General features: G+C 41.8%; 5 protein-coding genes across 7 annotated transcripts; 3 read left to right on the top strand and 2 right to left on the bottom strand.

Moving 5' to 3' along the window:
• Positions 1-362: 362 nt before the first annotated feature.
• On the top strand, positions 363-41745 carry LMTK2 (lemur tyrosine kinase 2). Its single transcript, XM_059484665.1, has 14 exons — positions 363-516; positions 14569-14693; positions 15504-15648; positions 17390-17463; positions 17964-18082; positions 18788-18875; positions 25416-25549; positions 28653-28737; positions 29386-29507; positions 31000-31149; positions 31398-34305; positions 35856-35991; positions 36404-36652; positions 37778-41745. The coding sequence occupies exons 1-14, from the start codon at positions 363-365 to the stop codon at positions 37804-37806; spliced, it is 4518 nt and encodes a 1505-aa protein (XP_059340648.1). The 3' UTR covers positions 37807-41745.
• Positions 41746-43095: 1350 nt separating this feature from the next.
• BHLHA15 (basic helix-loop-helix family member a15) lies at positions 43096-46687 on the top strand. Of its 2 annotated transcripts, none has more exons than XM_059484368.1 (2): positions 43096-43330; positions 45235-46687. In XM_059484368.1, exon 2 carries the CDS (start codon positions 45271-45273, stop codon positions 45769-45771), a length of 501 nt encoding a protein of 166 aa, XP_059340351.1. In that variant the 5' UTR covers positions 43096-43330; positions 45235-45270; the 3' UTR covers positions 45772-46687. The 2 variants fall into 2 exon arrangements, with proteins under 2 accessions (XP_059340351.1, XP_059340352.1); XM_059484369.1 differs by lacking the exon at positions 43096-43330 and adding an exon at positions 45021-45130.
• Positions 46688-48092: 1405 nt separating this feature from the next.
• On the bottom strand, positions 48093-72847 carry TECPR1 (tectonin beta-propeller repeat containing 1). Of its 2 annotated transcripts, XM_059484588.1 has the most exons (25): positions 72779-72847; positions 69541-69773; positions 67673-67855; positions 67056-67178; positions 66260-66385; positions 64589-64763; positions 64395-64495; positions 62941-63042; positions 62363-62508; positions 61030-61538; positions 60128-60273; positions 59054-59209; positions 58405-58554; positions 57629-57786; positions 56851-56978; positions 56664-56766; positions 55895-55991; positions 55437-55516; positions 55083-55139; positions 53461-53635; positions 52442-52577; positions 52044-52136; positions 51307-51413; positions 50751-50870; positions 48093-50077 (listed from the first exon to the last, which is right to left on the bottom strand). In XM_059484588.1, the coding sequence occupies exons 2-25, from the start codon at positions 69769-69771 to the stop codon at positions 49880-49882; spliced, it is 3600 nt and encodes a 1199-aa protein (XP_059340571.1). In that variant the 5' UTR covers positions 69772-69773; positions 72779-72847; the 3' UTR covers positions 48093-49879. The 2 variants fall into 2 exon arrangements, with proteins under 2 accessions (XP_059340571.1, XP_059340572.1); XM_059484589.1 differs by lacking the exon at positions 66260-66385.
• Positions 72848-75183: 2336 nt separating this feature from the next.
• BRI3 (brain protein I3) lies at positions 75184-84792 on the top strand. The gene is made up of 3 exons (XM_059484752.1): positions 75184-75461; positions 76960-77074; positions 84404-84792. The coding sequence occupies exons 1-3, from the start codon at positions 75293-75295 to the stop codon at positions 84534-84536; spliced, it is 417 nt and encodes a 138-aa protein (XP_059340735.1). The 5' UTR covers positions 75184-75292; the 3' UTR covers positions 84537-84792.
• A 1089-nt stretch (positions 84793-85881) lies between these two features.
• Positions 85882-118764, bottom strand: BAIAP2L1 (BAR/IMD domain containing adaptor protein 2 like 1). The gene is made up of 14 exons (XM_059484730.1): positions 118575-118764; positions 110402-110477; positions 107636-107722; positions 95260-95321; positions 95093-95164; positions 94632-94769; positions 93405-93557; positions 92814-92981; positions 91995-92142; positions 90741-90948; positions 90376-90453; positions 89874-90039; positions 87006-87046; positions 85882-86476 (listed from the first exon to the last, which is right to left on the bottom strand). Exons 1-14 carry the CDS (start codon positions 118623-118625, stop codon positions 86401-86403), a joined length of 1524 nt encoding a protein of 507 aa, XP_059340713.1. The 5' UTR covers positions 118626-118764; the 3' UTR covers positions 85882-86400.
• Between the last annotated feature and the right edge of the window lie 3132 nt (positions 118765-121896).

Genomic DNA, 121896 nt, shown 5'->3' with positions numbered 1-121896 from the left:
CGCGCGCCGCTGCTCTCGCGCCGCAGCCTTCCCCCGCCCTAGCTCGTCCTCTGCAGATCGATTGGCTGATGCGGTTGTCAATCACGGATTAGCCCGTTCCCAACCAGTGGAGCCGCCTCCTGAGAGCGAAGCGGGGTTTGATTGGTGCTTCGGGCTGTCAATCAGCGGCGCGCCCCGCCCCGTCGCGGTCAGGTAGCCCGGAAGATGGCGGCGACGGCGGCCGGTGGGGCTCTGTGAGAGGAGCGGCGGCGGGGCCGATGCCGCGGAGTCGGGGGGCGGCGGCTGCCGCGGGGGCTCCCCGGAGTCGCTGAGAACCTCGAGCCCCTCGTTCGGCGTCGGGCCTCGGTCCGGGAGCGGACGGCATGCGGCAGCGCGGGGGGCTCGGCGGGAGCGCCGGGCGGCGGGGGGGCGGTGGCCCGCGGCTCCTCGGCCCGCGACACCTGCTCGGGCTCGTCCTTCTGCTGTGGCCGCTCGCGGGGAGCGGCGAGGCGGCTCCGCTGCCGCCAGCAGGTGCAGGTGAGCGCGGGGGAGCGGGGCCGGGGGCGCGGCTCCGCGGCGGGGCCCGGGAGCGGCGGCACTGCGGGTTTCCGAGCCCCCGTCCCTCCCCCGTGCTGCGGGCACGGCTCCGCCGAAGCGTCGGGAAGGGCACGGCGGGCGGATGGGGCTCCCCGGCTGTAGGTCACGGCTGTGCCGCTGGCAGCGGGCGAAATCCCGCTGTGGATCGCTCCGAGCCTGACACTGCGCTGCGGGATTGTTCTGTCTGTGTTTACCGCAGACCTTCTGCCCGTAGTGCTGCTGCTTTCACCCGCTCTGAGCTCGGCGGGGTTTTTCTGTTTTCTGCTTCTGCCTGTGAATCACCGGGACTCCCGTTCCTGGGTGGAGGCTCCTCGGGGCAGACGGCACTTCCCTGTTTTCCGGTCAGATTAGTCGGATTCCCCCCCGGCCCCCCCGGGCCCGGCTCTCTAAATAGTCCTGTAGTTCACATTTATTTCTCTCGTATGTCAGGTAACGCTGAGTTCCTTCGATTTCCCTGCCTATTTTCCTGTTTGTCTTAAAGGCACAAACTAAACAGTATGTCCTCGCAGTCGTAGGACTGACTGATCAGAGGTTTATTAGGATTCACAGGTACCAACTATGTGTTTGATTAATTTTTATTGTTGGTGTTTCATTGGGGCTTGGAAACGTAACATTGTATTGAGACTGAATTTTGTTAGGGCTGGGTTGGTTGCAATGTGTGCTGAGGTTCCCTTCTAGCCGTGAGGAGTTGTACAGCTTAGCTAGACAAGATGTTGAGGGAGGAGCAGGAGCAGTGGGGAGGGAGAGATACGAAGCACAAAGATTAGTTAATTTGGCTGCTCTTCCACACCAAGTATCGGAACTGGGAGTGGAACCCATACTTCCTTTATTTTTGGACCTGTGTCTCTTTCCCAGTTTTTCCTTCCCACAACATTTATGAATTGTTCATAAGTAATTCCCTCCATCAGCTGGCTTTGAGCTCTTTCATGCTTTGTGTAAAAGTGAACTTCTGAAAAAGAGAAAACTGTCAGTCAAATCTTTATTTCCTTTGATCTTACATGATAATTTTTTTATTTATAAAATACTTGAGATTTATCCAAATAATATTAATTTAGAAATAATATTAATAAGGGAAGACAGCAGAATCAGTTCTGTATGAAGGTTTTTATAATGTCTTTCCTGGGTCTTACTTTCTTTGAAATGCAGTTAATTTTCCTATTTAAAGGGAAATGTCGAATGTCAATTTTTTTTTAATACAATTTTCTCTTTTCTATGAGGACCATGCATGTACCTTACAAAGATGGGAGAACAAAGCATAACTTCCATGGCAGTGGTAAAAAGCTTTATTCTCAAAATGAAAAGCTAATTGGACAAATTGCAGGACATAGTATTAAAGTGTTGTTGTTTTTTTTAATTCTATAATTTAAAAGGTGTGCTAACTGCAGGACTGCTAAGAGAAATATTTCTGATGCTGTGATATTGGGCTCATACAACATGAATGAGACCCTGTAATTTTATCCGTAGGTTTTGGTTATATTTAGGCCACAGCATGTATCCATGGGATGTTAGCTCAGGTTCAGCCAGCTGTCCAGATGCTGTCATGGGAAGCCCAGTGAGCTCCAGGAAATGAAGCTGCTGCTTTCTCCTGTGTCTTTGCCGTGTAAGAGACAATGTATTTGGGTTATTTTATTGATAGATATTTAGGATTGAAACTTTAGGGCCTCATTAGGTGCCTTTTCCAGTTTCACTGGCATCTGTTCTGCTGGGAGGACTTCCTCCTTCCTGAGATAATGTGTGCCTGGTGGGTTTGAGTGCAACAGGTTCTTAGGCTGCAGCGTGTCCTGTATCATCACCTGTGTGAGCAGCAGGAGCTGGGGAAAGCTACAACAAAAGCTTTTGTTTTTCTTCCTTCCTGTGAATATCTGCCCAGTGGATGACAATGAGACTGGTTCAGCTTGAACCTTCTCTGTCTGTCATTCTGGGCAGGTTTTAAACCTGTCTGAAGACAAACCTGTGACGTTATTTTGCAGGGTTGGGAGTCATGGGTTGTGTTTAGAAACAATTCAGCCACATTGTGAATGTCTCCCTTGTGTGCCATGACAGGCTGCTTTGATTTCCTCTGCTGGGGCTGGCAGGGGGTGGTGGGCTCCATTCTGGACCTTGGCAGTTCTTGCAGTTGACTGTAACACTTGGTCTGATACACAGGGATTGGAAACTTGAGAGGAAATTATTGGGCTTTTCATAGCATGATTGCTAACTGGTTTCAAAATTACTTTAGAGTCCCACAGTTCTTCACCTAGCAAGAATGGTTGCTTTTTTGGCAATGGAGAAACATTTTTATGTGTGTTGCTTGTGATAGGAAAGATGGGATCCACAGAAAAGGGAGGAAAGTGCCTGTAGTTATTGTAAGGAATGTTATAGAATCTTTCATGAAGTATACCTGTAATAACTTCTCCTTTGGGGAGGAAGCTGGAATGCTGGAAGTGGTGATGGGCAGGTTCTAGCAAGACTAGATTGGATTCCTTGAGCAAAACTGCTCCAATTTGTGGGCATGCAGTGAAAGTTTGCCAGCCTGGGTGGCTGGGGAGCTGTCAGGTGCCAGGGCCCTGATGGAGAGGAATGATGCTGCTCTTCTCAAGTGTGGCTTCAAATTGCTTGCATTGACAAGGTGTTCTGTAATTTTTTTTTAATCCAACAATAAGGAGAGGAGGTAAAGGAAATCAAGCTTGGACTGTTTCCTGGGTAAGGTTCATAGCAATTGTTATAGGAAATGTGAAAAACAAGCTGTTGAAGATGCTACTGCCTAAAAATACTTTACCCAACTTAGATTTAATTTATTCTGTGAGTGGAAAAAAAGGATACTGATATGTACTGTGCTAGTTCTGAACTTAGGGTTTGACCTTATACTGGAGGTAAGAGCTGGGGCAGTTGTGCTGGAAAGGAGTTTCAAGGCTGAGGTGTTGAAGTTGTCTTTCACCTGCAGAGCATTGGGGATATTCCCAAGTGCCTCAGCCTAACATGACTCCCAGTCCCAGCTGTGTGGCTGGAGGAAGGACATTTGGGCACTGCTTTCCAAACTGCCATGGCTGCTTTACTGTGCTAAAGCTGCACATGTACATTCAGACTCCCAGTTGTGACTTGGATTTCCATACTTGACCTTAATTCCACTGAGCATCTGAATCAAGTGTGTGTGTAATGTCAGACAAAGTGTTTTCATCATCTCTGTGCTCTATGAAGTCTTTGCAAATACAAAGAAGAGGGACTCAAAAATACTTTTATTATCCTGTAAAACTTGAATAGGTGGTAGCATTTTTAACAGGTGTGCTCAGTTTCACACTTGTGATGACTGCACAGACTGATCAGTTGAGTGAGGAGCTGCAATTGATGCCTCCATCATTGCTTTTTGAGAGCCTTGGCACTGAGTGGCCCAGTTGGGTGTCAGTGGCAGGGACTCTCTGCTGATGGACTTGGTCATGTAGGATCCAGGAGGAGATTATTAGAATTTGGTGTATAATATTCAGAGATGTTCATCTGGAGTATCTAAATATTCATGCACCTGTACGAATCTGAAGTATCTAAATATTCAGTCAGCTGGCCTCGGGTGACAAGTTAAAACTTTGAGATGAAGTCACTTTTTTTTATTTTTGCATGAAGATGAGCTCTGTAGTACATACATACTCCTGGGAAAATTGTTGCTTTTGGGTTGCTTTGGCTTGATGTTTTACTTGGAGTTCTGTCAGACTGGGGCCAAGTTGCAGTTGTGGCCTGTGGTTTGGTACCATGTAAAATGTCTGTGACTTGCACATAATGAGAAAAGCCATTTTCTAAGTGTATGCAAGTTAGCAACTCGAATCACTGGAAGTTAAGAAAAATCTTGCTTTTACAGTGGGGATTTTAATTGTGGTCTGTGCCTTTCATGGGAATGGTCTATCCTTCCTCCCCTTTCAAGCTGAACTTGTTTACTTGGCCCTGTATTTCATTCTATAGTTTCTGTCCCAGGAACTAAATAATCATAGAACTAAACAAATTGAACTGGAAATTTGTCTTTTATCTTTCATTTGTACCTGTGAGTTTGAGGTAAGAAGCCAGCCCTGACTCTGGCCTGCAGGGATGTTCACGCAGAGCTTTGTTCACAGCCTTGCTTTGCTTTCTCTGCCTGTGGCTGTAAAGTGTCTGGACTTTGCTACAACTAAAGGAGTCCTCATAGCACGAGGTCACTTTCTGAAGCAATTTCTCATGTCTTGAACTCTTGGGTGTATTTAATAATTCTCCAGGTATCATTGCAGCATATTAAGATAGCACTGATCAGAGAGTGTTTGAAGGTTTGTTGGCACAGCATCGGGTGCTGGGCATTGGTTTGCAAGGACCCATTGCTGAGTGCTGGTTGTGTCCCTGCATGAAAATAAAAAGATTTTGTGAGACCCAACATTCTGGATAGGTAAATATGATTGGGAGTAATTTTCTGGGTGCTTGCTGTAGTCTGGTTTCACTGTTCACACACAGTTTATCTGCATGGGATAAAGGAACCTCAGGCTGTGTAATGCCAGAGCTGCAAAAATCCCAGTTCTGTCTCAGCACTAACACTGCAGCTCTGCAGCAGAAGGACAGCACATGGAGTACTGGAGTCCTCCTTAGGTTTTATTTTGGGGCTGCCTTCCTGTTTGGTCTGGGCACTTAATGTCTGGAGCTTGATACAGTTCTGGATACAATTTACAAAAGCTTCAATGCTTTTGTTGCTCTGTATGAGCTCTTTGTTTTCATTGTACTGCTGTTATGAAAGGTCTTGAGCAACGTCTAGATACAAGAAACATTTTGTCAGCTTTTATAAGCAGAAATGTACAAAATGTGTCAGGATAGTCCTTTCAGTCTGCATGTGTGCTTTAAGTGCAGTCTGTAGCAAGGTGTTGTGCCATATACAGCTTAGGCAAGGTAGTGGTAGGGAGCACATTGTCAGGAAATTGTCTTCTGAGTGATTTTCAGTATGAAATGCTGTGCAAAGTAACACCTTGTCCAACACTGCTGCACTTACAAAAGTTTCCTTCCTGATAAGAAAACATCTCTGTAGTGACTTAACAGTGACATGACTCTTCTGGGACTACCACTGCAGCGTGGTATGAAAGATGTGTAGAAAATAGTAACAGGAGATTTTTTTAGTGCTGACTTTTAAGCTTTCAGCCTGTAGAGCAGATCCAGTTCTCCAAAATCAATCACTTTTCTCCATGGCCTGGGATCCTTTAGCAATGAATAGGGATGAGAAATAGATCTAATAAGCTCTTTTTACAAAATGCTGCTGTTTCCTTTCTCTCCTGCATTTCTTAACTCAGCTGTACTTGGAGTTGCAAAGGCATCAGCTATAAAATCAAGATTCTGGAAAATCCCATCACATGAAAGTTGCATTTATGGATTTCTTTCCCATGGACTGAAATTAGTCTCTTCAAAGGCATTGTATCTTAATGGCTTGTGTTGCTGTCACATGGTAGGAGAAAGAGATACTGTCCTTTTGGTTTCCATGCTGCAGATAATGCTTTTCTGGTGCTTGGAGGAACCATGATGTGTGATCATCTCATGCTACTTTGAATTATTATGGTCTATCCTGTGTTAAAAAAACCCCAAACTGCAACTCCTGTGCCTCATTGTATAGCAGATGAAAAAAAAAAAAGTACTTGAGAAGGAATTGTCAAAACCAACATCTAGCAGTACAGAATAAAGTGTGCTCAGCAGAATTTTGTGAGTGTATGTACATGTATGCTCATACATGCAATTAAGAGTCAGTGATACATTTGCAAGAGGATAATGCTACCCAGATTTTCCAGAAACACTGCCATGAAGGCATAAGGCACATAATTATTTTAACATGGATATTTTTTGCCTTGTCTTAAGATGCCTTTGTGCAAACATGAGATTCTAGCACTGAAACTTCAAACAGATCTCACTCTGTAAACACTTGAAGTAGCAGCCTATATTTAGTGCTTATTAAAATTGAGCAGTGTGCTGTTATGTGAGTAATTCTCTGACATTACTGGGAAGACTTGTAGGATAATAGAATAAGGTCAGTAATGTAAAACTAATCCCAGCTCAGAGTTGTGCTGGTTACTGACTGTTCAGCCAATATGCAGGCCAGGACAAGTGCTCAGGAGCAGGAGGAGCAGAGCAGTGCTGTTCTGGGATGCTGTGCTCCAGGAGAGTCCAGCATTGCCCTGGATATTCTTGCCTTAGGATATGGAGCATGTGCCACCCTAACACTGAGTGGATTTAAGCACATGCAGAAGAAACTCATCTGAACCACATTGTAAAAGCATTTAGGGGAACATGGGATAAAGTAGTTTGAAAAAAATATTGGCTTATACTGCAGGATATACTCCTGTTCTTTTTAAGGACAAAAGGACAGAAATAATTTGCCAAGAATTCTTGATGTAGAATTACACATCCAATTGTGATATGAAGTAGCTAAGATTTCTTCTTGACAATATTGTAACTTATTGCATAGGACAGTGATATTTCAGGGTCATGTGTCCACAAAACACATTTAACTGTGCAACTGGCTTTTGGCACTATAGAAATATATCCAGAACTCAGGATAGGTTGGAGGAGTGTCAGAGGCGTTTTTATTGTTTCATGGGGAACACTCTGTAAGGAATGGCCTTGTTGCTGTCTTTGTTACTCTTTTTTCTGATGGTTAATTGTTGTAAAGAAGAAAAGCTGCTGGCTTTTCAGGAGAATTGTCTCTGCATGTGCCTTGGCCTTTCATCCCACCCACCTGCCCCATGAGGGTCCTAGTGGAGTTCCAGGGTAAGGGAGGGATTCTAATGGACAAATTGAGTAGAGGGATGAAATGTCTCCATTTCTGTCTAGAGGAATATGGGAACAGACTTGTATTTGACTTGATTTTTTCCCCACACTACTGCTGAAGTCTTGTCATTGTACTTGTATCTTTCCAAGTGCCAGACTTTGATTTGGGCCATGTGGCACAATTCAGGTTTAGCCAGGAAATTGTTTTATTGACAAGCTGTTGGTTACGGCTTCTTGTTTTCAGAGAGGAAGTACAATTGTGCACAAGTAACTTGGATAGCTGTAGCTATGAGTCCCTAAGAGTTTTTTTTTCCCTTGAGACTATATCTAGAAGTAGAATTTTTCATAGAGGAAAGAATAAAATCAGGTATAGATAAAGTGCTTTTGCAAAAGGGTACATAATAGTGAGGGTTACTCTTATTAGTAATGCATTAGACATTTGCATTATCCAGTGTAAGGGTGGCAGTAATGTCATGGGAAGACAGACTTCTGAAACAACTCTTCAGTTAATAATATTTTCAACAGTTTGTTCTAGGTTATTGTTGTAAGATAGTAAACATTTGTGCTTTAGTTGAGTGTCTTAAGTACTGAGAATCTGAATGCTGAAAATTCCAGGTGTAGACTGAGCAATGTTAAAGTTCCTTTAGCAGTGTTGTGTGTCTGTTCTTAGAGATTTGCTCAGTGAAGGAACATTTCCAGTCTCTTCCTGAAATACTCTGGGCATTTGGAACCATTTCAGATTTCACTAAGGTGCTGCCATGGTGTTGAGGACAGTGAAGATCTCTGAGATCTTGGGAATGTTTCTTCCTGTAGTACTGGTACTGTACTGGTAATGGCCATTCAAAGCAAAGGGCTGATTGGAATTTGGAGTGTCTTTCTCACACTAAAATTCTCTTCATTTTATTTTCAAAAGAATGTCTGAAATGCAAATACCACTCCTTCAAAACTTCTGTTTGCTTGTGTTGTATCTCAGCTGAAGGTTGGTGATTTAAATGCCCTTCTAATGTGTTTTAAAGCCCATTGTGCTATAGCATTGCACAACTGAATAATGGTACTGCACCCATTTCTTCTGAAACTTAATCTTGAAAATGATGCTTTTTTTGGCTCAGTTGTTAAATGGAGCATAGCAGGAAAAAAATTGAGATTAGAGGAATGTGGTAAGGAATGGAATGTGCTTGAGTTTGGTTGGGGTGTTTTTTTGTTGTGAAATGGAGGAGTTGCAGTGTCTGTTGTGCTTTACCTTGTCATACAAATCAGGCATTACACAATAGATGTGTCTAAAATAATTTTGAATAGAGGTTTGGCTTAGTATTCTGCCTGTTACCTGCAGGCCATCTGAATTTATAAGCCTGGTTCTGTCTGTATGGTTTTGTGCTTATTAGTAGCAAACCTCTGAAGACTTCAGGGTGTAAATAAATGCAGGAGAAACTCTTTATGAGGGAAAGATAATGATCTGCATCTGACTTGTGGAGAGCTGGGTAGGAGTTGATAGCACTTTCCCACTTAATTGCTGGCGTAGAACAGAAGGACAGCATTATTTAGCAAAGTTGGGATAGCTTTTAAAATCACATTTGTCAAAACCACTATAAATTAGGGTGATATTACACTTTTAAATGTGGTTACTTTAATATTTGTTAAAAGCAGAGTAAGTAAACTGACAAAGTTTATGAAAGATGCCCTGGGTTCAGCTAGGGAACAGAATTAGATTTGGTCATTCATTAGTATTTTAAAGACTGTGCTGTTCTGACTTGGTGTCATAAAGCAGCATCTTAGTTCATGATCATATAATTTGAGTGTGTCCAAGAGACAGTTTAAGTGACTGCTGTCATGCTGGATTTGTGCTGGAAATAGTTCTAGCTATTAGTGCCAGTTATATAGCTGCTCTTGAAAGGAAATGGGCTCTTGCTTATGCAGTGGGACTGTTGTTGCATAGCAACTACTGTGCTGAAAGCTTAAAATCAGATGCTCCCTTGAAGTTCACAGTGCCCCAATAATGCTTAATTTATCTGTGCCTGACGCTGCCTTTGTGGCAGTGGGGAACGCCTTTATGAGGGCCCTGCTCATGTCTGCCATGTGCATCTACTGCTCTTTCTCCCTGTGCTTAGAACTCTGCAATCATGCATTTTTTAGCCCAGTTTTCTGAAGGTGGAGACCTTAATAATGTGATTACTCACATTGAACCAAAATCAAGAGTTCAGGCATCCTGGCCTTTCTTAATCTGTAGAAGAAAGGCAAGCCCAGCATCCCTCATGCATGGGCAGCTCCCCCTGGTCCTGTGTTGTCCTGAGTGGAGGCTGTTGCTTGACAAGTAACAATAGATGGAATATTTGGCTAGTTGGCACACTCATTACTTGTAATTAATGATACCAAAGGATGCCACAGGTGGATGACATGAGGGTATTGAGTATTGGAGGCAGACTGGGAAATGGGATAGAGAAGGGAAACAATCATGAAAAAAGAACCTGGGTTTGCTTAGGTGTTGCATTTGGTGGTTGGAGATCTGTCTTGTGAGGAATGGAGATGTAAAAGAAAGTCAGGAAGGTATAGGGAATCCTGACCTTTGTATGAAAATAACATTTTCTAGCCCTTGAAATGTTGTAATAAACACTGCTGGGTGTGTTCTCAGGTCTGTACTTGATCCTGAGAATGCCTGCACAGTTCATCATCTCTGTTTCCTCAGTGAGCCTCTTGGTGTGCTTGCCTGTGTGCTGCCTTTGACTTCTCATGTGCAGTGCTCAAATTCAGGCTTTAGTGAAGAGCTTGCTTAGGAAATGGCATCTTCAGAGGTGCTGAGGAATGATCTTCAGTAGCTGCTAATTAAATATCTGCCTCAGCCAGGGCTTTCACTCATTTATGATACTGTGTACTTCTAAAAAGTGGGTAAATAACATAAATACATTTATTTAATCCTGTATAGCTTTGAAAGAACACCTGATTTTCTGTGCTGATGATTCAGGACCATCCAGGTGCCATTTTGGGATGGAACACGTGCTGGCCCAGCTTTGTGAAGCATTCTGTTGTGCTCACCTTGCAGTAACACACAATGACGCAGCTGCATCATCTCCTGCTTATTTTAATACAGGGCTGATATAATCCAGGCCTCTTCCTCTGCCTCAAGTGCTTTGGATATAGCAAAGCAAACCAGTCTAGACTGTTTGTATTAGCTGACTGGAAGCCTTTTACTGTTGGCATGTTAGAGAGAGTATTTTTTAATCTGTTTTGTGGTTCCTTTCCTAAAGAACAGATTCTCACTTCTGGGTGGATATTAAGATGCCTTAAGTTGTTACTGCATAGGGTTACAGTAAATATGGCAGGGTTTTAAACTATTGTGCTAAGTAAATCTATTAACTTCTCCAGAATATGTGATATTAAGAGTCTTAACTTCTGCAATAATTATGAAATTAAGTGTTTATTGGAGTTTATCCTGGTTTATATTAAAGTTATTTCAATTTACAATGTTTTTTAACAGTTTTTTTAATTTAGGAAAATTCCTGTGTGATGACTTTATAAAATGGTCCCCTGCATTCATTAGAATGGATTTCTTGCTGGTTGCTTTTTTTCAGTCAGGACCATAAAATAAATTTCATTGCTTCATACTTCCACAATTTACAAACAAAAGGGTGTATTAAACATCTTCTAGTTCCAAGTCATTTTACTAAACTCCAGTGAATTAATCATTGGATGGAAATAGTTGAAAAATGCAAATGAGGTTATACTGCAGCAGATTTTCAGCACTTTGTCACAAAGACCAGTTCCAATACTTAATCAGTAACTTCTGTCACTGAATATGTATTCATGCAAGCTATTAAAATAGCTTCACTTAAAATAAATTTTAGCCCAATTACAGGTTGCTATAATTTAATACTGAACTTTACATTAATTTTTAAAAAACCCCTGCAAATTAAAAATATTACTTATTAATTACTATGTTAGAAACTTCAAAGTTTATCCAAACAGAGATGGGTTCTGTAATTCCTAGTAAATGGCTTTTACTTGTGTGAGTCATCAGGAATGCTGTTCTGTAATTGTTGCAGAAACTTGCCCAGGATAATTGGCATTTTTCTTGTATTAAAGCTTCTGTTCATAATTTTCTATGTGAAAATTGCCTTGTGCTTTTGGAAGTTTAGATGACTTCCATCTTAACAGACCATTAATGAATTAATGATTAGCTCCCTTTTCAAAGGTGATCTTTGCTTTAAAAAAAAATAAAATCATTACTTTCTCCAGTTAATTGCTGCTCCTTTACACAGTTTCATTTCTAGGGAATTATGAAAGGTTAGGAGGTAGCATAATGAATATTTTTCTTTTCTGTATTCTTTCCACGACATTTAAAAGAGATGGTTACATTATGGGGAACAGTGTAACTTGCATGAAAGGCTTGGACTTTAGACTTGATAAATGTGTAGTTTCCTTCACAGAAGGAATTCCAGCAAAAAATCTTTATCTTTTTCATATACAGTGACTGAATACATGTGCAGTGTATCTAACATGTGCAATAAATGCAGCTTGTGATTGATAGTGCTCATTATGTCTCTCTTTGAGTTAAATAAATGTCTCACTTTATTGCACATAGGATCATCAGGAGCTTGAATCCTGCTAGCTGGATTTGCTGTGATAACTTGTAACTGCTGGGGGTCAGAAGTGGGGATCCATGGGAGTGAGCATGGCAATATTTATGTTAATTCCATCTGTGGTTGTGCTGATGTAGCTGGGATAGAGCAGGGCTGAGGGTTTGTGGGTAGAGGGACCATCATGACCAGCTGATGAATTTCTGGGAGCACAAACCCCTGGCCAGGTGTTGAAAACAAGCAGTAGAATTGAGGGAAGGAAAGCAGCTTGAAGGGCTGCTTCAGGTTTTGGTAGGGGCTGCTCAGAAAGGCCACCTGGAAGGTGACATGGTGTTTGGAGCAGAAGGTTCTGCTGAGAAGGGAAGTGTCCCCTCAGTTTGTGTGGGAAGCAGGAAGTCACTGTAAAATTCATGTTAGCCAAAAGAGTGACTAGAACCCCAAAATAAAGTTGGATAGCATTTGTTAGTGTTTTATACACTTGGCAGTTGAGGTGCTTTACACCTGCTCTCAGGTGTAGGAGAAGTGTAAGTCCTCAAACAGCAGGAATGCTTTGTGTGAGTAGTGACAGAGCTTGTGAGCCTGAGTTCAGTGTGCAGGGACTGCCTGGGCCAATCTGCCAGTGCATGAAACATTTGAGGGGCTTCAGGAGTCTTGATCTTTACTGGGAGGAGTATATTGGGATTGTGGTGATGTTAGGGAAATCTGCATCTGTTCATGAGGTAGTCTGAGGTGAACTGACTTCTTGTTTCAGTGAAATTGCTGGTGAGGAAAGGTGAGGAAGTTGTTTAGAAATAAAGTGTGATGGGTTTGGAAAAATGTCTGAAAAATTAATTCTAATTTGTAATAGCTGGTAATGTAATTTTTGTTGGTGGTGTTTTTTGGTCTTTTTTGTAGTAAAGCTACCTTTTGTTATTTGGTTTCAATTAGGAGTTTAAAGGAATTCCTTAAATTTTATCTGCAGCTATATTACCTGTGTCTGTTTGTTACAGTAATTTAGGTAATTAATGACTTCACAGAATGTTTATATTTGCAGTTCAGGTACTTTTTAATCTCCTAATTAAGGCTACTGAACGCCTGGAGGAAGTAAACACATGTCAGTTGTTATCTCCCCTTTTTTCTTGTTGATGCTTAGAAATGGGAAAATATCCATTGTGTTACATAGAAGACTTGATTTAAATGGATATAAATTGTTCCATTGAGAGCCCTCTTCCGAGATACTTTGTTCTGTTCAGTTGTTGTTGATCTGTGTTTGAACAATGCTCAGTATCTGCAGTGAAGTATTCCCAGTCCCTAATGGGGTTAGAATGCCAAAACTATTGTGGGAACTAGAAACAGAAACCTTTGTTTGAAAACCTCCCATTTTTGCTAACTTTTACTTGTTGTATAGGTAATAGTCCTAATTGTACAGAAAATGTGATCTTCTGAAAGTGTGCTGACACACTTTAAAGCAGGATTTTCATTATGTCAGTTCAGTCTTTGCATGTAATTAAAATAAGTAAATATCCTGTAAGTGTTCAGTGAAACATGATGAAAAGCTTTTTCTACAAATCTCTCATTTTTTGCAGTTTTTTAAAGGTTTAAGAGGTAGGTGGCCAAGTTTGTGTCCCTTGACTAGTGATCAATTTCTGCTTTTCTTATTTTTGAGGCTTCATTTACACCCTGTCCTGTTGCCAGACGTTCCCATTGATACTCAAATGCTCTCCTGAAATCCAGTCAGTCCAGGTCACCTGACATTGTTACACTCTGGCAGTGATGTAATAGCTAAATGCATTTTAATCAGATGTGGTCCAACTGCTCCTCTGATCCTTGTGGCAGTACCTGTTTGATAAGAAACAGCAACAGCAAAAACAACTCCTCCAGATGTGTGCTCTGGTCTCCTAGGGAACCACATGTCTTTGTTCTCTACTGAAGATGAAAACAGGGATGAAAATAGGTTTAATACCCCTGGCAATGACTTAAGATTTTCCTAAAATGCCATTTGAGGCTTTTGATCCTGTGAGTAATAACCTGGCTTAATATCAGGAAATGTGTTGTAGAATGTTTATATATAAAATTTCGGGAAATTATTTGAAGTGTTTGTAAAACAGCTGGAAATCTAAAGTTCCTGAAATGAAGACAATCACCTGGTGAATCACAAAGAACAGAAATGGTGTGGAGCTGATTCCATCCATTGCACTTGTGACAGCAGCTTGTGTGTTTGGCAGGCTGTCACAAATGCATTTATTGAAAGAGAGAATACTGTCCTGTAGTGATATATGTTACATTTTGTGCGGTTTAAGTGAGGATTTCTTCTAGCTGCCTGTTCTAGGTCATGTGTTTTAGCTCTTGGGAAATATCTTCCAAAAGACCAGATTTCTACTGTGTGTGTTTGGATATTTGTATTAATTTATTGACTTAAACATAATCCCCAGGCTTGGTGCTATCACTGTTCATCATAAACTTCAGTAAATCACTTTGGCTGAGGCCTCTTAGCTGGGACCAATTAAGCCCAGAATGGTGCAGGAGGTGGTGAAGCACAGATCTATTTTGCCAGTTTGTCCTCTCTGTTCAGTTTTTTCTCAGCTTTGATCATATCCATATGATTAAATGTTCAGACTCCCATTTTTAAATAAATGCAGGTGGATAATATGTTTTGAAGGAACTTGTTGGGGTGCTAAACATATTTATATAATACTGTATGCATGTTTATTTCTAGGAGAAGGAGCTACAGTAGAAGTTCCTTCATCTTTTGTGATTCTGTCTCTGTGCACTCTGGTAGTCCTGGTCATTCTGCTGGCAAACTGTGTCTCCTGCTGTAAAGACCCTGAGATAGATTTCAAGGTAAGACCTGAAGTGATCAGTGTGTGTACAGGTGATGTTCTCAGCTGCATCCTGCTACCCAGAACACTTGATGAGTGCTCTCTCACTCTGCAGTGTCCTTGGCATCCTCTCTCCTGGAACAGCCAGTGTCTGTGTCCCTACAGCCTGTGGGTCCTGGAGCAGCTGTTTATTTTAACTAACTGCTCCCTGCTGCAGTAAGGATCTTTAATGCCTTTTCAAAATAATAACTAGCTATCAGAATTAGTAATAAAAGTTACACCTTTGAGACAATCTGCTGTAAATAACCTTTTTGTTGTCTTTCTGTTTTGTTTTTTCTTAGTCTGCAGATGGGATCTGTCAAATAAGAATACTGAAATGCATATCCACTGTAGCAAAACTCTTGAGAAATTGTCATCAGAGAATTGTTACTTTTGGAACATCTGTAATCAGTGTTCCTAAAATTGAGTTTTGCTCTCATTACTAAATGGAGAATATTTGGCCTCAGCAGTTCATGGTAATTCATCCAAAGCCAGGGCTAGCATTTAAAGTGAAAACAAAACAAAGCAAAAAAACCAACAACACCAACAAAACCCAAACCACCAAACCCACAAAAACCCAACTAAACAAAAACCCCTTGATTATTAAAAGCATTGCTTTAATCTTTTTAAGACAGCAATTAATGGAAAGTAAGGAATAGAACACTAAATATCTGTCACTATTCTTGGAAAAAAGCTAAACTTCCTTAGCAGTGCTCCTTCAAACTGAAAGAAATGTATTAGTGCTTATTTAAAGGCAAAGATCAGCTTGTTTACTTAAACTTCTTTTGTTTAGGAATTTGAAGATAACTTTGATGATGAAATAGATTTTACACCTCCAGCAGAAGATACTCCATCTGTGCAGTCTCCAGCAGAAGTGTTTACTCTTTCAGTTCCCAATATTGCTTTACCAACTCCCTCCCAGTTTCCATCTCGTACAGGTAAAATTCTGGTTTGCAGTGACAAAACAAAAGTAGGCATTTCAGTGTCTAAAATGGGGTGTGGCTGTTTGACTTTACTGTAATAAATAACTTGTTACAAATTTCCATAAACTGAGCCAATATATTTGTAGGGTAAATGATATAAGGGACATATTAGTTGTAAGATTTTAACCTGTGGCAGGGTAAGAGAGCTTAAGAGAACAGAACTGCCTTAAAAGCCTCTCTCTAGATTGCTGTCACTTTATGTACCTAAGGGGTTTGAGGTACCTTGGGACATTAGTGACTTCTCTTTAGTGGTTTTCTTCATGGCTAAGTTGTCATTGGATTTTAACCACCACCCTTAAATAGAAATAAGAGTGAATCCTTTACTTGACAGCAGTGCTGCTGCTCAGCTGCATCCCTTCCTGGATGTCACTGTAGGCTATTTGTGCAGTAAATGTGATCTGGGTAAGACAGAGCATTAGGTTTCATCCCCCTGTGTGGAAGGGGTTTTCAAATGTATTCTTTAAAATACAATTTTTGTAAAAGGAAACTTAAGCATCTTATCATATTATAAGCAGAGTTTAGCCTAAAGTGCTCACTCTCATTTTGTGCTATTTCACATCATTTTACATACTGCTGGGTTGCTTGATCATTACATGTCCAGGGAAGCTTCCAGTAAAATTCCTGTACAAATTTCAAGAAACAGTGTGCCTTTAATACAAATGACACAGTTGTACAAATGACTCAGTATTCAAAGAGCTGGGGAAAATTGAGTGAAAAATTTTGTCAGCTCTCTTTATGGCCATAATTGTTACAATGAAGCTGTCACAATAAGTGTTTTGCCAGAAGGAAGGCAATGTGCCTGAGTACTTGGATAAAATGTGGTTGCACTGCTGGGGCCTTCACCATGCTTAGGAGCACATTTCCAGTGATTTATACAGCTCTGCTCTTCCAGTACCACAATTCTGCTCTAAATGGAGTTTATGGAAATAAATTGTGGGCTAGAGTTCTCAGACAAGAAAAGGTTTTTTTTAAATCAATTAGTGCTCCTCACCAATTGCCAGCAGAGGGATCAACACTGCTGAATCTTTTCTGGTGAATGAGGTCTGCCATTGTTACTGCCCATCCTCTGCCAAGATCTGGTTTTCTTTTCTGTCCTCCACTCTGGGCTCTTATGTGAAGTATTTTTAGTTGAAAAATGTCCTCCTTCCAGATGGCAGCTACAAATAGGGCAGTTGGGCTGAAGAATAAAGCGGGCAAGCCTTTTCTCTTGAAATGGAACTCTATATAACTGTAATTGTTAAGGTGTACAAACTATGAGTTTTACCTTGATTTTCTATTTTATTTACATAGGAGACTTTTGTAGTAGGTTATTTTCTCTACCCAGATACAGGCAATAATACACTTTTATATTGGAAGCAAAACTTGGCCTTTTACTTTCTTGCTGAGTATGTTAAAAACCTAAATTCATGTTAAAAACATGTAAGTTGACATTTCATCAGGACAGTTGCTGTGCTTTTGTTGGGGTGTGCTCTGGTGGAGTTTAGAAGCTGGGCCTGAGAAAAGTTTCACTTGAGTGCTGTTGTCACAACATTACCTTCCTATTTTATGTACACCTGAGTAGGGTTTGGTGCTTGTGCTGAATGTGTGCTCCCAGCTGGGTATAAATCCTGCAGAAGCTTGCACTGTTTCCTCAGCAGTTGCCAACTTTGCCCATCTGAGTGTTTGACAGTGTTACCTTTGTTTCCTTGTGTGACAGATGGAACAAAGTCTCAAGTTGCACGTCAGAGTCTAAACTACATCCAGGAAATTGGAAATGGCTGGTTTGGAAAGGTGAGGAGTTATCTCTTCATATTGCACAGATTGAGCCTTATTCTCAGGTGACTAGGCCTCTGTATTTACTTTAAAATGCTACTCAAGAAAGAAAAAAACATAAAAAATTTTAGTTGAAATTTAGATATTTCCTTGCATGCATTTTTTAGCTGTAATCACAGCACTAATCTGTGCTTTTTAAATTTACCTGTAGATTCTTACTAGACAGTAGTTAGACATTTCACTTCCATGGATTTGATTTAATACACTCCTGTTTTTACCAATTCTTTTTAGGAAAAAAAAAAGTAAATAAGTGGTCTTTACTAGAAAATGTTTTCTGAAAGCTGACTTGTAGATTAGCTGTCAAGATTAAAGTCTGTGTATTTAATTATCAAAGCTGTGTTTGTGTTTGTAAAAAAGCCAGGAAATCTTTCCTGCAACATGTTTTTAGCTCTTGTTTTTCTTTGCAGGAAGACCGCAAATGTTTTTTTCCCTCTGATTTAAGACAAAATCTCTTTCAGGTTCTCCTTGGAGAGATCTACACAGGCACTAGTGTAGCAAGGGTAATAGTGAAGGAGTTAAAGGCAAGTGCAGGTCCCAAGGAGCAAGAACAATTCTTAAGAAATGGAGAACCATATTAGTAAGTAATGTTTCACAGCTTTATTCTGCTGCAGATAAATTATGGATATTGCTTTTGTTCAGTGTTATTGTCTCTCCTTGCCCTCCCATATAACTGTAATGTTTTTATTTAAAATGTGAAATACACTCAACCCAAGGTGATCAAAAGTTGTGTTCACGTAACTCTGTGTGCTTTACCTTGCCTGGGTGTGCTGTAAAGGCTTGGTCAGTGAGGAGCTTTCTCTTCTTGGTGCTTTCTAACATCCTGGCTGTATTTGCATTTAGGCTTGGGCTGTTGGCATTTGTCAGGAGAAACTTCATGCCTTCTGCTGCATTGGCACAAGGGGTTTTGGAGCAATTTTGGAAAAGTAACTGATCTGGCTGGGAACTAAGCTGGCTAAAAGGTTTATCTTGTAGCCAGCTCTGTACCTTGGTAGTTCATAAGTTGCATGCTTTTATTTTTGGTATGAGGGGTTGTGGGAGGATGAGTGTGACTCTCATGTGGCAATCCTGGCTTTTGTGGGATTGAGATCCTGTGAGTTTTGGCTGCTGTCAGTGATACACTTCAGCAATACCAAGGTACAAATGGGATCTGTGCCTTTGGTACTTGCACCTTCTGTTCCTGCCACCCCCCTCCAATATAATGTGTTGAAACTTCTGGTAGAGATTTCAGTGTGTTGCATTCTGCTGTGATCTTCCTGGCTTTAACTGTATTTTTTCCCTCCAGCATTCTTCAGCATCCAAATGTTCTCCAGTGTATTGGGCAGTGTGTGGAAGCCATTCCTTATCTCCTAGTTTTTGAGTTCTGTGACTTGGTAAGTGCACTTCCATGAGATGCTGCAGTTGTTTTTCCACTGGTGTAAACTGTGTGTGGTATATTTACTGTCCTTTGCTCATGAAATTATTCTTTTGCTTTCTTGTTTTTTGATTAACCAGAATTTTAAAAGTCTTTTGTTTATTTTTTTAGAGGAACCACAATTACAATTTTTTGTTTGTACTCTTTTCAGTTCATCATGTATGTTCTAAGTGCTTGTGGAGGCAAATAGCTGTTCTTTGGTAATGGAGTTACCAGTGTCTGTCTGCCTTCAGCAAGGAGCTTGGAGGGCAGAGGGGTCATAGCAGGGAGCTTTTTATCACAGTCCAGTATCACATGCACATCCAAAATATTTGCTGTCTGCAGTCTTAATGTGCTTTTATTACCATTTCTGTGAAAATGTTAATTTGGGAAAATGGAAGGATTTCTTCCCTTCTGCCTTCTCCCCCATCTCCAGAGTGCCCAAATTTTACCCATGCTCTGCTACTTTGTGCTAAAATGCAGTGGAGGGCTCACTTCTGATATCAGTCATGGATTCTAACAGCTGGAATTTTCAGTTTCAGTCTTCATTCTCTTCCTGATCCTTTCTCTTATAGTACTCTATTTTCCCTACATTCTTATCCTTTTATTTCCTTTCTCATGCCCTTTTTACCCCCCAAGCAGCTGCCTTGTGCCTCCAGGGCACCAAAAGAAAAGCCAGGAGCACACTGAGGGATGGTGCCACTGCTGTCAGTGCCACATGGTCCCTGCAGTGGGAGGGACAGCTCAAAGCCTTGCTCAGCCACTGCAGTCCTTGGAATGTTCCTGAACGTTGGGAGGAAGGAGGAGCATGTACAGAGCCTTTGAACTGTGCCCAGAGTGCAGAGCCATGAGAGATGAAAATTTGGATCCATGGGCTGGAAAGACTTGAATTGTGTTCTTGTGGCATAACGCATCACTAGAACCAAACAAACCCCAGAGCCCAAGTGGCTGTCTGAACATTGGCTCAGTGGCTGCTTTTAAGGTTTGGTGTGTAGATGTCACCCAAAACAGAGTTCCTTGGGAAATGTCAAGACAGAAATGATGTCAGGAGTGCACAGGTGTTAGCAAGGAATGAGTCTTTCAGAAATGAGACAGTTTGCATTTATAAATTTCAGCAAGATTTTTTTAGCAGTTTCCCTACTGCAGAATTTCCCTTTAAACTCAGGTGCAAAAATCTGTTTCTAGTTGCCTCAGGCAATTTAAATTACTTAGCATGAACTTGAGTTTTTGGAGAAATATCAATTAATCTGTTACCTTAAATAACTATATTTTTCCATGCTGCTCTTTTGCTAAATGTATTAGCTGTGGTAAATTAATGAGGCAGAAGTGCTGATAAAATCCTTCTTTTCCAAGTGGAAGAAATGTCTGAACTTTTTAAGTGTCTGATCAAATGAAATGTTCTGGGTTTGCTAACAATTAAAAACTCTGTGCCTAAGGTTAACAGATAAGGTTTTTCATAGTTTTTCAATGTAGGAATAGAATACTACTTGCTGGTTATTAAACTTGCTATTCAAATTGGAATTTCTTTAAAGGATCCTGGAAAGTAAGTTGCATTTTATACGGTCTATCAGATATACATCCAAATCAGATTTCATTGCTGCCATGTTTTCAAATAGTTATGTGATTTAATCCAACTTTGAATTTGAAGATGGAGTAGCTTTTAAAGATTGCCCTACTTTAGGTGTACAGGAAAAAATAATATCCTTGTTTGATTCTTCATTTTTTATGCCAGAAGTTGTCATGATCCTGCAGAGTAATCTGGAAAGGATTTTATTTAAGGGGATAAAATAGATTTTCACTTTAACTGGGGGCAGTAAGCTTGACAGTTAAAGTGGTAGTTTTACAAATTTGAGTGTAGTTAGGTAATTTCTGTGGAATGGAAAATAAATGTCTATGTTCATTATTCTATTCCAAGTGAACTAAAACTTGGTTTTAGAAAATTATATATTACAGTCAGTTAAACATAACTTTCATATTAAAGTCTGGCTCGCTTAAATAATTCTTACTTGGTAGAGCTGAGTATCTCCTAGACATGATGGAGTTTCTTTGTGCACACAAATGCTCAGGGGCTGGGCAGACAGGACAATGCTCCCTTTGCAGCTTGGTGCAGAGCCTGGGCCCAGTGAGCAGCTCAGTGCCCCTGTCCATCTCTAATTCTTGTTGTGGGCCAGGACTGGGAGGGGGCAATGTTGGAGTAAGTGCAGAGAACAGACAGGAAGGAAGGAATGTAAGGGAAGCATGATGGAATAGAAGATGTGGCTAAATAGGATTTTTTACTAAAAAGGTTTTTAGGGGAGTGTCAGGAAGCTTTTTATCACTGCAGTTGGAATGGCCATTATTTTGGTTTTTTGAACTTCTAGAAATTGATCTCAAAGCTCTGTTTGTATTTTTTCCCCTGAAATTGGGTGAGTTGGGGTGCATGGAGGTACTTCCAAAACACACAGGAGTGGTTCTTCAGCAGAAAAAGCATAAGGGCAGGTGGAACTGAAGGGGTGGACTAAAGGTTCCAGTGGCTGTGGTGACTGTTGTTCAGGTGGGGAGGATGAGAACCATGCTCCTGTTCAGCTGCCAGTGGTTTAATGCTCAGCTAAAGCTCTTTCCTGTATGTTAGGGTGGTGTCTATGTAGATCCAGCAAAGTCAACTTGTTTTAATCCCCTGTGTATTTAAGAATTCAGTAGTTCTGAAAAAACATGGCAAGAAGATGAGCTGTGTTGGATAGGGAGTTTCAGTATCTTCAGGTGGTAAGTTCTTGTGAGGCTCACGTGGCAGTGTTGACCTTGTTTAGCAAATTTGGCATACGAAGTAACAAAAATGTGGCTGTTCTGCTGACCAACTCAGTCTGGAGGGTACAGAGGTTGTTTTATTCACACTCCTTCAAACTCATAGCTTATCACAGTGTCCTCCTATTGCTGCTTCTCTTGCTTGGATTTGTAGCCTTTTTAGGGCCAGCTGACCTTGTTTGGCTGCTCAGGCAGCCCTGTTGGATTATCAGTTCCCAGACTCCTTGGCATTGGAAGGTTTTGATCAGAGGCACTGGAAACTGTAGTGCAGAGACACCACAGCTGTCAGGGTGGCAATGCTGAATGTCAGGCAGGCTGGCTGGCTTGTTTTCTTGGCCACAGAAACTCCTGATCCATTTCTGTTACACAAGATTGCTGGTTGCATGTGCAAGAACTGTTTTGGCTACCATTAAGTCTATTTTATAATGTAACCAGAGTTGCTCTGTATCCCTTGCTTTGCAGAGCTGGGAAGGAAACAAGAGAAGTCAGTTGCACAAAAGTGATTTAAGCTGTTAAATTCTATGCTTTGCCTGTGTTAAAATTATTTAGAAAATAGTAAATATAAAAAGAAATGCTCAAAAAGGTCTAACAGCCCCTTGGCCCATATTGGTTGTGTTGTATATTGGTGCAGCCTGCTATGAATAGTTAACTGTTCACTGTTAAACATTGCAGAATGATGCCAGGTTAAAAATAGTGGTTGCTGTCTTATTAACTTTAATATATTACTCAGCCCTGAGTGTGGCCAGCATTTTGTCAGCACAGCAAATCCTCTAATGGATTGACATAATTTATGAGTAAAAGGAAAGTTATTCAAATGTGGAAGTTGCATGTATGTTGTGAGGCTGATTTGCCTATCAAATTCTTACAGAAATTCTTCAAGACTTGCAATTCCCTGGGCAGATGAGATCAGCAGGATGCAGTATTTGCCTGGAATGCTCTGTAGCTTACTTTAGGGATGTTGCTGTTAGGGGAAGGTGTCTGTTTGCAGTGATTGGTTTTTTTTTTTAATTACTGCCCCTTGAAAGCATGTTCTAATCAAAAAAGAATCTTTGCAATGAAAACATCATAATCAAAGAGTTCAGTGAATCTATTTAATGATCATGGCCAATATGGCTATGAGCCAAAGAGCAGATTTATCAGTGGTGTGTGGTTTAACAATAAAGGGGGGATGTGTCAGTTTATGACAATTTGGTAGAATGTGTTCAGTAGATGTAGTTTGGTAACTGCTTCACATTTTTAAAACCACCAGTTTTAAAACTGTCAGTGCCTTCTGGTTAGAAAGTCATGTCAGCCATTTGAGTGTTCACATGAACCCAGTATGGAATTTGCACAAACAAAAAGCTGCCAGAGAGCACTGACTGTAAGTGTGCCCCAGCTGCTGGCTGTTACAGAGAAAAAGTGTATTAAAATTTACAAAAATGGCTGAACAGAGAAGGATGGGAAGAAAGGCAAAATTTAGTTCTTCATGGAATCCCAGGAGAGGAGGGGAAAGGCAGAGTGGCAGAGGAGGTTGGAGAGAAAGTAGAGCCTTCCTCAAGCATGATTATTGAGTTTTTTATATTTAGACGTCTCTGCAGTGAATTTTGCAGAACTGCATTTATTCAGATATATATAACCTTTGATATTTACTGTGTTAAAAAGTCTGTCAATAAAGGGCCATTTTGTGGCTCTCAAAATAGTCCAGGGATAATGTTGCTGTTTTGCTACTGTCTGCTTTTAGGCAGGGAAGCATCATAGGATAATTCAGGCTAGCAAGGAGCTCAGGAGGTCTCCAGCCTCCTCCTCAAAGCAGTATCATCCTGAGGTCACACTGGATTTCTCTGACTTTGTCCAGCTGAATCCTGGAAACATCCAGGGATGGAAACTGCGTGTTCTTTCTGGGCAGCCTGCACTTCTGTTCATGTCCTTATGTGAAAAATTCTTTTCTTTACACTCAGTCTGAGCTGTCCATGTTTCAGCTCATGGCTGTTCTCTCTCATCCTCCATCCATGGAGGAGCCTGGCTTAGACTTTAATAACTTCTGCTGGGCAGTCATTGTGCTGAAGTCTTTCTCCATGAGTGAGCCTGGTTCCCTCAGCCTCTCCTGATGGGGAAATGCTCTGATCCCTGACTGTCTTGGTGATTCTTTCTGAGCCTGCTCCAGTTTGTCTGTTCTGGGGCAGCCAGCTCTGAGCACAGGCTGTGTGTGATCTGAGGAGGTGCTGAGAGCTCCCCTGGGCCTGGCCCTGCCTGTGCAGCCCAGGAGCTGCTCCCAGGGCACTCAGGGCTCTTTGGAGCTCCCAGGTCCCTTCCTGCAGAGCTGCTGCCCAGCTGCCACTGCTCACTGTGGCAGTGCAACCCCTGAGTGTGAGCATTGGTTCACCCCAGTTTGGTACAAGCAATGCTCTTTTAGAGCAATACCAAAAGTTCCTATTTTATATTTTTAACCTCGATTGTAGCCTTAATTAGACCAGAATGGGAACATAGAACCAGTATGTTTCAAGGTGCTGGATTTAATAAAAGTCCATTTTCCTACAAAAATATGTGCCTACATGAATAATTTACTAAATAAGGGATGTCACACAGCACTGCTGTTGCTAATGTATTTAAAAATTAAAAAGTAATTCCTGGGTGCATTTCAGGCATCCTAGGAACTTAATCCACCTGGGACAAGCCCTAAGCAAGCAGTTGCTGTTTTAATGAATGACAATTTCAGAGTCTGACTTTCTTCAGGCTCTTGCTGCCACCTACAGTCAGCTCAGCAGGGAGTTCAGGGCTTGTGTTCCTTGGGTCTGTCATTTGGAACCCGTGTGTGTTACAAACACTGTTCCTTTCCTGATTGTTTGGAACTCTGCTCTGGCAAGAGCTTCCTGGCCCAGGATTTGGGAAAACAATGGGCATGGACAAAGCCCAGGATGTTATGCTGGTGAAACAAGCTGTGATATACACTGTGCAGTCTCAATACAGAAATGTCTTTAAAATAATTTGCTAACCTTTCAGAAAGTCTATATTTTAAATAACAAAAATACAGGACTGGTGGATTGAAAATCAAACTGTGAGAAAATGAACAACAGTGGCATCAGAAATTTGTTTTTTCCCTTGCTTGGATTCTCTTACTACATAAGTCTTCCATTTCCTGAATGTTTGGACAGTATTCAATTATTTTCCTCTATTTCAAAGCTTTTTTTTTTAGTAATTTATAGAGTGCTTCTGTGGGCTCATTAATTACATATCTATTGCTCAGCATTGCCTGGCTTCAGTAAAAGTGCTGCCATCATCAGAATTCTCTGACTGGAATGTGCTCTATTACCATGATTTTTATACAGAAAGCTGGTGAGCTGGCAATGTCTGAAACTCTCTTCTCTAGTCTCTCCTTCCAGCCCCTTACAAATTTCCAGACAGACAGCTTTGCTGATTTGGAGCACTTGAAAACTCATCTCATTTAAAAGCAGAGGCTCAGAGGCTCATCAAACTCTGTTTTTTTAATGGAAGTTATTAATGCATGACAGGTTTTATGTGGCAGTCTGATTTAGGATGTTAATTACTAAATGATTAGATTAAAAACCCTTCAGGACAATACCAAATGCCTTAGATGACTTTTGTAAGATCCTTTATGGAGACTGGAAACTTGAGGAGCTTTATTTTATTGAGCATAAATGTGGTAAATAAGTAAGGTGGTCAGTTGGATCTTTATTAAAAATAATTTTTTTGGATTCAACCAATATATAAGGCTAATAAATATCTTCAACTTCTTTTACAGGGTGACCTGAAAACTTACATCTGCAATGAGCAGGAGCACATTAGGGGAGAGTCTCAGATAATGCTGCTGCAGAGGATGGCGTGTGAGATTGCTGCTGGCCTCGCTGTAATGCACAAACACAACTTTGTGCACAGGTAGGCTCAGAGAAATGCCAGTCTGTCCAATGCACTCTGAAACTCACCTGGCTGTTTTCATTAAATCCTGGGGTGCTGAAGGCTGTGTTTGCACAAACGTGTGAAACAGCCTGAGGCACGAGGTGTGATGCTAATGAAGGTGCTAACTGAGCTGCTGGGCTGTGGTGTTCAGCTCCACCTGCCTGAAAGCTGATCAGCTGCTCTTTGGGTTTGCAGCCCATGAACACAACCTGGTGCCAAGCCAGTCCACGTGGAGTTGTTTGATTAATTCTTGGCCAAGTCAAATTAATTTTGTTTATTGTGAAAGGAGGGATGTTAAAATTCAGTTACAGTGAATCGTATGGGCTGTGAATTTTTATTAGATTGTAGAAATTTAGAACTTCTTCGGTAATGTTACCTGTATGACTAAAAATGGAAAAAAAAAACCCCTTTCTAACGCAGTAAGGAGGAAGCTGAGTTTAGAAGGAAAATCTGACTGAAAGGGGAATTCTCTCACTGATGTTGTTCATGTAACATTTAAACTTTCACTAAAGGAAGTAGGCACATTTCAAAGTAATCATGCTAGGAGAAAAATCTTGTTCCCATCAGGGAAAATGCTAGATTTATTTTTAATTAATATAATTATTTTTAATTAAAGTTAATGTAGTGAATACTGAAAGAATGGTAGCAGTTGCAAAAGGCTGGGAAAATTCACTCATGGAACAAGTTGCCCAAAAAAATACAAATTTTTTTTTTTTTTTTTGCTTTAAATGTAAAGGTATTAAGGAACTGGAAGTTATTAACCTCTGAGATGACTAAAATATCAAAGAATATTTGTTCTCCAAATGTGGTTTTATGGTGAAACCTTGGATGCCACAAGACAGTTACCTTGTCAGTCTGTTCTCTGCTGTGAACCAGCACTTGCATCATCCTTTCAGCAAGGCAGGAGCTTGTGTTGGAGCTTACTAATGAGCCTCTTGCTGCTTAGGGAAGGCAGAGGTCTTGTGTTCAGGGAGAAATGAACTCTCAAAGCTAAGTCTTAAAAGGTGCTGGTTTAAAACAGCAGCAAAACCCTGAAAAAGCCCCAAAGCCTGGACTCAGCTGGTGGCTGATGAATAGAACTCTTCTTTTAACCTTTTTAACAATTTCAAATGACTTGAAGGTAATACCAGTTGTACCTGTCTAACAGAGGGATCAGTTTCTTGTCTTGCAGCACCATGGCTCTGTAGGTATTCAATTTAACAGTACATTCTTGTGAAATACAGATAAACTTGGTAAATAATTAATCTGTGGATCTGCAAGATTCTCATTGTAATGTTTACTTCTAGCAACACTATCCTGATGCTGTCAGAGTAAGTGGTAAAGCTCCAGCATCAGTGATTTTGTTGTTAGTGGTAAATTCAAGCAGCCAACAATTTTTCTCTTCCAGGATATTTGTTTAAATAGTATAAAACAATTTGGCAAGCTCTGGGACATACTTGAAGGTTATAGATGTGTTTCTGACCTGTGTAGTTCAATGACTCTGGAAAGGAAAACATCATCATCTGTCTTTGTAGCAGACAGGCTGTGGTTTTCAGACCATTTGTACCTCAGAGACTTTTTTTAAGCCAACAGAAGGAAAGGTAGAGTTCTTCCAGGGAACTTAATTGCCTAGTCCCCTCTGTGAAACTGAAAAGTGAAATATTTGAGCAATTAGTCTGCTGAGCTCTTTGCTGTCACAGCCACAGTTCCAGCTTCATTAAACTTGCATAAATTTCTGAGTTTGCATGATGGGTTTCCTAAAACTGTCTCTTTGTATTATTACAGCAGCAGTGCTGGTTCATGAGTTTTTGGTAGAAGCTGGAAGCAAATTCTGTGTCTATTCAAGAGCTTTGTGATTTGTTTATTGGAGGACTTCTATGAAATATATTATTTTTTCTGTTGGTCTTTTTCAAAGACTGACTGTAGTTCTGGCTCACATGTAATGTATGGGTTTGTTACTTGAGGAACTTAACTGCAGATGTAAGATATTACTGGTTGCTCAGTATGATATTGAAATTATTATTTCATCTGGGTTGCTGATAGATTTTGCTTATGGCAGTTAAAATGCAAGCCATGCAGTACTAGGGGGTGACATCACTGGAGCATGTGAACAGCCCACGTAATCTCCAGGAGAGGATTGTGAGCAGAATGCAATAACTGCATGGAAATGCTCTGTGTAGTTTGAATTCTTAAGAGTCTACACCACTGCTCTAGAGAAGTGACTGCAGCTTGAACTTTTTTATACAGGACAGGACTATAGTCCAGGGTTTTGTATGAAAGCTTTAAATGGGATTGCCTTGTCACTGTGTTAAGTTTTCTTTGGGTTCCAGAATGCAGAGTGGCTCTGTGGCTCTAAACTGATTCTGCTTTGAAGCAGTGGGAGTGCCCAAGGGAAATCACAGCCTTCTGACCAGAAAAGAAATCTTGTCCAATACATCCTCTCTAAGGAGAAACCCTATCAGTGTTTGTTTTTTCTGGAGGTGATGAGTGTTTGTATAGAACTGTAGTGACCACAGTATTTCAGTGAGATAGGGAATCAATTGTTGGCATGTGTAGGTTCTAAAACTTAATAAAAATGTAAGCAACAAAAAAACTGTCTTGATGTTTGGTTTAGATCACAGTTGTACTTTAGAAATTCCTTTCCCCAGCTCCTGTGCTTGGGTTTGCTCTGCACGTGAGTTGGTTTTTCAGAGTGCAGGGACTGGTTTCATTTGCTCAGAAGAGGATCAGGGAGCTGCAGGAGCTCCAGGAGCACACCTTGCTTGCACCCAGCTTGCCTCAGCCTCCAGCAGGGTTTGGGTCTATGGGATCAGCCTGTAGCTCATGCACAGAGATTGCTGAACTGTATCTAGAGTGGATGCTGAGTGCTCAGCACTGTCTGTGTTACTGATCTGCTCCTGGTACTTGCAGCTCTAACCTGTAACTCTGCATAAGTCCTTGACTTTTAGAATCTAAGTCTCTAAAAAATAATTTTTGTGGTTTTTCATTTGATACTTCAAACTGTGACCTGACTGTTCTAAGAATTGAAACTTGTGTTAACCCATTTGAATTTGCATTGGAGACCTCCTGGTTTGTCTCACTGGTTGTTTGTTTGCATTTGCAGTGACTTGGCCCTACGGAATTGCTTCCTCACATCCGACTTAAATGTCAAAGTAGGAGATTATGGTATAGGATTCAGTAGGTATAAGGTGAGTTAATCTTGTCATGGACCACTTTTTTAAAGGATTCAGGGGCCAAGGTTACAGCAAGTGTGCTTGAAAGTTGTGGACTGATACTAGATTGTCCTTTATTTGAATAATGAACTTTCACAGTATTACTGGCAAATAACTGTAGTGAGTTCATGTATCAGAATAGGTACCTTTCTAGAGATGAGTAGAGTTTTTGCTTCTGGAATCTTCTGCTAAATCTACCCTTTTTTGGTCCTATTTACAGTGGTCCTACAATAGGAACAAACTAATTTTAATGTGTTTTAAGGACACATTTGAAAGAAAAGTTAATGTTAAAGTTAATGTTTCTTAATGAAAATATTCAAAATATTAAAGTATATCAATAAAGTGAAAAATTAAGGACATTATTTAAAACACTTTGTAAGTACCAAACCTTAAACAATAAATTGGCATTCAGTGTTCTGCTATGCAGTGACCAGTGAATGGCTTTCCTCCATAGCATTATTCTCTGCTACATGGGGAAAACAGGATTATTTTTTTTAATTATAATTTTTTACATAGTCATCAGTGAAAAACGTATTAAGGAAAAGACTGTCACTGTCTGGAAGTTGATCCAATATATGTTCAGCCTTTTTATGGTTTTTTTCTTCATTTTCATCAATAATTTAGGAAGATTATATTGAGACAGATGAGAAGAAACTTGTTCCTCTACGATGGACTGCACCTGAGTTAGTAACAAGTTTTCAAGACAGACTGTTATCAGCAGAGCAAAATAAATACAGTAACATATGGTATGTAGAAGGCTTTAAGAAATTTCAATGAGACATCTGTGAACATATTTTCAAATGCTACATGAAGGAGTAAATAATATTTGAATTAGCCTGATGCATCAGATGTACAGTAGGTTAATCACTGTAAACCTGCAACTATATCCTGCTTTGGAAAGATGCTTAGAAATCTGTTGAGAGAAAGTTGGAGCAAGCAAAAATGTTTAGCAGAATAATAGGTGTTTATAGTAATAAACAAAAGCATTTTGAATTAATTAAAAAACATAACTTGTAATTATATTAATTAATTGTTATTAATTAATAAACATTTTCTATTAATGAAAAATAACTTCAGATATTTATAAAGAAATGGTAAATTATTTTTCCAAGAATAAGTAGCTCTGAGTGACATAAAAAGATAATCCCTACTGGAGCCTGATGAAGTTCAATTGGTAGAACAGTGTCATTTTAATGAAAATGCTGTGTTCTTGCTGGAGCATTTGAGAGCAGCAATTAACTGATGGCTTCTGCTGCCAAAGAGCTGACAGACAATGGCTGGTGGACTCTTGAGGATGAACATTTTTGCAATAGCCAAGTTCCACTTCAGTTCTCAAGCCCCAAGAAATTTGGATAGTGGAAATTGTGGATTAGGCTAACCTTTCTGAAAGCATTATAGTTAATTCCTGCTTTATATTTGAAGGATATTAAATAGTAAACTTGGGTTTGTTTCGTGTTTTAAAAGTACAGTTGCAGAAAGCAAGTGGGGTATATAGAAATTATATAAAAACTTCCTCTGCTCATACTGTTCATCTGGACTGCAAGCAGCCAGGGCCTTTAGGTCTCCAGTTTGTATTTCAGTGCCTCTTATGCAGAGCTGCTTTGAGCAGGTTTGAACTCTATGATTCCAGACCCCCCTTCCAATCTGAGTTATTCTATGTGCAGAGTCAGTTACTTTGCATTTTGAGCCTAGAAGGATTCCCCAAAGACTAGCATTGACTGTACTCAGTGAAAATGTGATTAGTCTTGGATACAGTACAGAGGCAGCTTTTGACCACTGCAGCTTGACAATAAAGAATTCCATGAACTCTGGAACAAAGATGAGTTTTCTAGCAGTTTGACTTATAACTGCAATTTCTCATGAAAGCTTTTTCTCTTCTATTGGACTAACTGTAAGGTTTTTTAATCTCATTTCTATACACTATAGTAAAAAAGAAAATATATATTTTTTATTTTTAAATTGTTGAAAAGGTAATGTTTTATTATATGTAGGCATTTTCCATGATCAAATAATTTGAGACCTTCTACATTTTGTTGTTTTCATTGTTGTTGCTTTCAAGCAACTTTATTCTTCAGGGTTTTAGCATTCTGTCAAAATGAAATAAGTTCTGAAGTTATTCTAGAGACAATGGGGAGTAGTATTTATTTCTCCTTGCCAGTTATGCTTTGCATATCCTTTCTGAGAAAAGGCACTCTAAAGTAGTTCTGAGAGTGCCCATCCTGTGCTGCTCTTTTGCAGGTCCCTGGGTGTGACGCTGTGGGAGCTGTTTGAGAACGGTGCTCGGCCTTACTCAGACTTCTCTGACAGGGAGGTCCTAACCCATGTCATCAAGGAGAAGCAGGTTAAACCCTTCAAGCCACGGCTGGAGCAGCCATACTCTGACAGATGGTAAACTTTGAGTGTTTCTATTTATTCTTAAAGCTGCTGAAGAAGTTTCTGAAATGGCTCAGTTCTCTTAAACATTGAAATGGTTACATGGAAACTCAGCAAACAAACCCTAGGTAAAGGGAGTAAGGGGATGTGCTGGAGATGGAAGTTCTGCCAGTGATACTGGTACTCTGAGGCATGTTAGGTATCTGAATTCTAGAAATTCCTTTTCAGTGGGAAACCTATTGAAAATGTTTTTATTTGTGTAGGTATGAAGTTCTGCAGTTCTGTTGGCTGCCCCCAGAAAAGAGACCGACGGCAGAAGAAGTGCACAGACTCTTAACTTACCTCCGCATGCAGAGCCAGAGGGACTCAGAGATTGATTTTGAGCAGCAGTGGAATGCTCTGAAACCAAACACCTCAAACAGAGAAGCAAGTAATTCTGCATTCCCAATCTTGGATCACTTCACAGGAGATAGACTTGGCCACGAGCTGGAGGAGGTTCTGACAGTAACTGAAACAAGCCATGGGCTGAGCTTTGAGTACATCTGGGAGGCAGCTAAACATGATCACTTTGATGAATGTGGTCATGTGAATCCTGATGAAGCCATGAACTACACAAGTATTTTCTATCCAGTGGAGGTTTTTGAGAGGTCACTTTCAGAGCAAGGACCAGGAGCACAGGATGGAAGTGGTCAAGAGGCATCGCTTGCTGTCCCTGGGGTGTTACCTGTGTTTGATGCACACAAACTTTCTGTTGGAAATGACTACTATATCCAGTTAGAGGAGAAAGGAAGTGGTTGCAGCATGAATTTTGATAACCAATCAGTTGTATTAACCACAGAAGTTGATCATCAAGAAGCTGTACAAGAAAAAAGTTCTCATTTCACGGTTCTCAGGGATCTTGATGTTGAAGAATCTAGTACTGATGGGGACTTCTTCCACTACAATACAGATCCTAAAGAGGAATTTTTGACTGCTGCCAATAGTCCAGAAAGTCCTTTCCAGAGTATATTTAATGATATTGATAGAGCAGAAGAATTGACAAATAGAAAAATACTTGGGTTTGCTGAAACAAGTGATTCTCCTAAAGACTTTAAACCAGCTGTTTTGAACTCTAACACAGATGCTAGAAAGGCAGTAGGCTCTTCTGAGAAGGAGCATTCTAATCATGCTTCTGAAAATGAAACTGTTTCCTTATGTGAAAATATCTCTAACCAGTCAGAGCTGGTAACTTTAGAAGAACTGTCTGATAACTTCTTATTTCTTCAAGAGAAAAACTTATTAACAGGGTTATTGCCTAAAAAAGACAGCAGTGACTTTGGGCAGTACTCAGAAGATGTTCTAAGAAATATATTAGAAACCTCAAAAAGAAACTCTGTAGAGCCCGACCCTGTGCTGGCTGAAAATGCACAGGTCTTTTCTTTAATACACGAAAGTCTTAGAACAGTGAAAGATGAAAATTTTAACCCAGTGACAATGAGTAAAGATCCCAGTTCCCAGTCTCAGACTCCTGTAAAAATGCAGGCATCCTCTAGTCCACCCACAGCACATAATTCATCTGATAGCTGTGCAAATCTTCCTATTTTGAAGGATGAGGAGACATTTCTAAATGTAGAAGTGAATGAAGTCATGTCCTGTAACACCGATGTTCTCTGTCAGGAAGAGCTATCTTATAATGCCAAAAATAATAATGTTGGAAACAGTCCATACAGTGTTGCTATTGAAACAGATGAGTGTGATGCACAGATGAAACAGGCAATGCTTTTCAAGTCTGATGAAACAACATATAACAAAGAAAAATGTAGTGATCAGGAAGATAGGAAAAGAAATGTGCAAGATAGTTCTCCCATAATTAAAAAAAATGAATGTTTATTGGAGGAAATGCAAGAAACATCAAATCATTTTGAGAACTGTAAGGATGTTCCAGAAGAGGTGACCTCAATTTCTGTTGCTGCTTCAGATTGTACCAGTCAGGATAGTCTTTTGGAGGACAGCCCATCTCCTATACAAACTGTAGAACAAGCCTTAGAGACTCCTGATTCTTTGGATTCTTTAGATGTAAATGAGGTTTTAGAATCTTTACAGGCTCAAAGTCCTCAGAAACTTTTGCCACCAGATAAACCTGCTGACAGTGGCTATGAAACAGAAAACCTGGAATCTCCAGAATGGACTTCCCATGTTCCTGTTGAGGACACTTCCAATGTGGAAACTGCTCTGTGTGTGAATGAGAACAGTGTCAGTGCTTTGCCTTCTAATCCAGTCATCATTGTGTCAGAAGCAGCAGCTTGTTTGGATGCAGTGAACAGCAATTTAGAAATAACCCCAGTGGTTTTTCTGAGTGGAAATCAAAACTCTTATAGAGACTCAGCCTATTTCTCTGATAATGATTCTGAGCCAGATAAAAAGCCAGAAGAGTCTGTAAATGTGTCCAGAGAGACTGTGTGTGTTATTTCCTCCAACAGAGGAGACAATCACACTGAAGAGGTTTCTGGTTTTGAAGAGAGACAGCAAGCGTGTGATGTGAGGAATTACCAGGGTGATGATAATCAAAACTCAAAACTGGAACTAAACCACAATTTAGAGATCCAAGAGATGGATGAAAGGATGCAGGGGTGCCCTGATGAGTGGGCTGAGGCAGCTCTGACTTCCCTGGAAATAGTGATGGAAGGTAACCTGAGGGATGAAATAAAACTATCTGAGACTTCCCATAAAAGTGTCTCTTGTGTTGGCACGAACACTTCAGAGCTCCTTTCACACAGAGACTTAAAGCCTGTGCACAACATGGCTTTAGATCTGAGTAACAGTGAGAAGTCCTTCTATCACATGGAAGGACAAAAGCTGAAAGAGCCAGATATTGAAGGAAAATACCTCGGCAAACTCAGCGTGGCTGGGATGCTGGATTTAGAAGATGGTGATGATGCAGATGAGGAAGATGAAAACAGTGATTCTGAGGATGACATGAGGACTTTTCATATGCATAGTCTGAGTTCTGACAGTGAAGATGAAACTGTTCATCAAGTACCTGAGATAGTTACTGAAAAAGATGATGGAAAACATTTGAGAAGCTTGTTGAAACTTCCAAAACCTCTTAATGAAAGGCAGCCTGAACTTTGGAAAGATGAGAAAAAGGCTGTAACATTCTTTGATGATGTGACAGTCTATTTGTTTGATCAGGTACCTTTCTTTTTAATTACTAAGTAAAATTTTTGTTGTCTTGCCTTTTTTTTTTTTGTTTAAACAAGGAGGAATTGGATAAATTGCTTAATATTTGGAAAACCTTGTTACAAAAGCACCTTTCTTGTTCTTGTTTTGGCAGGGTTACAGCTTGCTCATGATGTAGGTTATTTTTTCTTAATATATAAAGGCTTTGTAAGAATTTATATATGTAAAAGAATGATATTTATATATAAAGAAAAAAGAACTTTGTGACTTGGCTAGGTACAGTTTAGTGCTGCTAAACTGTAGAATAGCTGCACTAATCTGAATTGAAGGTGGATTTAGCTTTGGTTTCCAAATCATGAGTCTCCTTTGCTGTTGAACCCTTGACTGCATGTGCTGAATGAAACAAATTTTAGTGATGTTTTTCTGCTGTTTATAACATGTATTTAATTTGAATATGCAAGACAGCACTGCTATGGACAATATTTAATTATCCTATTTTGACAGAATATTGTTGCAGCTTTATAAAAACGGCTTATCTGTTTAATGAGTTTGAAGTCTTTAAGATGCTTTATAGAAGAAAGGAAGAAAGAAAAAAGTCAATAATTAAATTTAAAAAAACAACCCCAAAACTCAAACTGAAACTAACTCTGAATCTTGTTAGTTAGCACTAAGGTAAATTTATCTAAGATCATGATCAAAGATAAGAACAGTATTTAGACGGTAATGCTAATTTTTATTAATCCTGTGAAATTCATGTTCAGTGACACAGTGATCTGCTTATAAAATTCAAGGTTACTTTTGTTTCCCTATCAGCTTTATCAATTTTTAACTTCTGTAACTGGATACAGAGGGGATTGCATTTTAGCATTATGGCAACTGAACTAGTCCAGTGAGTTTAAAAGAAAAGTCACATTGTCAAGCTTGGGAAATGTTGCTTATGATGACGCACTTTAATATTATAGTTAACTGTGTTTTGGAATAGAAAACATAGGTGATTTATTTGTGTTTAGGCAGCCTGTGGAATAGTAATCCTTTTGTCAGAGGGGAAGGAAAAATCAGCTGTGTTTAAACTGTTCTTGGTTGTTGAACTCTTTACTTTTTATTACAATAACTGATAAAATGTTGGCTGCTTCCAATACCGGCTGTACAAAGTCTGGCTCTTTATCCTGAACATGATTAGGGGATTAAAAAAAAATTAAATGTTGGGATAAGGCTTTATTAAAGAGTGAAAAAAACCCCTACCCACATTAAGCTGATATGGGAACTGTTTTCAACTGGAAGGTATTTGTTCCTACAAATATGAAACCATTTTATATAGTAAATAATATTTAAATAGTAGTTTCCTGTGTGCATTTTAGCATAGATTTGATGCAGCTTTCTTTAGAAGTACTTGCATGTGCTAATCTGTAACTCAAAGTCTTGTTGTGTTGTTGTAGCAGTTTACAGACCTTTTAATTCCATTTGATGGCAGGATGGGGAAGTGTATTTGTGGGTGCTGGCATCTGAAGGCATGGAGACATTGTGTGTAAAAAGAGTTCAAAAAATGGCTTTGTTTGCCTTAGGAAACACCAACGAAAGAGCTGGGAAGCCATGGGATAGACGTGAACGGGGAAGGTGCTGGCAGCTCTCCTGTTCCATCTTCCAGCCCTGGTTACTTAAACAGATTTGCAAATTCAGAAAGCTCAACAGATGAAGAAGGTACATGAATATATTTATACACAGCAGGGGCTGAGACTGTTTGATGCAGAGCCTTTTATGAGAAGTCATTAAACTGTGTGATCTGTAAATTCACTGGACCATGTTGGCTTCAATCTTGCATCCTAAGCACACATTGCAGCTGGGCTCAGTCCCTTGGTCCTGAGGAGCAAAGCTGGGATGTGATACTGGTCTTTATATATTGATGTGTCCAGGGTTGCCTGAGAGGCAGCCAAACTGGGTGACAAATCTTTGTGATTCCCTGGGCTAGAGCCCTGCCCAGGGACACAGGTTTTGTTTGGGGTTAATGCAATCTTCCAGTCTCCTTGTACAACTCTGGGTGACCTTACATGACATTACTGTAATGCTGCTTTTTTTCTTCTTTCTTACTTTTTTTTTTCTTCCCCTCCTCTAGGTGGAGGTTTTGAGTGGGATGATGACTTCTCTTCTCCAGAGCCATCCTTTATCTCCAAGGCAGCTAACAGTCTCATTGGTTCTAAAGCACCCCTGCAGCCATCAAAGTACTTCTCTCCACCTCCACCATCCCGGACTCTCGATCAGAACTGGTCACATTCATCCCCTTATTCCAGATTCTCCATCTCTCCTGCAAACATGGCAAGCTTTTCTCTTACACATCTTACAGATTCAGATATAGAGCAAGGAGGTAAGTGATTTAGTCACAATAATTACTTTAAAGATAGAAATTAAAATCGGTACGTAAAGATAAAGGAATAGATACAACAAGTTTTGTTCTATTTAAATACCAAATGTAGAAGTACATTTTTAACACTACGAAAGTTCATGTCTGGTCTTATGTTTCAGTTAAGACATAGTTTTCTATGGAGATTGAGATTATTTGTGTCCAAGTTGGTGCAAAATTGTGGTAGAACATTTACAGAACAAGCTCTCAGTTTTTGTGTTAAAAACCCAAGAGCTGTATTTGGATGAATGAACCCTCTGCAGTCCTGCAGCACTGCTGTTGCACCTGCCACACTATGGCAGTTATTAATTCTGGTTATTGCACTGTCTTAAGTCACAATTGTGTTTTCATTGCACAGGATGAGGATGCCAGGAACATAATGTTTCTGCTATTATTGTGTAAGCTTATTTTACAGTTTAGTTTTCTTTTCATATTGCTTTTTAGAGATTGCGTTCTTGATATTTTCTCAAGAACTGCAGCATGTTTTCTAGAGCTGTGAATAGGATAGCTTTTGTTAGGAGACCCAAACAGTCCATTCAGAGCAATATTGAGTACTAGCAGTGTTTATTAACAAGCCTTCTTGTCAATAACCAAAAACTTTTTTAACCTTTGATATGTTTTTGAGGGTTAAGAGAAGCAAAAATAACCACACTTGAATTGGTCTGGCATATTATTAATCTTGATAACACAATGCATTATTAAAAATAAATATTACTGATAGCAGAGCCTTGCTTATGGTCAATGTCTATAAATATGTAATCAGTGTTATATAGAGTTGTATTGTTCTTGTATTGTGCTTATTGATTAGATAATATTTGCTGCTTAGTAACTTACAGATAAGAGAGAGTATTTTGGAGATCCTACGTTGCCTTATGTGTCCTAAGAAGTGACATTGAACTGTGTGATTGAGGCAGATGTCTATGAATAAATGAACCAAATGTTTACACTAGTTGAAAGTGTAGGGAAAAATTAACCAAAACTTGGAAGGGCAAAACAGCAGAATGCCAAGTTCTAGCAAGGGTCTTACAAAGAAGTGAGGGTTGTGCAGAAGAATCTCACTGTATCTTATGACCTCTCTTTTACTAATAGGAAGCAGTGAAGATGGAGAAAAAGATTAAATCCATTTAAATGTGCTTGGACTCCATACATAAAACACACAGACTTTGTGTTTGAGACTTCTTTATCTAAACTCTGGATCCTCCTGGAGTAACACAGGTAATCAAGAAGTACTGAGAAATGGAAGTAAACACTGAAAGCAATGTTAAATCAGGACATTAATTTGAATGTGTATTTAACTTTGTAATGTATTTTTAAATCAGTGCAATTTTGCTTTTCATTGAAAGATGATTCTGCCGCTGTTTTCAAGTACTTGAAGTATTTTTCAGATAACTTAAACAAGTAAAGCAATTACACTACAGTCTGGTTTATGTATGAGATTGTATAATATTCTTTTTATATTTTTCCATGTAGTTCATTATCTATTTGAACATACACCTGTTGTAGAATTGTGTATACCTGTCCTGTGCAACAGGTGGCTGTGTTGATGGAACTGTTTGAATGATAGTTGATCAGTAGTGAGCCATATTTATTCAAAAAGATATCACTACATATTACTTTGCTTATTACAATTGCACTATGGATTATTCTTCCTTTATTTCCTGATGATGTACAGAATCAAAATCTTAAATCTTTCAAGGAAAACAAGACAAGTTGAATTGGCCCAGTTATCCAGTTTAATTTGTCCTTTTTGTAGCCTTTTGCTATGCACGGTACTCGTAAAACGTACATAACTTCTGAGTATTATGTTAGACTTGCTGAAATCTTATATTCAGTACCATTTCTAAAATGATAATGGTTATAGAATGGTTGTTAGTGTTCATGTTTTATAGGAAACTGGAAAAGAATATATAATATACTCTGGAATTTTTAGATGAAAGAGATAATGTCTCTTAATTCCTACATATGATCCTACTGACTGCTTAAACTGTAATAGCATCTGACTATATCAAAGTTAAGGGCCTTCCAGTTTTTACTACAATTTCTGCCTTGGAGAAAGAAGAGGGAAAATTGGTTGTACAAAACTCTGGAATTTATGAATCTTACATAAAGACTAATTTCAATAGACTGGATTTGGGTACACTTGGCCCTTTAGTTGTACATTCTGTGAATTTTGAAGCTCATTCTTCTGCTGACTGCAGATCTGGGCTCTATTCAGAGGCCTGTGGTAAATCTACCTCTTGGTGATGTTATGACAATTTTGATTAATGGTTAATGCCCAGTTCTGCACCCGTTATCGGGCCAGATCCATTTTAAGATGTCTGCAGAGCTCCATGGTACATCTTGAAATGCATTCTGAACAAAGGCTGCAGTACAATAGGTTTGCTCTGAAGCCTGTAGGGAAGGCAAGACAGTGGGGGGCTTAACCTTCCTGCTGTACCATGCATTTAGCTGATTTAATCCTCTAAACTGCTTGGAAAAAGATATCCTTGATTATTACTCCAAAGTGAGTTCAGTTGAGAAACAAATCCCTGACTTCTTGGAATGCCTTATGCAGTTCAGATCTGTAGGAAGCACTGATGGAAGAGTTTACCTGGCTTTGTATTTGTTTACTTGTACTAAAATACAAATGCACTGACATCTGAAGTACTTTGTATTTTAGTGGCTGTTTTGGCAGGGCTTGAGATTATGGTGGTCCAAGTGTTCTGTGTCCAGATCCAGTCACCAGAGAATTTTCATCATATGGAGATGGGAGGACTAGATATTTTCAGATGTTTTCTTTTTTTGTATACCTCTGTGTTAATTTTGATTTTTAAGTATGTTTTAAAAATGACAAGAATATGTTAACTAGTTTTTTTCCAGTGCTATTTAGCCTTTAAACCAGAATGGCTTCCATACTGATTAAAAGGGAATGATTTAGTTAATAATGTTGTTTGAAGTTGCCAATGAATTGAGATATCTTTTTCTGATGAGGCACTCAGGTTCAGAGTTAGTCAGAACTGTTCTTCAGTATGAAGTGAGGAACTGAATTTTCTTATGGACCTTTCCCAAAACATTATTTAGAAGGCAAAGTCAAGTAGTTCTTAATACAGGCTTACAGTATATACTGTAGAGGGTTTAAGGAAGCTGTGCGCTACTGGAAATATTTTAAAATGTTGGTAACAGACCTTGTGCACAAACTATTGCTTAGGAACTCCATAATTCCAACATTACACTCCTTGATACAGCTAGATTTAGGGTACCTTATCTGTCTTTAAATTTTCACCATAGTAAGAATGAAGCTCCATAATGGTCTGCAGGCAACACATGGGCTTGTCTGCCTTACGTGGTGAAAAACTTGTCAGACCTGGAGTTCAGCCTTAATTTTGAATCATTTTATTTAAAAAATAATTCTGGGTTAAATAAAAGCTTATGCTCCAGAATGTTGTCATTTGGTTGTGCATTTTGTTCCTTGTAATTCTGGAAAATCAGATGTTTATCTTGCACATCAGGAATTTCCTTTGCTTGATGGAAATCTAAGATTTTTATTCTTACCCGGGTTTAAAGAAAAGCTTACACAGGAAGTAAAAGTTTACTCCTTTGTCCAAATGGACTCATTGCTAATGAATTGCCAAAGGAGCATTTTTTCCAAAACAAGATGTGTATGATATTAAGCAAGGTAATGTCCTTTTTAGCTGTACAATGAAGAGAAAGAAGTATTTAAACTTAACTCAGATCACTTAAACGTAAATTTTAATTTCAGTAATCCAGTAGGCTGGATTGCAATAATATAAACTATCTTTTGGGGTAAAAAAATAACACTTAAAGATCTGATCAACTACTAGCAATACTTAAATATCTGCCTGGCAGTTAAGTGGCACAATGAAGATGAATCAGTAATTCCAACATGTTACATTATAATGAGGGGATTTGTTCCAAATCATTCATTACATTCTATGTAATTTCTTGCACTAGCTACTTAAGCCTGGTCTCCATTGTAGAAGTACATGTATCTATTTTCAATGGTTTATTATGAGGACTGGTTACAGCTTAATTCCTTCTCTAGTAGAATAACTGGATTGTTTGAATAATGATGGCATTGTCTCAATTTGGCTACTAAAGGTATTTAAAAGATCTGGTTTTTCCCACCTAAAGAGGTTTATTTGAACATCAGGATCTGTAGTGAGAAGCCAAGAGAGCAACAAGTGTGTCCAGTTTCAGTGGGAACACCTGTACTCTCCCAAATGCCCCAGCTGCAGATACACTGTGTATAACTGCATTTATGGAAATGAACAGATTTAAATGTTTTTTCATATCCTTGTTGATGCACTACTGAAAGCCATTTAAGCCTCATTCTTTTTATCAGTATTTTTAGCAGATTTTTATGTAATACTCAATCTTTCATGAGGAGGCTGGTTTGTAGAAAGAGGTTTTTTTCACAATTAAGCACTATCCTAAAATGTCAGCATTGTCAGGTGTCAGTGACTTGGCTATTTGTGTTGGAGTTGGTGAAAGGTGGAATTCAAGTATATTAGCCTTATAAGAAATAGCCTTAAATAAGAATGGAGTTACTTCAAAAAAATTACTTCAGCTTTAAGTCATACATGTTAATGGTTTTGGTACAAAATGGGAAGAAATCTAGAGGAGAGTCAAACATCATATAAACTTATTGAAAATAAGTATTTGTAATACCAGCAGCCTGTTTTTCAGAAACTTGAATATGACTTACAGTTAGTTTTGTTTATGAAATTGTTTGAACTTGCACAGATGTAGGTGTAACTTAAATGATAAATGGTACTGATGTGTGTGTATATATAATGTTCAATTCTATTTGTAAATGAGAAACTATGTAACAAAATCATAGGTATGAGGTTTTCCTATTGTAATTTAATACAGGTATGAGGTTTATGGCAATATATCATAGTTAATGAAATTTCAGGTCAAAATGTCTTTAAATTGTGTACATTTTTAAATTGTAATTTCTACTGTATATTGACTATCATGCATAGTGTGATTCAAGAAACTGCTTGTAATTTAAAAATATTTAATATTAAAAATAAAATACAGTTATATATTTATAATCTCTTTGTCTGTTTGTTCATTTTTAAACAGATGCCAGCAGTGTAGTTCTACTGTAAGATATATTTATTAGTCTCCTGAGGTTGAGAAAGTTCCAAAAGTTCAAAGCCACAGTCCCAGCAGATGATCCCATGCTAAATAGCCTAGTCACCTTTAAAGTCTTCCAGTATCATCACCCTTGTGAGAATTTCAGGTAAAGTGTGTACACAGTCAGTAGAGAAGCAATAATTAAAACAGAAACAGTGTCATTCTGAATACTGAATTTTGCTTTCAATCATGGAATTAGAAATCTGTAGAAAGAATGGGAATTTTTGAAATTTATAACTTCAGAAAACAGGTTAATGATGTTTTCTCAGTGTTCACTGAATTTCTTCCTAGAAGAGTTGCTTGGTTTTTCTATCTAAGTGCATGTGCTGAATGGACCAAAAATCACCAGGTAAATAAATGAAGTGCTGGTGTTCCCTGGGAGCTGCTGTGGCTGTTCCAGGCTGGGCAGGAGGAGAGGAGGGTGCTGGTGTTCCCTGGGAGCTGCCTTGGTGAGATGCTGTGGCTGTTCTGGGCTAGGCAGGGGGACAGGGGAGTGCTGGTGTTCCCTGGGAGCTGCTGTGGCTGTTCCAGGCTGGGCAGGGGACAGGGGAGTGCTGGTGTTCCCTGCTCTCCGGGAAGGAGGGGACAGCCCAGGCAGCCCTGGCAGTGTGGATGGAGGCTCTTGTGGAAGCCCCCACCTCTCACGGCAGCTGTTGAGTGCTGGCACCTGTTGTGACCTGGGAATGAGAAACTGATATCAAGATGACTTCATTAGGTAAAATATAACTACTGGGCTGAAATTTGACCAAGGCAGTGGCCATTAATGAGAACAGATGCAAAAGATCCCATGGCACTAAATTGGTCACCTTATATAGAACTTATTATCAAAGAATTTGAGAACTTGCAGTCTTTGTGAGCAGCGAGTTCTCAAAGAGATGGCAGTGCTGTGTCTGTGGGGCTGTGTCACACGGGTGCTGTGACAGCACGCAGAACAGAGCTGGGACAGACCATGTCCTGCAGCCGGGGACACCCCACCTGCTGAGGAGGCGCTGGGCCGGCCCTCCCGCGGTGACAGCGCTGTGCCTGCCCCAGCGTGGGTGACACCCGCGCCGCCTCCTCATGCCGTGTGTCCCCCGTCCCTGTGTGCCCCTTGTCACCGCCGGCGCTGTCGCACCCCGAGCACGGGCTGGAGCCGTGAGCGGGGCGCTGCGGCCGCGCCCGGCCCCTCGGCGCGGTGTGCGGGTCCCTGCCCGCCGAGGCACCGGAGCTCCCGCCCGCCGGGCCCGCCCCCGCCGCTAAAGCGACGTGTCCGGGACAGCGCCGGCCGAGCTGCGGCTGCCTCCGCCTGCGGGGCTCGGGCAGCGCTGCCCGGGGCTCCTCGGGCCGGGGCCGGGCTGGGCCCCTCGCACGCTCCTGCTGACAGAGCCTGCCTCGCTCAGAGCGCACGCCGCGTTCCCTCCCTGTTGTCCCCGCAGCCCTTGCTGCTGTTCCTGGCTTCCCCTGGGTCTCTGCCGCGTTGCCCTTTGGGCCCCAGGCACCTTCTCAGCAGCGGGTGGAGTGGTAAGTCACAGAAGAGGGATGCCAGCCCTGTGGATGGCTGCACAGGGTGTTAAATGTGTTGTTATTTGGCTGCTCTCTTTGGTTTCTCTTGACCACTCCAGTCTGTTGCTCCTGATCCCCTCACAATCTGTTTGCTCCTTGCACACTCTGATAACACCTTCCTGGGACTCCCAGCAGCTCAGCTGGGGCTCTTTAAGGTTACTTCTCCAGATTACAGCAGTCTAAGAACAAGCCTATCAGCTAGGTACCTTGTTATCCCATTATTCCCCATTTGCTTTTGCCCAGCCTGTAGTTTTCAAGACTACTTTACTCTCGCAGTTTGCTGAAGCTTCCCTTCTCTTGGATCTTCTTCCAGTTTTCTCTCCTGGCTGTGTCCATGAGCCCCCTCTTCACCAAGTCCTGTGGGCTGTTTTCCTCCAAACAGCAGCACTGCCCAGCAGCGCTTCTTGTGCTTGGGCAGGGAAGCTCCCATTCCTCTGTGCTGTTCTGTAGCTACACAGAGGGTGCAGAACAAACCTAGTGCTTGCTTTTGGACCTGTTTCCTCTCTGAAGATACCTGTGTGTCTCCAGTGTTTTTTAGGCTCCGACAACACAAGCTGCTTGGTGCTATCTTAGAGCTGTCATCACCTGGGTGCTACCCTAACCCAGCTGCTTTGTGAATTCCTGTCCTGTTTGGTAAAGTTGCCTCTTTGGTAGTAAGGAACCTGGGGATGGCCAGGATATCCTCCCAGGCAGAGAACTGAGTCAGTGTGCAAGGCCAGCAGGTGAACATGGTTTTCAAGAAATGAGAAACGAGACAGGAGGGGGTGTTTACCACAGCACAGCCAGGACCTGCTGACACAGCACCACCTGCTCCAGCTAAGGTTGAGGTTGTACTGGGACAGTCTCACATCTGGGGCTAGCGTTTTTGTTCCTCTTTTTCCTTCATTTTTTATTGGCTCACCAACTCTCAAACTGCTCCTACACGATAGTATCGGCATAAAAATGTATTTTGTTTACAGCAAACCTTTGACTACATGAACTGGAAGGCTGTGGAAAGAACATATTTTGGGAATGTCTCTTAGTAACACTGACCGTTGGTGTTAGAGGCAGGGTTGCTGTGGTGCTGTTTTATTCAGATGTAAAAAAATGTGGGCGCAGAAGGGAGGGAAAATATCAGTGCTGTCACCTAATGCAGAGGAAGGAACATTGCTGTGTCTTTTTGGGTAACTTGGAAAATAGCCTGCTCTGCTGCTGTTGATCTGGGGCAGTAACTGCAGTTAAGCCTTGACATTACTGGATTTTTGTTGGAAGAGGGAAGTGCTTTTTTGTGTGTGTGTGTGTTGAGGACGAGCCCACAACACAGAAATGCTGCAGCTGAAAACACGTGGCTGGCTTGGAGCTTCTCCCTGAGAGTGTGCCATGTTTCCCTCTAGTGGACTCCTCTCACAGTGGAAACCTGTGCCTACAAAAACCAATTACTAGGAGTTCAAGGAGAAATTACTTTGAGTAAGAGCCTGAGGGTCTGTCTAATACTCCCCTAAGCCAGCACATGTACATGGAAGTGGTGCATGGCTTTGTTATAACGTGAGGGAGTGAGGAGCTGGGAGACAACAGCAGCGTAAGAGATCAAACAGAGGTGATGTGTAACCAAACCTCACTGACTGTTGTACTCTGCCTGGTTTTTGAGTTGTGGTTCACTTTTCTACAGAAAGACTCAATCGACTTGGAGACCACTTTCTCTTTTGTCCAGTGATAAAGGAAAAACCTCTCTGCTTTGAGGCCTGCTTCTAAGAAAGCAGAGGCATCTGTTTTTCCCCAGTAGGTGATTTACTGCATCTTTGTTTCACTGGTTCCATTCACTTGCCCTCTGTTCCCTCTGCAAGCTCTCCTCCCAGCTGAATATTGGTGTTATGTTTTTACAGCACATTGACCATTAATACCAGTCCATCCAACAAAACATGAAGACTAAAACCAAAGGAAAGAAACAAAGGCAAACCACTGACAAAGAAGCGTTTTCTGAAGAGCCAGCAATGAGAAAAAAGGAACTGGTGAAATGTCTGCGGCGCAAAGAAAGGAGGAATGGGGGGAACAAGGAGAGCAGCAAGAGCCCCCCAGGCAGAGGCAGGCGTGCTTGGAGCAGCAAGGACAGGCTGCTGAGGAGGCTGGAGAGCAACGAGCGCGAGAGGCAGAGGATGCACAAGCTCAACAATGCCTTCCAGGCCCTGCGCGAGGTCATCCCTCACGTGAGGGCCGAGAACAAACTGTCCAAAATAGAGACTCTCACTCTGGCCAAAAACTACATTAAATCCTTGACCTCCATTATACTCAATATGTCCAACGGACACTTCCCAGCAGTAGAAGGGATGGGGGGAGCCTGGGGATCCAAATTGTACCAGCATTATCAACAGCAGCATGGGGAGGATGACCATGAGGAAAATCTACAGAAATATTCCACATAGATTCATAACTTCAGCCAAAACACCAACTGCCAGCTGCTACTGTCATTGTTTTTCCTTCTTACATCATAATACATGTCATTACCTAGAGGTTTAAAAAGATTATTTTTGCCTCCAGTCTCTCCTTTATTCTTAAAAAGACAAACAGGTAACACTCGTGACTATAGTTTATATGGCACATTAAAAAATTATCTTAAACCCTCAGAATTTTTCAGAGCATAATGAATGTGTTTGTGTGCCAGGGTCTGGAAACCTATCCTGTAACACTGGAGTTGACTTGAAAATGTGATTTAGTAACTTCTGAAAATTATCCCACCTGGAGTAGAGTGAGTTGAACCTTTAAGGTCTGTGTCATCTGAGTTCCTTGGAGTTGAGAATCTTGGCTGTAATTCTGTTCACCAGTCTTTCAGTGACTCATCTGCTGTGCTAAAGAGAAGATTAAAATTGATGACAGCATCTGACTTGGTGACTGAAGTGGCACATAGGGGAAATTGGTCACCAAATCTGAATATTCATCTTGATCTTTAGCTTTGGTGGATCTGCCCTGGTAATCTTGAACATTGCAAGGCATAAAAGCATCTGTTGATGCAAACATCTGCAAAGCTTTCTTAGATTGTAAGCTCTCTAGAGTAAGGACAGTTCTGATCTGTGTTTCCAGAGCATCTGGCCTCACAGAGATTTTCTCTAGTGGGTGTCTGGGTGCCATTCTAATACAAATAATGAATAAGGGACAAATTACTTACTTTGCCAAGACAATGATAAAAATGCTTTCATGTAGTCTTAAGTTAGACAATGCTCTGGCCAGTTCAAATTACTTCCTGATGAAACCTGTGATGTGATCAGGTTCTTTCTGGGTTAGTGTTAGATTCTGATACTGTAAAGCAATAAATGAAGCAGAAATTGTTCAAAAGGAAAATAAGCTCTTTTTTTCCCCCTCCCTCTATCCCCTTCTCTGGTAAAAAGTTTTATGTCACTGAGAAACTCTCATTTCCTCTTTTATTCTCTTACCTGGGGCACCTGAGGCTGGAGTGGCCTCAGTTGGAAGAGTGGTGCCCACAGAGCCCCCGTGTCCCTGATCCCCCTCCCCACATGCCCCATGAACAGGAGCTGCTGCTCTGAGGGCACAGCAAACATTTGGCACCTCGTCCATCACTAGGATTGATAATGGTTTGTGGCCTGGTCCTTTTCCAGCAGAGAAGGGTGTCCAAGGAGGAGTGGGGGCTGAGGAAGGGTTTATCAGATCCATCACAAAAGAATCATGCTGCTCGGTGCAGTTTGGAATGTGTTTGTAGTTTGCTGCAGCACAGCTGAGGGGATGACAATGTAATTGAGAGTGAAAGGTGAGGATTCCCACACAGGCTGGTAAGGGATATGAAATGTGAATTCTCTTTCTCCACCACAGCAATCCATAGCTATGATGTAGAACAACACAACAGTTTATACATGTGGTTGCCTTACTGGTCCTGCCTCAACTGGAATTTTCTTAGTTGCTGAACTTTTTTCACATTAAAATAAATGTGATTTAGCCCTTCTCATACTCAAGTGCTAATGAAAGAATTGCAGAGTCTCTTAGAGATTTAACTTGTCATTACAGTGCTGGATCTTACTCCATTCACCAGCAGCTCTGTGTGGGTAAATGAATCCTCACTGTGTTTGTGCACTGATCACAATGGGTCAGTCAGTAACACCAAGGCCTTTTCTTCCAGTTATTCCACTCAGCACCTCCTCAGGTAAGAGATGTTGATGTTATTTGGTTATTTCTCACCCTAGGTCACTGCAAACTGTGGCTCTGTGTATCACACAGTCAGCTATGACCAAGCACTTGTAGATTATGGTAATTTTTTTGGTAGGATTCTTTAAAGGTCATTATCTGAGAGTTTCCAGCTAGTAAACATCCCTGGAATGCTTTTGTGGGATAGTTATGTTTGAATTGCTGTTTGGCTGCATTGGTGGAAAGAGGGAACCAGCAAGTTTAAAATCTAGTATTTTAACAGTGCTCTTGATGAAGAATTGCACTTTAAGAACCAATTATGCTGGTATTGCTCCTAAATATACACAGTTTAATGCTTGGGCTGTGTATTTTTGACTTTCTGCAACCAGAGGCATTTCAAATATTAAGCCCAGAATGGCACATCATATCTGGCTATAAATACAGCAGCCAAGGAGGCAGGTGAGAGTCACCCCTTCCCTGAACACTCCATCCCCAAGGGACAGTCAGGCTCTGGACACAGGCATTTTTATGGAATTACAGCTGCTGGTTCCACAGTGTAGCAAAGTACAAAGTGCTCTGTTCTTGGACATGTCAGAAGAAATTAAGAAGCATGTTTTTCTGATAAATTACTTTTATTTTTCAAAATTGCTTCAGTTTAAAGTCACTTTTCCATACATTAACTAGCCACAACAATGACATTATATTTTTTAATTAAATAATTTTCTAAATAATATTTTAGAAGGCAAATACTTAGTACTCAAACATAAACAACTTATAACTTTTTTTTTTCACTTTAACCCAGTTTTTTACTGTAAAGTAAGTGAAACTTGGCAATGTAGGGAAAAATGCAAAGGTACATTATAAAGCTTATTGTATGCGATCAGGTTGATTGTTGGAGATGTAAACACTGACTATTAAAAGGAAAAATCGATACAATGCAGAGAAAAATACAATCCTAATAATTCTCTAAAAATACATGTAATAAAGTTATTTATTTGGACAAGATACTGTGCAAGTTATGCAAAACCTATTATGGTAATTAATGCAACACATGATTTATGCTTCTCCCACAATGAATGTATAAACCAGAAATCTCTGTTCACATACTGGAAAGATCAACAGGTTCTTTTTTTTAACAGTAAAGCATCTTCAGTCTTCATTCACATTTGGACTATAAAACAGTGCTTTCCTTGGCATTAAATACCAAATATATTCCTTAAATACGTGCAAACATAAGTCTTCTACTTCTACAAATACAGTACTGAGACACACCAAACTGTTCATCATATAAAAATAACTTCATGTAGAGTCACACACACAGAGGAGAAATGAATGTAAACTGTCCAATCATGATAGATAAGTCAGGAAAAAAAGCTTTTTCTTGAGAATAGAAAGTGATTTCATGTTGGAAAAAGGGATGGATAAATCACTTACTCAAAATGAAGAGCAGAGCTTCATTCTGAACTGCTATCAGTGTACACTGGCAAACTCCACTACTGTCAGTAAAGTTGTTTTGCATTCTTACTACTGTAAAGTCAGTTTAAGACCTTCCTTTAACTTCTACAGTATGAAAGCATAATTTGCAATGATCTGGAACAGCCTCCAGAGTCCTGTGCCTTCCAGCCTCCTTAGGAAGGCATCTGTGTCCCTCACCTGTCCCAGTTCTAGTTCAGCTGAAGACAGAACATGATTTCCCAGTGCTTGCAGTGACAGTTCAGAGCTGAGCCCCACTGAGCAGGCCTGGGCTCTCCAGTGGCTCCCTGAAACCAGGGGTTCTGCTGCCTCATTAACACACTGTGAGAAAAGACAGCAAAAACTGGCCCTTCCTGCTAACTGCAGCCTAAGCAGAGTTGTGCAGAATTTGATTTTGCTGATGGGAGCAAGAACAGCCTGAGCCAAGTCTGTCCTTAGACATGGAGCCCTCCCATGAGCAGAGCTCTGTGCCTGTGTAAGGGCCTCTACAAACAGGGCCAGCTGTGTTTGCCTGCATTCATTCAAATTGAAACAACATTTTCATCTGTGCTCAAAGATGAATCTCAAGGACAGCGTGCAAGATGTGCGAATATGAGAGAAATGTAGGGAGCATAAAAAATAGAAGTAAATGCAGTGATCATGGGTGCAGATATTCACATTTGCATGGTGTGTAGCAGCTATGGTAAAGGGTCAGAAATACATTGTGGTTAAAAACTTTGCCTGCTTTGACAAAACTATGGACTCTATCAAGTCACATTTTACACAAGATACATTAGAAGGAATCAGTACTTAAAATACCCCATTGCAAAGTCCAGTTCAGTCAAACATATTAGTAGCACAAAAATGTTTTTCTCTCCAAGCAGTAGACATCTATTTTTTTCCCAACTATTTCCTACTGCTTGTCAGGAACATGTAGATGGCAACAATTTAACAGTTAACAGAATTTCTGTCCAATTCTTGACTTTCACTGACCATCAGAGGGGTCTTAGAGTGTTCTGTTTTCTCTTTACTCTCCTCATCTTCTCCCTCCTTCGATGCTGCCGGGTTTTCCTCTGCAGTGTCAGGCACAGCACCTCGAGATGCCTCTGTTGCATTTCCTCTGACTGTAATGTGCTCCCACCCACCCTGAAAAAGGGACACAGAAACTCAAAAGGAGAAACATCACCCTGTCAGTGCTGGATGTGATGTGATGCTTTATGTGCACTGCTAGTTTGTTCTGTTTGTTCATGAGGAAAGTAATCCTGCTCTGAATCAGAAAAAAGGCTCCTTGTAATATGAAACAAAACACAGCAAACCTCCCTGACAGGAGTTACAGTGGTAAACTTGAGGATTGATTTTTATCACATTGAGAATTGAGATTAGTAGGGTCAGGCATTCATAACAGAGCCACTGCAGATGTTCCCCTAATTTGAAAGGTGGCAAAACATTGAAATAGCCTTTCTCAAAACATTGAGAATATTACTGGATACAACAATGAGGGGTATTCATGTGCAGGCTAGGAAGGAATCCACTTTCTTTTAAATGGCTCTTACTCCACTAGTTTTTTCATTGTAACTTTTAAATTACCTATTTAAAATGAATACTTATCAAATGCAAATAAATAACTTCCCAGCTATGACTGCACAGCCCGTTATAATAACTTCATTATAATAAACCTGGAGGAAAATATCAGTTTCCTACAGGTATATCCAAGCTTTCCAATGCTGCCCAGCTGGGCAGGATGGCATTTCCCTTTCTCTGTGAGCCCACAGACATTGGGATGTACAACTTCAGGCAGTTGTGTGCCCCCAGCACTTACCCCAATACCATAATCCCAGGAGAGGCCTTTGGGTTCCAGGGGCTGGACACCAGTCCGGTGGCAGACGGTCCCACAGCTCAGACTGTGGCTGCCCTGCACTTTGTCAGCTATCACCCACACCTCAAGGAAGCAGAGAGAGGCAGTAAAATGTGCTGCTCTTCCCAGATGTCAAATCTCTGTCTGACCCCTTTCAAAAATCAGGCTTGTTCTTCAATAGGCTGAAAATGCTCTCATTTAGGCAGAGAGACACCCAGACAAACTATAGAGCAGTGTTATAATTAAAACATTGCCAGATAAGACTTGGCAGGAAATAGATTAAATATATAAAAAGCCTTTTTAAAATATATAGCCTTATTAAAAAAATGGGGAAAAAAAGTAATGAGGCTTTTTGCAGCAGAGGGCTTGCATTCCATCTTGCTATCAGATTCCAACATTTAGACCAACATTTTGTGCAATGAAGTTAAACAAAACTAAGACTGAAGAACATTGAATTATTAAAGTATATTCTACATAATTTTTAATAAACTCATGAGATACAAGGAAGCTTAATACACACCTGGTCCAGGGGCCCCACAGACATTTTACGGATATTGTTGGAAACGTGATCCCAGGTGGATCCTTGAGGGTAGCTGGGAGTGATTCCCTGCCTGTACCAGAGATTGCCTGGGAAACAGAGAGTGCTGGTTACAGCCCAGCATGGCTGCTTGTCTGAAGTGCTGCCAACAACATCAATAATCAGGAATTCTTTCTGTGTTCCAGGGAAATGCAGTTTTGGCTAAGGTGTTACAGAGATGGACAAAATGAAGCTCCCACTTTGGAATTCGTATTTCTGTAGTTATTGCTTATAAAAAATAGCAAATACTCTGTTGTAAAACTTCTTAGGGAAGAATGTTCATATAAGGAACTAGGCACTAGAAAACAAAATGAGATGAAGATCCCTGAATCTGTTGTTAAAGGCTTGTTTCTTGTACAAAAGATGCTTCATGATTTATCTGTTTTGGAGTCCAGACAAAACCCAGCCATGCAATTCTCTGACATGGATTTGTGTCTTCCCCCACTAGAGCACAGGTGCTGGATTGTTGTTACCCAGGGCACTGTCAGATACAACAGCCAAGCCTTCAGAAGCAGAACTTAATGCACTGCTACTCCAGAACCTTCAGTATGAAATATTGCTCCCTTTGGAGCACCAGTATTCATCTGTCCAGTTCTAACTTAACCTCTTCTTTTTAAATCACTCTGGTACAGACTGCTGTACTTTTTGTAGCACTGACTAATAGTTTTTTAAATCCTTACCATTTTTATCCAAGACAAACACAGATGTTCGTCCCACTGAGACTTGCTTTAACTTCTGTTTTTGAGGTGAAGGGATATGGTACCAACAGTCACCTAAAGGTCACAAATCTTGAGTTAAGCATTGCAAAAATAGAATTAGGTATAGAAATGTCTGCAGCTGAAATCCATTGCTGTGCAGGAAAGCTGTGAATGACATCACACTTCATATATTTTTAACAGATTGTTTTTTACAAATGAATACTTTCAATTACACAAGTGAATAGCAATGAACCGCTATAATTATTGCATTATTTGTATGCACAGTTTTGCACAGCCATGGGAAAGGCCTCTGTGAAACAGATTGGACTTTTTCAGACATGGCAGTGGAGCAGAGCAAAAGGCAAAGTCCAAGTTCTTACCTGCAGGTTTGTTTGGAGACACTGAACCCCGGTAGAAGGCAGAACCATCTCTGGCAATAGCCCACACTTGGTAAAATGCTCCAATGGAGATGGAAATGAAGGGCTGATCTGTTCCCACGTGCAGCCAGGATGTTCCCTAACAAATCATGGGAAATTAATTGTGAAGCAGTGCTTAAAACCTCCATGACAAAATATTGTTGATTATTACCAAATGAGAAAAAACCCACACGGTGAAAAATGTTCTGGAGAATAAATCTTACATAACTTTATGACTGAACAGAAATGATCCTCAAAGATATTTGGATATACAACTCTTTGAAAATAACTAAGTTGGACCATGGCCTTTTATATTAAAATCACTGCATTTTAGGCATCTACATGTCTCTGAACAGCTGGACTAGAGTCTTCTTTTTTTTTTCTTTAATTCCTCACAAAAATCAGCTGATACAGGATTTCACATTCCAGACACAGTATTCCAGTTCGCACTGCTGCACAGCCTTACAGATCAGGAAGGAAAAAAAGAATTAATTATTTTTCAATTTCTTGTAGTTTTTCTCCAAATTCTACTAAAGCATTTTCTTTGATGTTTTTCCTGGTTTTTATCCTACTGGTATTGAGGTCCTAGAGTGGGACCATGCTTCACAGAGTCCATTCCTCAGCAATTCCTTTCAGTGGGATACACCTGTTATCAACCATTTCAAAAAACAAACAAAAAAAGAAGATCTAAGCTGCCAGTGCAGAAAGTGGAAGTAAAATGCTTCATGAGGAGATGGCCAGAGCTGAGAGAGGCTCCTGCAGGTGGTGTGGCACAAGCTCAGGTGGATTATGCAAGAGAAGCACTATTAAAAGGAACGTGGGCAGCAAAGTGTGCTACAGCTGATGGACAGGGATGTGAAAATCTGGACACAGAGGGATGAAAAATAACAAGGTGCTTTGAGAGAGGGCTCTGTGTGACTGTATGTACTTGCATATCACATTAAATACATCAATAAGCAGTAAAAACAAACAGGCAGCCTTACAGCTGGATTTTGCTGTGTCACTCCAAGCCTGCAGAGCACGTCTCCTTTGTCACTGATTGCCCACAGTGCTACTGATTCTTCATCATCTGCATCTGAACTGGGAATTATGGAGATGTCCCACAGGGTAACAGGAGGCACTTCCAGCCATGGCCCGTTGGTGACTATCTTACATTTTCTGAAGCAGAAAAAGCCCAAACCTGTCAGAAGTATGTACTTTCTATAACTGGTTTCCCAGTTTATTGTTGACTTCCAGTCCTAAAGTTTTTTTCATTAGGTAGTGCTTTTCATTAAATATTAGTATTTTTAATTTGAAAGAGGTTTTTAACAATTAATTAGGTTTTTAAATTTGAGCTAATTTTGATTTCTCAAAGCTTCTGTTGTTTGTTTGGGTTTTTTTTTAAGTTACTTTATAAAACCAGGACCACTCAAGAAGTCTGCAACTGGTGCTACACTGCTCCATAGCTCTCTTAGACTCACTGGGCAGCAGCAGGATTGTAAGTTCCAGAGAGAGCTCCACACCCAGCTCATTCCTTCCTCTGTCTTGATTAAAAGAATAACTTTACAATTCTTTTTTGGTTGGTCTGTTAAAAAGGTTATGTAGCATCTTGAGGTAGGCAGAGGTAAAGCAGCTCTAAATTACAGACTTGGTAAGTCATGCTGGGACTTTGTGTACTTCTTCTGTGGAAACTGCACCAAAGTAGTGCTGTCAATTATTATGTTAGACTCTATCCTCACCACAACAATTTCATGTATGAATAATGTTCAGAAAACATCAGGACATTCCTCTGCTTTCTAGTTCTGAAAAACCACATCCAACCCTGAGCCAATTTGTTTTCAATTTTCAATTGGTAGTTAAAACAAGAGGAAGTATTTAGACTAGAGAGTATTTCTAAGTTGCTTATTTTATTTCAAGTCACCATTTTGATTTACTGGGTTTGTTTTGCTGCATATCCTGAAATAACACTTTTGATGCTACAGAATCTCACTCACTTCAGAGCTTTTTGTACAGGGGGCAAAATACTTTGTAGCACCAATACTAAACCCAGCAGTGTGTGAGCTCACAGCAATTAATTAGTACAGCTATTAGATGCTCTAGTATAGAAAGCACAGAAAAGTTGGAAAAACAGGGAATGCACAGACTTCCTCAGCTTACAGAATACAATGGCAGTTTGCTGTTTTCTGGGTTCCACCTGGACATTTCCTCTGACTGAAATGGGGTTGGAGTATCTGTGGCCCAGCATTCAGTATGTGGAATTCATAAATTGAAACTATTAATATAGAAGGCCTATTAACAGCAGTTACAAGTGATGTAATATGTACTGATATACCCAGTGCCTACTATTCCTCAATCATTTACCATAAGGAAAATCAGATATAGAGAAGAACTGTCTGACTTTTATCTACAGATCCCACAAAATCCAATAGGGTAACTACTCATAGAGACTTACAATTAGATACATAATGTTAAAGGTCATCAGTTTCTCTGATGGGTTATTTATTTCAGGTTTCTTTACTTTTTCTTTTGTTGATTGGGTTTTGTTGACTCTTGACCTCATAACAAAAGTAGACTTAGTGAGCAATTAGATTCAACTTCAAATCTTATTTATATTGAGGCTCCTCACCTGGCCCAGCGCCTCCGTCGGACAAAGTCTTTCATTGTCTTGTGCCCGTGGTAGGACCTACCAAAACAGATTTAAACAATGTTCATGAGGATGTCAGAGCATCTCCAGTGTCAGTGCCAGCCTGAGAGCACTGCCTCCATCTGCCCACCAGGCACAACTGCTGATTTTAAAATTCTTCAAGTCACAGTTTGCCAAGTTCACCTTGCTGCCCTCCCTCCCTGCAAGTATCAGCATGGCCACAAAAAGGGGGGAAATGAGGCAGTGTTGTGTCCCTGGCAGAGGGCAGTTAATGTGCAAACCAGAAACAAGAAGCAGTGAGGACTGGAGCCTGGGATTTGGCAGGAGTTTCCTTACGCTGGGAAGTCAGCTGCATACTGCCAGCCCTCCCGGTCCGTGCCGCCCGCCGGGCTGAAGTCGATGTACCAATCTGAGACCTGTGGGCACAAAGGGGACACTGGCAGTAACAATCAACACCTAATGCATCATGAACACCCCTTCTTCTATTTACCTCCACCTTTTGGAGAGCAATGACTTGCTAGAAACCTTCTAACACTTGAAATACTTTTTAATTTTTTACCCAAATCTTTTAATTCAGAGGAGGAGAAAATTATCTAAGTCACATTAAACAAAACACCTCACTCAATGCTTAACATTCTTTTAACTATGGAAGATTATTGCTAGCTATTAATGGGGAAAACAAGGTTAAATGTTACAACAAATAACAGAAGAAAATCTGGGCCCCTTGAACTCAAGTCTTATATCCTACTTCCTAAGCCTGGACTTTGTAAAAAAATTTGTAAGCCAAAACTTACCCAAGACCACTGTGGAGAAGGAGGCTTGGTGTTGGTCTTTGTACATTCCTGCAGGCCAGAGGCATCACTCCACATGTATCTGTCTGTGGGCAGACCTCTGTGGTGGTGGAACAGTGCACAAGGAATGCAAGGTCATTTACAACAGGGAGTTCAAAAGGCAAGGGAAGAAAAGCCTTTTTGTAGCACTTCCTGCTTTCACACACAAAACACTGCCATAATTAATCTCTATTTAGAAATATCATGTGAGTGATGAGCACAGTGGGAAAGAATCTGTGCAATTGCTTCCAGTTATAGTAAACTTGAGGACCTTGTAAATGTAGAGTGATATTCCTCACTACCATATAGAACTGGAACGTGAATGCCATATAATTGGATATATATTTTTCTATACTTTTGGTCAAATATCCTATTGAAGGACACAGTGTATTTAGCACAATATGTACAGGAATATACAGATCCTAATAACTTTTCTGTCTGGTCTTAATAGTGAAAGACACTGCAAGTAGGCACACTTTGTGCAATCACAAAGCACAAATCTGTAACACTTTGCCATAATGGCATTTTGACATTTTTGATAATTACGAATTAGAAAATTGAGAAATGCTGCTCCTGCCATCACAGGTTAACTATGAATGTTGGAACAGACAGAAGACAGAGTAAGTGTAATACAGTATTACACAGTAAGTGTAATAATTCTTCCAAGCTAGAACAAAGCCCTTGTTTCATTTGACAGTAGTAGTGTTAAAATAAATAAATGCAATAAAATAACCTGCTGCTGTATCCAGTGACAGGGTTCCACCGTTGGTTCTCATAGATGTAAACACATTTCACATCTGACTGTGTGTAAATGTTATCAGCACTGCTGGCCAGTCCTGTGAGGAACAAACAATGTGGATGAGAATAAAGCTAAAGCTCGAAGACATTACCTTTTAAATTCCATCACTGCCAAGCTGTACCTTGGATGAAGCCTCCTCCATATCCACCAGTGTAAGCCCAGGCTGTGTGGTCGTAGCCGATGCCCCACACCACGCCCCGGCTGTTGCTCTCCACCAGCCGCAGGTGCCCTCCCACCTGCCGCCAGAACCTGCCAGGGAAGGACACTGCACTCAGCACCACATCCTGCAGGGATGGGGCTTTCCCACCAACAACCCCATCGTCTTCAGCACAGGCAACTGCTCTGCTCACTTGTCCAACCACTGAGCAAACTCTAAGTGAAAGCAGCTGCCAGTTGAAAGCATTTCCCTCTGAACAGCTCCCAAAAAGCAGATGGCATTGTTCTGCTTGAGGAGTTTGCAGTTCCATATTGCCACAGTTGTCATAAAAACTGTCAAGAAACTGCTCCTGGACTGTAGTGTCTATGGAAGACTGAGAATTTCAGATTTCTTGACTTAGATAAAACTGAAAGCTCAAATTATATTCTAATTACAGCGATTAAATTTACTTTCAGTTTAGGCTATCTCTTATGACATTAAAGATACAATTTTAAAAAATGGGATCTCAGTGAGAAAGGCTTTTGAAATCACAAGGATATCTCCAGCATCCAAGAATTAAAATATGTTTTGGTGAATTTCTTCACATGCAATCATGAGTAGAAAGGCAGCCATTAACCCTGTCAGTGAGAGACATCTGCAGTGTACTACACACTCCAAGAGCCCACCAAAGCCACTGAACTGACAGGACATTCTTTGCTGGATGGCATCCCATGCAGAAAGAACAGCTTCAGAAGCCTCTTACATTTGGTCACATGGCATCAACTGGGGTCCGGCCTCCAGCTCAGGACTTGGCTCACTAACAAAGATGTCTCCTTTACAAGTGACTGACCAAATGGCATGGTGAGAAGGAGGGCCTTGAATCCGTCTGCTTTCACAGCAAGACATGTTCAGCAAAGACAGCTATAAAACAAGAAGCAAAAAAAGCTTCCATTTACAGTGAGAACAAAAATTCTCATAGAGATGGTCAGTATTGTAAAACAGAATTTTACCTCAATACATTCTTGCCAATCAGCAGGTTTTTCTCAAAAGGCACTAGAATTCAGTGGTTCAGAAATTATTATACAACCACTGGGACTGCTGTGGTTTGCAGGAGCTGATCAGGATGAAGCATCTCTCAGGTTTGCCCCTACTCCAGTGTATCTATGCCTGTCTGCCTGTACAAAAGACTGCAGCAATGAAAACAGAGAATGGTTCTTCTACCAATGCAGAAGAACACAATAACTTCATTCAACTCCTATTTCATTCCTACCCTAATCTAGGTCCAGAGATAGGAAGAGAATGTAAAGCAATATTGGTGTTGCTGTGGATAACTGCAGCACGAGAAAGCAAACAGGCTTCAGAGGAGATAACAAGCCTCAGGTGCCTTTAAATAAGTTTGATCAGATGGTTTAAATACCTACACTTAAAAACCAGATGAGTAGCCCCAAGAGTTTAAATGTAATGCTGACATTTCAGAGACTGGATTCTATGTTTAATTGCAGATACTGCCAGCTTGAAATGAGAGATGCCCAGATTTACCCAGTCATGCATTTCTTGCTCTGTTGCGGCTGCCAGGCGGATTGGCCATCGCTGCTTCGTCCTCTCAGGTGTGTACAGGGCAAAGGAATGCTTGGCTTCATTCAGCACTTCAACTATTATGGTCACTTCATTCAGGAACACATGGATGTACTAAGACAAGAGAAAAAACACCTGTGACTAAGGCAAACCTTCCACAGAGCCAGGATTTTGCACTTCTGGTCTACAAACAAGGCATTCCTGCCAAGGACAGCAAAGAATCAATTCTTGGCACAGAGGGAATGAGACTCCACTTCCAGCCTCCCCCTACCTATGATTCCTATTGCCTGCAGGCATTAACCCTACTTGGGAAGACCCTGTCCAGCCAAGCTGGGTTCTTCACAACCAAGAACTTTGAATTTCCAGAAGAATTCCTACTTAGTGCAGAACTGATGGTTTAAGCAGTGTGAGTGGTTTGTGACTGGGTTTTTCTGACACAGCACTGACACAGCCCAGAAAAACTTGGGGTTTGCTGATACCTGGAGTTACCTTTGAATTGCCAAACCTCAGAACAGCAGGCGCTGTAATTTGCCTCCTTTAAAGAAAATGTTTCCCTTTCAGAGGCTTCCCTTTGCCAAAAGCAGCTCTCCCAGGGGCCTGCAGCTGAACACACCTTTTTCTCCTCGTGGTACATGTAATAGATGAACAGGATGCTGTCACGCATCCCATCACTCCCCGTGAACTGCTCCAGTGCTACTCGAACATCCATCCACTTATGAGGCTTCCAGTTCCTCCACCACTGCAAGGCTCCAGTTTTAACCCAAACTGACTGCAAGGCAAACACAAAAGGAATAAAGAAACTGCATGACTCTCTTTCTTTCTCCCAAATGCTGGGTTTGTGCCCACAAGTTGTGTCTGCTGCAGGTTAGTCTGTATCACACCTCATCATACATTCATACACCTGTATCACACATTCCCATATGGAAACTCATAAAAGTGGATAAAAAGATACTGAGTAGCACGTGTACAACAATAGTAACATTTTTACCCTGCAAGAATGCAGTAGCACACAGGTAATAACTGACTCAAGTTTGCTCTTGTTATAACACAACCTCTCTTTGGAATTTAAAGGCTTTTGACATAATTTTTTAAAACTTTATTAAACCCTTGGACTCCAAATGTTTTTAATAAAATAATTCTAGATGTCATTTGGCAATTAGCAAAGAAGGGACCAACAATATGAATGAATCTGAAAAGAGCCACAGAGTCATAACAAAGGGAACATCAAACAAAACTGCTGCTATTTATGTGCTGCCATTGACGTTTGCACCATTTATTTACGCAAGTTGAATTAGTCCTAATGGCCACAGAGAGGGAAGCTCACCTCCTTGAGTCACTGTTTCAATTAAGGTGCCTCATCTTGTGGTGGAATAATTCATACAATGTTCTGCTGTTGCAACCATTTCTCTGAGGATTTGAGGTCTCACAGTACCCAAATAATGCTGACCAATGCTTTGTTTCTTCCTAAACAAAACTATCTGATAATGCTTTTAGATGAATACTGCTGCACCATCTTTGACAAGCTGTTAATTTCCCACAGGGAGCTCAGACATTAATAATCCAGGAAAGTTGTCACAGACAGAAATAAGGGCAAGAATATAAAGCTGACAGTAAGCTCATGTCAGAAATGTATTATTGATTGCCAGATGTGTTTAGAAGATAAGAGATAAATGTCCTCACTGCTTACCTGCTCAATAGCCTGCTCATAGTGCCTGAAATTCTCCAGTTCCCGCTTTGTCCTTTCACTGAGCTGCTGAAAAATCTGCTTCCTCCAGGCTGCTGTCTGTGCAGGAGTGATGGACAGGGACAGAGACTGCACAGATGATGACAAACCTGGGACAGAACCAAACCCAATAAACTCCAGTGAGCTTTGAGCACAGTTCTGTGAAAGGTAAAACACGGCGCTCCTTAGAACACTAGACTGGAGCAACCCAGTCGAACACCATTTTAATAATAATTTGGAATCAATGTATTACAGCCAAACTCTGTAAATGATTCATAAAGAAAGGATCACTAGATAGATTATATAGAAGCTTTTAAAGCCATAACCTTGTAAAAATGAGAGATTTGTCACCAAACTGTAAGATAATTAGATAATATACTGCAAGATAATTAGATAATATACTGCATCACGAGTTAGACTGTTAAATACTGGGATGCCACAGTTCATGGTTTATTTTACCCATTTCAGTAGGAATGGCAGAGTGAGGCAGTTATTGCCAGCATCTGCACCTCCCAAGAGAACCCTTTTCACTCCTTCCTGTTACTGCTCAGTGATATTATGTGTTTTGCCCCAAGCTGCAGTTTCAGTACAATTAAAAATGAGATGGAGATCCAGCACAGATTACTTTATGAAATTGCTACAGGAACTCAAGAGAAAATATCAATTTTACATTTATTTATCTCAAGCCCAAAATGCTCTACAGCTAAATACTGCAGCACTATGCTCAGACATGAACCCATTAACAAACTGCAGTAAGAGAAAGTGGGTTAGCACAAGTGGCTTTGCTCAGAAAAAAACATTTTTTTTTTAAAGAGCATATTGAGCTGTGAGTGGAACTGGGGTGTGCTGTGGTGACTGGCCAGTACCTGATGGAGCAGTGAACCACTTCAGTGGGCTGTGCAGATCTACCAGACAGCCTCCCCCAGACACCCAGGCCCACAGCGGGTGCTCATCGGCTCCGTACTGGTCCTCAGCTCCCACCGAGAAGGCGCCCAGGGAGGAGAGGCTGGATGTGTCTGCAAAGCTGCTCACAGACAGCACTGGATGCTTCTGAGCCTCCTTCAAGTCAATGTTTATCCACTGCAGTTCTGCAGAAGGATTTGGGTTTGCAGGAGATTTATTCATTTTGAGGTTATCTTTGCCATTACTAGCTGAGGCAGCAGTGGCTTCTCCTTGCTCAGAGTGCAGAGGATCCACAGGCAGCCGTGCAGATGTTTCAGCCTGGCTGGCTGGGCCACTCCCAGCAGCTGCAGCTCCCAGCAGGGCAGGGCTGGCAGGGCTCGTGGGCAGCTCTGTATCAGAGGAAGGATCTGCATCACCCTGAATGACCGCGCTTGTTTGGTTCTGAATATCATCAGTAAAGAAACAGCCAGCACTGAAGGACAAATAGATAATTAATTATCATCCAAAGCATTGTAAATCAGCACAGGCCTTAGATTGCACACACAGAAACTGACTTAGTGTTTCACTGCAGGAGAGAAACAGCAGACTTCTCTTTTAAATGTCAAATTGTATCATCAGAGGAACAAGTCCAACACAAACCTGGCAAACTGGTCTAGTAAATCTGAAACATAGGAAGGAATTTTACTGATCTTTTCAAACAATTGGTGGTGTTGGCTGGCTACAACTCTCAGGAAAACACATCTCATTTTCTGAATACAAAATAACAAATGGGATTTTTTAAAGCCCATTATTAACTTCATGATTTTTGTCTTTGCCAAAAGGAACTTCTCAGCACACACCCTGGCTCAAACAAGTCAGATCCATTGGTACGTGTGGTACTGCCCAGAGGCCAGCAGGCAGGGGGAGTAACTGATAGAACCTCCCTAGGAAAAGAAACATACAGTGACACTCAGGATAATTCCTAAGTGGAGCTGACACTCCTTCATGGTATTTCATAAACAACATCTTCTCTTACTAGAGACTACTTCCAGATAGAGCTCGTAAAGCCAGAGGAACATGCTTTACTGCAAACATGCAGTGAATTCCAATGTGGGAGCTTCAGATTCTTCTCTGAGTGCAACAACTGCTGCTTATTATTAATTTTAATGGCAAAAATACAATTGCCTTTTGGCATACATAATTTTTAGAGATGTCTTCCCCACTCCTCCTTGTCTGTACCCCTTGAATCTAAAGAAATATCTCCTAGCATTGAAACCCTTGCTGTACAAAGTCTTGAGCAGGTATTTCATGAAGTACCTGAGGAGACTTGTTGAGCTCCCAGTCTGAGATCTGTCACTCTCCCTGCCAGACACAATTGCCTTCCACGTCTTCCCACTGAGCTCACTTGGTGTGACACCTTGACGGAAATAGATCGCTCTGTCATCGCAGCCGATTCCCCAGACCTGGGGAGGAAAGGGCTTGGTGAGGGAAGTGGCTTGGCATGCAGAAGGTATCAGATACAAAGAAGGTGCAGTGGAGCAGAATTGAGCACAGAAAACTGCTGGGCACAGCATTTTCCTTTTGTGTTCTTCCTTAATGCTGACACTGTAGATACAGAACAAAATTCTGTACCAAAACCAGTCTGCACCTCCCTGTGCCATACAAGACACGTGCTGGCTGTCACCTTCAGGTCACAATTGCAGAATTCACCCTCTTTCCCTCCCAGCAGTTTAAGCCCAGGGTCCCTTTGTCCAGCCAGCCCTGCTGGCACTGCTGAGAGCCCTCCCCACGTGTGAACAGCTCTGCACTAGAAGGAACATACCCTTAGAGGTAACATTCCTTTAGAGGGGAATGTAAATATAAATACTCTCTCAGCTGCTGCCCTGCTCTCTTACCTGGTTGTTTAAGCCTACAGTTACCATCATCATTTCTCCAACCATTTCAATCCAACTTGTCCCACAAGGATTATGTGAATTCACTCCTCTTCTAAACCACACCTACAACAACAACAGAAAGTAAATTTTTCTCCTTCTGCTCTAGCAGGAATTTAGTTTCTTTAGTGGATTAGTCTTAACCTCTAAGACTGACTTGCCACATTGTCTTAAGAAATCAATTACTTCCTTGATTCTTTATCAGATAAAGATAAAAGAGTTCACCCAATAGTACCCACATTGTGTGTCCACCTGCAGCCAGAAAAGCCAAAAAAGGAGACATTTTGTAGGACTTCCTGTGACAGAGTTAGCTTTTATGCTCTTGGAAAAATACTTTCTATTACAATCACCACATAGGCTGGTTTTGATCACTCTGAATGGGCTCCTAAATAGTGTTCTTACATTCAAACCCTAGAAGCAGAGCTGCCAGAGGGAACTGTCAGGGGGATGTCTTTAGCAGTACAGCTCTTTAAATTGTCTCCCCTTAGATCTGACTTTACCAATCTGAAAGTCTCTGGGCTGGGCACCTGGAAGAAGTTCCCTCTGTATGTAGCTTACATCCATACAGTCACAGCAGCAAGCAGCTCCCTTAGAAGCTGTTGGCTGAATCCCATAACATCAGGATGCTTGACTGCCCTGTGGCAGATCTGAAGGAAAATGCACCAGCCTATCTCCATTTATTACAGTGGATTTATGTGGCAGATGGAGCAGGCTGGGCACAGCCTGTTGCCATGGCTCAGCTGGCAGGTATTGACTCACTAAAGCAGAGAAACTCAACAAAACTGCTGCACAAGCACAGAGCTCAGGCCTGGCTTTGAATTCAGTGTGAAGGAGCAGGGAGTGGGACTCCATCATCTTTATGGGTCCCTTCCAACTTACGACATTCCATCATTCTAAGTTAAAACTCTAGTAAGAAAGTAATCACACATCCACATAAGAGATATCTCACCTAATTAAATACCAAAACCCCCACATTAAAAGACTGATGAAGAGGGAACTGTTGCAGTAAGAAGATAAAATAGCATCATGCAGGAAAGTGTAGATGAGAATACTCCCCCTGCTGCTTTTGATGTAAAATTCAGTCTTTGTGGAAACAGGAGTCACTTCAATTTTGATGCTCAATATCCCTTAGAAGAGGCTCCTCATCCAATCCCCACCCACATCTCCATCCACCTGCCAAATCTGTCTGACTTGGGTATAGAAATTTCCTTCCAAAAAAACCCAAAAGGTCTTAAAATTCAACTCAACCATCACAAACCACAGAGCATTCCCATAACAGCAAGGGGAGCCAGAATTCCCCAAACCATGGGGACAGAGTTCAAATCACCAATGCTTCCTGTGCAAGTTACACTCCTGTTTGAGAGCAGCAGACAGGGAAAGGGAAGGAAAAAGCAAAAGCAGAACATGAGCCCTCTTACTTTTCTGTCCTTTGTGACACACCACACCACATCAACACCCACAGAGACGTGCATGATCCCATTTTCAGAGCTTGGAGACTCCACAGTGCTCCAGGAAACTCCTGCAAAGACAGAACCCAGAAGGCACTGTAGGTTAGTTTCTTATTCAGCACTACAAATCAAAGGGATTTCCAGCCAGATTTAAGAAACTTTACCTTGAGGGTTATTCCTGTCAATTCCTTCTCTCACAATAGCTTGCCCTTCCCAGAGAGTTGCCCAAAGGAGGTCATAGGGTCCACAGCTGATCTGCACAACTTCTCCAGGAGTGGTGACTAAGGACCATGTGGAACCTTCTGGATTGTGATGGCAGACATTTTCTCTGTACCATACCTAGACAAGTTTAAAAAAACAAAACCAATTAAAATAAGGAAAAAATATCACTTCAACAATGAAACCATTGAGACAAGAGTAAAGACAAACTGGAAAGAACAGCTCTCCTTTAACAAGAGGATTGTTTTATGTAGTGTATGGCACTCTGACCTTTAAAGGTATGTTTTCTTAAATGTTGATTATGCAGTTGAAGCTATTTCCTTATGTACTAAGGGAGGAGGCTGTTCTACAGAGCAGCTTTTGTCATGGAACTACATCTGGATTGGGTGCAGTAACCTATTGCTACAAGTTCTGTGTATATTTCAACATTTAAACCACTTCAGTGTATTTCAGGGCATGTTATATAAACCTAGAGTGAACAAATACATAACACAAAAATGTTACTGTTAGCTGAGAGCCTGGCCTCACTTTCACTGAACACAGCTTGTCACAATATGGGGGAAAAATCCATTCTCTGTGCAGCCTTTGGTGACATTCAGCCATTTGTTAGTCTTGGACTGCAATTTTCTGTAGATCACAGTCAAAATAGAAAGGTCAAACATAGAAAGTATCCTGTGGCAGTCATATAAATACTCCACAGCATGACTGCTGAGTGCTGAATCTTTGTTTTTGGGAATACTTTATTTCCCTGGGGACTTCCACTGGGGAAATAAAAGCATTTTTCAGTGGCAGTCAAGTAAGGCTTTAGACTGGGATGCTTGTCATGTATTACTAGAAAGTATGAGGAATAGGGAGTTTTATTTTAAACAATGTAAGCAGGATTGCTTGCCTCTCCAGGCTGTGCCATATGTGACTGAAAGCCATGGTTAAAAAGTATTACATTCTGAGACCACAAGTTAGAAAGTGTCTAGACACAAAGGAATATTAGATACATGCTGTATGAAGGAAGAATGAAGGAAGAAAAGTAAGAGTCAAATCTTCACAGGATTGAGCAAAAGAGGAGACCCCATGGAGGCTTAAAACCAACAACCACAGAGAAAGATATATAGTTTTCAATAGAAAATAAAATGAAAACATGTCAGAGCTGGATGCCACATTGCTAGGTCAGGAGGTGATCACTTTCCAATCAGTAAGTCTTTGCAAACCATTTTGTAAACTCTTGAATCACCCCTGTCTCTCCACCCCAAAGGCACAGCACAATGCTTCACCAGAACCTCTGTCAGGCTCCTTCTCCTGGTTCCCAGCACCACAATCAGCATTCTGGGCATTTTTCAAGACATAATACACTACTACTCAGCCCCAGTTTTTAAGGTTCACCTGTTCATAGAGGTTAAAGGCTTCCATAAAACAACAACCCTAGAAGTACTAAGCCCTTCCATTTACAACACAAGTTGTTACATAATGCAACCCCAAAGCAGCTTTTCATCCTCTGCCAGATGCACAAGCAGCGCATTTCCTTACCAGTGTAAGACACTAACAACCCTGCCTTGCTATACAAGTATTTAACTCCTTTTAACTAGTAATTTTATTAGAAAACTTAGGGAACACACACATACCCTTCCTTGCAAAGAAACTGCCCACACTGAGAGGCGGCCGAGAGGCTCATCCGTGATCTCCCAGCCTCCGATGGAGATGTCATTGAAAGGGTCTGGCAGCTGGTCTGGTTCATCATGGGACACAATCTGCAGCAAGGGGAAGGAAGGTTGAGGAGAGGAGACTCTGCAAACAGCTGGCTTGGTTGGTGGCATAACTTGTGTCCTGCAGATTGGTTCTGTATCACCCCTAGACGGGCTGAGCAGGGAGATTCTCCCTCTCACTCAAGGCCTCCATATGTAGAGAGGGGAAATGCTGCCAAGGCAGCATGGAGAAATCTGTGTTTTGCACCTTAACTAAAGGAAGTTTTTACTCACAGAACAGTGCATACAGAATTGGAAAGCTGAAAGATCACAAATTACAAATTTTGAATGTTCTTAGAATGGAAGAACAATTATTAAAGAACACTTATTCATACAGATAAAGCACATAGCTTGTGAATGATGCAAGGCAGGTACTACCTTGAATGAGAGTGCCTTGTTACAAAACCAAAGGAAGTTAAAAAGTTGATCTGAAATTTGCAAAGGAGCTGAGCATCCATCTCTAATTGCATCACATAAGATTTGGCACCTTATTACCACAGGTTTCCATGAAAAATCCCAGCTTTCCATTTATGCTTACAAGAATTGCAAGTTGGAAGTGAAAGAATCCAAGTCAAGCTATGACTTCCAGAGAAGTCATAAAAAAATAACTTTCCTGCACTTCTAAGTGATTATTTCAGACAATCAGTTTATTTAGTATGTAAAAGAGATCCAGAACCTTTGCCCAAACGTCCCGTGATTTGTATCTCCTGTATCTGATCCATCTCCTGCGTCTGACACAAGAATTCCATCTCTTATCCTTTGTGTAGGTGCTGGGGAAGTCTATGGCATAAGTCCAGCCCTGCAAACAGAGGTTTCCTTGTATGAATAACAGGATCAAGGGAAAGCTTGAAGTCATAACTCAGAGCAATTCTGCACAAGAGTCACAGCACAAGTCACTCTGTGTGTCTCTAGAGCCCTGATTAACGGATCAGCTAATTCCATGAATGATTTGTGAATCATGCCCAAATTCCTCGGGGTGATATACACACAACAAACAAGACACAATAAACATTTTACTTTCTTCATATAAAGACCTTAAATAACAGTGGCATTCAGTTGCCAGGATTTTGGGGCTTGATCAAAAGAAAAAAGCTTCTACAGAAGCTCCTATACACTTCAAAATTCTTCAAACAAGATCCTTCTTTCTGTTGTATTAGAGTTGAGCTACTTCCCAGAAAGAATTATCTATGGCAAGTTTTATTTTTACAGACTTTTTTACACTTATATAAGTTCCTTCCATTTTACAGAGTAAGGATTCCCAGAACAGATCTCTTTTTGGTATTGTTCACCTACCCCTTTCTCTGTTGGTTCCCCTCCAATATTTTCATCCACATACCAGTCAGACTCCCACTCCCAGTGTGGTGAAGGCAGTGTGAAACTATCGAGCTGCTGGTGTTTTAGCCCGCTCACATCACTCCACTGCCAGCGGTCACTGGGCAGTAATTTCTCACAAAAGCCACCAACTGGATTCCAGCGCTGCCAGAAATAATAAATAAAGGATTTTCTTGGAGATCACATTATCTCATTGCACATCTACAGGGAGTCATGACATGTTTCTTATTTTCTGCAGTAGAAGAGGAATAAATTCCTGGGGTGAATGAGAAAGTGCTCACTCCATGAGCCCCTCCCTGACACAGCCTTTGGAGGAAGCTTTTTTAAATATCAGAAAAGGGCTGACTGCAGAGCTTGTCCCAACCAAGTCATTTCCAGCTACATAAATAGGACCATCTGATGCTATATTTCACCAGGCACTGGGCTTTTTTCTTTGGTGATGTATGGCACTATGACACTGCAGCATTAGGGTAATGCTGCATGGATGGCCTTGGTATCTAATCTACTCCCAGAGAAAGATGATTCATATCTTGTCTGCACTAGAAAAACAGCACTGCCTCTGCCAGGAACAGTGGTGAGAGAACTGTATCAGCAAATCTCCCCTGGATCTTATATTTTTTCCCTAATCTGCCTTGAATCAGTTACAAAAGTGATAACACAAGGATTTTCACCAATACTGTCATTTTTTTCCCTCCCACACTCCTACATACTACAGAAATACTGTCAAAATCTGTCTTGTAATACTGTCTTACATTTTAGGGCACGTGGAAAATGAGTGGTGCAAAATCTGTCTATAATCTTTACAGAAAATATTATTTGCTGTTACTAGAAATCTGGCTGAGTTGCCTTGCACATTATCTGCAAACTACTTCAGTTTAATTTCTTCATTGCTAGCTCTTGTAGAGTATTTCTTTTTGTGGTTTCATTACCTAGAACAAACAAAATTAGAATTTTAAAGTAACAAATAAAATTTTAAATTTTGCATTTTTAAAGAACATGTTTACACAATAAAAGGAACAAACTTAAATGACTGAAAAGCTGTATCAATATTAAATAATGTATAAAATTAATTTGTTGTACTTTTGCCCATGCAGGTAAGTATATATATATTCATTCTATTCTATATTTATATTCATTCTATTGCCCATTAAAAATCAGAGAAATGTGCTCAAGAAAATTCATCAAATTTCTCTCTGAATTAACTTTTGGTTAACTTACAACCCAATTTGGTAAATTTCCTTTAAAACGCTGTTTTAAAGACATTATTTTGAAGTGCATCAGATAGAAAGGATGACCTAAACACTTCTATGCAAAATTTGGAAATGTTGTACTTTAATGGAAAGTTATGCCTGTATTAGAGAAGTCTTTGGAACACTAAGTAGCATTGTTTAAATAATAATATATTTTTGGTAATATATTATCAGAATATAAGATCATATATAATATATTTCTAATCCTTGTTGCATGGAAGTTACATGGGACACTTTCTTAAGGGGATTGTGTATTTGTCACTAAGGAAAGGAGAAATGGAAACCACTCAGTGAAAAGGGTGAATGCTGAGTCTGAAATGGCTCACACAGAACAGGCTGGCGTTCACACTGGCATTGTTTTTGCTAGGAACAGGGAAGTGTAACTCCTTTGGGAATTTAAATACTCCAAGAATAACCTGGTATTTGGCACATATATGTACTCTTCAGAAACTTCTGATAAAAAATGAAAACAAATAAAACTGATCAATCCTCCTGTGACAAAAACACATGAGACAGCTGATGTAGGAGGTGCTGTCAGCCCAAGCAGTGGCTGTGTGAGAGGTGCTGTACCTGTCATACCTGGTTCTCATAGGTTTCCTCCTGGTACCTGATGGGAACATCTCCTGAGAACACGTAGGTGTACACCTGGTGGTCACAGGCTATTCCCCAGCAGCACTGTTTGACAGCAGAGACCCTCTTGAATTCCAGCTGGGTGTCCTTGCACAGCTCCCAGTACTGGCCAACAGTGGAGAGAGTGTAAACCCTCCCAAAAATGTCAACAGCCCACAAGAGGGAACTGGGCATGGCCATATCTGAAAGGCAAAACCAAGGTTATTGCTGGAAATTATGGGTACAAAAATGGATCTTGAATCTACTGCAGATCAGTCACGCTCTGAGCCATCATCAGTCAAATTAAATAAAGATGTAAGGGATGACTTTTTAAAATGAGCCTGTGCAAAGCAAGCAGCCAGACCTCTTTGTCAGAGCTGTGCAGCCAACACCTCTCAGATGTCCCTGAAAAGCCATAAGAAAGACCTTTCTACCAGAGCTTTCTACTGTGCATGCTACAAGAGCTCAGAAATAAACAGGACAGCTCTGGCAGGCTGGGGACAGACATGAAGCAGCACAGACCATCCCACAGCAGGCAGCTCCACTCTCAGGGTCTGCTAATGCTGCTGGTGCTGCACACCCTGCTCATCTCAGCTCCACAAAGCCCTGACATCCCCTGATCCTCCTTCTCAGCCTCCTCTCTGGAACAACACACCTACACTGGCACAAAGGCAAGCATGTGAAAGGGAGCTTCTCCAAAAGCACACATCTGGATTTAAACCATGGACATCCTGCCTGCCTCTGCCAGGAAAGCTCTTTCAAAGCATTCTGGAGCAGATCCAGCTTCAGGATCTTTACACGTAGGTGTGATGAGTTTAAGTACACACAGAGCATGGTTTGGTAGCAGAGACCTGGTTGAGTTCCATTCTGGTTCTGTCACATAATAACCTGTCATTTTCTGAGCACTGCAGCCCTGCCCTTCTCAGAGGGGCGAGGCAGGTGCACATCAGTCCTTTCAGAAGCCAAGAAAGGCCAGGGTATTTCTGTCACTTGACCTTCTGGGTGCCATCAAAACAGACAAATTTTGGTAGTTCTCTATGTTTCACAGTCAGAATTGCTAATGAATATTTTGAAATTTGCCTTCAGCTCCTTTAATTATGGAGTAGGGAACTGGGAGAGGAAAGGAGGAAAGGGGACTCAGATCCAACACAATAGAAGAGGAATTCTTGCTTGCAGTGGGTGTGGAACACTGCTGCTTTGCTGTCAAATGGCAACTCTGCTTTTAATACAAGACCCTAAGGAGAGCTGCCTGCCTGCTTTCTGATAAAAGAGGTGGCACACGGGGACTGACTTGCACCCTGTATGTGAATGGCAGTGGAGAAACTGTGGAGAATCTCACACAGCTGGGTCAGTGTCAAAGAACAGCACAGGAAATTCCTCTGGGATCCCAGGGAGAATATATCAGGAGTCTTTGCTTCATAGAATTGCTGCTGCTAAGTACCTAAAAACCTGGATCCAACAGGTAACAGTGATAAGAAAACACATAGTAGCAGAGAATCAGTGATACCAGGGGAAGATCATGAGCAAAATTCTCCTATTGGCTGTAGCATAACTAAGATGAATCCTCTGGTTTTCAACATTTCCCCTCTTTGTTGCTGGGACTTTGAAGGCATGAATCTCTGTCTGCTCTTGGATCAGCCATTTATCTTTTGTATATCCTCCTATAATGGAGTACAGAAGGATATAACATGGAATAATGGAACAAAAAGAAGAGGAGGTGAAAATTAGTGTGGGTATCACTGGGAAAATAAAGACTGTGAAAATAACCCTTCAGTATTGGCACTTAAAATATTCCAAAGCAATGTTTATAACAGAAGAAAATATTATACACTTAATCTTAAATAACCAGAATACCAGAGAGTCTGGAGTGAAGGAAGCATTATAGATAATGCAACAATGACAGCTACCTAGCCAGGTAACAAAGAAAAGTGATGCTTGGGTCTCTTAAAGATGGACAAAGGTATAAATGAAGGCCAGTACCTGGAATGACAGTCCAGGCAGGCAGGAAGGTATCTGGAAAGGTTCAGGAAAAGGTGATGAAAATTCCAAAGATTACGAAGTTAAGAAAAACATAGATGGGACAAATAAAATAATGCAAGTGGTTTAAAATACTTAAGGCAGCCAAGACAAGTGAGAGTTTCTACATATTCCTTCATCTGAACTTTTGAGACAGTGTCTGGGGAATCATGGGAAAATCCCAAATGCATTTGGGATTTTAAACTTTAAAGACTTCACTTCAGGCCCCTGTGCACTGGCTGTGCTGCAGAAGATGAAGACAGATATTGCCCAGTTTTGAAGGATTCTCAGTGCTGCTGATTTATGTGCTTTTCAGTGAAGGCAGAAGTTGTCAAGTAATCTCAGGGGCCTGGAAAAAAACCTGATCTGCTGAATTATTCCTCATCCCACAGCTCAGCCAGGTAATTTCAGAAATGCTTAAATGAAGAAAACATATTGGTAATTAAAATTTCCAGTGGCCTGGCACATCACTGATTGCTACAGAATTAATGAAAAATATCCCAACTCCTTGCACATAATAAAAGCAATGACGTTCCTCAGGAGAGCAGGGCCCTGTCCCCGAGTTCAGGCCGTGGCGGTGGCAGGATGTGAACCACCCCAAGACTGGACGTGTTCCGAGGCACACCGCGCTCACATTTCTGCTCGGTGTCACACGAACCGAGCGGGGACTCCTCCGGTACCCCCGTCCGGCCACGGCCGCGCCGCTCGGAGCCCGCGGGGATCCCGGAGCGCTCCACGGACGCGGCAAAGCGCGCACCGCGCCCGGCAGCGCCGCTCGGGGCCCGGGCATTAAGGCCGGATCGGCTTAGGAGCCGTGCGGGGCTGCGGCGCCGCCGGCCGCGGGCGGCCCCGGGCCGGGCACAGCCCCGCTCCTCTGGGTCGGCCCCGGGCCGGGCACAGCCCCGCTCCTCTGGGTCGGCCCCGGGCCGGGCACAGCCCCGCTCCTCTGGGTCGGCCCCGGGCCGGGCACAGCCCCGCTCCCCGCGGGCTGCGGCGGGAACGGGCGCGGGGCTCCGCCGAAACGCCCCGGGCGCCCCCCACGCCCTCCCCGCGGGGGCTGCGCGGAGGTGCCGGCACCTCCCCACGGCTCCGCCACTGCTCCCGACAGCGCCGGAGCCACCGGGAAGGGCGGCAGGGGCCCGACCTCCACCCACCCTGCCCTGCCCTGCCCGGCCCCGGGCTCGCCCCTCACCTGCCTCCCGCCGCCCAGCGCCGCTCCCGGCGGAAGGCGCCGCCGCGCCCCGGCAGGGCGGCCCCGGGAAGCCGCGGCCGGCGGGGAGCGCCGCGCCCACACCGGCTCCGAGCGCCGCCGCCATTGGCGCGGGCCGGGCGCGTCACGGCCGGGGCGGCGGGGCAGGGACCGCGGGGCTCCGCCGGGGCCCGGCTTGGGGAGCGCCGGGGCGGCTGCTGCGGGAGCTCCAGGGAGGGCGACGGAGCCGAGCAAGGGACTGGAGCGGATCTTGTGAGGGAAGGCTGAGGGAGCTGGGCCTGTTCGGCCTCGAAAAGAGACGACTGAGAGGGGACCTCACCCATGGGCAGAAATATCGAAAGAGCTGTCAGGAGGAGGCTCTGCTTGGTGGTGCCGGGCAATAGAACGAGAACCAGCGGGCAGAAACCGATACAGGACGTTCCACCTGAACATGAAGAAGAGCAACTTTCCCGTTCAATGACCAAGCGCTGTCACTGTTTGCCCAGAGAGATGTGGAGTTTCCTGCACTGAAGATACTCAAGGACTTGTCTGGATACCATCCTGTGCCATGCACTCTAGAACAACCCTGCTTCAGCCAGAAGGTTGAACCATGAGCCACTGTGGTCCCTTCCAGCCTGACCCATTCCGTGATGCTGTGACCCTGAGGAAGGGGCTCGTGCAGGCAGAGCCCGTCCATCTGTCCAGCTGCTCCGAGTGAGCCGTGGCTGCAGCCGGAGCAAGGGAATCCAGCCTTTGCCTGGAGATGCCCTGCCCGAGGTGTAAGGAAGGAGGAGGCCTTTCCTGTCATGATCTATGGCAGTGCAGCAGGAGCACAGTAACAATCCTCCCTCTCTGGGCATCACCAAAGGTGCTGCTTAACATTTATTGCAAGATATCACCCACTTGCCCTGCTACAAGCAATAACCTCCCTTTCAAACTGCTTGTTTGTACATCCCACCTTTTGCCATCAGATGGTATTTAATTTTGAAGTGAGGCAGAAAATCTAACAAGATAGGCAAGGACTTTCCAGGCCTGTCCATCCAAATATCTGAACCAAAAGTATCCCAGACCTTCATATGTCTTGCAGGCCAGTACAGGAGCTGAAAAAGCATTGCAGACCTCTCTCAAAGGGAACTGGCTGATCTCTTGTGAGTCTTGCCTGAGGAGTTTCTAGTTGCTGGTTAAGGAGAATATGTCTGCCTTGCTCTAGTCCTGTGGGCTGTGGGTTCAGATGGTTTTGGTGTGCAGAGAGTTGTGGTTTGGAGGGTTGATGCACCCATGAAATTCTCTAGAATGATTCCTGTGTGAAGCAAAGCCATCCAGTCTGGGTTGTTTCCTGCTGAGCTCCCAAGACATTTGACTCACTGCAGTGGTTTGGTCCTTTGCACAAACTGGGGCCTACCTCAACGCAAAATTTTTGCTCTCTAGTAGTGTTTTGATGATTTGATCGTTGTAGCAAAACATATTTATCAGACTAAATACAGATCTTAGAAAATTTGCTTTGCAAGATTTTCAGTGGTTGTGACTGATACAATTGATGTGTACTCCATCCTGTGGCCACTATTAGCAGAAACAAGATTTTAGTTGTTTTCCATGGGAACTAGATGGCAGAAGAATTTATGGAGCATTTCCTGGGTGCTGGAAATGCTTCCACATTAGGAAGGTGGGTTTCAGAAAGCAGATGAATCTGGTGAAAGTGTTGTTGAATTCATTCCTGTAGTTTGCACTACAGGAGGCTGAAGCATCCTTTGCTTTCCTCTTCCTTCCTGTAGTGTTTCTTAACTTTAGTGTTTCTTTGAACCATGAGAATTTTCTCCATCCCGGAGCTCTTCTCCCGTTCACGCTCATGTGCGGCTCTTCGCAGTGGCGATGTGAGAGTTTGCAGAAGTCACTGCGATAACCACCCCCATCCTCCCCGTCCCCAGCCCAGGGACGGCGTTTCACAGAACGGCTCGGGTTGGAGGGGCCCTGTGGCTGATCCGGGCCAGGGTCACCCCGGGGCACAGGGCTGGGGATCGCGGGCTGGGAGAGCGCACGGGCGGGAGCGGTGCTGAGCGGGGGCTGAGCGGAGCCTCGGGCACTGCCGGCTGCTCTCGGTGTCCGAGCGCAGGGAACCCGGTACCCCCAGCTAGGGCAGCGTGCTCACGGCCCCGCTGCCCGGGGCACAATGCTGCGGGGCAGTCGGTGCCGGTGCCGGTCCCGGCGGGGCGCGGCCCCTTTAAGGCCTTTAAGGTTCCCTGCGCCGCCCGCCGGAGCCGCCGCGCGCCGCTCGGGGAGCGGCGTCACGTGGGGCGCGGCGGCCTCGTGACCGGCCGCGAGCGCAGCACCGGGGCCGCCGCTCCGCGCGCGCCGCTGGGGAGGGGCCGCCGCCGTCCCCTCCCCCCGCCGCGGGCCCCTCACGCCGCCGCCGCCGCCCCCGAGCTCCGGCGCCCTCGGGCGGGGCGGGGCGGCCGGCGCGCGCCGGGCCCGGCGCCGCTTCCTGGTCGGCCCCGCGGGACGAGGCAGCGCCGGCCCAGCATGGACAGCAAACCGCTGCTGCAGGAGCGGCCCCCCGCCTACAGCCCCGCCGCGCCGGGCGCGCCGGGCTACGACTACGGGCACGGCAACTACGGCGCCATCCCCGCCCCGCAGCCCGGCTTCCAGCCGCCCCCGCCGTACTCCTACCCGGGCGCCGCGGCCGCCCCAGGTGGGTCACGGGCGGCGCCGACTCCGGGGGGCTGCGGGCGGGGGGTCCCCGGTGTGCGGAGCGGGCGCCCGAGCGCCCCGCTGCCCCTCGGCTGGGGCGGGGGGCGGCTGTGGAGAGCCCTCAGCTGCCGGGACCGGGCGGGGGTGCCCCGGGGCCGCGGGCTCGGGAGCCGGGCTGGGCCGGCCGGCGGGAGCGGGGAGCTCCGGGCCGCTCCCGCGTGCGGCTCCCCCGGCACCGGGAGGCGCTGGGCTGCCGCGGCTCCCCCGCTCGGAGGGGGGCGGGTGCGCCGGGATCCTGGTGTTCTAAAGCGCCGTCTCCCTTTGCCCTCCTTCCCTCGGGGCCCCTGAGGTGTTTGTGTTGTGCTCTCCCCAAAATCCTGGCTGGGATCGCGGGCATTCCTCACACGCGCGGCTTTTCTGCCTCGGTGTAAAGGCAGAGCCACAGCTGTGCTTGGCACTGAAACAGACCCCAAACTTGTTCTTTGCCTGCACTCCGCTGTACTCTGGTTAATGTTTGGTTTTTCTGATACACTTCAGTAGTCTGGGAGAGACTTAGGCAGGTGAGTAGATGCAGTACTTCCATTAGCAGTTAATACTAACATCTGCCCGAGAAAGAAGTAGCCTCTCAGGAAAGAGAAGTACTTCAAAAGTTATAGAAGTTACACAGCAGACACAGACCCCAGTCTTTGAGCCGAGCCCTGAGGCTATGGATTGATTTTCCTGTTGATAACGTAAAGCTTGTTTTCCTGTAATAAGGTATTAGTGGTTATTTTCAGTTTGAACAGTGGGATTGCCAGACTTCATATATCGATAACGTGATTGAAGAAAGTCTGAGAACTTGGGAAATAAGCTCAAAATGGATTATAACTGGGCAAACTGTGCCTTTATTACACTGCGTGCATCTAACCATCCATTTCAAAAGCTTTTTAAAGATATAATTTAAAGTTTTTAATAAAGCATTTAAAGCCTTCTGTCTTCTATCTACAGCCATGAACATTACTGATTCTTTTGCTAACAACATGGACTTTCTGAAAATTGGGTTTTTTCCTATGCTCTCTTTCTACTTGCCTGCTATCAGTCCTACCTTGCTTTCCAGATAGAAACTTAGTATATGGAATTAAAGCTTGAAACTAGAGGAACATTTATTCTGTTTCAAATAGTTTGTCTGCTGGAGTGGGACTTTCTTGATATATAACATCCAAAGGGAAAGCTGTGGTCATTGTTTAAACAGTTTTTCCTGGGTGCTCAGCAGCACTGAAACAAAATCTTGAAGTTAATTATTAGCTCAGTGTCCTTTTGGGATGGTTAAATTGATACTTGGGTTTATGAAGTGGCTTTGTTATTAGATGTGCCAGGTGTTCCAGTTCTGATTTTTTCTAAAGTGCTTAATCAAGACTGCATTCCTGTTTATTATTTTCCATGTTTTGTTGTCATACTTGTAAATTATCATTGTTCTGTGTGCCTTCTGTGTGGTGATTGAGGGTTTTTTCTTATTTTAGGGTATGCTGTTCCTCCACCGACATCACAGCCAAACTACTCGAGCACGTACACCATCATCCAACAGCCTGCCACCACCACCTCTGTGGTAGTCGTTGGTGGCTGTCCTGCCTGCAGGTAAAATGGCTCTTGAGGAATTAAAATCAGTCTTGGGTTTTGTTATTCAAGATAGAGGTATCCATATGGTTCCTTGGTTTTCAGTAGCCTTTCTTTGTGTGTATTACAATTAAGTGAAAAGGCACTGAGATCCAGGAGTGGAATGCTTTGGTTTGTGTGGTGTGAGCTTGTCCTGGTGGGCTGTGACATGGGCTATAAATAATGCAAGACACTTCAAACATGAGTTTGTTCTTTAAGATGGAGGAAGATCTGTAAGTGATACTTTTAACAAAATGGCACTTCAGTAACACATGTAACAGGTCAGTTCTTGGGGGAAAGCGTGACAGGAAGTCCTTTCTGATGTGTTTATGCCTGGTGATGGTGAGTAGTATGATTTTATTGTGAAACTCTGTAATCTTTGATCATAGTCACTTCTGGTTTTCTGGCAGTACTGTGGAAGAACTTCTGCTGTTGTGGTGTGTGTTCCATTCCCAGTCCAAACTTTGCAAAACCAGGCAGAGTGATTGTCAGTATTGGCTGAAAACATTGGTGGCTTAAAGCTTTAAAAGGTCTCTAAAAGTCCTTTAACTGCAGAAGAGCAGAGAAATTGATAGACCAGACCAAAAATATCAGTCTGCTGCAGTGGTGAAAACCAGAAAAAAGTGGTCAGCTGTTACATGGAGTTGCAGCAAGAGAACAACTTCCCCCTTGGAGATCACAGCCATAAAAAAGGAAGGAGGCACTCAGTTTGCTCACTAGTGCTGTAAGTCAGCTGTAGTCCCTTTCACTTCCCAGTTCTTCTCTTCCTGGGATATTGGCCATGGCTGAGGGCAGAGGGATTGCTGCTGGTGCAGCTCAGGCACAGCTGTGACTCAAATGCTGGCTCATCCCCTCTGGTAAAGTGTACAGGAGTTACCCTTGCAAGGAGCACTTGATCCTCTGCAGGTCTGAGCCCTTCCTTGCCTTTCAGAAGGTGCAGGGAACCTGCCTGAGTAGCTGAAGGGATTCCAGTTTGGTGTGTGATGAGTGTGACAGAGGATGTCATATGGCAGAGGCTGTAACCCAAGTGGTAAAGTTGCTGTTTGTCTGAGAGTCAGTACCTGCCTTCAAAGGTGGATTCAAATAAGAAGCATCCTGTGGTGTTATGTAAAAACAGGTGCCTGTTGAAATGGCACTAGTTAAGGCTGAAAAACCTGTACCAGCTAGAGCTATTGATCTAGGAGGTGTGTGTTTTACACTGGGGGAAAGCAAGTGCTGAGCTGTTCAGAGGATGTGGTAGATCCTGCCACCTGAGTGATTGCATCAACATGCTGATGCTGTAGCTCAGCCAGGAGACAGGGCAGATGTTGTGCATGGCTTGGAGAGAGGCAGGCAGGGTATTTATATACACAGGTTTTCTGGCCCTGACCCTATGACAGCTCAAAGCATTTCACTGGGGAACTGCTCTTGGAAATAGCTTAAAATGGGTAGGCTCTTGTTACTATAATTTTTTCTTTTTCTGGAAGTCCATAGAATATGCTGAGTTGGGAGGGACCCATCAGGATCATCTAGTTCAACTGCTGGCCCTGCACAGGACACTCCAGGAATCCCACTGTGAGCCTGAGAGTTGTCCAAACACTTGCTGAACTCAGACAAGCTTGAGGCTCCTGGGATGGTCCAGGAAAGACTTTTTAAACAATCATTTGCACATATAATATATAACTTTGGCTGAATTTTTGAAAATGAGCAGTCTGTTGTTAGTTGTTTTTAACTGATCTCACTTGAGTAGCTTTCTTAAGTCATCAGCTGTGCCCAGCTGGAAGTACCCATTGTGGACTCTTTTCTAAAGCAAAAAACTCTACAAAATCCTAGTTTACTGTTGGATCCTTAGTTTCTGTTTTAGGCTTTGAAAAAAATAAATTGTGAGGAGAACTGTGAAATATTCTGGATCAGGGAATCCCAAGGATGAGTAACTGTATCTAGTCATGGTGTGTCAGTCTCCTTTGCCCTATTACAATGTTAGTTCCTAATTGTCCTGATTGAGAAAAATCTCAGTCCTCTTTGACTTCTCAAGACCTTAAACACAGTTCTAGTTTACTTTCATGTCCTGGAAACCTATTTTATGATGAATGCAGTGTGCAGCTACACTCTGAATACTGCCCTGAACAGAAAAGATGTTGAAGGGGCATTGAGAAATATTAAAAGCTATTAATGGTACATAAAAAACTTTGTTAACAAACTGCCAGGTTGTAGGGGGGTAGTATATAAGAAAACAAAGATAGTGTAGAAAGCAATCTTACCCCTAAGGAGTTGCAGCTGGGCCAATTATCAAAGATTAGGAGCAGGCCTGACTTTAACAGGATGCAGCTGTAAGCAATGAGAAGAAGATGCTATAACAGAGTGGGGTGGCTGGGTGAGAAGGGAACTGGAGTCAGTGGCTGCTTTGTGAAGAAGAAAGAGTCAGTGCTGTGAGGAGATGCCCACAAGAAACACCAGAAGGAATGGAACTTTTGTGATAAGGAGACAGCAGTATGGAACCCCTGCAATGAGATGACAACACCAGGTCAGTTGTCCTGTTACTTTCCTGATTTGATGGTGCATGAATGTTAGAGATGTCCATGTGCTTTAGATCACCAGGAGGAGCCTTGTGTGTGGCTGTGGGATGATGTAATTCATGGAGGAACCTAAAGGCCATAGAAAGGATTTCTGCCATCAGGAATATAAAGCAGTCTGTTGCCCTATGGCATGTGTTTGTGGTGCTGATTGAAATCCAAACTATTTCCAGCTTAAAATATGTGGTCTTGAGGAGAAATATGCAGTACTGGTTTCTTATTTGAATTGGTGTCTGTTTTACTGCAGTCACGAGTGCTCTTGCAGTTAATAAGCTGGCTCCAGTACAGTCCATCTTTAGGCTTTTTTTATGGTATTTAGTCATAAAAAGTACAAAGTTTCTCCAGCAGTAGCTCTCTGAAGTTGGTAATATGCCTGTGGTGACTGGTAATTGCATTCCTGCCCTTCTCCCTCTGAAGCACTGCTGCCATCTGAGGGAGGACTCTCCTGGCTCTTGCTTAGAGCTGTTCCTCACGTTGAGCTCATTCATCACTGGTCAGTGTTGCTTTTTAGTTACAGACCCCAGTTTTAATGTGCTCCATCCTTCCCTGCACTCTCAGAATGGCTTTGGTGGTTGTATTCTGTTTTCTCAGTGTGTGTTCTCCTCCCAGCCCTGATGTACAGGGAATTAAACTGAGTTGCACAATCTTGTCAGCTTTATGGCTTCTAGTTGACATTTAAGGTTTGGCCAAGTCCTGCTTTTAAACTATTTTATGTTCCTGAGTGTGTTGAGTCATTCCAGGCACTGCCTTTAGATATCCTGCTGTGGAATTATCCTTTTAGCTTGGAGAATGCAGCCTGGCTGCTTTACTTGTGGCCACTTTCATTTTCTTTTTCTCTGTCTTTTGTTGTTGGCGATAACTAACTGCTGAGCAATGTTTGCTTTCCTGTTATTTAACAGAAGAAAGCTCCTTTTAAAAACTGCAAAAACATTTTCTTGATCTGATGACTGCAAAAGCCAGTTCCCTCAAAACCTGGGGGAGAGCCTGTTGTGGGCCCTGTTGGGTTTTTATTATTGTTTTTTTGTTCAGCTGGGAGAAAGAGCAAGGGAAAGGACCTCACACTGCTGCAGCTTTCACTTCTGACAGCTACAGTGCATCTGCTGGACCAGCAGTGTAGTGGGTCTCAGATTATGCCAACACCGAAGCTTCTTCCTGAACTGGGAGATTAAACAAGTTTAATTAAAATTGTATTTATTCTGAGATGTCTTCCAGCATTCTCCCTGCCACAGGTGCTGTTTTGTTGTTGTGGTGTTTTTTTTTTTTGTTTTTTTTTTTTTTTTTTATTTTTAATTTATTGAGGGTTTTTTTTTACTTGATAAAGCTGTAACTTCTCAGGTTTCAGTTGAAATTTTGTTTTTGTCAATTACACACATCTCCTGAGGAAATAGACTCTAGAAAAATTGCACTTAGATGATCAAGTCCTTCCAAATCTCAGCCTTCTGGACTTCCCTTATTTCACCCACTAATGATGTGTTGGCTTTGATAAAAGGCTGTTCAGGATACAGACTTTCTATAGTTGTTTCTTTAAACTTCATGTAAATATTCTTTAGATTTAGTGTGTAGCTGCTATAGTCCATGCTTGTCCCTGGTCTGATGTTCCCATTCAAATCTAAACTTTGAAACTCAACCAGCCTCTGTGGCAGAAAATGGGATATGATTTGAGAGTTCCAGATGGTTGGTCAGTGATCTTTGTGGAGGATAGATAGCAGTTTTTTTCAGTGCAGTTTCTTTTCATGTCTTGCAGAGCTTGTGGTACAATCAGCCCGTCTCTGATTACCTGGGGTGACCCTTTGAATGTATCTGTAAGGTCTAAAAAATGCTGATAAGCCCACATTTGAATACTGTGATGTAGTGATAAGTCTAAAATTGCATGTGTTTAATCAGACCAATGCTGTGTTCACAGATCTCATTATCAGCCCTCTCATCCTGAGCATTTGACTTAAGATCTTAATGTGAGAGTTACTTTGAAAAAAGGGGTTATCTGAAAAACAATTTGGTTTCAAGTACTTGTCAGTGGGCATAATTGACCTTACTGTATGGAGTTGGCAGCTGCAGTCATAGCTTAAATGCAAGATGCTGCTTGCAGTATAAATAAACCTTTCCACTTTATTTTTAGAGTGGGAGTGGTGCAGTTATAATCAGCTTTTATGTGGTTTATGCTGTAGAAGAAAATTTATGTTTGGTTATGTTGGTGAATCCACAGTTTGAATATGGAATCTCTAATTGCTCCTCATCTCAGGTGAGATATACAAGCAAAAAATATCCATAATCTCCCTTATAAAAAGTATTTTTTTTTCTTTTTAAATTTAGTAACTGGCTAAGCAGTGGTTGGGTAAGTGTTCATCTAAAATTAGGTGCTGACATAAATCAGCAGAAGCCAAGAAGTGTTTGTGTGGCTAATGCTGTAATCACACTGTTAGACATGATAGGAGCTCAGAAACATCAGGTGTGCTGTGGGGTCAGGCAGGCACAGCTCTGCTGGGTGTCCCTGCAGCTGCCTTGCTCTGCTGCTGGCCTGGTGTTGAATATGAATGGCACTTTTTAAATTTTTAGTTGTAGTTTGCACTACCACTGAACACTTGTGAGTAACTGTTTAGGAGGAAGGGAGTTTAGAAGAAATTCTATTTAAAGTGTCAAGGACATGTGCTGACCAGTGGACTTGGGCCCTGCAAGCTGATTAAGAGGAGGTTGATTGGAAGGGGTTGGGCTGTGCCCATCACTGCTGGGGCTGACCAGCAGCACCCCATTGACCCCTCTGTGTTTGATTAGTGTGTTTATTCTTTAAGGTCACATCAATAGACTGCTTATACTCTTAACTGAGCACACTGGCTTACTTGTCACAAATGGAGGTATCAGGGCAGAAACTGAATATGGAATTATTAGGAGACAAGGAGAGGATTTCAAAACAGCAATGAAGCAGGAGTTGGGTGCCTGCAGGAGGGAACTGCTCAGTGTGTGTGAAAGGAAAAGAAGGCATTAGTGTAACAGCAGGGCAGGAAATACAACAGATGTCATGTGCTGTGTGCAGTTTCCAAATAATGTTATTTGTGATGTCGTTGAAATGCCTGGAAAAGGGGCTTGGCCTGTCTTGGGTAGATCTGTAGTGTGAAAACTGAATCTTGAATTACTCAGAAAGCTCAAGAGTGTGTCTGAGCCTCTCCATACATCCAGTGTGTTACTGGGTTAACCTGGGGAGAAGCAGAGGCCTCACCCCCTGAGCTTGTGCTGCTGGTTTCTGTTTGGTCTGAGGCTGGTCAGCATTTCCTGCACATCCCAAGTGCAAATTGCCAAATTCAGCTGCTTCATCCAGACCTGATGGTTCTGGCTGGACACTGCAGTGTCCTTTTTGCTCCTGTTTCTGTTACTGGTGTGTTCCCAACAGTCCTGAATTTCTTTGCATTCCAGCTCCAGTAGCAGTGTTCCAGGAGATGGCTCTTCCTGAGTCCAGCTCTCAGGGCAGGCGCTTTGTTTTGCCACAACAATGCAAGATTACTTGAATATTGAAATGGATATCTCTGTGCCCAGAGAGATTAGAACAGTGAGAGAGGAGCTCTGCAGAAGTGTTCTGCTTCAAGATACACTCCTCAGGACTTCAGATGTGGCCCTTTTTGCCAGAGCTGAGCCTGGCAAAAAAACATTTTGTTCAGTGAGTTTCAGTAGTGCAGGTACTGCTGTTCTCTCTCCAAGGCTCCACAGCCCTTCAGGAGAGCCTCCGGTTCTCTCCCCATGGCTTATGTTATGCTGAGTTTGTGAAAATAGCCACAATGTCCAGCACAGGCTGCCCAGCTCTGAGCTGTGGGACACTTTGTGCTGAGACTCACATCTATGTGGTGATATGAACTTGGTCTGTGTTTTTTAGTTGCCTTAAAAGGATGTTATCTGAGGACACGAAATGATAGAGCTACTGCTGGGATCAATGGTAACCTGACAGTTCCTTTATTTTATACCAGACACAGAGTTAACTTCTATCTCTGCAAACAGAAATAAAGTGCATTAAAGTGAGGGAAAGCTTAAGGGGAATATGAACTTGTGTAAGCAGCAGAATATCAAGAACTCTTGGAAAAGCCTCTGGCTCCTGATGGTGGCTGAGGGGAAGGGAAGGGTTCCCAGGGTTAATCAGGTTGCAGAGGTTCAGGCAGTTGCTGTAAGGAAATGGTCTCTTGAGCCTGTGCCTTCCTTCCTTCGCTCTATTTACACATCCCAGAGCTTGTCCCTGACTGCTCCCAGGGAACAGCAGCTTGTTGGCCTTGGCACCCTGCTCACAGCCTGCACTTCAGGGTCACTCAGCTCTGTTTGCCTTGACTTGCACTGTACCAGGAGGATACATCTTGTTCCAGTGTTTTGCTAAACTCCAGATTGTGACTATTTATGTAACTGCACAAATTTCTAAAGTCTGAATTCTCCTGTTTACTGTCTGTCTTCATTTTGGGGGATGCTCAGATACAGCCCTTCAGAAAGGAGTCAGGGATTGAAATGGAGGTAAATTTCTGCTGTCATAGGACTGTGCTGAAACCAAATTTCTCTGTGGTCATGGAGCTGGGAGTCAGCTGGAGACATGTGACATCAATAATTAGTTCCTCTGCAGTTGTAAAGAGAGATCAGTTTTGAGAAGTAAAAACCAGGAACAAACTCCAAACCTTGTACTTTATCTTGCTCTATAAAATGGTGTGGTTTCTCGTGACTGCCAAAGCACTGAGTGGTGGTTTGAAGGCAAACTTGTTGAGTGTCCTTTGACTGAGTCTGTTTTCCCTTTTTGCAGGGTTGGCGTGTTGGAGGACACCTTCACCTGTCTTGGTGTTTTGTGTGCCATTGTATTCTTTCCAATTGGGATTCTGTTCTGCCTTGCACTGAGGCAGAGAAGATGCCCCAACTGTGGGGCAGCTTTTGGCTGAGGGGCTGAATGTGGACGTGCTTACTGAAGCTACAACTGTTAGCATACTCTTTCTAATGTAAATGTCATGTACAATCATTTTATTTGCTTCAGACCTGTTTTGTAAAGTGTGAAGGAATTTAGTCTCTTGCATGTAATTTAAACTTAATCTTTTATGAGCATGTGCATTGCAAAACATGAAAACCTGACTTGTTTTCCATGTTTAGTGGCACCTGTTGAAAACTAAATAAAACTGCTTTTCCTTTTGCAATCCTCAACTTGTGGCTGGATTATTAAATATGTTACTGACACGTTTGGTGTAGTCTGAAAGCAGAGTAGTAATCCTAGCTACAACAAAGGGTATTTGCCAGAATCCTTGTGCTGATGATAAATGATGTTTGAGAGTGTACATGTTTAGGGCATCAGGTATTTGAGGGAAGTGTTGTAAGTGCTGTGTGTGTTACCTCTATGGCAACTGCTCCTCTCCCTCACTGCAGGCACAAGTATTAACACACAATCAGAGCCCTGTTTTAATTAGTGAGGGTTGTGCTTCATGCAGGGGCTGGAGTTGGTTCACAGACAGCAGCAGGAAGAGCCTGGGACACTGCCAACCGTGAGCTGCCCTGAGTAAAGGCTTTTGCGTCTTAGATTGTTGAATTCTGGTGCTGAATTATTGCCAGCTCAGACAGGCTGGGCTGAGTTGCCTCTGCTGTGCTGTAGAAGATGGGCTCAGGTGGGGGTGCCCCTCTGGAAAGCTGCTGATTCAGAGGGGATGGGGGTGGTTATGCAGGGTGCTCTGGCAAACTGTCCTCGGCCTTGAACTTGAAAGGCAGGGTCAGAGCAGCCAGCACATGCTCATATACTATTTTTTGATATTAAGCAACTGAAAGGCATTTCACATGACTTGAATTCCCTGTTTATAGTAGTAGGAGTAGGCACCACCAAAGGAATGAGCCAGGGGATGCTGCAGGAAATGTGCATGTGTAAAATGGAATGGTTTAGAGTAAGGATTCTGCTCTGGCTGAAGTTTAAAAGCTCAGTTTCACTTAACTCAGCTGCTGCACTGTGCCAGCACTCAGGCCTTTGCTCAGCTCCTTAACTAAAAATTTTCAACTTTAAGCTGGTTTGTTTTTTTTTTTTGGGTAGGCTACAGTAATGGAGGAACTTCAAAGGCAGATTTTTATATTGGCATTTGAGAGAAAAACATGGCACTGCTTTATTATGACCTTTTATCAGACTAAGTTTGACAACAGTTTTTAAAGACAAAATTATCACTGAATAATGTGTTGACAGTGTAACATTAGACTGCAGATGAGTTTCTGTTGACTTGAAATTTGTGTAATGAACATTAGGCAAAGCATTACAAGTTGTCTATTCTTAAGGGGATAAATATTTATTTATAACCTAAGGTATCTTTCTTACACAAAATAACACATAATCATTTATACAGGCAATTCTCTATTCTGGAATAAGGCAGTTGTTACATTCTTCTGCTTGAAAAAAAAAATCACTGTTATCTTCTGTAGGTGGCATATGCAGGTTTATATTCTAGAACTTACCATTGCAGCTTCCAAGTAATGAATGCCAAAGATTGTGAGCTATTACTTATTCTGATTCACTAGAGTATCCAAACTATCTCCAGTATTTTCACAATTCCTACTACAAAAAAGGCATACTGTAAAATCAAGCCCAAGTGCTCAAACACTAGCCCAAAGCAATTACCTCATTAGAAACTACAGCTTTAAAAAACATCAGAGCTCCATTCCAGTATGTGTCTATTGTACAGTAATTACATTTAAATAAATTTTTAGGACAAGTTGAGATAGTAATTGTCATTGCTGAAACTGGGTATAGATGAGGAGGAAGCAGATGTGTCTGACCCGTGTTCATCGGATAATCGGTGCGGATCTGTCGTTTGTTACTGTGGGTCTGAGTTTCACTGTTGCAAAGGGGTTTTCTCCACTGAAAAGAAATGCATCAAGTTACTTGAAGGCTTTCTGCAATCCAACCCCAAATTTATTCATCAGGTCCTTCACTGTCAAACAGTAAGTTATGGTTCTGAGACTCAGGGATTCTGTGCAACCCCTTAGTTTAACTTGAATTTTTAAAATGAGGTTACGTATGAAGAATCACTTTTCAGTGAGCCAGAAATACGAGAAGTTAATGCCCAGTTACATCTGGACTTTTTAAATAGCTCCCAGTCTTCAAAGATTTTTGCTTTTAACCCTCAAAATTAGTTAAAGAAGGGTTTTAAGTCCTGCTCCCTGTCAAGCTACTGGAGAAACATGTTTTTCTGAGAAGGGCCTGTGTATTGTGCTGCACTTGATGCCACCCTTGAGGAAAGAGCAACTAATTTTCGCCATATTGTTCTAGCAGTGATGGGGAAAGGTCACAGAGAAATTAATGATAAACATTCTTATTTCCCCTTATAATCAATAAAATAAAATAACCAATGTAAAAACAGTACAAAATCAGTGTAAAACTATTTTACCTTAGAAAAGGTGGTTTTATAATGCCATTCATGTCAGGTTTCTGTAAAAAAAAAAAAAATATATATATTCACATGAATTTGTAGAAATATGCTACAGGTGATCTTGCCGTCCTGCTAAGGGAAACAGACCCTGTAATAATCTGTATGGCCAGTTTGATTTTAATTCTTAAAATTTCAGTGCTGAAGCAAAGCCTGCCAGGCTTTCCATTCCAGACATGGTGTGTTTCAGGACCTCATTCAGCAGGTTCTTAACTCATGCTTGGCTTGTGACTCCAATGAAATTGCTCAAGTGCATCAGCTGTAAATAGACTTAGACCTTACAACTAGGCCTAATTAACCCTTAAGATTAAGAAAAATGAACATGCCTGAATTAAATCTTACTGAACACCAACCCTCCTCAAAGCTATATCAACTATAAACTCTTTTTTTATAGTTGATACTGTTGTGCATATTACTGCCTTGTGTAGCACAGCAGGAACAGTTTAACTGTCAAGGACCATTCCTCATCTCTCCTTCTTGAAATCCTGAGTATTTTTTTCTGTGTATTCTGAAACAAAAATAAGATGCCTTGAATAATTTCCTGCTTCTGCATAGGAGGCCCAGTGAGCAGTTTTACATGTGACTCTTTTACATGTCTGTAAATGCTGTAGGAATGTCCAAGGCAGCCCAGGATAATGTTGGGCTCATTTCCAGAGCCTATGGAGATGTGGGGCTTGGGGACTTGCATGGAAGCAGGAAAGACAAGGAAGTTCTGCAAGAATGAAAATAAACAGTGACTTTGGAACAAAACACTTGCAAGTGCAGCAGCTCTCCTGGAGTTGTCCTAAGATGGGGTCACAGCAGCTGCTCTGAGTTGGGAGGTGCCTCAACAAAAGTGGTCATTGTTCTATACTCCAGAAGTTCTAGTTTATTTTAGTTTTTCTTTCCCTGTAGGAATTTAGATTATCAAAAAAAGATGTATTTGTTTTCCACTCCTAGGAGCTATTAGTTTCCATTCTGGCTTCCAAAGAGATTGTACAGCTCTAATTAAAGCTCTGCCAACTGGCTGATCTGCCATTCCTCTTGAGTTTCTGGTTCAACAGGAATGTTAGTCCACAAGCCTTAAATTTATTCCTAAACCCCCTGACCTAATGCCACAAACCAAAACAGCCCTTAAGGTGTCTGTTCCTGAGAATGGAGTGCCCCCAGCAGAACAGTGCAGGGATCCTGAGACCATTTCACACATTCTGTAATTCTTTAAGCTCTTTAGTCAGTCACCTGCTCCCAGGCACAGAACTCTCCCTGCTGGACTGGCACCTCCCAAGGGCTTTGGACATAATCCCATTTGAAGGCCTTGTGGATCCTGCAGGCTTCCACAGCAACACACGCTGAGGGAGCCACCAGAAATTCTGACATTGCACCATTGCTAATGCCCATGGCTTCCTCATTCAAAAATGAAAACCACAAATTTGTCAAAATACAGATGCTGGTCTTCAGAATAATTTTAGAAGTTCCCAGATATTTGTTTTGAAAGTAACTGAACACTGAGATTTAGATAATATTTCTTGATAGTCATTTTATGGAGCAGCAAAGCTTCATTCCTCACAGAAAACACTGTCCCAGAAACATCACTGCACAAACTACACACTTCCTACCCCACAATGTTCATTACTGAGAAATAAACCCACTTACTTGAATGTGGATTCAAATATATATGCTAATATTAAACTGTTCTGACTCCCCCAAAAAGTGCAAATCTTTTCTGTAGGAATATTTATATTGGGAAAAAAAAAAGGGTATCCCAAAACATGACTCATAGTGAAATGGAGTAAGATTTCCAACTGAGAGGAGCTTCACAAATCTCCAACAACAACTTTCATACTTTCTTTCACACTTTTTATATTTGTAGAGTAAGGTAACCTGTTCTTTTAAGAACTAGACACAAGTCTGTGATTTGATTACAAAAGTGATTGTAAAGGCCACTTCAATATCTACTCTAAGATTCACCAGATTACTTAGAAAGCAAAAACATCTGTTAGCAGGTCAACCCAAAATTTGTTTGGATCTTAGATTGAGAGACAAAATATTTTAGTCAATAAATAATGCAATTTTTTAGCTACTGGCTGCCAACTGTATTATTCTTTGACTCCTGAAGTTTCCCATGGCACTGACTAATGGAACTTTGCATCTTACTTTGGTACAGTGTCTCATATTTTAGCAATGCTAACCTTATTTTATTTAATTTGGGGTTTTTTTTGCCTTCAAAATGTGATCTCTGCTTCAAGAGGCTTTTTGGAGAAAGTCTCAAAACATCACCCTTATATACACATCAGGAAAATACTTAAACAAGCAGCAAGAAAAAAGCTTGTAATTGCCTAATTTGATTAGTCTTCATTTTGAATCAGTTTGAATGCTGCTTAAACAGCAGAAATAATAGCATTGTTATACATTATCAGGTCATAAAAAAATGTATTTTCACTTAGCTGCAGCTTTGCTGAAAACAGCCAGGAGTTAGTACAGCTCTCCCCTGGCAATGGCTGCAAACACAGAGTTTATTCTGCTGTAAGTCCCCTGTCTCCCACAGCCCTAACATCACTGAAGGTGATGGATGTGTGCTGCTTTCTGTGAGAATTTCTTTTCATGTTGAACAAATTCCATGGCTGAGAAGTTTTGCTGTGCAGGGTAAATCTCCTGCTCCTGTCAGCGATATCCCTGATCAATTCTCCCTTCCTGTTAGGATGGATGGACTGAAATGCCAAAACCCCTGATATTCTGCAGACAGATGTGTCAGAGCGCTGAGGTCCAGCACAGGTAGGTGAGGTGGGAGCTGCCAGGGCTCATTTCAGAGCAGGGTGAAATGTTTGTGCTCCTTTGGGTTCCCTGACTCACCGGGCCCGCCTGCTCCGCTCTGTCCGTCGGGGTTTTCACAGCAGCACCTTTGGCAGGCTCCATCCGTCTGTCTGTCTGTGCAGCCCCCAGGTAGTCTGGTGGTGGGAGGACAACCTCCCCCTTCTCCACAAGGTTCACAGAGCTGACACTTCGGATTGGTGCAGGGCTGCAAGAGAGAACCCAGCAAATTCTCAGGTGCCAGAATCCACCTCGCGCTTCCCTGCAGCACCGGGAAGGCTCAGACGAGCTGGAAGTGAATAATGGTGCAGTGTCCTGGAGCCAGGGGGAATCTGAGTTAGGGCTGCTCCAAAGCTACTCCTTGGCTCTGTGTCTAACCATTAAAACACATTCTTAGCATAATTAAGGCATTGTACTACAGGCTATTAGAGAGTATTTACTGTACATGTTACTGAACTTTAAAAACCGTGAGCACAAAAATAACATTTTAAATAAATGTTAGTGAAGATCTGGGCATTTCTGCAAGCGCCACCCAAAATGTTACCTTGGCACTGGGGCAAAGGCTTTTTCTTCTGCTGATTCATCCAGTGGTCTGGTGTATGATGATGGAAACCATCCTTTTCTGTAAAGGGAAAGGTGTTTTATATTATATAAATTTGGAAAGATCTTTCACACACAACAGTAGAGTCAGCAAACAGATTTGACTTTTGAAGACACCACTTTCCAATTAGGCCAAATTAATGTGTAAAACCAAATAATGTGCAGAGATTCTTCCTTAGAGGGAAACCCCAAGTCCCTCATCAGTGACAGCCAGTAAAAAAGGTGGAAAACCATTTACTAATATCTGCTAACGTAATCTGGTGAGACACACTTTTACTTCATGTTCAAGGTGGGTAATGATTATCTTACAGTCTGGTTGTGTCGTGCTCCCCATAGAGCCAGCCATCCTTTTCCTCAGCCACCAGCAGGGTGATGACATCCCCCTGGGCAAAGCTGAGCAATGTCTTGTTGCTTCCAGCAGTGTGAGGGAAGATTGTCTTCACTTTTTGCCTTTTCATTATATTCAGTCCCGTGGCAACAGAAGTTGAACGTGATAAACTGGCATCATCTGAATTCTCTGTCAAAAAAAGAAAAAAAAATGTTAGACACACAGAAATAAATGCAATTAGTAATCTGAGAGGAAAAAAATAAAGGAAAACTCAAGTGAAAATGGAGACTTTGTACTTAGACCCTCTCACTGCCAATGTTTCTTATCACCATGAAGTTCTTAACTGCATATGCCTTTATATGCACACACCCAGCATAATAAAGTGGAACCAACAGGCAGAAAAAGTTCTGTGAGCTTTAATTGGCTATTTCTTTCCTCTTTTGCCATGAAAAATACTATACAATCACACCTGTAAAAGACCTTTGAAAATTTTCCCTTCTGAAAAATGGAACTGTGTATAAAATCCAACTGATGCTTTCAAATGTGCCTCAGCATTCAGCTTCAGCATTGAGAAGACTTGCAGATACTCAGCACTTTCTGGACACCAGATGTTTATCAGAAAAAATATAAAAGAGGGCTTAAAACTGTATGTTGACTATTTTTAAGGAAGAAATGCTGGAATTTCTACTACACATTGAAAAGTTCTGTATTTCTTATCCTGTGGTCTAGGCCTAGTTGTTTTGCATATCACAGAAAGTATAAAAATCAATATATTAGACACTTGGGGAGATCTTATTAGGATTTTAAATTTCAGGAAAAGAACTACAAGACTGTGTGCATCTTGTCCCACGTGCATTTCTCTCTTACTGCTCCATGCCCTTAAAGTAAGGCAGAGTGAGACTGTCAGTGTGTGTTTGTGCACTGAAACACTCAGATGTATCCTGTTCAAAATCATGGAGTGCCTTCTGCTGATAACATTTCAAGCCATGAGAGCAATTAAGTTGGGTCAATCAGTGACACACAGAAAGTAATTAAAATAGAAATGACTTGTCCTGACCTGCATTTAACACATCTCTCTCTCCTGTTAGGTAAATGATATAAATCCTTTGTAAAGGCCATTTCCTACTCTTCTATACATCCTGAAATTCACATCATCGTGGTAGCAGAGCAGCCCTGAGGTAATTTTGAACACTGCAGGCTGTCATTCACACTTACCCAGTCTGCAGGACACTCACCTGCTGAGTGATTCAGTTTTTCAGAAGGAGCTTTGGGAGCTGTTGCAGGACTGTTGAACATATCCACGAGTGGGCTCGTGTACGCCCTGCCTGTGGGGGCTGGGGGCACTTTGGATGCATTTTCTTGAGGATAAAAATCATTTCCAATCTGGAGTCACAAAAACAATAGTATCACAATACTGAGGGAACAGCAATAACTTTTTTGCAAGATTAAATTCTAGAGAGCAATGCTTAAACATTCCTAAAGGATACATATTTAAACATGACGTAAAGCCCACCTGTTCCTATGGAATTGCTGATTGAAGGTTTGTAAGTGTTTGATAAACACTTGCTACTGGGAAGGCTACAATAGCCTTTTATCTGAAAATAGCATGATGATCTCCAGATTTTTCTTGCTTAGAAGTTTAATCTTTTAGAAATTCAACAATTAATGATGACATAGCTAACCAGCAGAAATGAGAATTTCACCTGCATTCCTAAAAGCTAATAATCATGAAGAAAAAAAGAAAATAGAAAATAACATTTTTCTTAAGTTTACATTGAACTACTGAGTATGTAATGCTATTACTTAGAGACAAGAATGTAGGAAATGGAATGGCTGGAACAAAAGTGCTTCAGGAGAAACCCTAGGTGCCCAGCTGAGAACTGAGCCTTGCTTGGACACGTGCTCCTCCCTTCTCTGCTGGGTATTTTCCCCAGAGCTTCAGCTTAGTGATCGTGGCTCCATCCCCAAGCCCAGCATATTCCAGCTGAGATCCAGCATGCTGAGGTCCAGCAGAACCCCCTGAAGCCTCTCCACCCCCATGAGGAGCAGCTTACCAGGGTGTTTCTCTTCACCATGGGCGAGGGCTGCGGCGTCCCCGAGACCGGCGTGGAGCCAGGGGTCCTGATTTCATCTATCATCATTCTCACTTTTTCAGGCACTTTGGTGGCATCACTACAGATTTCCTCCCACCCAGGCAGCTTGGATTTTAGGAAGTCTGCACACTGCATCCAAATTAAAAGGTACTTGTCAAAGATAGGCTTTATCATAAAATTGCACAAATCTACTGGATAACTTTCATTATACCAAAATGGAAATACTTTCTAAGATTCTTCTAAGGAATACCTCTTTGAAACAAATAAGATGTTGTAAAAACATCTCTTTTGCAGGGTCAGATATTGTAAGTACCTGATCAGTCCCACGTGTTTTTTTCTTAATACATGATTAAAAAAAATTCACAGTAACCCTTGGTTTTTGCTACAGTACATTTCATAGAATAGTGTATTGTAAACATCTTCTGTGAACTGGGCACACTTGTCTGGCACTTCATTTTTTCTTAGCTATTTCTGACAGTCTGGTGTACATACTGCAGGAAACATTCAATACTCCTGTGTGCCTGGATTTCTGTTTATGCTCACAGCACTGACCTGAACGTGGTAGAAGTGCATGTGCTGGGTAAAGCTGCAGTGCTTGTCAACCAGAAAACAGAACCTTCTTTTCTCTTCAAGGAGAGCTTCTCTGCAGCCTTCTGCAATAAATCTCTGAATATCACTTTGTCGAGAGCTCACGGTTTCCAAATACTGAGGGAAAAAAGGAAAAAAAAATCACAGAGAGCCTCTGAGTTTTATTTAATGCTATATCCAATTAGTTAAGTAAACTCTAAAAGCCTTAGAAAAGCTTTTGGAAAGGGAGGGTGGGATAGGCTGACTCTACTTCCGAGTCCCTCTCTTTCCCTGCACAGATCTGACTTCCCTGATCTCATCAGGTGAATGTACATTGTCCCTACAGGCAATTAGCAGCCTATTTAGGGTTGTGAGGGGGGTGTGTGTGGTGTGTGTTGAAATTAGACTAATGACCTTTGTCTGCACCACCACAGCTCCATTTATTCACACAAAGCTGGGATGAATCTCTGCTTCATTTAGGAGGGGGGGTATGAGTTACTAAAAAGACTGAACTATATTTATCTGAGATTATGAGGATTCATTAAATGCTAATCCTTGAACTCAGACCCAGAACCTTCAAAAAACCCTCAACTCTTATGAAAGCAGGTTAAAAGACAGGCAGTAAGAAATAGGAGCTACTGTTACCTACACTTACTGTACTGTGTTATACACATGGATGTCTTTGAAAATTAAAACAGATATGGAAAAAAATACATATAAGCTAGGAGGAAGTACAAGTGTCATGCAAATAAAAATATCTATGGGAAGTGTTTTCAGAGAGAGACAACAACAATGAGAATCTGATTTACTAATTTTACAACAGTTTCCCTTCCGTGTCTTGCCATTTCAGATTTCACCTCAAGATGGCAATGCTGCATTGAGGGCAGTAGGAAAGGCACTACCACAAGTTGGCACTGCCTGCTCAGGGAAATGACTCTATAGCAAATTACTACTGAATTTGCATAGTTTAGCTGGCTCCCTGGGTAGAGCTCTGCTTAAAGGTGCAGTTACAGATCAATTATTGGTCAAGGGATGAAATCTAGGAACCAGAGGTCTCTGAATACGTACACTGGAGCAGTGAGAGCTCAATTGCAGCTGCAGTACAAACTCCAGGAGTGCCTGCAGCACACACCAGCTCTGAGGAACCATTAACTTTTTCTGTTGACCAGTTCTCATACAGAGGAAGAAACAAATAAGAGACAATGCACTGACCTCCATTTCCTTGTGCTCATACTTTGTTACATTTCGTGCTCCTTGGCTTTTCCTTCTGATTTTTTTCAGCTCAGCTTGAGACTTCTCTAAAGAATCCAGTTTGCTTCTGTGTTCAGTTTGGTACCTTTTTAAAGTTGCCTGCAATCAAAGCATTTACATCATCTCATAAAGCACTCAGCCCTGTATCTGGGTAAGGGACTGAAAAGCATGACTGTGATCTCAGATATTGCTCACACACCCCAAATGACTTCAGCAACTGCTGTGGTTCTATAAGGAGCTATGAAGTCATACAGAGGTTCCCTTTTTAACTTATATAAGCATGAAAATTTTGGCCATCTTTATATATATAAAGTGCATTTCTATTAAAGTTGTATCAATTAAATCTTGGGAAACAACATCAAAAAATTCTTTGACTAGCAACAGACAAATAAAATAGGAGTTTTAGAATTCAATGTACTTACAGTCATATATTTTACATCCAGGTCTGTTTTCTTCTCCAGTTCAGATATAATTTCTTTATGAAATTTTTTGAACTTTAAAAACAAATGAATTAAGGGTTATTAAAAATTAGCAAAAGTAGTTTATAATTTCACAAGCAAAATTAATTAGAAGAAATCATTTAACTTACACTCTCCTCTAGACTGTCATTAAGTTTCTTGTGTGTTCTTGAGATTTCTACCAGAACTTGGCCTGTTGATAAACACACAACTATATTGGTTTCTTTCTTAGGCTTCTGAAATTAGTTAACAAAGAGGAGTAATAAAATACATTTAACTCAATACTCATTAATGGTTATATTAAGAGGGGTAGGAAATTTCTTGCTGTTGCTCATCACAGCAGCTGAAATGAATAATTAACTCTGGCCACAGACAAACCAAGCAGTTCATAAGTGATAGAAGAATAACTAATCATGCATTGTTATGCAAAAGGACCCTGGAGTGCCAGGAAATGCTTCCTTCTTTCTCTTCCTTCTTTCCAGAGCAGCTCCTGTTCTTTTAGTTAACAGCCTCTTTTTGTGCCAAGTCAGAGAATAGCACACAAGTTGTTACTACCCAAATAGCTGCTATCCATTTCATAGTCTGAAAACTAAACTTCAATATTTATTAAGTTACTGCACCTTCAGAGTCAACAAAGCAACCTTTCAGTTCCCTCACTGCACACCTGCTAAAACAGACCTGCTCCACACAGGAATTCCCACCTGTGCTGCATTAACCAGCAGCCAAGGCAAAGCAGATTCTTCAGCATCCTCACAACAGACCCTGAATATCCCACTCAGCTCTGCACAGACTTAACACAAATTCACACAGCCCAGTCAGGACTGTGAGCAGCTGAAAGCTGAACTGTTCCATTTTGCTTCAGGAGGATACAGAGGAAACATCTCTCCATCTTTGGGTGTGGCTGTACGTGCAAAGCAGTGAGAGCCACGGGCTGGTGCTGCCCTGCCTGTGCCAGCCACGCCACCCTGCCTGTGCCAGCCACATCCCCCTGCCTGTGCCAGCCACACCACCCTGCCTGCAGCAGCCACACCACCCTGCCTGTGCCAGCCACATCCCCCTGCCTGTGCCAGCTACACCACCCTGCCTGCAGTAGCCACATCATCCTGCTTGCAGCAGCCACATCACCCTGCCTGTGCCAGCCCTTGCAGCAGCCACATCATCCTGCCTGCTGCTCACAGCCATGTCAGCCCCACGCCCTTCCCTGCCCTGGCAGGGGCACACAGACAGTGCCAGCCCTGTCTGGGAGGTGGCAGCACTGTGAGGAGAGCAGCTGAAGGGCCCAGATCAGAGCAGCTGCTCCCAGCTCCTGACCAGGGGCTGCTGCCAGAGCTGGAACTTCAGGGACCCTGATCAGATCCACAAACTGGGCTGCCTGTGGAGGCCTTGACTAGGGATGTGTTTTCCTGGCACTCCATTTGCATGGCAGGACTGGCAGGTTCAGTTTGACAGCTGGTTCCCTGGCACACCTCCTGCAGTGATCCTTGTATCCCTCAATAACCCTTGCAGCTGTCCCAGCTGGATTTGCCACAGGCACCTGCAGTTGTGCTGTCCTCGTGCACAGGCAGGGCTGCAGTGACCACAGTCCTGTAATTCCTGCACATCACTGCCAGTCACTGCATCGGGCTGTGTGTCCCTCCTATTTGCCAGCTTGTGCAATTCTAGTTTCCTTTTTTTGAGTTAAAATAGAAAGGATGCATTAGGTGCTCAACATGCTCAAAATATTAATTTTGTTTTCTACCATCTATATCCTTTGAGAATCCTTGAGCAAAAACTTATCATCCCATAATGCTTCAGATCATTCAGCTGTTCAGAAAAGCTCCCAAAAGATGCCAATAATTTTAAAAAGTGGCTCAATAAATGAATGACAGAACTCTTTATGAGAACTTTCTTATTTTCTTTCTCATCTGCACAGACACCCAAGCCTGTCTCCCAGAGAGCAGGTTGGTGACTTGGTAACCTTCTCAGGCAGAAGCATCCCCATGTCCATGGATGTGTTATCACCTTTCTCCCTTCTAATTTATCATTCTCCAGTTACATCATCTCAAAATCTTCACTTCTTTAAAATGAGGACCACATCTCTTGTGAAACAGCATGACACAGCAGATTATAACTAAATCTTACAAAATGTGGGTCTGCATTGTTGTTTATGGGGAAACATCAGGTGGTAGAGGAGGAAACACACGTGTCTGTCCTGGCTTTTCAGGAATCCCTCTTCCTGCTCCAGTGCCCACCCCTACCTCTCTCTGCAGGACACTTAGAGGAATGAATTGGAATGCAGTGAGAACAGACAGCCCCTTGACTAGCAGGAAAAGGAATTCACAGTCACAGAGGAGTGCTTTTATTTTTTTCTTTTTCTTTTTTCTTTTTAAAATATTTATAGTTTTTCTGAGTTCTGTACAGCCCACAGAGTGCTGTGGGTTTTTTGTTTATATTTAAAGTTGCTGGTGACTATAGCAATATAAATACTATGAGAAGTGAGAGGTGCCATAGTAATTAGTTGCTCACATGCAATAGAAAAGTAAATACAATTAGTTACACAAACACTTAAGTAACGGAGGTGAGCAGTGTTATTTTAAGGCTCCAGAAGTGAATGCACTTTGTTTCTGTTTCACAACTCAACTCAAAAGATACATTTTAGACTGTAATGGACTTTTAAAATTAAATTAATTAATTAAAAGAGTTTTGTGAATACTTATCTACAACTTAAAAAGGGAGATGTTGATAAAAGAAAGCAGGAAAAAATATCAAGAAATACAAATAAAATGATAATGTTTGTTTGGTTTTATATCACAGACTAGAGAACTGTTTAGGAATCTGTTTTGTTGCATCTATATTTTCTATTGAGAAACTAATCCAGACAAGAATTTCATTAATGATGATGGGTTTGTTGCAAAAACCCCCAAAACAACCATGAGTCCAAAAGGTGCAACAGTCATTTCTCCATAGGCAACATCCCCTGAGCAAGAAAAATCCCTGAAAGGCTGTCTTGCCCAGGAGATGAAAGCCAAGGAAAGCAATTTCCCTCAGAAATACTCATTGTAAGGCCAGGACTTCTGCAGAAGTTACACTTCAACCTCACTGTTTGCACTGGCTGATTGTTCAGGTTATTTACCTTTTCACCTTGTGTTGACTGTTCTTGTGAAGTCTAAAAGAATTTGTTCAAGTTAGAAACAAAAATGGAACTCAATCAATAGAGTTCTGTCATAGAAACAAGGATCAACAGCTACCTACAAAATCACTTAAACTTTTAAATACCAAATAGCTACATTAGAATCAATAAAGGTATTAATTACATCAGCTTACTTGAAATTCAATTTTGTTTTATCTAGAGGAGGTTGCTCTTGAAAAAATTCAAGTCTCTTAATAGTGAGACTTTTTTAGATGTCTGGGAACAGGCAAAATGCTTAATTATATCACTCATTTACCTCCTGTTGTCCTGTTTTGTATTCAGGGCAGGTGGATTAACTTTGTGACTTAGAGATGAAGCCACATAATTATTTCTATTAAACAAGAGAATGAAAGGCTGAGTCAAAGCTGCACATGGGGACAGCACAGTCCAAGTGTGCTATTAGCTGCTATTGCTGGCAAGATGCTCTTTCCTCCAGGTCACCCTCTGCCCAGAAAAAAGGCATTTATGACATGGGAAAGTTAGAAACAAAGTCTTTGAAAACAGCAGCCCCCAGGAGGTAGTAAAATAGGAAGTTTCAAAGGAATACAGTGTATCAAATAAATAAATATGATGGAACAAAACATCTGCCAAGCTTCAAACATGTTAAATTTATCATTCTGTGATAGGAAGGATTTAACTGTGCAAGAGATGCTTTAATGAAACCAAAAGGTTTAATGGAACTTAACATATGAGGGAAGAAAACCATAAAGAAGGATAAAATAATGCAAAAGTTGCCCAGCTCTAAGTGCACTTTTCTTCTGGTACAATTTGTCCAGAATGCTTTAACACACTCTGTAGAATTAACAGTAATATGCACATAAATCACTAGGACTAGGACTAGGTCAAGTCTGCCTTTCCTCACTGCATGAGCAAACATGGAACAGGAATTCAGGAGTGAATCTCTCTGTAATTCTTTTTACAAAATGGCATTGACACATTGACACCGTCCAGTGCCATTTTGTGAAGGTGACTGCAGAAGGTGAAGGAGAGGAGAAAAAAAATAAAGAATAATCAAGAAAAGGGGAAGAGATTTTAAAGTATAGTAAAGTATTTTAAGTCCACTCTACATGCTAGCTATAATACCCTGAGGCAGCTAAAGCCATACATAAATAAAATAAAAATAGAAGTAAGGAGAACTTCACATTCTAAATGTGAACTGAGAAACTTCACAGTCTGAGATTAATTTTAAAATATGCAGAGTTCTCATTAAGGCTGTGAACAACACAAATGTTTCTGTGATATAACAAGCAAATAAGTGAGTTAATTTAAAACAGATTAAGGGTTAAGGGAAATAAGTAATTACTTCCCAGTCTCATTGATACAGAAGAGATAAACAGCCCTGCAGGATGCCTAAGTCTAAGCAGTCTGAGTATCTTGCCTCCACGGCCAGACAGGGTAGTAAGCAGTAAGCAATAAATAGGATTTATTGCTGGACACTGTTGCTAATTCTGTGGGCTGGGCACTGGTGGTGTTTGAACTGATGAACTCCCAGTGCTCCACCTGCTCCTTCCCACAGGACTTCACTGCTGAGCTCCTGAAAGATGTATTCTAGCCCTGGCTGACTTCTTAAATGTCTTTGACCACAATCAAATTTTCATCTGATTCCAGTGAAAAAAATCCAAATGACCCAACCCAAAACAGCCTAAAACTTCAGCCTCTGTTTTTATCCAGTCCAATTAATTCTTTCCAGTAATATCACAGCAAACACACTTGGCCAGGACTCCACAGCTGCTTTACCCAGCACACAGAACTTTCTAGGCACAAGATGCATCTGTAGGACCACAGGGGACTTTAAGCATTTTACTTTTACAGCAAATGCTGTACACTAAGTTCTGTCCTTCCCAAATATGAGCTTTATTTTGCAATGTACACGTTTGCCTGCACATCTAGAACCTCCCCATACAAGTGCCTGTCTGTTTCTCACTGACGCACACTTGGCAATGCTCTCTTGAGCACTTCCCTGTCATTAGGTTACACATTGCTCTCAGCATGGCACATAGCACCAAAGAATCCTCTTATTCAAAGATCCTTTTCCCATTTCATAATTAAGCAAACAATGAAGGGATAGAGCACAGTTCACTTCTATTCTAGTAGCCTAGCACCTCTTATGATATCATTTCCTTTTGTGGCCCAGGATCAGAACTATATATAGTCACCCTTTCTTGTCTTAAACCTTCATTGATGATCATGTGAAATAGTTTAGGACTTTCCTAGTACAGAGGACAGAATTTTAATCACTTGAATTAAAATTATTATTTTTCTTTAAAACTTTGGGATATTTAAATATTAAAAGAGACAGAATACTGCTCAGCTCTTTATACCTTAGAAAGTCAATGCCTGTTTATAAGCTATATTCAGTAAAACCTGAAGATCAACTTGCTTTTAAAATATACTTTACCAAGACTAAAATTAATGCCAAATTCTTTCAGCTGGACACAGGTGACTTTAGAAAGAACTACACAGTTCATACCATGCTATAAAGTGGGCAGTGAACTGCTAATCCTTGACTTATTCCCACATAAGGCTAGACAAGAGTGAGAATTTATGAGATTAACAAGACCATTTTCATTTCCAGTTACTCAGAGTTTGTTCTTGGGGTGATGCTCCTATTTTCCTGTTTGAAATGGAACAAAAACATTAACTCACATTGTATTCTAAAGAGGAATGTGACTTTACTGCAGATTCAGCAAAGTTCAGTCTGCAGTCTAGTTCCCCCATTTCTCACAAGATGTTTTGATCTCTTAGTCAAAAAAATTTCAGAGATTAGAATTTTTTTAAACATATTTTATCATTGAACAGATGATAACATGAAATATTCAGCTTGTCTCAGATGATCAGTAAGCATAGAAACTAAATTTTAATGTTATAAAAAACGAAAAGTATATGCCATGTAAATAATGCATGAAAAATTAAAAACTTGTTTTTCCACCTGTTACTCCATTACTAATATATATGAAGTCTGCTGCAGGCATTTTTGTTATTATTTTTTTTTTACCCAAACATATAAACCAATTAAAGTGTGTATGTCAGGGACTCATGTTTCATAGGGCCTTGGAGGCTCTGTGCACCTCAGCTTTTCATACCCAAGCTGCAGTGGTGTGCAGGGACTGGTAATCTTCACACAAGGCAGGTGAAAAGAAAATAAGTTAAAATAGAGCCACAAGCCTGAACTTGCCTGGATGAAACCCTGCTGGTTTGAGGCAGATTAGTTAAGGAAGATCATACAAGAGAGATAATCCCTGTTTTACAGCAGGGATGGAACAAACAAATCATGCTAACCAGCAAAAACTGAAGTTTTTATGTGTTTCCAGTACCAGAGAGGGTAAATATTTAAGTCATCATTATAAATGTTACATGAAATGCAATGAACCACAAGGAATCACTGCAACTTTCATTACAGCATCTTGGAACTGCCACTGAGTTTCACAGTCTTAGCAGTGACCAAAAAAAAAAAACCAAACAAAAAACCCCATATCTAAATTGAGTCAAAAGTTTTGATAAAATTCTCTTACTCAGAAGTCCAAGACAATTGGTTTGGTTCCCTGCCCTACCCCGTGGGACTGTTAGTGACATCTACAATGGATACTGGATTATTTTTTTTGTTGAGAAATAATTCAGCAGGAAGAGCTGACTGTACAGACTAAATATATCCTTTCACTACAGGATTTACAAGCTAGCTACCAATATGACGTTATTTTCCTCATTTTCTTTCCATTTTTCCTCTCACTGAGAGCACTGAAGTACATTTTTCTCAACACAGGCTTATTTCACCTGGGGCTGGTGGTGAGGAAAGGCAGCGAGTGCTCAGCACCCTGAGCTTAGAGATGTGAGAGAGAACAACCTCCTGCCCCAAAGGAGCCCCTGGTGATGGAGCTGGGTTTGGGGGTTCAGGCTGGGGGAGAACACACCTGGAGTCACTCTGGGCCAGCCACACCTGGCCACAGCCCAGCAAACACAGCATGGACACACAGGTGAGCTCCAGGGCATCCTGCCCAGGGCTGCACTGCAGCTTGAGAGATGTGAGTGAGGCTCACCTGGAATTTACCTGTCCCAGCACAGTGAGAAAACATTCTTTAAAGAATCCCTTCACTACTTCCTCAGGCCTTTGAGGCACAGCAGGAAGATACCAAGCCTCACTCATTGCAGGTGTTTTGAATATGGATTTTCCCTGAGGGTGTGTGCTCATGAGCACCATCAGGGGTTTCTGAGCTGAAGCCCAGTCAGGGCACACGGGCAGGTGCTCTCCCAGCTGCAGCTGCCCACACAGCTGTCCTGGTGCCAGCACCACCACACAGCCCCACACAGCCACCTGACAGGGCAGGGCTGCAGGGGTGTTACACCCCAGCTTATCACTCACTAAAACCAGGAAAAGCAGCTTTGGTTTGTAGGGTGCAGTAAGGCTGGGGCAGGTGGGGAATAATATATTAAAACTGACTGAAAAATGTAACCTGTTATCTAACTTAACATGAAAAAATAGCTGGGGAAAGATCACTGAAATCCTAGGAATATCTGTCTTCTTTCTTTTCTCTGGTGCTACTGCAATCTTTACCAAAGGCCTTGTGTATTTTCATATTCTGCCTCCTCCCATCACCCATTTCTAGAACCTGAAAATGTGTACCTGGAAGTCTTCATAACAAAATTTACAATATAACTGTATACAGAACAAACTTTTTTTGGGTAGTTCTGTAAGAACAAACTGCAGTATCTGTTTCTAGACACATTCTTTATGTTCAGTAACAAACCCACCTCTCATTCACTGTGCTTCTTGAATGCCTCATTTCTGGTTTATATTCCAGCAGGGAATTATTACAGAACTTACACCCAAGACTGGCTCATCTCCATTCTTTTAGCAGACTGGAGGTTTGTATTGCACAAGCCTGGAATGTTACTGTATAACTGGAAGATACAAAACCCTATTCCTGTCAAACCCCACAAATACTTTGTATTTCCCTTTCAAGACAGCTCTCTGTGTAGTTTCCTTTTATAGCACAGGAATGGAGTGGCTTCTTCATATGAAATTCCATTATAAATATAGCAGAATACTCTTTTATTAATGCTCCATAGGAAAAGCTGGCCTGATTCTAACTACTTAAACTGCAGCCTCTCAGCGGGTTTCCCAGAAGTTTCCACCAGATGAGGCGCTAAAGGTTCTGCAGCTGCTGGCACACTTCCCTCTCCTTTTTGGCCAGCACGATCCATCCCAGAGGCAGCACACTGGGATGCAGGGATGCCATGGATGCACTGAGGCGGGCAGGATGGCAGGGATGGCAGATTTCTCCTCCAGCTGAAATGAGCTGGAGAAGGGAAGAGTGCCCGGTGTCATCTTTCCAAGTGAAATAGGATTCCAGCTGACAGGGTCAATGTATAGGTGTTAAAGTAAGCCAGCAACTCTCCTCCCTCCCCTTTTTATTTAATGGAAGCTGAGCTAGCATCATTCATCCTAAACCATGGGATTTTCTATTTTTCTGCTTGATTTTCTCACTAGTGAGAGTGACACAAGCTTGACAGTTGTGGACAAAGTTATGGAGACTTTTAAAATTACACCAGTTGACAGGCAAAAGTGTTTTATGAATGTTTTCAAATCCTATCTTTTAACCTGAAGAACAGTCTGTTCTTTTGTGCTTGAGAGGAACATCAAGTTCAGGGCTCATCCTCTGTCAGGAAAGAATTCCATTTCCTCTGTGCACCATGAGCAGTTTTGGGTTTTTCTCCCCTCCTCTCTCTATCTTGTGACTGCTACAACAAAGAGCAATCTTTGACTTCAATACTTGCTTCTCTAGATCATTTGTAGTGGTTTTTAACCAAAAGAATTCTTCTGAAGGGAACCAAAAATTTTTCCCAAATTCTTACATTTTAGACTGCAGATGAGCATAAGCTCCTGCATACCTGTTTCCAATTAAATTTTAACACAATGCAACTATAAAAACAAGCCTATAAACCAGAGTAATCTTTAAATAAATTATCAGTCTTGGTTGGATTAGGAGAGACCTTTGTCTCCTCTGATTGTTCTATTAACATACTGATCTTCTGCTATTTAGTTCCATTGATTAAAACCATGCAATGCAATATTTTTCTTTCTTCTTCTATTTGGACAAGCAATTAATAGTTTACACTCCTTAATTCTTGAGCAACAAGCTCTGGGTGCAGATCCATAATGTAATTGTGGGTGACTGCTGTAGATACCGTTGCTACACAACAAACTGAGTGGGACTTTACACCCAAACTATAAAATGAGATGTAGCTACAATGATTGTCAGGTGCTGGAGGAGATAGTTGGGAAGATAGGAGAAGCAGAATTCCACAGGCAAGCAGGAAATAACTTCCCAATTCCTTGTGCAAGTGAAGCCTACAGGGACAGCCCGTGTTACTAGAGGAGATTTTATTTACATTATAAGCACTAAAAATTGACATGACAAAGCCTGACAAGTCTTTGTGTTTTGGGCAAGACAAAAACAATCAGCAACATGTGAAAGTTACTATTTTAACAACATGGTGAAGTGTCTGTGTGAAATTGGTTTATTTATTTTATTGCATTATTGAAACACAGCATTTTGTGCTGGTGTGGTATGCTGAAATTTGAATAGTATGAAATGTTAACATTTTTAAACATGCAATTTCTTGTTTTCTATCTTTTGTTCCTAGAGGGATTTCCAAAAGGTGCCTAGGAAAAGAGGTATGCAAATTCCATATTGCAGAATAGCTTGAAGCACATAAATTCAGATTCTGTTCTTTTAATGCTCATTGCCAAGTCTGAGGGACTACAAGCTCAGAAATTTAGGGAAATACAAAATTAGAAAAAATGTTGACTCAATCAACTCATCCCTTATTCATAAGGATTGTGTTATGACTGCAGCACATTCTTCGACTTCCTCAATTTGCTTAAATTATTCTGTATTAAAATAATGCAGAGAGCTTCAACCAGACTTGAAAGACAGAGATACTTAGTACAAAAGCTCTGAATCAGCTGGAATATCCAGATTTCCTTTTCAATCTCATTTCCCTCTTCTGCTCCAATCTCATTCAACAGAAGAAAGGATTTCTAGCATTTTTACTTGATTTTTTTCCCCATGACTTCTCCAGCCTCTCTGCTTTCCACCCTCTACTTCAAAAAAATCTCCTTTATTTCAATTCCATTTCTGCTTGTCCCCTGCTGTGGGGCTTTTACTGTCTCATGTCAGAAGCCCATGATCTGTGTTTCCTTGTGGGGAGGAAGGATTGGCTGTGGTTTGATACCAATCTTTACATCACATTGGCAGTGAATGCACTCTAGGTCACCCAGCAGGTTTGGGTTTGAACTGTGAAACCACCTCTAATTTGGCAGAGATAACAGAAGTATTATGCATGACAGAGCTGCTAGTGGTCAACCACTTGTGTTTTGGCAGGTCTAAAGGAATTCCTGGATGAGATTTGCACCGGGGGCTGCAGCAGCTCCCCTGGAGTCAGAACGGGCAAAGTTTGATCTGTCCTTACACACCCCATACTGCTCAGCATGCACTGCAATGATGTTTTAATAATTAAAACACCAAAGTGTACGGTAAATACTTTTCTTCTCAAGCAGATACTTTTAGAGACACCTGGGTGTATCATATTTCTTTGGTAAATAGTCCAATATTGTAACCCAGCTTCAGAACTTGTAAGACTTTTTCTTGAAAATGCAAATGATCTGTCACAGACTTCTAACCACATTATCCTGCCTTTTCCAGCATTCATTGACTTTCCTTATCTCTAAATTAAGTATTCCATCAGAAAGTGTGTTGGAAGAAATCCAGGGTTGCTGTTTGCCTTAAGAAAAATAGATTTTTCTGTAGTAACAGTTAAAGCAGCAGGTGAACAGAAAGGAGGGAAGAAGGCCATGTTTTCTCAATATGGTATTACAAATTTTGAAAAATATTTGTAATTGCAGGATGGAATCTATAGCTAAACAAAAATACATTCTCAATCATAATTCTGTGTTGTCCCAAATAATAGGGCAAACCAGCTATTTTCAGAAGTCAGCAGAAGATTACCCAATGATAATATTTCCAAATAAGCAGACAATGTCCCACAGTGACAAATTATAGATCAGTCATTTCCATGCATCTGACCAACTGCTTGATTGCAAAAACTGTAATTGTGCCTTTTCTGCTATTTCATAAGACTCTGCACAGCCATTTCTTTTAACTGTTCCATAGTGTGACAGCAGCAGCTCTGCTTTCTGTAAACAGCCTGCAGAGCAAACAGAGGAGCTGCTGTCGGGACTGTTTGCTCTGCCCTGTTTGCTGTTCCACCACTCCCAGCCCTCAGCACTCACCCACCAGTGCTGTCAGAGCAAACCACGAAAATGCAGCAGCCACACAGAAACCAGGGCCCACTCTTCAGCAGGGGTTTGCCCCCTCAATTCTACTTCTCCAGAGATATGAAAAAAATTTAACCCATCCATGGTAATCAGGTGAATTAACAAATTACGGTGAGTTACAGGAGGAGATCCATCCCGGGAAGGGTCCTACATTGCCCAAAATCAAAAGTTCAGAGGCAAGACACATCATCAAGTTATTTTTGTCAACAGCAAATGAAGGCATTATACAAATGTTTATTCTTTGCAGTATAGGTTCCAGTTATTTGCTTTGCAGTGACATGAGAACCTTTTGTCAGAAATATCACAAATACTTTGTACTCTCTTGCCCAGTGTGGCAATTATGCTGCTCAGCCTACAGAATTGAAGTTGTCAAGGTCAATTGCTGCTGCTGATCTTTCAAATATTCAGAAATTATTTTCAGAGAGTATAGAACTTAAAGTGGATTTATATTAATGTAAAATGAATCTGTCTTTGAGTCTACAGTTTCTCTTTCAAAAGCTCAAGTAGAAAATAAATATAAATGCACCTGAGAACTTCTAGTGATACACTTGATCAAAAGTAGTGAAGTAAAACTGAACCCTTCACAATGACACTCAACCAGAAAATTGTTTTAGTGTAGAACTGCTGTTGTACATGAGGACTTATCACACCAATATTCTGTTGCAAAAGTATTTCAACATTCACCTCTGCACTAAAAATCAAGATATATGTTTTTGGTACTTACTTTAGAATTATATGAGCATAAAAATACATGATTTTGAATGCATATGAAGATATATTCACCAAAGGAGAGAAAAAAGAGCTAAATTTGTCAAAACATTGTAAGAGTCTTGAGAAATAATATGCCTTAAAGGCATCTAATCCCTTCCACCCGTGTTATATAAAAGTAGAACATACTTTAACTGATCCTTATCTACTTCACATTTGTTCTGTGAGCTGCCAGCAGGAAAGCAAAACTAAAGGTTATACTTTGGAGTAATGTAAAAAAGGAGTTTTCACTTACCTAATTCTTTAGAAACTGGAGAATCTGCTGATATGTCCCCAATCTTTGCAAGGCTATCATAATATGCTCTTCCAGCCACTACCATACCTGGGGGTGAGTGAAAAAAAACATAACTGTTAAAAAAAAATATCAAAATATCTTCAATTTTTATTAATGTATGAACCTATGAAATCGTGTCATCCAGAGCACAGAGTAAGAGAGGGGTACATGGCTACAAGGAACTCCTTCTGTCAGAGAAGGTTACCAAAGCTCCCTGCTGATGTGTGACACCAGGAAACAAAGACAGAACTCCAGAATACATTAATGAAATTTCAGCCTGTTGTTTAGCTCCAGCCTCCCTGCATACCCACAGGCATCCAGCCTTAGCCATAAGCCACTGGTCAGGACACAGCAAAGTTCCTTGGTACAGAGAAAACTCTTGGAAAAACCCAAACTGCAATCCCAAACTGCTATAAGTGCTGAGCCAGAGCAGGGAAATGGCAACTGGCCACAACACCAGGGACCTGCAGCTGTCCCGGGAGCCCCTCAGAAACAAATCATCCTGTCCCTCTAAAGCAGGAACCAATAGTATACACCACGAGGTTTCAGTGATTCCCAGTTAATCATTTCCTGGTCAGGGCTGATTTAAACAGTACAGCCAGTTTCACTGGAATGAACACAGAAATGTGGGGATTGGAGCTGCAGGGAGGCCAGCGGGAGAAACACCTCACACAGGGAACAGAGCCACAGCGGCTGCTGTGCCTCTTCAGTGCCTAGAACTGATCTGCACACCACAAAGAAAATAAGGAACAAGGACAAACTGGCAAGCTTTAATGTGAAAAATAACTTATTGAAGTTATTTGTCACAATTTTCTTGTAGTAGTACATTCTTGACCTAAAGTGAAAGTCAAGCAGAGCCTCACTGTTGACTTCTGAATGCTTTTTTTCCTGAGAGGAATATAATTGCCAATTACAGGTCTGTATTTTATAGCTTTTACTAGCAAGGTGACATCTTTGGTTGCATAACAGTATATTCACCGAGAAGCCTGAAAATTTTCCAAATCAAACACAGATTCTCTTTGAGGCTGTTGCATTAGAAAGGGTGATTTCTGTCTAAGCTCTGTCTCACGGGTGCTCTGTGTTCAAACTTTCTGAGCAGAATTATCCTGGTGCTGCTGGTGGAGCAGTGTGCCACCTGCTCAAGAGGATTTGATGCCAGTCCAACTCTTCCTATCTGTGTTTTTTTCAAGACAGCCCCAAGTCACTCTTTTCTCCTAATACAAGCCCTTACAAAGGAAGGAAATGTGTGATGTTCCCTGTGCTACCCAAGCTAAATCAAGAGCCCTGCTTGCTAGTCCCTTCACCACTATGGAATATAAATTATTTCTACAGAAAGGAAAGGTTTTTTGACCTTTTGTCCTCAAAGTGTAGAAAAATACATTATAAACATATCTGGAGTTCTTGTAAGTTTTATGTACTTTGTCAGCATACTCCAACTTTTTTGGTAAGCTGCAAAGTGTTTGATTAGCAACAGAGTATTTACTCCTTGTTACAGATCTATTTACACCACTCAGAGCTGATGGTGAAAAGATTACCAATTTATGGGAGTCCAAAGATGACTTTGCAACAGTTGTTGCAACACTGTAAATATTCATTGGAAATTAAGCATTCATGCTAGATGTGCCTTATCAGCTAGGCTTGAAGGCAGATGTAACAAGAGCCCAAATGTAACATATCAACAGCAAGGTGTGTGAAAAGCAGAAACTGGTATAGAGATATTTCAAATGAATATGAAAACACTTGTTATTCCTTCTGGTACTACCTGTAATTCCTAAGGTCAGGTACTAGGTAACCACATGTTAATCCATCACGTTAAGCACTGCCACAATTAAGTCAACATTTCCCTATTTTCATCTCCAGCAGGCTTTGGTTTTATCTTTTTCTCAAGCCAGGTCTAAAATTTGCATGAAGAGAGATTTCAATGTCTGGCTAAGCACTACTTCTGCAGGATCCCATTTCTCAGAGGACTGATGTGCCACAGGCTTGAGTGAGGCAAAATTAGAGAGATTTTACATGGTTTTAATATGGTATCAAGCAGTTTGACAGGTCTGCATGGGGAAATGGAGCAGGCTCTGACAGGTCCCACAGTGCAGGCTCTGGCAGTCTGGAGCCCAGTCCTGGAAAGCCCTACTTGGATTGTTTCTGTGAAGTCAATTATATTCTAAAATGTTGGAGAGACTGGTCCTTAGATTCAAATTCAAATTCATTCTGATTTTGACTCAGTGAAAAAGATAGCATCAGGATCAGTATGGACAACAACAACAAATCAATCCACTCCTGCAACTTGAACTAATTCCCATTGTTCTGTTCTCAGGGTTACTTAAGTAGTGATATGTGTAGGTGAGCAGGAACAGATCTAAGAATGTGAAATATCTCTGCAAGGTATTTTCAGAGAAAAAAAATAACACCTAATTTACATAACTTTGGTTTTTTAAAATGATTATTCCAATGTGAGTTACTCAAACCCACTTTCAGTTTATTTTGCAGGAGCTCTGTGCTTAAGTGTTTGTGATGCAACTTCTCCAGGACAGTGGAAAAACCCCAAAAGGCTGGAGAGAAGGTGCATATATTTGTTTATTTGTGCTTGTTGGGGTTTTTTCCCTCTTAATTAAACACATCCAAAGTTCACCTTAGGAATTAAGCCTACATACACAACCCTCATATCCAATATGCACATTTCAATGGGAATTAAACATTCTTTCTAAATGCAGCACCTGGAAAACTTACCATTAACAGCTTTTTCATAATTCTTCCCCAGATTTATTAAATTCCTCAGCCCGGGATTGAACTGTTCCATAACATTCTAGTGAAAGAAAACAAAATTTGTGTTATAACCAAGGCAATTCCACGGTGGGTGACAGTATTAACCTCAGTATCACTCAGGGCTAGTTCACAACTGTGAAGGCCATGGATGGATGAAAATTGGAGGATTTGAGAGACACAGGTAAACAAAGGATGGAAGGGAGAAAAAACTCAGCATTTAATATCAACAAATGGGAGGGAAAAAAAGATAAACTAATGCAACAGGGGGTAACAAGGAGTCTGGCTCTTTATAATAGAAAAGGATATCAAGTGTGTGATCAAAGCTTGTGCAAGGTCATCTTCCATGGTAGGTAATGTTGGAATGAGAGAAAAACCTTTATCCACTAATTGTTTTATAAATTCAGACAACTTTCTGACAGTGGTTCAAGATTTGAGTTCTAAACTTTAAAAAATGCTAGAAAAGAAAAGAAGAAAAATTTCACCAGATTTCTGGTTCATATTCTTTGTGGTTTCTGTGTTACAGATGCATTTAGGGAAATTGGCCATTTTGGGATTTTTTGCTGTGTTTTTTGTTTGAAATTTGTGCAAAGCCATGTTTTTTTTTTCAGAAAGAAAATGAAAATGATGACCTTATTTAAATAGAAGGGGGGGAAAAAATCCACTGCAGCTGCTTTCACTGTCAAATACAATTACTGGCTGAAACAACCAGAATCTGAAATCCAGCAGCTCCAGGCAGGACTGCTCTCATTCCCAGCAAATTCTACAACCTGCAGATTCTGGACCTCCTTTCCCCAGAATCTTCCTAACAAATCTATGGCTCTGACATCTATGGCACTCTATGAAATTATAGTGCCATGAAAAGAAGATAATGAGATTCCTGTAGACACCATTCAGTTATTCTTACTATTTTTATGGCAATACTTTTACGACACCACTCACTGCTGTTCACACAGCAGAACTGTCAGGTTCAAGGAATTCAAAACAGATGCTTTCTGTTTACAGGAAATACAAGACTCCAGACAAGTGAAATACTATCAAGCTTTTGTCTGTTGTACTACTAACAGAATGAAAATATTTATGTTTAGTACACAGGTGGACCCAAAGAGAACAGCAATACTGTCACATTTGTCTGTTTTCAGGCAAGGCCATGCAGACAGAATTCTATTATTTTTCAAAGACAGCACTATACCTGGATTCTGCTGAACATAAAAAGTGAAGGAATAAGTCCAATAACACTTTAACAGTCATATAGAGTGAAAATACAGATATTTAAAAATATATATTAAACTATTAGATTCCAATACTAGTATAGCATAAATTACATCAAAAGCAGCCACAGAACAATATCTGGCCTCACTGCCTTTGTGTACAAATTAAATGCAACTGGGATTGTTTTCTGGTCTGTCCCATTAAACTCTCACCCACCCAAATGCAATCACTGCAAACAAACCAGCTATTGTCCCCAGGCCCTTGATTTGTGTTAACTCACAAACCACATCCAGAAATCATTTGGGAAAGCTGTTTCAGGTGGAGCCAACAATGCCAAGGGCTATTCTAACAACCCAACAGGATGGATATTCAGGCTCTGGTGTCTGGGAACATCCCTCCTCCTGCCCCAGCTCTGGAATTTGCTGTCAGTGTTGCTGCTGTGGCTGCTGCTCTCCTCCTTGCTGAGGCACTCTGACTGTGAGACACTTGTTCCAAGGAGAAAGTTGTTTCTTCCTATTCCAACTTTTTGCTATTTCTTCCCAGCTGTGTACTAAAGACGGTGTCTGTTGACTTACATGGAGTCAATGAATCACAAGGAAAAAAAAAAAAAATGAATTAGGGGATTGTTTCAGGATAAAGAGTCCTGTATGTTCAAGGATATTGGGAAAAAAAGATGTATCATGATGGGGTGTGTCCATGGCAAGTAAGAATCTCAATGCCACCTTGAATTGCCACTCTATACTGAAAATAATCTTGAAAGATTCTGCCTATACTAACCCTATTCCTCAAAACAAAACATTACAGAGTAAAACCCCTTATTGCCACCTTCCCCAGAATTCTAAGAATAACGTGATAATTATTGGCCTTGAAGTACTGATTTTTGGAATGACTGTCTTAAGCATTCAGGGGTAAAGATTCCAGTTTCCCTGACATCTTCTAATTCAGATTTCAAACCCGTGATTGCACTTGTGTCAGTTGTTTTCATTCAGGAGGAAGTGAACAAACCCCAATAAAATTACCCTTAACAGCTCCTCTCTCTGCAGCAGCTCTTGTTTGTCACCGGACCTGTTGCCCCAGAGCAGGTGTTTGTGTACAGCACACACAGACCATACTACAGACACAGCAGGTCCAGTGGAACACAGAGGGAGAGCTCCAGGACATCACACCTGCTCAAGGTGCACAAAAAACCACTGGGAAAGGTGAGGAAACAGCTTACGGGCAGTGCCTGCAGCTGCTGGAAGAAGCACAGCTCGTGGATCTTTCCTCCTGCAGCCCAGGCAGGCTCTGGAAGGGTTTCAGGCCACGGAGGTTGATTGTCAGCAGAGCCAGCCCCTGGATGTGAACGCCCCAGAAACGGCAAAAACCTCGGCATGGAAATTCCCCTTTGGAGTCTTGGTTTCCCAGTTTGGTTTATGGGGATCAGCTGATCCTCCCAGCACTGGGCAAGGCTCATCTCAATCAAGGGTTTGTGTTTAATAGAAAAACTAAACTCTCCCTGACCCCCCTGCCACGTCTCCAAGATGACCTGATGAAATAATTCTCAGATTATTTCCCTTTCATGCATTAGGAAAAAAGCATAATGTGTGATCTTCTTCCTTTCTACTGAAGACTAGATTCCCAAGGCAAACAAAAAACCTGGCCATGCTTCTAGTGGTCCTTCAATACAGTTAGCCACAGGTAACCATTGGCTGTCTTTGAAGTCCAGGAGAAGTATCTACAGCACTTTACCAAAACTGTCACAGGCAACTCCCTCTTCAGAATGAGGTGTAGATTTGATATTACCAAGACATTTCAGATAAATTAAAATTACTGTAGTATTTTATTCAACTTCAGAAGTTATAGGGGACAAGTGCAACTCCAATCAATTTGTACAGCTACTTTTTGTTACCTTGTCTTACAGTTTTATAGCTTCTCTTTTAGTCCAATGAAAAGGTCACAAAAATGAGTGGGACTGAACACCAGTGCAAAATTTCAAGTCACACAATAAAGTCAGACCTCAAAACTTCTCAAAAAGGAGGACAGAGGAACAGAGAAAAATTTCTCATCAGGAGAACAATGAACTTAAAATTGTCAAAAGTCTCAGAAAATAACAGTATTTTTATTTGCCTTGGTGTACAAGGACATGCAAATAAAACCTTTGTCTTAATCCAAATAAACATCACAAAGTGAGAGAGAGCTTGAGAGGGATAAAGTGGTTCACAACACATCATTTGCCCATAGAGTGAGGCACAAACAGGGCCTCCTAATTGTCAATCGTGTGTCCTATATTCCAGTGACACACTACCTCTCATGAACAGAATAATTAACGAGAAGAGGAGGCACATGATCAGATCCTACAGCTTTCTATTATTTAGGATGAATGGAAATAAAGGGAAACATTTACAAAACAGGCAACTGGAAACATCTTTTATGCAGAGACCTTCAGAGCTGGCAAAAGCGACCTTCCAAGGGAAAAAAGCATAAGAGAAACCTATTCTGGTGGTTTGAGTCATTAAATCCTCAGAGAATCTGTTGTAAGAGTTGCTGTGTTCCTTCCACCACATAAAACCAGTGTGAGTTATCCAGCCTGGTAGCAGGGAGCTGGCTGAAGAGGAAGAAGCCCTGAATTTCCACTTGTTGTGTGTGGGTATTAAACCTTCCGCAGTTCCTGATCGTCACATAAACAAGGCTAATCTTCAAACCAAATGACAGCCATTGTAAAAGTGCCTTCCTGTAAATGCTCAGCTTTGCTTTTTACTTAAAGACACACCTCACTGAACAATAGCTCAGCAGGTATGAACACAACTAAACAATGCATAGGCTCCCTGCAGTTGCAAGTTTACATCCTGCAGGCACTCTTGCAAGAGTGAATTACAAAGTATTTGGGTAGAATTCTGAAATTAGAAAAGTACCAGAGAAAAGTAGATCTTGATGTCTACCCTCACTCCTATTACCATCACTATAGCTATTCATAGCTAAGCTCTGTATAGCTACTGGTGATTTGGTTACAATTGTTATTTCTCAAATTGAACAAGAGTTAATTTTTTAAGAAGTCCCTAGTGTTGCCACACTATGTCTGAGACCCCTCCCCTCCTTGAGAAGATTCAAAAGGTGTACAAACGGGAAATAACACTGTGCTCTACTGCACTTGAAGCATTTATACATTTCATCTCCTCCTTTAGCTCCTGAAATTCATAATGCAGTTTTCAGAAGGGCACAGTTGAGCCCTTGGCACATCTCATGCTAAGATATCCCATATGTATGTTAGTTTAATATTTTAGAACAGGTTTAACAGAATGGAAAAGACTAAATCAAGATGCCAGTGTTTATTCAAAAAGACTAATTCTTATGACTAAGTATTAGTCGTCTTGGTGGAACATTTCTTGTTTAAGAGAAACATTAATACATCATCCATCAGGGTGTTTCAAATACAAACCTTTCCAGGTTATGAACACATGCCCAAGGATAGACCTCAAGTAGGCATAACTCTAAATAAGGGCAGAAGAGATCATTTGTACTGAGGAAGAACTGGATTTTATACAAACTCCCAAAGGCTCCTCTTCCCCCTAGTCAGATTTATAATGCAGGGATGCAAAGCAACAGCCTGACTGCAGCTTGTGCTGGGACCATTGGTGAATTTGAAGTTTGATACATAAATCCAGCAGCTTAATATAACTGTGAGTCTTTTTAAAATACAGAAACATGGAATTTAGGACTTTAAACTGAATTTATCAGATCTATTTCTGTGATAAAACAATATAGCCTACCAAAATCTCAATGCCTCTGGGGAGCACAAAGTAGTTTTTTTGGGCGAAGGAGGTGTTTTGGGTTTTTTTTAATTGTGCTTTGGTTGATAATCAAACTTTCTGGGTACGATTCACTTGAATACGGAGAGATATATCTTAGATCCAAGATAAGCAGCAAAAATAATGCCATTATCAAGATCTCTGGAAACCTCACCCACTCCACAGGAACACCGTGAGCTGCCTGCCCAGCCCTTGGCCCATCCAGGCAGAAGGACAGGTCTGCACCTCTGCACTTTCCTGCCCTGTCCCCTTTCCCCTGCACTCTGTGTGTCACAGCCGGATGCCAAACAGCTTTCCCCACCTACAGCACAAAACCTGTGCAGGCTGCAGGGACACAGCCACACACAACCACATTGTTGGGGTGAGCATCTGAGTGTCAGGGGGTCCCACAGTGTCCCCCGTCCCCACAGGGAGCTGCCAGGGCAGGGCAGTGTCATACCAGGGAAGCTCTCAGCAGCTCCTTGGCAGGAGGAGGCTCTGGCCCTCTTTAGTCATAGGCTCCCACACCCTTGGGCTTCATTGTGCACGTGCCATTCCTATCATGCATTAGAGTGATTCTCCAGATCTTACATAAAGGGTAAATGTCAGCCCTGGTTTTGGTGTGTGCACACACATTTGTGAATTATGCTGTTTATTTAGTCAGGTTAGCTGGAAAACATTGAGGTATTCACTTTGTGGTGTTGTTGCCAGAAGAAAGGAAGAACAAGATAAAAATAAAACGGCATTACTCAGCCACCTGATGACTTCTGTAAATATATTTTGAAGCTTTGTATAACACAGGTTACTAGGTATTTAATAAATCCAGTGGATTAGCACTGTAAGAAAGAAGGAAAAAATATCACACAACGCTCCCCCACCCCCCCGAAAATAGCAGGCCAGCAAGGTATTAAATTTAATTTTCTATTATTTTTCCAGGTCACCCAAAACTTGATTTTTTTTGAGAAGTCTAAAGCCTGTATTTGGTCCTGCAGCACAGATGGCATCGCTGCACTGCACTGAACTGGTTTTTCCCCAGACCAAGCCTTTCTTACAGGTAGGAGAAGCCCAAGCAGGGCTCTGGGTTTTACCATCCCAGCACGGTGTTTCAGACAGGGCCCTGCTGGGATGGCACAGGCAGGGGCAGAAGTGCTGAACAAAGGAGAGCACACTCTCCACTCAGGCTGGAGCACAGCACAAAGAGGTGTTCATTTGTTTTACATGGGGGAGCTGTGATTACAGTCCCAGCCAGTGCTGAATACACAGGCTCCTGCTCCCTGCCCCTAAAGGGTGACCAACTGTTTTCAAGATTTCAACTTCGATGGAGAAATAAGTGCTTTAAAGTGGACCCTGAATCCATCCTCTATCTGAAGCAGCCTTTATACCTTATCTGGATAAAGTTTCAATTTTTAATGAGGGCAGGGCAGGAGGGTTTCCAGGCCTGTGAGTACGAGCTATGTGATGCAACATGCCAGACCTCTCAAAATACCTACAGAGGAGACATTTCATCACAATGTCAACATTAACTTTGTATTCCTTTGTGGTTTTCCTGGTTATTTCGATCTTAAAGACCCCTTTGAATTAGTTGAGAAAACAAAACTAAATAGCAAACTTTCCCAGGAAATAAGTACTGAATAACAGGGAAGGTTTTACTATTTAGAGGTCTCTTATTCCTTTAAAGACTATTTTAAATTATACCCATTAAAATACACAGGAGACCTCTCCTCTCCTCTGTAAAACTGTTTTGACTGCATTCTGGAAGTCAATAGACAGAGTAGAGCATTCCTTTGTTGGCACAGCCCCGAACAGTCAACTTCCCAGGTTTCTCCTCTGTGAGCCAGTATTTACAGGGTGCTCTTCTGAGAGGGGAATTTATGTTTGCTTATGGCCTTGCCACAAACGTAACTGATACCAATAAGCAGCAGACTATTTAGATTATCTGCTCTGGTTCTAGAGGACAAAATTTATACCCAGACAACCTCATTTTTTTCAGTAGTTTTGCATGAATTTGATATCGAAGTCCAAAGAAAGTAAACAGCAAATACAACGTGACCCCAATATAACTGGACTACTTAAAGGGAGGGGTATAGTTGACTTAAATGTGTGTTGAAGAACAACAAAAGTAAAATTTTCTCCTAGTAAATGTTTTTGGAAACCTTTAAATACTGATGACAACATCTTCAGAAATAGGAAAACATTTGATAATAAACCAGAAAAACTTAGTAAATAATGAAATAGAACAATCCACCAGAAAGCTTTCCTTAGGGCTCAAAGCTACAAGTGCAGTGCAGCTGTAAGTTAAATTTGCAAATGCATTCAATCATGCAAATTTGAGTGCTTTCTCTGGTACAACACACTGTACAGAATGAGGACTACAGATGCAACTATGGGTTACTTCACTACCCAACCAAAAGTATGATTCTCAAGGGAGTTTGTCCCTTAATTAGAATTGCTGCGTTTTGGAAAGAGTGTGTTTATAGGGAGAAAGAATTCAGAACAAATGTCTGGTGCCCATAAACAAAATATTTTTAATTGTACAAATAACAAGGCATTTTGGAAAATTTAAAACTTCCCAACATGAACTGAACTCCCCACAGCAGTCGGCACTTTGAGGCAGTGCTAGGGCGCACCATCATAAATCTGATTATCAGCTCGGGACCCTGGCAAGCAACTTAATTCAGCGTTAAGCCATTTTTAGGCGCTGGCCCGTATGGAGAAACGGTTCAAGCAGAGGACCACAACCACCAGGATCGCCAAACCACCTTGTCCCCAAAACACACGGAGGGATTTAGGGCTGGCTGCCGAACCGAGCCTGCTGGAGAGGCAGGAACCGGTCTGGAAGCCGCCTTGTCCCGGGGGTGCCGCGGCCGTGCCCGCCCGGGGGCTGCGGGCAGGGGGAGCGGCCGGACGGGATAACCCGGGAGCGGGGAAAAGAAGGAGAAAGGCGGGGGAGGGGGGGGGGGGGGGAACCAGACAAGAAAAGAAGAAAAAAAGTAAAGAGAAGAAGAAAAAAAAAAAAAAAAAAGGAGAGAGAGAGGGAGAAAGGAAAGAAAGTAAAGAGGAAAAAAAGATAAAAGTTCGCTGCGTTTCCGCGTGAGGAGCCGCGGCTGCCCCGCGGCCCCCGGGGCAAAGGTGGCCGGGCAGCCTCGTCCCCGGCCCGCACTCACTTTGTACGTGTTCTCCGTCAGCCTGTTCACCTCCTCGGGGTCCCGGGACATGGTGCCGGCGGGAGAGCTCAGTCCTGCGGAGCGCCCCGGCCCCAGCGCAGCGCAGCCTCGCGTTCCGGGCGCCAAGTGTCAGAAACTTGCGGAACCAGCCGGACAGCGCCGCCGGGGCGGGCCCTGCGCCGCCGCTCCCGACGCGGCAGGACTGGCTCGGCGGGCGGGGAGGGCCGGGCCGGGCTCGCATCGCCGCACTCGGCTCGGCGGGCACGGCTCGGCTCGGCTCGGCTCGGCTCGGCTCGGCTCGGCCGGGCGGGGCGGGCGGAGCGCTCGGACCGCCCCTACCTGAGCCGCCACCGCCCGCGCCGAGCGCCGCCTCCATCCTCATCCCCATCCTCATCCTCCTCCCCTCCTGGGAGCCCCTGCCCCGCTGCCAAAGCCCGGCCCGGGCCGTGTGGAAGGAAACCCTCTGAGGAGGCAGCTCTGCTCCAAGTGCCCCGAGAAGCCGGAGGTAAACTTTTCCTCCCAGCAATTCAGTGAGGGTTCTGTAGGAATTAATTAATCAGGATGAATTAGCGTAGCCCCGGTGATGGTAGTGCGGTGAGGGGTGATCCCCCTGCTTCCTTCCACAGCAGCCCTCTTGAGGGAGAGCAGAGAGGGGAGACCCCCATTCCTGAGACCCCCATTCCTCAGGAATGGACACAAATATTTTTTCCCCAAGTCCTGGTCTAGTGCACTGCCCGAGCTTCCTGCTCCACACTGAAGTTTTCTATTTGTTTTAAATACACACCCAATAACACACTGCCCTCAGTCATGTCTCCTCTGTCAACTGACTTACAAGTCCTTCATGGAGAGGGGTGGTGAGGAAGGCTGCGGGAAGCTGTAAATATTTGTGGACCATAAATTGTCCAGATTGTGAGATTAAGGTATGCCAGTTGGAATATCTTTCTGATAAAATAATACAGGCACTATCTTGAAGGGCTTTGTGGGAATTTCATAACCTTCATAAGTAGGTTATGGTGCTGGGTATCGAGTGTGTGAGGTGTAATTGCCCTCCTCACACGCTGGCTGCCCTTTTCTTGGTCGCTGTCTTTACCTCTGTTTCCCTCACTTTATCACAGCAATAAAAAACTGGACTTGGATCAGAATCCTAGATATTGGACTCTGGAGAGGAAGGAAGCTGTTATGGAGTTTTGAGAGCTGCAAAAATGTTTTTGAGCAAGTGGAGGTGCCTTTAGAATTACAATTTACTATCTGAGGTGGTAAGGTGTTCTCTAGAATGTAGCCAAAATGCTGGGCAGAAAGGGGGTTTCAGGAGACTTCATACTCCCAGCTGAGGTCTTTACAGACTTCTGGTATGTATGGTGTTAATTGCTTTTCAGTTTAATTTATAATGTTATCCTATGGCCATAATGGATTGGTTTGGGCCCTAGTCTACGACTCATGTTCCCTCTAAGCCCTGTTTGCTTGTACAAACAGCCCTGTCAAATGTGATGTGGCTGCTTGCCTGAGCATGGCAGGAAGAGTCACACTGTTTATGCCCATGTCTTTTGTCTGCAGAGTTTGTTACAACTCTGGAAACAGACTGGGTGCTACCAACTTTTGTGTTAACCATATGCCAGTGCCTGAAAAGCATATTGCTCCCTAATAGGCTGGTCAAATTTCAGGGAGCAGGTACCCAAAGGGAGATGCAGAAATGGACTTTTCCTTCCCTGATTCCTGCTAAAGGAGCTGGGAGTGTTTTATTCCTGTTAGGGGCACAGCGTTTCTCTGTCCTCTGAGTGCTGTGCAGCTCTGGGAGCTCACCCAGGATTCAGGGTGTTTGTTTCCAGCTGGCTTGCTCAGTTCAGTCACAGTAGATTACAGTGTGAGTGTAAATGGAGTATGCATATCAGACAGAAACAATATGGATAATTTATTTAGGTAGAAGTTTTTAAGTTGTTACACTTAACACGTTGTGGGAATTCTCAGCATTTCAAAATATACATTTGTAAAGGTCTTTCTTTTTACCTTGTAAGCAGATGTAAATATTTCAAAGTTCTACTGAATTTCCTACTTCTGTGTATGACCTTTGGTCTTTGGTATGCTCTTTGATATTTGTTTGTGTAGTCTTTCTGTGCATACATTTTTTTAGGGTTTTTAGGTAATCTTTTTTTGTGTGTTTTTAGAGCTGTTCATTATTTAAAAAAAAAAGGAAAATAAAGATGAAAATAAATAATATGGTATTATACCACTTGTAAAGCTATGGAGAAAAGAAACTTAGAAAAAACAGTCTTCAAGGAATACCTAAGTGGGAAATGAAGCTAACAGGCCAGAATCCTTAATTTGGGGTAATGATTATTTCATCTATCTCCAGATTAAAATAAAAATAACCATAAATAGTTCAGATATTTAACTTTACTCTGTGACTGCAAAACTTGAAACTTGACAGCCAAATCCAGTTCTTTGAGTATCCAGGCCTTTTCTATTATCATAAATTTTCAAATTCACTAGGAAAAGATTCTGCTGGAGCTTGTAATTCAAATGCAAAGGCTTTGTTCTCTTAATAGGGGATTTTTATCTTACATTGTGTAAAGATTAGTGTTAGCTGGAGTCAACCCTGATGTGTGCAAACAAGAGGAATTTGGAATGGTTGAATGAGGTTTCATTTTTACAAGTTGCTTAAGGATGCTCTTACATTTAAACATGAGTGCAGCAGTCTGCTAGTAACACTGTGGTGTGATCAGGACAGAATGTTTAATAGCTTGCAGAGCTGAAACTTTAATGAATACTTCTTCATGCTCCATTGCCTACATACTCCTGTAGGCATTTGCAATAAACATACTATTGTGAGATGTATTGTTTTATGTAGCCTTTTCTGGTTTATCTGTTCACCAGTTACACTCTTTGTGTGTTTGACTTCTCAGGTTTTGCATGTTGGTATTGTTTCTTAGGGACACTGAAGAGCAGTTGGTATCTTTGCTCTGGAGAAGGGTTCAGAGCAGGAGTCTAGTTCTGATCACCAATCACATCTACTCTCTGAACTGATTGGAATTAAAATTAATCTGATTACCTGTTTTTGATGTTTACTTTTAACAGATACGGATTTGTTGGTCAGAAGAGATGAAGAAAGAAATATTTTTTCTTTGTTGGTGAACCCATCCTGTGGTATTAATACATTTGTAATTTGTCTCAAGCAAAAATTGCACCTCAAGAGTAGTTCAGGGAACTTACCAGGTTAGTAGCTTAGCTGGTCCAGTCCCCATCAGAGAAGGGCTAAATTCAGCATTAGGTTGCTCAGGGCTTCATCCAGTTAAATTTTGAAGGAAAAGTTGAGGAACAGAACTGA

The sequence above is a fragment of the Ammospiza nelsoni genome, chromosome 17 (genome assembly GCF_027579445.1).
Source record: "Ammospiza nelsoni isolate bAmmNel1 chromosome 17, bAmmNel1.pri, whole genome shotgun sequence".
Classification (NCBI taxonomy): Eukaryota; Metazoa; Chordata; class Aves; order Passeriformes; family Passerellidae; genus Ammospiza; species Ammospiza nelsoni.
The sequence above is the reverse complement of the archived record's forward strand: the minus strand, read 5'-3'. Positions and strand labels throughout refer to the sequence as shown.

Coding starts and splice junctions, on each gene's coding strand:
- BHLHA15 (XM_059484368.1), top strand. CDS start 45,271: ATGAAGACTAAAACCAAAGGAAAGAAACAAAGGCAAACCACTGACAAA.
- BAIAP2L1 (XM_059484730.1), bottom strand. CDS start 118,625: ATGTCCCGGGACCCCGAGGAGGTGAACAGGCTGACGGAGAACACGTAC. Junction 107,723..110,401: donor TTATGAAAAAGCTGTTAATG/GTAAGTTTTCCA, acceptor ACTCACCCCCAG/GTATGGTAGTGGCTGGAAGA. Junction 87,047..89,873: donor GAGCGGAGCAGGCGGGCCCG/GTGAGTCAGGGA, acceptor TTTTTTTTACAG/AAACCTGACATGAATGGCAT.
- LMTK2 (XM_059484665.1), top strand. CDS start 363: ATGCGGCAGCGCGGGGGGCTCGGCGGGAGCGCCGGGCGGCGGGGGGGC. Junction 29,508..30,999: donor AATAAATACAGTAACATATG/GTATGTAGAAGG, acceptor GCTCTTTTGCAG/GTCCCTGGGTGTGACGCTGT. Junction 31,150..31,397: donor CAGCCATACTCTGACAGATG/GTAAACTTTGAG, acceptor TTATTTGTGTAG/GTATGAAGTTCTGCAGTTCT.
- BRI3 (XM_059484752.1), top strand. CDS start 75,293: ATGGACAGCAAACCGCTGCTGCAGGAGCGGCCCCCCGCCTACAGCCCC. Junction 75,462..76,959: donor GGGCGCCGCGGCCGCCCCAG/GTGGGTCACGGG, acceptor TTCTTATTTTAG/GGTATGCTGTTCCTCCACCG. Junction 77,075..84,403: donor GGTGGCTGTCCTGCCTGCAG/GTAAAATGGCTC, acceptor CCCTTTTTGCAG/GGTTGGCGTGTTGGAGGACA.
- TECPR1 (XM_059484588.1), bottom strand. CDS start 69,771: ATGGCCATGCCCAGTTCCCTCTTGTGGGCTGTTGACATTTTTGGGAGG. Junction 62,509..62,940: donor CTGTAGGCTTAAACAACCAG/GTAAGAGAGCAG, acceptor TTTCCTCCCCAG/GTCTGGGGAATCGGCTGCGA. Junction 61,539..62,362: donor AGCTCAACAAGTCTCCTCAG/GTACTTCATGAA, acceptor TTTGTCCTTCAG/TGCTGGCTGTTTCTTTACTG.